The 144,179-nt window shown below is 47.9% G+C and overlaps 1 protein-coding gene across 6 annotated transcripts; it reads right to left on the bottom strand.

The window, feature by feature from the left end:
- Nucleotides 1-27,700: 27,700 nt before the first annotated feature.
- Nucleotides 27,701-101,767, bottom strand: Zasp52 (Z band alternatively spliced PDZ-motif protein 52). Of its 6 annotated transcripts, none has more exons than XM_077648737.1 (17): nt 100,919-101,592; nt 63,933-64,084; nt 61,028-61,148; nt 60,010-60,179; nt 58,540-58,625; nt 54,959-55,160; nt 53,938-54,023; nt 52,780-52,882; nt 50,011-50,287; nt 46,399-46,464; nt 44,939-45,026; nt 43,111-43,197; nt 35,205-35,316; nt 34,527-34,713; nt 33,438-33,558; nt 30,801-30,916; nt 27,701-29,341 (listed from the first exon to the last, which is right to left on the bottom strand). In XM_077648737.1, exons 1-17 carry the CDS (start codon nt 101,024-101,026, stop codon nt 29,264-29,266), a joined length of 2,160 nt encoding a protein of 719 aa, XP_077504863.1. In that variant the 5' UTR covers nt 101,027-101,592; the 3' UTR covers nt 27,701-29,263. The 6 variants fall into 6 exon arrangements, with proteins under 6 accessions (XP_077504863.1, XP_077504861.1, XP_077504860.1 ...); XM_077648735.1 differs by having other exon boundaries at nt 58,420-58,625; XM_077648734.1 differs by lacking the exon at nt 43,111-43,197 and having other exon boundaries at nt 35,205-35,760; nt 100,919-101,767.
- Nucleotides 101,768-144,179: the final 42,412 nt, after the last annotated feature.

The raw sequence follows: 144,179 nt of genomic DNA on the forward strand, positions 1-144,179 counted from the left end.
GGAGCCGCCGTTGTCGCGATACGTACTGTTTACTAGTCCTAAACGGTACCGCAAGATGTCTATATATGCGGCGTTCAGACGGATACGCTGAAAAACATTTTTCAGATGGCGTGGAAGCCCTGGTAGTCGTCTAGGTTTGAGATGTGGGTCGACTGAGTGGAGAAATGGGTAATGGTGTGACGGCGAGTTTAAAGACGATTTTTGTTTTCTTAGACATATTTTTGGCCAGTTGGCACGCATCCCTTTTTGTGAAGAAAATCATCCTGTACTTCTGCAGCTGTAGGCCTTTGCGGGCGGCTTCATCTGCTTTTTCGTCGGCTGGAATGCCACAGTTAACTGGTATCCACTGAAGTGTTATAAAGTGGCCTGCGACAGTAGCCAAGTAATGTAGATATGCAATGTCATGAGAAACTGGCTGGTTTTTGGTTCTCTTAAACAGGTTCGACAGGGTTTGGAGTGCTGCTTTGTAGTTCATGAAAATCAGCCATCGGCCAGTGCGTTGGCGCTATAATAGGAGACAGCTTCTTAAACTCCATGAATCTCTGCTGTTGTGGAGGATGCCTTCAGCTGCAGGCGGTAAGAAAGCATCTGGCTTGTTGAGGGCGTGTAAATGCCACAGAAGGAGATCTACTTAAAAGATGAGATGTGATGAGATGTGAGATCGATGAAGCTGTGAGTGTCCTGGGAATAGTTCTCGGCTGAGTAGGCCAGAGCGGCTTGCAATAGCGCAGCCTGTGGCATGCACCTCTTCGCATCCGCACCTGGTATAAACTGTTTTGTCTTTAGAGGCAATAGTGTCCATGGAGGTTATGCTAGAGTCTGCAATTTCTGTGACTGACTAACAGTAGCAAGGCGCAGTAGTTGCACAACTTGGCCGAGACCAGAGTCACTGTAGGTTATGTGGACACGATGTAGGAGGTTCTTCTTCCCTTGGAGTACGTGCCGGACATGGGTACGCTCATTTTTCTGGGAGGCGATGACATCAAGTGGGAGGCATTCTGCTTCTGCTACTTTTCCCAAAGCAGGGGATCCGCTTGGAAGGCCGAGACAGATCCGCAGGCGGTTTTTGTCATGACGTGGCTCTTTCCTAGATGCTATGTGGCACAGAACAAATATTTTTCTCGAAGAAAACAGTGTTGATAGGAAGATGAGCACTATCAGCTTTTCTCTGCTCTCAGCATTCACTGTAGCCAGGGCGCGAGCGGCGCTAGACGCCATTGGGGCTCCGGAATAGGGGCTCCACCTATATTTGTGAGGACCTGGGCCATAAGGCCTGGGCCTTATGGCCCAGGACCTCCTGCGTCTATTTTTTTGTCATTCATGCAGGAGGTGAAATCGACTTCATGCACTTGGTGGTGCGACGAGCTCTTGTATTTGATTGCATTTGCTACGAGTAAATGACATCATCATTAGACATCCCCAGAACACATCACAATTTCAACTTTTAACGGTTGCAGCGTGATTCTCGCAAGAATACCCTCGTATCGACGGGTATTCGGGTGCCCTCGTATCAAATGGTAGCAGGAAAAACGGAACTGTTCTCAGCCAAGACTTGTACAATGGGCGGGAAGAAACCCTGTGCTGCCTGACCAATGTTCCGACAAGATATCTTGTTGAAACTGGCCAGCGCGAATACAAGCAATCTTCGCGAAACGTTGGTGAGCTGTCTGAGGCTTTCCTTCCGCCACCTGTTACAGTTTCTGCTGTACTCAGTGCAGCTCCCTTCCATGGGGGCTAGGTTTCTGAACACGTACGGTCATGGTCAACACAAAGTTTTGCGTCTAGTCTTGAGAACTTTATCTTCCAATATTAAGCACGAACGGCTGGCTCAGCTGGACACAAGGACGACTTGCCTAGTTTAATGACAGCCCTGCACTGACTGCTGGTACGGCTTGTTCCATGTGGATTAAAGCATAGAGCACCCCAAAAGGAGGACAAATGATGTCACTCTAAAACCTGTCTCAAAATAAAAATTTAGTGAAATCACAAAATGGAAAACCTAGTATTTAATGTTCTTTGAGGCTTGGCTTTGAAAACAGCATGTCTCGCACAGTTCACGGCGTGACGAAAGCTTTGGCTCAACATAACTTTTTTTTTTTTAAATCTTCAAAACGGTTCGTAGATACTAGCATCTGCGGGGTATGCACGGGATTGCCTGGCACCAGTACATCCGACTCTATCAGGACACACAGTCACTCATGAAACCTTTCCTTTTGCACAGTTTTGCTTCAATGCGCTTTTCGTCAGTTGTGCTAAAACATATTTACTTCTAGCGCTCCATAATTCCTATGCTACTGCTGAGTTCCAGTTTCAGCAGATGCCACCGCGGTGGCTCGTTGGTTATGACGCTCAACTGCTGATCCGAAAGACGCGGGTTCGACCCCGGTCGTGGCGGCAGAATTTCAATGGAGGCCAAATCATACTCAGCAATTCTAGACAAAACAATTTTTGAGCGAGAAACCGTTTATGAATGCAATTTTGGTATAATGTTACATTTCTCTTAACAATCATTATATTCACAGATCACTCGAAGGCAGTCGTTTATTTTTTTTTTTTCTATTCACATTTTTGCTATCGTCTAAAGCGTTCTTCATTGATTTCCTATGGCAGTCTTAACTGTTCGATGCGATGGCTGGAAACACTTTAAAAGAAAGATTTTGGTACATATCAAAATAACGGACCATTACTTTCAATATTTTCATAACAGCATCTTACAATTTTCCAATTTTCAAAATTTTTGCCCGAGAAAGCTGGACTTGAAATGCCCGTGTATTGTGCGATGTCAGTGGACAATAAAGAACCCCGGGTGGTAGAAATTTCCGGAGCCCTTCACTATGGCGTCCCTTATAGCCTGAGTCGATTTCGGCAACCTCGACTACCACAACGATTGGCAGTAGCTCCAGCCCACTGCCTTCCATCTGCGTCGAGGTGCTCCTAACATCTCCATTACTACCTAGTTGATTTCGCATCAGTTTTAGCGCAATAGCTTTATATAAAGGCCCCGTTGAGTAGAAAATCTGGTGTCAGCTGTCAGCGTAGGTGTTTTCAACGAAAAAGGTGGGCACGGCTCTGGCAGGTGGCCCTCAGAAAGCAACGTAGGAGGCAGGTGGGCCACCTAGGCCGCGTGACCTTGCGGCGTCATCACAACCTGTCAGCCTTGGCTGGTGGCAGTTCAATTAGTGATTGGTCGTTTGGAAAGACCAGCCTGGGCCGCACAAGGCCCACCGCTGGAAGCAGCTGCCATCGTAGGGCAGTGGCGCATCGTTTAACCGCTGCACCACTGTGCCAGAAGTGGTATGAGGACTCCCAGGAATCTATGAACTTCAAATAGAAAATGACCTTCTGCATATATGGGAACTAACTTATTTGCGCCATCGCGTCATACCCTTAAATCGGAGCTTAAGCGTGCGCTCCAATTTTTGAACACAGTGTGTAGGACGGATGATGACTCAAGGGAAGGGGAACATAGGAGACATTATATTGTAGAGTTGAATACGGGTTGCGTGAGGTGTCTCTGAGTGGAGTCCCTTGTTGAGCTCCATACAAGTGAATTCACTAAATATGTATATCGTGTATCTGCTTCTGCATATTCGCATTTACTTGCTTGTAAAAAAGCTATCGTGTTAAAAAGTTATCTTGTGTTTGCCTAGCTTTTTACAAAATCCAGTTTCTGACAATAATGTGGATCTGAGGCCAATAAAGTTCTGTGTAATGTCATCAGAGACTGTTAGGAAGTAGCTGTGTGTTTGTTTGGAGAGCCGCAAGCAGGAAATTCTTGATACGCAAGCTTGGCAAACGGACCAAGAATTACAAATACATTCACTATAGTGCGTAGCCATCTGGCTACAAAAGAGACTTGTACAGCCTCCTCCGATCTTCGTAGCTGATAAATAGCGCCCTTTTTCTGATCCGCACCGGAGATCAGTGCCACACCAGCGCAACTGCGCGGTGATGGTCCAGGGTTAGATCCTGGAGCAGTTCGAGTCTTTCTCTAGCAATAAAAGTCTGGGAAAGCTCCATATTTTCATTTAGCCACATAGCTCCGTTCGCGCGCGTGTATATGCTTGTAATTATTACCACGCTTGCTAAATGTGCGTATAAAAAAGAATTGTCTGTTAACCCTTAAGTAGAAAAAAACTGCTTCTTCTTAACAGACTGAAAACCTTACTAAGGACTTTACTTCCCAGGTAACACTTGTTGCGGGGCTAGTTGGTGCATAGTTCTATGTACAAATCTTAGCGCAAAAATAAGAGACAATAACAAGAATGGTGGACAAGACAACGCGCTCTCTCTTGTCTTGTCCACCTTTCTTGTGATTGTCTCTTATTTTTGCGCTAACATTTTTACTTCCCAGGTTCATATCAAGACCACCTCCTTGATGTTGGAGCTAGGTAAAGATATCTCTGCGTTCATTTATCAAGTTGTTATCGGGTGCACGCAGGAGCACAAAAACTGGGACGCATTTTTTTAAATCTGTTCCACGCCTTACAGTTCTACAGCTTCTGTGTACATTTTTTTTATTATCTAGTTGTCGTCTTCATGGTAAGCAAAAGGGCGACCATACAACCACTAAAACCAACTCGTCAATTTATTTTACTCTGAACAAGCACGAATTTTTCACGCAACGTAGAATAAGGCGAAGGCCGTCCTCTTGTTGCTGTCATTTTTAGAACCAGTTCATGCTGTGTGCTGCAAGCCGAAGCAGGTCACTGCAGAAAAGCAATGGCAGTCAAATACAAAGGTGGCAGGAAGGCTGCTTTACTTAAACCGTGATTAACTACATTGCCCGACACGGCAGTGATAAATGGCTACTTTCCAGCGAGGGCCACGCCGGCAGTCCGCAGGAAATTGGAGGACCTTTCACCAAAGCTTCGGATAAAAATAACGCAATCGGTGCAGGCCAAATGCTATAACTAGAGCAAGCGCGCGACACTGCCCACTCCCGCAAAACATTCACAATTCCCGCCCCACCGGTCAACGCACACAGCCGCGGTAATGGACACTGGTGCCACCACGCCCACTCACTTCCCTATTTCGTCTCGTAGCGTCAATATATCTCCGCGTGGAGGCGCCATCTGACCCGGGCGCTTGGCCAGAAAGCGGTTTGTGTCGTCGATTATAGGTCCCTCTAGAGTCAGTGATGTTTGATGATGCACCTGCCCCGTTGACCTGCCCACGCGTTGAAGTAAAACACCGCTGTGGGCCTTGAGCAACTGAGAGCTATAGGGGACTAAGTCGCAGCACTGCGCAATTACCGCCGAGAGTAGAACGCGCGCAAATAATGCGCGAAGCGTGATGTGAAGAGCGGAGGTATCTGAACGTGAAAGTTGCGTGCCCTTTTCGAAAAACTAGAGGCTCCGTGACCATTTCTCCTAATGCTGGCTGAGATTAACCGCGTTTTGCCGCGAAATACAGGCACCGGTTTTACATTCGAAGTAATTTATTCATTAATTATCATTGTTACCACCGTCATCAACAGCCCACGTTGCTATGTCCGCCGCTGTGCATAATCCTCTCCCGATCACCTTCCTCTTGACGATCTTGTTACCACTAAACTACGTAAAAATATTTGGGGAGTCGCCACATCTGCTTGATGTTCACGCTATTTTGCCACCAAAAAGGTTTTTGTTTTCGTGACATATGCATATGTGATGTTCTTCGAAAGTAATGTGTACAGCAAGACTATATTGTGGCTGGTAATCTATTAAAGGTGTCTTCTAAAAGACACAAATGCGGTGAAGCATTTTTTTTACTCAAATTTACGACCATCTATTAACGTTCGGCGACACTGTATGTTCATGTGTCTTTTACGGTATTTCAAGGGCGGTACAGGAATGAACTGTTTGTTGGGAAAGTTCTTCTTGTGTCATCACGCTACCATGAGACTTCCTTCAGAGTTTTCCTTCTGTGAAGTGGCATAACACAAGAAATATGGCACTACTTTTCTTGACCTGGAAATAAATAAATTTCTAATAATAAATTAACTCCGCAGCCGTGTCATGCGTTCTCTTTCCGAGCTCTTTTCTAGGGAGCTGCCGCCGCACTTAAAGTGGAAGTGACCACATTTATCACTCTGAGAAACGGCGCACACAAGTGGTAAAGTCAGGACGCGAGGGCATAACCTTGGCGCAGGCAAAATTATTGCCTTTGCTTGGGCCGGAGACACTGACAAAACTAGCCGTAGGCCATGATCGATCGTGAAGCTGTTCAACCAACTGCAGTGCTTCCCTGTTTTGTAATGACCACTGCTGAAGCTAGTTAATCTGCTTTTGATTTTACAATCGATCAGCTGCGCGAAAGGTAATTTATTAAGGGAAGAAGGGATGTGTGATACAGTGGGAAAAGAGTACATTTATTCATGCTTTACAGCCAAGGTGATTGTCCCGTCATTTTATTCTTTTTTCCCCATGTGACGTACATGAAGTGAGGAGGCCATAGGCTGGTATTAAGCCCTGACTATCGGATAAAGTTCAAGAGGAAATAAGGAAAAGAGAATGGCCAGGATGGAGGAGGCAGTCTTAGCGTCCAAGATCCGATTTACGGAAAATAAGGAGGACTACCTAGGGCTGCTATGCGAACGTCTTAATCTTTTATTACAAATTTTGTACAAAAACTGGTTGATTGTTACTTGCGAAAGTAGCGCTGTGGACTCTCAGCCACACTAGACCATTGTGCCTCAGGCGGTGCGGGCAGGGAACTATTTTTCTTATTCGTCTTTAGTCCACCCTACGATTATCAGCCTCACTGCTGGCGGTATTATTTTAGTTCTTTAAAAAACAGCAGCAACAATGAATGTCAGCCACAGTGCACTGGCGAGCTCCAGATTAAGTTAGACCAGCCGAGGCTGTATCATGGCCGCAAAAATCGCTGCACACGTGCCTTCTTGCCCTCACCCTCCACCGATTTGCAGCAGCCGCGGCTGAGTTCCCAGCCGCTACCACGTTCTTAGCGATAGAACGTCATTGCCACTTAGCCATCGACATGGTCCACATGTCTAAGATGGAGTCAAAAGTGAGTGGCTATAGTGTCCGTGCAAACAGCTCTTAACATTAGACAGGTTAGTGTGTGAAATCTAAGGTTTGACGAAATCTCGCACGGTCGGGTAGCAAGTTCATGTTAGTACCAAAAATAAGAACGCTGACCAAAAGTTTGAGTCAAAAAATAGACGTTTCGGCTTCCGTACGAAAGCCTTATTTTCTAACGTCTATTTTTTTTACCCATACCTTTGGCCGGCATTTTCTTTTTTGGTGCTAACATGAACAGGTTAGTGTGCATGCCTACAATGCCCGGATGGCGGTGACAGACTCCTTAGACTCGATGGTACATCCAGAACAAAACAGTTAAGCCGCCTTTCAGAGTAGCACACGGCAGGATAGGCAGCTGGCAAAAACCCCATTGGAATGAGATTCTACATAACGGGGCCGGCTAAAAGAGGGCAGCACTTACTTTTATCGCAAGTAAAAGGATGCTGGGGTTCACCAGTGCTCTTCGAAGCAGCACTTGTGCTCGCTAGTAGCCTTTCACATTTGCGGAGGAAATTTCACTGTAGGACAGCCCTCCATCCGTTTGTATCATCTGCAAACCTTAACTTGTTCACGGTGAGCAACCCTCTGCTACTCAGAATGCTCTCACTTTGAAACTAGAAAAATTACGGTGCTTCGAATTTCATAAAATTTCTCGAATTCTTAAGATATTTGTAAAGAACTACAGGCACATACTAACACAAACTACGGATGTCTGGCGGCTGGAGCCAAATTAGACTTCGATGCAGAGTATTATGTTTTATGGCATGCGGGAGGTGCGGGGTTCGATCTCCCGTGCCGCCGGGTACCCACCGGTATTACAATGTATTATAATGGGTACAAGCTTTTGCCCAGTCTGGTGTTCGACTTATTTAGGGTGAAAGGCTTGGGAAATGGGTCTTTGACCTCTCTTCGAGTAGAAAAAAATACCTGGTGTCATGGCGCTCTTTGGCCAAAGATGTCCTTGCGCCATAAAAATTCATTATCATCATGAGTATGTTTTATGCATGCATACATATTAAAAGCTTACATAAAATAAATACAGCGCTGGAAGAACACGCTTGACACTTTATTTTCTGTGTCAATGTTTGGCCGTTGATTTCCTTCGAATATCTATTTTTTTTATGAATACACTTCTTTTTCCAAAAGCTCCCACAGAAGCGCCATGATGTTGTTGTTATCCTCATACTATGGCACATGCCCTCATAGGGGGATTGGCCAAAAAGTGGGGGGCACAGAGTGTTTTCCAGGTAAATATTTCCTGGACGAAAATAAAATTAATGGTAAAGAAGGAAGAAGTAAACAAAAAGGAACAACGAAATGAAACGGGAAATGCATAACGCACGCAGGAGATCGAGACTGATGTTTATAGCCGAGTAGTTCAATTATCATGATAATTGTAAAAAGAACAATAATTTTAAAAATTTTAAAAATAATTAAAAAGGTAGCCGACTTGATTCCATTAAAAAAAAATTGGACGGTGGTAAAAACAGACTTATGGCTGTACCCAAGTATGGTGGCTCCAAACGACAATATGACTGGGCTGCTCAAACAAAGGCCAAGCTGTTGTAGTGGTTTCTCTAAAAGCCGTCTTCTCATCATGGTGCATCGGCGACAAAACAACAAAAAATGGTCTATGGTTTCGTGCTCACCACAGAATGCACAGACGGGATCAAGCGCCAACCCAGACCTGTGCAAATAAAAATTTAAGGGTGGGATCTGACAGCGAAGACTTGATAGAAATACCTCAACCTGCCGTGAATGGCATAATTGCCTGCTCCACGAATACCTCAAGTGCATGTAATCATCAGATCTTAAAAGAGATCCAGTTGTCATTCTTAAAAAATTCTGTCTCCGAAACCTCGCTGCTGTGATGTGCGCTGTAGCCGGAACGATAGGTATCACGGGGCCATTCAGGGACGCCTTTGCCAGGCAGTCCGCAACTTCATTGGCTGTCACACCGCTATGACCTTGCACCCATCTCATGTGAACAAGGCTCAAATGCAGAGGGAGTAATGAATGGAAGGTGTTTAGGATTGGTGAATCTACAGCCGAAGCAAGAGACGAACACAGAGAAAGGGAGTCTGTAATGACAGCCACTGAAAAGAAAGCTGGCTCTAGTTTGCGAAGAGCAAGCACCACCGCCAGAAACTCCGCTTGGAAAATTGGGGTGTAGTCGGGAAGCCGCACAGAAAAAGACCAATCTAAAAGCGGGCAATATATTCCCGCCCCTGCCTTTTCATCACATTGGGAGGCGTCAGTAGCTATCGTTAAGCTAATAGGTAGGCTTTGTAAATGGTCTTGTAATAATACATTTAAAATGCGGGTTGGTAAATGCTTAGCGTTTTTCGGGAAAATGTCATCACAGACAATTTCTACAGAGTACCCACTATTTTTGTCGGAAGGATGTTATACAAAAGAACATTTGAAGGTTCATGCAAATTTTGTGCAATAACTACCTGAGGGGTATGAAATCTAGGCCAGTGAACTCCAAGAAAGGAAGTCGGCTGGCAACAAAAGACAGACAAGGAACGGTGTAAATCTGATTCATATATCCTTAGGTACTTCTGAATAGTTAGGAATTGAAATCTAGATGATAAAAGAGGAATACGGGCTTCAAGATAAAGCACGTTATTGGCCACAAATTTGGGGAGGCCAAGGCACAACCGAAGCGCTTCCCGCTCCAAATGAACGAGCGGACGAATTTTGTAAGCAGCCGTACCAGAAAACAGCACAGATCCCAATTTTAAAATTGGTCGGACATACAAAACATAAATCAGCAAAAGTGCATCTATCCGCATTCCAGACCGGGGGTTACTTAATCTACGCAAAATGTCCACAGCGCGAGCCCCTTTCGCTGCGACATGGTCAATGTGAGAGCGCCATATGAGGCTGTCATCATAAATGACACCAAGATATTTTAATGACTTCACTTGAGGAATATTTTGTCGCTGGCAACTGAGAAACAGATGAGCAGGATCTTTCATTTGAAAACCAAGTACAGCGCACTTGTTTACATTTAAGGTGAGACGTAAGTCACTCAACCAACTTTCAAGCAAATTCAGGTACGATTGCAAGCGCACCTAGAGAGATTGAATGTCAGCTACAGCAGTGAAAAATGCTATGTCGTGCGCATAGCCTTATGTGCGAGTGTTTTGATGGCTGGGAATAGAGCTCATTAGAATATTAAAGAGCACAGGTGACAAGACTGCCTTTTGTGGAACACCTCTGGATTGTTTATATCTACCAGAATTCACACCATTTATTATACAAAAAAACTGTCTGTTTTCAAGGATCACAGATATCGACGCAAGTAAGTAATTCGCAAACTGCAGAGTATATAATCTTTGCAATAATATGTAGTGTTCTACGCTGTCATAAGCTTTGGCTACATCTAATGTCACCAACGCAGCATGCATTCTTTGGTGCCGCGCAAGACGAATGCGACTCTCAAGATCGGTGTAAGCATTCCATATGGAACATTTTTGACGGAAACCAATTTGACAGGGACTAAGGATATTATTGCGGTCCACAAACTCCGAAACACGTAGGAGTATGACACTTTCAATTAACGTAACTACGATTGATGTCAATGAAATGGGTCTAATATCCAGAGAATAGCCACCACCATTGTTTTTAGGTGAAGGGATCACTTTTGCGATTTTCCACTCAGGAGAAAGCCATGCATGTTTGATCGAAAAATTAACCAGCTGCAATAAGGATGTAGGGGACTCCTCAAAGAGGATCCTTAACATTTTTTTATGTTACCCTATCTGGGCCAGGAGCAGCAGTTGGTAACCTCAACACTATCGGGGAAAACACGGGAAGAGTAATACGGGGGACATGCTGAAACTGGTCCACTGACACAGCAAACGCGGAGCGCAAAGTAAGTACCGAGGCGAAACGCTGCTCTAATCCTTTGACAATTGTCTCAACTGTTTCTATTGCTTTTTGCGGAATCAAAACACATGAGGGTGAATTTTCTGAAACCAGAATGTTTCTCCGCGATCTTAAGAATCCGAAAAGTACGCGACGATTTCCTGATTTTGGTAGGAAATCAAAATGCTCGTATTCATAATTTTCTTTCGCTTGAGAGATTGTGCGTTTAAAAGTAGCCGCAATGAACTTATAATCATGCCAAATTTTTGGCCACTGATTGTGTAGGAGCTTCTTCCATGCAGCCTTTCTGCGTCTGTAATCCCGTGAGAAATCTGCATTCCATTTCCCCATTTAGCTGAAGTGTTCCCTTTTGATGTACGTACCAAAAATTCGGACTTCTTTCGGCATTCCTCAATAGCCAAGCATATGCCTTTTGCTGTATGCTCTTCAGCAGAATTATCCGCTGAAGCAAGAGTGGAGCGAAAAGAGGACTGAAACTGGTTATAGTTTATATAAGACCTCAACTGAGAGCACGCCGGAGTTAAGCGGCAATTGACATCATAAACGATAGGTATGTGATCTCTAGATGTTCCACAATCCACAGTCGACCAATTGAGTACAGGAACACTAGGGCTGGTGAAAGTTAAATCTAACACAGATCGAATTTGTGCGCGGAGAAATGTGGACGAACCTGAATTCATACAGGAAAGTTGTTATCAGTGACCCAAACCGAAAAGCGCTTACCACAGAAATCTGTCTTAAAGCCGCATGACACATAATGAGAATTAAAGTCACCGGCAAAGAGACCTGACTTCTGACAATTAAGGAGCAGGAGATCTAGCAGCCTGGTATCCTGCATACCGCAAGGAAAATAAACATTTACTAATGAAAACGGATAGTACCCTGAAATTTCAAAGTCTAAAGCCACACAGTATATAGTAGAGGACTGAAAAGTAATCATAGCCCTGTGACAAAATTTAGAAGAAACTACTTTGAGTAAGCCTCCTCCTCTTGACTGACGATCTTGTCGAAATGAATAATTTTGCAAATTGAAGTGTTTTTTATATGTAAGTCAAGTTTCTTGTAAAATAATTATGTCTGGATTATGTTGAGATATAAGGTACAGTAAGTCTGTTGAACCGGAAAGAAGTGACCGACAGTTCCACTGGAGAGCTGTTAACACCCCTATGGTTGAGAAATCCGGGCAGGAGCAACTGCCTGCCTCAAAATAGTTTCTTTTAGCTTAGAGCCAATCTGTTGCTTCTTTGATTTCGGCTGAGGATGGGGAGAAGAAGGGTTAGACATGGGGGATCCACTGCGTCTGAGGATTCGCGCATCCGAATCCACCATCTCTGCATCATGAATAATTTGAGCATTATCTGAATTAGTGGACCGAGGAAGTTGAGAAACAGCACTAACTTGTTTTTGGGGCTGAGACTGCTCAGGCAAGGAATGTTGGGTCATTAAAGAAGGCATGGGTAACATGGCAGAAGTCATTCCAATTTGCATGGCCTGGGTAATCTGCGTTGCCAGAGCATTAGATATGCACTCTGTGACACTGGACACTATCCTGTCAACCATCTTAGCCATAGCCGTTACCACAGCCGTGGCCTCGTGGTAGAGCACCCGCCTCGGCTACGGTAGGTGGTGGGTTCGACTCCCGCTGCCGGCCGGTTACCCACCGGTTTCCTCAAAATGGGTACAAGCCATTCCCCGGCCTGGTGCTCGGCTTCTCAGGGTGCATGGCTTGGAAAAAGAGCCCGCGCCTTCAAATCCCAACACTGTGAGGCTGTGTTCACAACAGTCACTATTGCCTAAGAGATAAACGAATCTTTTGTCGCTCTTGAATGGGCTGACACACCTGCATAGCCGTGTGACACACCTGCATAATCTTTAATTTCTGATATTGCCTCGCGCCGCGAACAGCGTTTGCGGTCGGTTATGTCTAGAATTTGCAATTCATAACCCTAGAAGAAAACTCCATGAAATTTGCAGCGTGAGATCCACCACAAAGGCAACCCTTCTAGTTTTGATCAGTGCATAAATTTGCTGGATGGTCATTGTCGCATTTGAAACAGCGCAAGGTGGACTTGCAGCCACGAGCACTATGGCCATATCGCCAGCAATTGCTGCACTGCAGTGGCTTAGACGGAAGGGGATCTACACGGAAGATTAGTGGCCATGATTTTATTTCTGAGGGGCAGGCAGTACCCGCAAAAATGCCAATAATCGTTTCCATTGGCACCCGCTCATTGTTCACCTCCCACCTACAGTATTACACCGCAACAACCCCCCCTACCGAGAGAAGGCCGATGGTCTCAACTAGAGACAAGCAAGATTCCACATCATGAACCAAACCTTTTGTGCAGGCCAGATAAGATATAACGAAGCTGTTCACCGGAAGAGATCCAAAAGAAGAGCAGTTTAGAAGAGCCTCTATGCACGACAGGTCTGGTGAACGGCACAGAATCCCGCCACGTCCAAACTGTCTTACCTCAGTGACTGCCTTATAAAGAGAAGTGGCCGCCTGTAGAGCAGCTCGAACAGGCCCTGGATTGTTAATTTTGACAGAACCACCATCATTTGGCACCAGCGCCACAGGAAAGTTGCGGACGCCGGAGCGCTGAAAAGCTTCCAGAGGCATCTCATGAGGCGGTAGGGAAGCCGACCAGGTGGACCTCCCCTGGCCGGGAGACTGCGTAGACATTACCTCAGATTTAGAAACTCACCGAGTGCGTTATCCACACAAGAAAAAAGGAGCAAAGGCACAGGGGGAAAAGGAAAACAGGACCAGCCACCCAAGAAGGAAGGAAGGAAGGCCTCAGACATTGCTGGCACATACCCACTACGGGGGAGTGGCCAAGACACAGGCGGTTAATTGCTGCATACAGGAAAGTTTTGATGGGAAAAGGAGTGGTAATAGTATGTACTTTGATAGATTGGAAGACGGAAGGAAAGGGGCCTGTTAACTTGGAGATCGAGGACGGGACAATAGCTTAATGTGCATAATAGTTTACAATGCCTGTAATGTTTCATTGTCGTACTGACTGAGAGCGGGAAAAAGAAATTAGAATAGGAGTCGCTACGTTTCTTGAAGAAAATTTTGCACAGCAGAGCGCACACTACTGTCGCTTCATCCAAGCAAAGAAGCGCCAATGGAAAGAACAACCGCGGAGGACACAGGCAAGCCCAGTTGATGAAATGGAATGTGCAAAAGACGCTTCCTCAAATGAGAGAAGCGGCGGCAGAACAGCAGGAAGTGATCTATTGTCTCAGGTTCGGCACAAAAGGGGCACAATGGGGAAGCCGCAAGGCCATATCTGTGAAGGTAGAAATTTAGAAGGGGAACCCGGCAACGCAAGCGCGTGAAAGAGACCTCTAGTCTGCGCGAGCGCCAGTCTTTGCTACTCAAAGGATGCAGAAGATGCTGATATTCGGGAGAGGATCTAAGAGCCGAGGCAGCAAATTCCTGAAATATTGTGTAGCTGCGAAACCTCACCGCAGCTGTATATGCACACGTTGGCAGGACAGCAAAACAATTGGGCCGCCGAGAGAGGCTCTTGCTAAGGAATCTGCAACCTCATTTAAGTTAAAGCCCATGTGGCCTGGTACCCAAAGCAACCTTAACAAATTTAGATGGAGCGGAATCAGGAACTTAAAGAGGCGTAATGGCCGAGATTAAGTGGGTGAAGATAATGGGCAAATGGACAGAGAGTCTGTCATAACCAGGACCTGGGAAACAGTATTTTCTAATTTTTGTAAGGCTAAGATTACTGCTAATAATTCAGCGAGAAAAATTGGAGTGAAGTCAGGAAGACGGAGAGACAAAGACCAATCCAGTGAGGGCGAAAAAATTCCCACACCTGCCTTTTCGCGATCCTGCGAGGCATCGGTAGCAATAAGAACATTAAAGGGAAAGGACGTTAGGTGGTCCTGCAACAGACCCTGAAGAAACGGGAAGGGCTGCAGCTTTGCATTCGATGGGAAAATGTCATCGAATTCAATCTGGACAGATGATGAGTTGTTATACATTTGGCGGACATCTGTGAAATGAATATTTATGGGATCAAGGAGGGACTGCACGTTACATACCTGCAACGTATGAAAACGAGACCAGGCGGCACTAAAAAAGGCGGAAGGTTGACTAAGAAATATAATACAGGAAGCGTGAAGGGGTGAGTCACACAATTTTAAAAATGTTTGAACTGTTAAAAGGCGAAACCTAGCTGATAACGATGGAATTCGCGCCTCAAGGTGCAGAACAGCATTGGCGGCATATTTTGGAAGTCCCAGACAAAGGCGCAACGCCTCACGCTCCAACGGCACAAGAGGGCGAAGTTTATAGGCAGGAGCTCCTGAGAATAAAACACACCCGAACTCCAAAATTGTGCGAACGTACATTTTATAAACCATCAGAAGTGTATGCCTTCTCATGCCTGATCTAGCACTACAAAGCCTGCGTAGGATGCCAATGGCCCGAACTCCTTTTGCAGAAACATGCTCAGTGTGTGGCCGCCAGGATAGAGTAGAGACATATATTACTCCGAGATACTTCACCGTCTGAACTTGAGGTATTATGTTATTTCTATAGACCAGGTAGATATTTACAGGAACAGAAACCGTAAATACTAACAATGCGCATTTCTTCACATTGAGGGACAGATGAATTCTTCCTAACCAGTCGTCAAGAACATTGAGGTAATTTTGCAGGGTTCCATAAAGAGTGTGAATGTCACCTGCTGATACAAAAAATGCAATATCGTCGGCGTACACATAAGTTTTCACATTTTGAATGCATGGAATTGAGCTTAGAAAAATGTTAAAAAGAACAGGTGAGAGAACTTATCCTTGCGGTACACTTCTTGTTTGTGGAAATCTCCTTGAGGAAACACCATTTTGTCAGCAGTAAAATTCTCTATTTTCCAAAAAAAAACAGAAATCCAGGCTACAAAATAGCTTGGAAAGTTCAGTTCCTGTAATCTTAGTAACAGAGTCGAGTGCTCAACGCTGTCGTATGCTTTACTGACATCCAAGGTGACAAGCGCAGCAAACTGTTTCCTATTGCTAGCTAATTGAATACTACTCTATAGGTCAGTATGAACACACCAAATTGAACAACCCGGCCTGAAAACAAGTTGACATGGATTCAAGAGACTTAGCCAATCACTCGTCTTCCTCCTCTTCTTTTTCAGCGATGCGATATTACTGCTTCTACTACTTCTTTCTCCTCTTCTTCATCGTCTTTTCATCCCACCGGGATAGTAGCACATTATATCTACTTAGTATGCTAAGACAGAAAACCTCGGAAGTGACGGAAGCAGGGTCTGTGTATGTATATGTTAAATGCATTCCTGCGTTGCAAAAAAAAAAAACAATATCCTTGGCATTCTTCCCACATTGCATAAGCTATTCAAGTAAGCATAGACCATTGCGGTCTTGTTGCATGTCAAGGAGGTCTTGCTGGATGTGAAGGCGTAAATCTTCTAGAGCTTTCCAGAACCAGCTAGTAATATAATATGATTTTCCCTACGCAATACTCAAAGCATCTCTGGAATTACGGTAAGTACCTTTCTTTTATGTTGTGCGCGAACGACACAAAAGCTAGAGTACTCGTGTAGGGCAAATTTTAGTTGCTCATAATAAGGGTGTGAATACTCATTAGCATTGACCCAAGCGCCGCCGTACGGCTGCGCTTGGGTGAATGCTAATGAGTATTCACCTCCACCCCCTATATACTGTGTTTAGAAGAACGTAGAACTCATCACCAGGATCATAGTTTAATTCCGTACTTTGCGCTAAATAATGCAGTCAAGTTGCCATATTTACCGAGAACGATTACTGAGTGGAATTTCGTACTTGCGAGAGCGATATCAGCTGTCGACTTTGGCAAGGCACTTCTTTATATATTTTGTTTACTGCATTTGGAATTTTCTCCAATTTTATTTGTTGCTCTCCTGTTGATTTTGGTGATTATATCATTGTGCCCTCCCTGTTTGGACCCAAAGAAAGGTATGCAGTATTGTGTACATAATAAATAAAATAAAATAAACTTTTCAGGTGGTAGTTTACTTTGCTGGCGCAGTTCGAGGAGGTGAGAGGATTATGACTATTAAACTTTCGACGAATGTCCTCATCCCTAAACTCACTGGCAGGCTGTGTTTCAACCGGCCGTCAACAGCACAATTGATGAACGTACTCAAGTGCAGGAAGCAGAGTTTTGTCACCTTAGCTCCGCACATGTTTCCATTGCTCCCTTGGTGTTTTTATAGCAGCCGGTTCTCAGTCCGAAACAGGGCTCTGAACTCTCAAGGATTTTCTTCTGGACACAGGGCTTTGATACCACCTGTCGCCTTCTTTTTCTGTGTTTGCATAAATGGGATGCTCTGGCTCTTTTTCTCTCCGCACGAAGTCGGTATAATTGCATTCTTTTTTTGGCGCGAGGCCTGCTAGTCCACTACAACTGCTTCATGTTTCGGACATGAAATCATGGTCTTCTGCTGTGCTGCTTCTTTTTTTTTATAATTGTTTGCTTTTTAATACCTAGAAGTCTTCTGCGTTTGAATTAATTCTGCTGTCTTGCATTTTGAAAGCTCGGCCGGGTGATAGTCAGGTTCCCTTATATTGCATGGCAAAGCACGGTTTAAGTTCGTTTATGCACAGCGATAGTTAGCTCCTAAACAATGTTAGTTCAGACGAGAGACAGGTATGACGGAACACCAGACATATGGAAAGGAAGAACGTGCACAACGCGGTTCGGTACATTGCGTATATGCATGTTTAGTCATCTTTTTTAGCCTGCTGTTTTGTCTTGCCCTGTTTGAACTACTCTGAGCGGAAATAGGGAAACGACAGCCAGAGATTAAGAGATATGGCGAAGAAGAAGGCACCACAACCCTGGCATAACAAGTACGGGACGGCAACAAGATGAAGAGTAGGGGCTATTTTTTAGATACTTCACCGTTCCTTGGCGACCGTCGGATGAGAGGAATATGTTATTTTATGGGTGTCTCTTGGCACCGAGCACTACTAGGCCGGATTCCAGATGTAGGCTTTATCGACAGGATATTTACTTCTCCAGGAGATAGCTTCACTTGTAATTTAGGTCGCCAAGCCATTTAGCGGCTTCTCTTGCGAAAGTGTTGCTCACTGTGGCCAGCTCCCAGATTTATGGTTAAATGGAAGTGCAAACTTCAGTTTCCTCATTGTCTAGTTAGAACAGGTAGAGGAGGGTAGAATTATGGCTCTGATATTGAAGGTTTTTACCTTAACGGCCGGTACAGCACTGAGGGTACATGGCAGATATTAAAAATATGAGGTAAAATAAGAGACAAGACTAATGCTGAAAGCTCTTTCCAAGCAGGTCTAGCAATAAAAAAGTATATTTTCAAGTACTGCAAGTCTGCGCTATGACACATCACGTCCTTCATGCATGCATAATTGCTGCTGATAGCCAAGAAGACGACGCAGAAGAACGCGCTCTCGGCTCGAGCCAGCGCGAGCTACGGAGGCGCAGAGCAACGGCAGAACTGCGGCTCCTCCAGACCAGGACCCCATGGCGATGGCGGGCAAGTCGCAGAAGCTGAAGGCGAAGGCGGCCCCCCTTGCTCCTGCCACGGGTGAGCCATCAGCTCAAGTAAGCGACAGCACCGACCCGGGCAATACCGTGTGCGTAGTGCAAGCCACGTTTCACGTCGGTGCCAAATGGAGGAGGCGTAAGCCAGTTTGCTCTGTCAACAGCAAAGTGGTCACAGCGCTGATGCCGAGCGGCGAACCACTCGCTCCGTTCCTTCGGAAGACAATAGCCCAGTGCCAAAGCCGTGGCCGGAACCTGGGGCGACGCCCGGTCTCCGTGGCGCACGCGGTGGCGTTCAGCGACCTCGGCGATACGGGCAGCCAGAAGCCTGCAGAGGAGCCCTGCCGCGAGGCTTCTGAGACAACTGCGTCGTTGCGGAAGCTCGTCAAGTCAGCACTCCGCCCAGTGGAGGACTCCCAGGGAGAAGAGAACCAGGGAACCCAGCCGACCGAGCTGAAGCCGCCGTTAAAAGGCAAGCCTGGGAAGCCCGTTGTTTCCGCTGCTCGCTTCAACTTGCCGGAGACCAACCCCGCAGAAATCCTCTCCGGCAACTCACCGCAGTGCAGCAAGGCTGCCGAGGTCAGGATCGGTGACAATGCAGGCAAGAAAAAAGCCCGCAAGCCCGCCAATAAGCACAACTCTGAGCAGCAGGCAGACGTCGTACTACCTCTGGCACAGCAAGGTGGAACGGTAGCGGCCAGCAGTGACAACGAGACAGTGGACCAACCAGAGAGTGGACCCGCGCCCGGGGAGGGCCGAGGGCGCCAACCGGGGGTCTCCGAGACTGAACCGGTGTCACCGAGCAATGACGCGGACGAAGAGGTGCAGCCGCAGGTGAAGGCCGCAAAAAACAAGCGAAGGCGAAGGCGCCGTCACAAGTGACCACCGATCACGAGGCATCGTTGTAGGATCCTCGCAAGAATCCTACCGCACTTGTAAGAAACTCAGCATGAGATCTTCACAGCTAATCAGATGCTCGGATAACCCTGACGACCAACGGACCAGGCGCAAGTCAGATACTAAGCTCTTAACTCATCGCTAGGACTGTACGCTCAAACCATGGAATCGTGTTCGTCGCCAAGAGTTCCCAAGAACTTATTTGCCAAAAGCAAGTGACCTGGGACAAACCGCATGGTACTATTCTGCTTTTTTTTTTGTTCTGTTCAGCCGTGCTAGCCCGTGCCCACGGGGAAGAACTGTACGAAGTCCCAGCACAAGGAAGGAACGCGTCACCGCAGCGGGTCCTTACTACTAAGAATGAAAACTTGGAAGATGTAATTTTAAAGAGGCTTTTTTTTTATTCCGCCCCGACTAGGATTGAACAAGAGCTTACGCATCGATCGCCAGTGCTCGCAGGAACATTAGCATAAAGACTATGCTGGGTAACGGGACGCCGCATACTACGAGCCGCGCATTAAAGTCAAAGCATGGAGGAAACAAATTTAGTATGTTTTATTCGCCTCCCGGCATTGCAAAGTTGTGTCATTGCTAAGTTTAACTGCATGGCACAATGTACTGCTGAGCCGTCGTCCGCAAATAACCGCCTGTAACCCATGGTCAGCCAGTAGGTTCTTGTGCTTTTCACATTTACGAGATGTTTGAACGCGACACATGAACGTGTCGCGCAGTGACATGACAGTGACAAAGTTGGAGCCCACGCCCGCATTTTTGCACCCCTTACTCCACCAGCTGACCATGAAAGTTAGGTAGTTCTTGCCGACGTCAAGAAGCAACTAGCCTATGCCGATTAAAATCTGAGTTCACAATCCTGTAGGCAGGTAGAAGTTAGAACTCCTTTCGGCCAGCATTAGCATCAACATAGCAAACCAGCGCAGAACTGCACACCATACGCTGAAATGCCGCTGAAATGGCCACCGAAGCGATGCCTCATTCAATAGGGGAAATTATTAACACAAAAAAGGTTCGTACGTGCTCTGGCCTGCTCTCTGTCTCATCATGATGCCTTCCTTGCTATTATCTTGAAAGAGCTTATAGCTGGCCAAAAAGGTCCCGTCCTGCAGCACAGCGTAGCGCCAGCTGTGACTCCCATTTGCGAAGGTCTTGCCGTAGCCACCGTCACGAATAATTGCTAGCACGCCGGCACGTGGGCGGCAGCAACGAGGGAACGGCGACAACTCAGCGTCCCAACGCAGTGGTGCCGAGCTTTTGAAGCGTGACAAACGGGAACTCCCCTTTCTTCGACCGCGCAGTGGGGAAGGGGCAGGAAGGGACCCAGTAAAGCACAATTTCTGTTTTAATTATGTACAGTAGGGAAGCTTTAGAAACAGCCGCTGAGCAAGCTGCGCCCATTCTTGGCAGTTCCGTGTTCCTGCTTCTGATGCACATGTTTTTGGATCATTCGTATATGTGACCGATATAGCGGCTCCTTAGGAAAACATCCGAAGTGGTCAGGTAAAAATAGCAACGGAACGCGATGCGGCTACAACACAGGATAGACATTTCTGAAATCAATAAATGAATCTTATTTGCGACAGAAAGGCGGCACAGGGGCGACGGGCTTCACGGGCAGGAAAACAAGTCATCTCACAAGGGATTTGCCTTGATGTCTCAAGAAACCAGTCCTCGTAGTGAACGGCAAATATATCAAGCGCATTTTCGAGCTGCAGGTAATCCTGTCTTCTTCTCGCGTTCACCAAGATGTTTCGTAATTCGGATCCGAGTTTTTCGCGAAAATAATGAGCGAAGTTAGAGCCTGGTGCCACATTTTCCCGGAGAGGTTCATATTTCAGAATACCATGAAAAAAACCACAAGGAATGTTTACCACATTCGAATCAGTTTGAAAGCTTGGGTTTGTGCTACGTATAAGACGACGATGAGAGGCCAGTGCCGCCGGACGGAGCAGATGGAAGTCAATGAAGACGACGCCCTGCAGTGCACAGCGCGAGAGTGTGGTGCAGTTTAACGCCAGACGTGTTCAACGCCGGCGATAGCCTAGTACAAAAGAAGAAGCAAACAATCCCAAATCAACACAATGCATGATACGACACACCTAAACCAAGCACGAGGGAAGACATGGTTTGTACAGCTACGAGTAAAAAAGATTAGCACTAGTGACGTTCCAGCGGAGCGCCAGATAGCAACACTCGGCTCTGCGGTTACGAACACGCCAATAACAAGTTCCGGGCGTGTTCGCAAAGCACGGCGCCACGCCAGCAGCGCAGTGCGATTTTCGCTGCTCTGGGGATTTCACTGTGCTAATCTTTTTCACTCAGCGACCGTACATAGTTAATGTAAGTACATAGAACATTGCCTCACCGTATTAAATACCATGTTAAAGAAAAAAAGCGTTGATAGGCTATTTCGCACCGCCGCGGGTTCGACTCACAGTCGTGAATAATGATAGATGTGATTTCTTTTTCGTGCCTCTGAACTCTATTACAGTTTACCTACATCCCGTGCATTCCAAACTGGTTCGTTATTCTGGGTTCTGATATGTTTTGGCATAACTCGACCATTCTCCTCTATCGCTTTATTTTCAGTGTCGATCAGTGGCAGTGGGGTCGTTGCGATGTTGCTTCCGAGATCGGAGGCTCAAATGTGAGCAGATGCAGTCCAACTACTTGGGAAGAACCACTCCCTTGAAAGTTTAGGGAACAGCCATCTGGGACACTAGGTAATTCATTCTGGAGCCATTCAGAGCAGTGTAGTTTTTTGCTTCAAGTTTCTAAGTTCCTACATAGCTGCCATTACTGAATTAGCTTGCTGCCTTTACTTTCTTTTTTTCTGATCTTAGCAACATAGAGACTTCACCCGCGCTTTCTCGTAGCGACATATTTCGCGAAAGAAAAATAAAAGCGAATCCATGAAGAAATTCTGAACAGCGTCATTTCGGAAACAAAGTGGCGTGGATGAAGATAGTTTGCTCGAAACGAGGTCTTTCGGTAAGGAAGCTGGTCTGCTTTGCCCCTTGTAACGACAAAAGTGACGATGGGAGAGCTGGAGGTAGAGCTTAATGGTTTGTTTATTTGCATTAGTTACAGAAATAGTCAGCGTGTTGTAGAGAGTCGCAGAGTGTCTTATTGAACCCGCTAGAGTTGCAGTCCATCTCGTGATTTCAACCCTAAGGTGTGCTCTTATCGACTTTGGTTTGATCAGAGAACATAAAATAGTTCTTTCTTTTTTGGTTCCTAGCCAACGGAGCGCATTGTCCGTAACACCGTCCAGTCGCATTCGTGACAGGTTTGTCGTGGCGCTAAAGCCCACAGACACGCCCTCCACGGCGCACGTCTGACCAGCCTCGTGCGCGCATTCACGTGCATCCTTTCTTTACAAGGGCCGGTGAAGGGGGATGTCGGGAACACCAGTGTCTTCCTTCTCCACGTCTCGAACCGCTTGTCTCCGTGGTCTGAGGCGTCGGCAAATGAAGCTCTTCTATTTGCAGTGTTGGTTCGAATGCCGTTCGGGTTGCTGGATGAGAGCTTCTTTCTTTTTTTCCTCTTAAACATCTTTCAGACGGTAAATTCTGCAATCTTTCGGACAGCCTCAGCGTTACCTTAAACTTAAATCTCGACACTAGTACTGATCTCAATTCCGGCGTCGGCTCTGCCACAGATTCAGGTCGATGCTCGCCTGAGTTCAGCGAGAATGAGAGCTCAAATCATTTCACGCTTAAAACGATGAGGACTACAGTGACTTAAGTGAGTAAACTTAAGCTTAACAGATCAAAGCTATCACTCTCAATAACAGTGTGCAAAACAATTGGTGCAAAAAAAAAACTGAAAAGATGACCACACTGCAGTCGTGTGCTTGCGTGCCGTTCTTGCACGATTACCGGCGGGCCGCGCTTCTATCACGCTGCGGGATCTAGACTTTGTTTTTCGCAAAAAACTGGAAATCTAGTTCATTTTACTGTACAAGGAAACTAAGAACAAACACTAAATAAATAGCCACCGTTTTGTGGACGATATATGAGCACGCTGTTAACAATGCAGTGCCCAGGCTGCGGAAACGTCGCTGAAAAGTTATCCGATATTTCTTCATTAGTTGTGTCTACATTGCAGGAGTATAAAAAAATGGAAAGATGTATTAAGAAATTTGGGCTTACAGCATAATTATAAGTTGCAGATTACGGCGATTTCTGCGTGACCAAGAACAAGACTGAGCACGAATACTCGCCTCTTGCAATAAATCGTGATCAAAGTTCAGAACTGTCTTAGTGGCTACCACTACCATTACAATTACGACCACGGAAATTTCAGGCTGTTTTGGCGTTAGGGTCAGCTTTTGCTTGAATTAATATTTCAGCAAGACTCCTGCAGCTCCTGCAAAGGTCACGTCGGCCTTGCTTTGACAATTACGTTGGAAAAGACCGTTTCTCTACGTATATTACGAATTCTGCTAGTTTTGGGGGAAGAAATGAAACTTATTCACATTTTTGCACTTGATATCACAAGTAATAAGCCAAGATTTACAGGGTTAATTAAGCTGTATATTACCCATCTACTAGTACGAAGTCGTTCTAATGTTTTTTTCTTTTCACCCGAAATGGCCGCAAATATTTTAATTGCATTCAGAAGCATTCTTTGCTGAGTGCATTTTAAACTCTCCCCCGTTGCATCCAAGCGGGCGCGTGTCTCTACGTTAGTAGTGGCAGCAGGGCGGGTGTTGTTTCAATTGGTCCATATCAACAGCCCTAAAGCCTCGTGCACAACTGTCGTAAAAGAATTTCGCGAACTTCACACCGAGCAGAACTGCGGATGTGCATACATCTGCTGTGGGAAGCACGCAGTCTTCCCACGTGGCCAGGCGAATCTCACGCCATGAGCTTCCTAACCAACCGTCACCCGCGCCCACTTTTTTGCCAGTTGCCAAACCAGAACACCGGCGACGCCGCCATGCTGTTATAGAAAGAGAGCCAGCCACGTCCGTGCTTCATTGTGTAGTCACAAGCCTGCGCTATCCACAGACCGTAGAGTAACGTGCTTCACTCGACTGGTTTCGAGCACTTCTATGGCGGCTCCGACAGGTGAAGACGCGTGTTGTATCTTTCCCCGAGTTCGATCGGGCGTTGGGCGGCGTTTGGGACCGTGATCATTTATCACGGGCTGCATGCCTTACTCACTGCAGTCACGCTATTCTCTCTGGCCTATTGTTGCGTTGCCGCATATTCGAGCCCCTTGGCACTTCCGCTGGATTCTTAGCAGATGCGGTCTCTCCCTGGAGTGCTGACCCCATGCGACAGTGTCTAAGCGATGCACCTTTCGCGGAACTGCTCTTTTGCCTTGGTTCGGCGTATTCGTGTGCGTAAGCAATACATCTTATGACCGCGATATAGCTCTGACCAGGCGTGCGTCCTACGAAAACACGCGCTCTCTGTTTGGTGCTTCTAATACAGTCGGCGCATTTGCAGCCGGATGTTAAGTGATCGTCGAATCATTTGTCCATTAGTCGTGCCTTCGCTTCCGTAGGATGACGGTTCACAGCTCTGGCTTCCTGCCAGAGAAGCCGCTGGTTGCTTTTTTTTTTTCAGGTGGATTTCTGCCACACTATTTGCATAATCTACTCCTTTTTTTCTCGAAACTGAATGCAGGCGCTGTGCAAGTGGCGGCGCCTGGCTTGTTTCGAAACCTGGCGAGGTTCTTGGGCAGTTGACGCGTTTTCGGGGCTGAGTAGCGTTTCCATGTGATCATAATGGCTGCCTTCGTTATTAGTAGCAGAGTTCGATTACGCATACCGCATTCGCGTTGCACACTGCAATAAGCCCCATTGCGCTCAGTGCGGCCTTCAACGGGACGCGAGGTCGGAGCTGATTTCACGAGGCGGTGCACGCGCCGCTTTGCTTAAATGTGAAAAATCAGGCTGAAAATTGAAATGGCCGTTTTTTTTCTTTCACTGCTGCCTTCTGTTTAGCTACGTTCTGTAATCAAAGCACATAAAATTCCTTCTATCCGCAGTAACCTATCTGGCTGGCGCAGTCGTATTTTCGTGCACTACATGTCCGACAGCAGTGACAAGGACTCGAGTAAGCAGCTTGCGTCTGCCACTGAAAATTCCTGGTGCACATATTTCTGTGCGATCCTGCCACCCCCTTTCTGCTTTTTACACAAATATGTCTCATTTTTTTTTATGAATCTATTCCTTTTATTAAATTCAGAATTGTATGTTGCATTTAGACCGCACCGCACAGCCATAGGTGACATTTTTTTTATAGCATTTCCCGTCCATCGCCATAAAGGATGGTTGACTTTTTTTAAGTAATTCGCGTTTATCGCCTGTTTGATTTCTATAAAAACCCAATCTTCTGGAGATCAGCCAGCTCAATTAATGATTACTATCATTTAACTTTTTATAGGCCAAATCATTATAGAATCAACGAATAAGTTCTTTACCTTTACACAATGCTAGCTATAGATAATGTACCCGCATTCAGGCACCAATGTAAAAAGTTATTAGTGTCACTACAATTTGAAAAATTGGTATGTCAACTATTCAGAACAAAAGACACTATACCAGGATGCAACTAAAAAAATAGCAGTTGGTAACACTGGATATCTAGCCTCTCACAGCTGTAAACAGAATCAGCTTTTCAGTGTTCGACGTTAATAAACAAGCAAGGTATCGAAATTCTAGAGCTTATAACTTTTTCTTGTGAATAGGAACAAGAAAAAGTGTTAGGACGGAATACTTTTGTGTCGTGGAAGAAGTCTGTAGGGTGATCCAGAATGTGGGCAAAGCTTCGCTGCATGCCTAGGTTGTATCCGACTATATCTCTATTTTGTGCAGCTTGTCCAAGCTGCATGAGAGACCAACTCGAAGCTCCAAGTAACTCGAAGTAAACATTTTTTATACTACAAATATCTTCCTATTTTTCCCTGCAGCATTCGTCAGAAAAGGGGAGCCTCCTCCACATGATCATTTGGGACCCTATCGGACACTTACTCTGGCCCTTTTTTCGCCCTGCTGGTGTAAATCTGTCCATGCGCTACACTGAACCAAGGCCCCAGGAATGCAGCTCTCGATAAGAACGCGCCATCCACCGAAGGCACCACACACAGCGCCTCAAAGACATTCGAATGGGCTTCCGCATTATTTCGCCTCCAACCGCTGACCTTACAGGCCGAGGAGGAACACACATTCGCCAAGCACAAGCACTTTCGCTCCCGTGTGATCCAGTACCTGACTTACTAACCGACCTGGACATACCCATTGTCAGGTCTCTGAGGGTTATGCAGACAAAAACCAAGCAAACCACAGGTACTGGTCTTGTTTTCGTACCCAGCAGTCACACTTCTTCCTCCCACACCTCTGTCCTTCCCATGTCCCTTTAAATGGCTACCCCACCGCCGGATCTTCGCCCCTTTCTCTGGCCTCGCCTAGCAGGACACGTCGCCCAAACTCTCCACCCCACAACAGCCACTGCGCACTTCCCGGCTCCTGTGTACACGACCAGGTCAGCTATTCTTGGCAACCTGAACCTGGGTCGTCTTATATGACCTTTTCTTCGGTCGCCCAATAATGAGGGGTGTCGTTAACTTTTGCCTCTCGGCTGTAAGATTTTTAAAATTCATGAACTTCAAAGGTCTCAACTTAAAATGTAAGTTTTGGAATTTTCCCTCTCAGGCGGCTTTTTAATATGCGCATAATGCATCACGACAGGTAGGCAGTATATTAATAAGTGATACGCTCCTGGAAAAAAGAACACTACAAACTTTAATCTGAACAGGACACCTTTGTTTTCCATCGCTCGCTTTCCCAAATTACGAACTTCGAATTCCCTCACTTGCAGACTCGTAGGGAAAACATTATGAACGCCACTTGAATTTTCATACTAAGCTTGGTTTGTTGAGTTCGAGTTTGTGCAGCACCTGGCGACAGTGATTACAGCGTGCACACATTGTACGTGTTTCCTGCTTTTCTTCCTGTAGTCTGCCAGACGAAAACCTTTTAAATCTTAGAATTATTGCTTGTGAATACACCGCTACGATCCTGCAATGGCTACAGTGCGCATTTTCGCACATTGTTCGCCCTATGCATTCCAAGAGAAATATTCCTTGTTCGTGCCTATTGGCCGAACATTATAGTTGGCGTGAAAGGAGATACTAATTATTCTCATGCATAATCTTACAGCCATTCGAGTGAATGTCAATTATAACTTGTTAATTTTGAAAGGGCAATAATTTTCCCAAACAAAAGTATTACTTGAACTTATTATTGGAGACTGCAGTACAGCTGGAAATGAAGGTGAAATAAAATACGGCAACGGCATTTCTAACAGTTGTTGGCAATAGCTTTATTCGTTGTACACACTTCAGCGTTGAGACTTCACAACAGAGGCGAGTAAAAAAAAAAAGAATGTGTGCCGCCCGTGAAGGTATGGCACAAAGACAACATGGCATAGTAAGCTGGCACATTTAAGTATTTCGCCCTTTTTCGACGCTCTTCCAGGTCCATAATACGATGGTGCAATACAATAAACTTATGCCTACAACAAAGTAACAAATAAGACGACTAGAACTTCCATCGGGTACAAAAACCCAGTGAAAACGAGAACGGGAAAATGCAGCACGCTTGACGTTAGCAGAAAAGAAAGGTGTGAACTGGTGTATAGCTCAACACAACGAACCCGACGCCCGCGCTGTTGTTAAGCTCTCTTTATAGCTGTTAGCGCGAAAGGTTGCGTCCATTAAATTGCCCTTAACAGGAAGAAAGAAAAGCGCGTCGCGGGTGACTCAGTTTCTCGCTTACAACACTTGCCGTTTGTGCGGCTCATTTGACTTTTTCTTCCCGTGGCGTCGATTAGTACTTCCGGCCGCTTGCTCTTGTGTTCCTCGTGCACACGCGGCAAGTCATTGCGTTACCTTAAAAGTCATCTCATCTTTGTTTCCTAGTTAGTTACGTTAGCTCCGATGGCTCCCATTTACTAGAGCTAAACATCAATCGCTTACTAGATTGTTTCGTATTCTTGCTTTCTCACCTTCAAGGCACTAACCATGGCATAACATTGTCAGTCTTTGCGCCCTCTTACTTCTGCGTTGCTCTGCAAGAACGGAAGACATGAAGTCTCTCGTAAATCTGAACAGAATAAAAATAAAGTGTTCGACAGCACCGAAGTCTTCAGATTAGCGATATGTACCGAAAGTACCTTTTCGGAAATATTTGATTGTTTCGCGGTTTTTATCCCTATGCTATTTAATGCACATGTTTCCTTGCACGTAGCCGTTCGCTTACAGGCGTATGATACGTCCCAAAGGATCACCACACGACATGCAAACTGCCTTTGGCTAAAGTACGCCTGAATGAGTAGCCGTTACAGTTTTCGCAGCCCTTAGCGATTTTCGCGAAATTAACATTGGATGCCATACGGGTTTCATAATTTCATCAATGTATAATATATCGCCACGAATATATGCAAAATTGGTCACACATTGAGACTTCATTCCTTCGTCTTTTGCGTGAGCAGAAGCACCGTTCCAAATAAACGACACACACATTTCCAGCTTCGGCGAAACAGCGCCGCTCCGCAACACCAATAACCTAGCACAGTGATAGCCGGCTAGACTACTGCAATCGACCCCTCTCCATCCGCTTGAACAGCCTCGCTTTCTCGTTGTCTCGTCCTTGTGAAACCATGGCTCCCAGCTTACCCAGCAGTATTGTGTGAGGCGGAAAAAAAATAAAGACAAATACTTGCAGCTTCGCGTAAATATATAAGGCTAGCTATCGATATCGTCTTGCTTTCCCTCTCTTCGGTGTTTCATGACTCGAATGCCCCAACGAATTCCCCGTAGACGCTGAATCCATCCCGCCGCATGGGAGTTAAGGGCCGGCTTAGCGGGCGTGCGCCTTGCAGAAGGGTCGTCCTCCTTTGGCGAAGAAGCTCTGTCCTTCGAGGTTTTTCTGGCAGATCTGCACAAGGTCGAGAACGAAAGGTTGCACTCCTGCTTCAGGAAACTGTGAAGCGCCATTCAAGCTTGCAACACGTGAGCACCTCTGAAACTCTGAAATCGACGTGACTGTATTAGGTCGGCAAAACTTAGCGCTCAATAAAAACTCCAAGTTTTCCGGTGCGTCATCTTGAACGGCAATGAATTTACCGCGGTCGAAGCTGTTGACCAGAAAAAAAACATTGCTATAAATGTTTCATAGATGTTTGTCCCTAATTTCTAAACACGAATTTAGTTGTCTCCAGTTTCAGTACACACGCAGAAACCCCAAAGCAGACGTAGGGATACCAAAGCAATAAATGTATGCAGTTTTAGAATTACACTGGCCAGTTTTTTTTTTCGGTTCCTTTGACGGCAGAATCAGGCGTTAGCGCTGCATTCATTCAGGAATACTCCTCTAAAATTCTGTTCTCAACGAAATCCGGTAGATATTCATTGAGGAATACTCCACTGAAATTTTGTTTTCAGTGAAATCCGGTAGTTTGACTTTTTGAGGCTCCGTCGCTTTTTGCTCGACAGGAAAGGACGCATTTATCTCTGAGAAGTTTCAGTTAAAGATGGAACATTTTTCGCGCCACTCTAATTCAAACTCGCAACTTTGGAGATCACGTCGAGTGCATCCCAGACTCCGTGATCGTGACCGGAAAGAGATGAGCAGTGCGGTCATTCTTAGATTTCCGGAAAAAAAAAAGAGGCACTGCAGTTCAGGTCAGCGCAGTTGGCTTTTGAAAAAACAGCCTGTGACGGCTATGACTGTTTTCATTGCTTGGTCTTTTGTCGCCTTTAATAGCTTCATTTTCAGTGAAGCCAGCCTCTTCGTTAATATAATGCGTCAATAAATTCATATAGGCCCACTTCAATCTGTCAGCAGTGTCTATTTAAAAGGTATTCTGCTGGCTCTGCGACTATCGCAGTGCCGTTTGCGATCTGTGAACATGATACAATCTTCAGCGCTGATCAGAGCCGTAGGAGCGGGTTCGGAGAACCCCTCACTTGTTTTACATTATCACGCTAGCTGCGGTACATTCAACATTCAGAAGATGTAAGCTCAGCGACGATCGAGCGCTCTTACTACAAACGTTCACTCCTAATTTCCTTGTGTAGAGAGTATGAATCAGTCAAAATGCCATTCAGTATCATTGCTCGGCTTCTACTACACACATAAAAGTAAATAAAATTTACTCGCACTTCAGTTACGATCAGCCAAAGAAGCCATTCGGTGGGGGGTTGGGGGAAAAGCACTTTATTCGGCATAATCCCTCTGTTCGCCGAGAAACCGTTTGACTTTGTAGTATGCTGTTCCTTAACTGCTTCAAATTGTGATCAGTTATTTAGTAACGCATTTCTTTAATCAGCTCACATTTGACATCAGCCTACAGCCCGACATTTCTGGTGTTTGTTGGACAGCGCGCATGACTTACCGTGCACTTGAAACACTGCGAGTGGTAGTTGTTGTTGAGCGCCTCAACCCAGCGATCTCCGGCCTCGATCGGGAAGCCACATCCGACGCACTTGGTGGTGAAGAGCTCGTTCCAGTCTGCAATCACACGTAAATATTACATTTCCGGGTCACTGCCGCAGAGTTCCAGAAGTGATGCAAGTTTGCTCTTAGTTCTTTGAGTAGGCCGCATTTGTTTTGTAAACTATTCAAAACAGGCTAACTCAAAGGAACTATCTCTTTTATTTTCTTACGCTGTTCTGCGCATACTATTTCTTAGTAGCATGAAAATGCAGCCCCTCCTGTGTTTGTCAACACGAGAGGTCAACTTGTATACAGGGCACAAGACCTCTGGATGTTATACTAGGTGCAGCAGTCGCTGATCAAATTCACACTTCAAAGGAAATTCACTCAGAAGGAAAGCAAGCGTCGAAGTGTTGTCTGGGTAGCTGCGTGTTTGGATGTAGCTTTTCCAAATAAACGTTAAGAGAATGGCATATCGCTCGCACCTGCTGACAGCTACTTTCTTTCTCAGTCTGAGCAACCGCGCCTAGTACCCGACCCTGGATATCCACCATGAAAGCTGGATGAGCAAGGTCTAAGGTTCATTCTCTTCTCAGGATACACGAATCAATAAAGTGAGGAGGAAACGAATGAATATCAAGTAAAACGGACGAAATAAGGCAGAAAAACTTCTACACGCTATTGAGGAGCCACATACAAGGCACCTTGATGGAGTCGCCACAAACTTCGAGCTGTCCTTCTCGTGCGAGTCGATCAGGTGGCCGGAAAGCGGCGAAACAATTCGGAGAGACCAGGGTAGGCACACACGTTCTGAATTATGCTTTGCTTCGCTTTGTTCCTCTCAGAAAGACAGCTTTCCTTCCCTGTGCTGAGCTGCTATTGTAGCGGTGCTCATTTCGCCATTTCGTTACAGCCTGAATGCTTCATGAAACGCGCGATAAAGGGCAAGCTTTCGCAATTCACGTGGTTCCCAGCCCCGCTCCTGTTTTTATATTATTGAGGTCCGCTGAGGCAAATAACGAATCGTCGTTTCTGTGCTTGCTCAAGACAAATACACGTCACAGTAGTCCGTTCTGCGCGTGGATGCGTTCAGCTGGGATTAAGCACAGTTTCCGAGAAGACGCTCCACCCATGGCCATAATGCCACGCCTTCGTCGCCTCGCGTGACCAGCAAGCGGATATACAGCGACCGTCAATTGCACACGGTGGTGACAGGGATGCTATGGTTGCCAACAACAATATAACACATTCTTATTTTTATTATGCTTTTCTACCAACATTTTCTTTTGCTCAAGTTTTCTGCTATTTTGTTTTTCGCATTATATTTTTATCGCCTTCTGCACTGTGGCAGTTGGTGGGCCTGTTTTAAACGTCCACCCGTCGGGCGACAAACCCCCCTACCTTTACCTATATAATTTTTCTTCTCCTGTGTAGTTTCAATGTGAAGCACCACTACACAAGAATTAAGAGCGGGCCACTAGCTTGACTTCAAAAATAAAGACTGTTCCGCAGCGAGTTTCGCGAAGAATGACCGGCGGCTGGTGCGCCCGTTATTTTTAGGAACCTTGCATTTCAAACTTTCAGCGCCTTGAAGTCCTTGCCGCGGTCTTCGCGGATAAAATGAGCTCGCGTAATAAACAGAGATAGGGAGCTATGCTGAACAACCCATCCCTGACGCTCTCGACGTTTTCTGCGCTCATTAAATGTCATATTTTGCTTCGTGATTCCGTTGCGTAGAGCCCGGGCCCTCACCCCAACTACCCCGAACTACCTCGCTATTTTTTTTTGTTCCCGAGAGTGTAATCAAGCGTCCGCCGGTGCAGTTAAATTCCGAATGCTGCGAAAGCACAAAATTTATGGACCAAACTCTATCGGCGGAAGGAGAAAGCTTAAAAGTGCTGCAAAAATAGAGACATTAAATTTTCTAAATGCGCGCAACTTTGTCAGTTTCAGTGCAGTGAATAAATAAAGTAGGCTGGAGAAATTCGCGTTCCATGCTTTGAATATCGTGTACAAAAAGTGAGGAAAAGACGCTGTCTCATTGAAACAATTATAGCTTTCGCGACATGAATGATTTTTTGGCTCTCTTGAGTCACGCTCAATCGCATAAGAAAATAAATAATCAAAGCGCCACTAACAAGTATTCATAAACTGCCGATTCGCGTCAGTGTAGCCTTTTGGAAGCACATTTGTAAAATAGTCCTCCGATATCACCGTTGTGCTACTTGAAAGCGCAGTGCCATTTCTGCGTGGCATAACAGCGCATTAGAATCCCGTCGGTGTATTCTCTTCTCTGAATTTGACCACAGGACAAAAAAAAATGAATAACTCGTAGTCATCTGCTCTATAGACACTTAAAAGATTCGCTATTCGATAAAAAATGCGTTGAAAATCATTCTTGTTAGGTCAACTCCCTGTAAGCTTAAGCAGGCGCTCTATGTCTTTTAGCCCATTCCATGCGGCACAATAATTTTCACCAGTGAGATCAACAAGCTTGCAGTCCTGAGGAATCCCACTAGAATATATAAGAGTTTGGGTTGTTGAGATGGACCAGGCAAAAATTCTCGACACCCTGAGGGCTAAGCGGTTTACTCACCCTTCTCGCAGTAGGGCATTCCGTCTTCGAGGTAGAATGAGCTGTTTCCAAAAGCCGTCTTGCAGTATGTGCACACGAAGCACTCTGGGTGCCAGGTCTGCTCGAGGGCATTCAGACAATCCTGCGGTCAGATATGTGCAAGATACGGGACTAGTAAGCAAGAGGTAGTTTCTAATGTGATTAAGTAAATAGCACACAATGGTGTACGGACAGCCGCTCAAAAAAGGAGACGCTTCCAGTGCGTTCAAAGTCAGACGCTCAAATGCTTGGCCAGTAAAGCTGAGGCCCTGGCGACTATTTGAGCATCATTTTACTTTATAGTGAAGTACCAAATCCACTGAATTCCAATTCAGCACCTCAGAAGCCTAAATGCAATGCTGTAACGTTTGCTGTGGCTCAGGGCACGAGAAGTTTAGCATAGAGTGTGTAAATTTAGCGATCTGATGCGCTCCCGCGGAATATGTCTGATGTAGAATGGGTTTTCGTTCAAGGGAGCCGGCCAGTGATAACTATTATTATTATTATTATTATTATTATTATTATTATTATTATTATTATTATTATTATTATTATTATTATTATTATTATTATTATTATTATTATTATTATTACTATTATTATTATTATTATTATTATTATTATTATTATTATTATTATTATTATTATTATTATTATTATTATTATTAGTATAGTAATAACGGTTGTCGGTGAGTAGATGATGATGGTGGATTGTGGATAAGCCCTAATAGGCCTGGAAATGCTCATTTTTGCTCAAATCATATCGTAATAATTAGAGCGTCGAAGCAACTAAGGTGCAATTTCGACTTACAAACAACGTTTTTGCATAATGATAAGACTGAAATTTGTGACGATACTAATGATGTCCAGATGCGCTCCTTTCTTGTATTTATTATATGGGCTAAAATTGCGGACACTTTGATTTTCTGCGTGAAAGCCGTGAACAATAAACCTGGAGAAACAGCTCTTAATGCATTTTCAATTATTAAAGGAGTCGCTGGACCAACCATACCTCTCGCGCACCACATTCAATTACGTTGCACAGAAGACCAAAACGCTGCGGATACTTACGCCCTTGATGCGATGTCCGCATTTCCTACAGATGGGCGCCATGTAGCACTCGTAGCAATGCTCGCAGTACAGCTTTCCCTGCTCCTCGACGAAGCCGATGTCCTGAAGGGACTTGCGGCAGCTTCCGTTAGAGCACAAGAAGTGCTCCGGACACCAGTTCCGCCCCAGAGCAGTGACGAAAGGCCCCCTGCAAGAGGTGCCCCGTCAGCTTGCGGCTATTGCAGTCTTAACCCCAAATACGAACGTGGTGACAACATTGCAGCATGGACAACCGAGACAGATGCAAGGATTCTAGTCGGTAGCTGTGCCCTCCATGCTTGAACTAGTCGTACCAATAATACTCAGTCCGAGCGGAATAGATTCTGAAGCAGGCATATCATGCATGAAAATGGAAAGATGCATATCGCTCTGTCTGATAAACAGAGAAATGACAATATTTTCCTATGCCTGTAAACCAACTGAGACTTTCGCGCAGATCACTAAAATCAAACTTCAGCTCCTAATGGCCCACGTTTGCTTAAAAAACGCTCAGTGCCTATCGATTCACAGGCTACAGATTTCAGCGTTCTCCAGCAGCCGAAGTGAGAACCCCGCGCACCCGAAACCCCAGCAACCGAAACTCAGCGTCAGATGGCGGGGCTCTCGCATCGCGCAACTCGCCGCCGGGACGTCACACACCTGATGGGCGATCCACAGCTGGAGCAGATGGGTATCTTGCCGCCGATGGCCTGCGTCAGCTTTCCGCGGCCCCTCTTGGGCGCAGGCCGGGACCCGGCTCCTTGGGAGAGACCTGAGGGGCCCGTAAAAGGTGCCGATGAGGCGCCAGTCGACAGCGCGGGCGCGGGCGAACCCCAGGGCCCACCGTTGCCCATCTTGGCCGATGGCGCGCGTGCCACCGGCTTGGGCGCCGTGGGCGGCGGCACCTTGACGCCCGGCTGCCCACCGAAGCCCGACAGCGGGCTCGGCGAAGAGGACACGAACGAAGGCGGCCGCGACGAGGCCGGGCTCGACACGGGCGAGTAGGGGGACGCGGAAGGGGACGAGGGCCGGAAGGGCCCGCCCGGCGCCTGGCTCGGGCCGCCCCACTTTGGGGTCGAGGGCGCCGCCACCCGCTGGGTGCCCGGCGGGGGTCGGTACGTGGGCACGCTCGGAGTGGCGTTAGACTCGAGCACGCCGCTGGACAGTGGAGTGGGACCGCCGGCCTGTGCGGGCGGCCAGGTGAACTTGGCACCTCCTTGGCGGCCGACAGAGAGATCCCAGGTCGTCCAAGAGGCACCGAAGTCAATGGGCGTGAGGGCGTCGCGATAAAAGGAGGGCAGGAGAAAGAAAGATAGGAGAGGTAGGAGGAAAGTAGAGAAAAGGAGACAGAGCCAGGTGGAAGAGAGATGAAAGACAAGCGAAGGAAGAAAAGTCGCGAGAGCTTGCTTGCTAGTGTAAGCTTCTACGCCCTGGAGCCAAGTCATGGGACGTGGATCCCCGACGGCGACCACAAGAAGCCATCTACTTTCGGGCTAGCAGCGCCGCAGGATACATGCGGTTTGAATGGGAAGTCCGTTATTTTGTTATTTTATGCTCAGATACTATTTAATCTACCATCGCAGCTCCTGCAGACGTATCAGTCGCGTGTGCTTCGTTAGGAATTTTGGGAGCACATAGGAGTTTTGATATTCTACTGTTTTTGCTTACTTTGCATATGACTGATGAATGTGAGCATAGCTTAAGTTGGACACGCTGGTTCTGGTGCCTCATAAAAACTAGTACTTGTTCCGTTACAATAACCTGTTTTAAGAGTACACCGGGCAGTTTCGTTGATAATGATGAATAGTCAATTAAGCCACCCTTCAAGATCAAGAAAGAACACACACGAGCCAGCGAGCACGGTTATCATGTGACGAACCTTAGTATTTTTTCCTTTCTCAGACATATGCTAGGCGATGTTAGCATGCTGAAGAGGCGCCGTCTTTTTCTTCCGATAACATTTAGATGTCTGCTATCTGCTTGATTATGCAAAGTGGTCATATTGCGGTTATTATCTTCCCGTGTAAAATGACAGATCTCGAGATTTTATTCGCTGTCTCTGATAAAGCAGCCGTACTTAAACTGTTGACATTTTATTCATCGATGCTAAAATCTACATTATCTATGGCCAAAGCCGGGCAGGAATTATAAGGAAACGAGAGCTCAATCACCGGCAGGAGCACATGCATGCTGTGCTTTATTTGTATTTTATTCACACACACACGACAGGCAATTTTCACGCTCGCGCAGGTGCTTCATGCCTTGATTCATTCACACAGCAGCAATGAGCACAACAAGTGTATGTTGGCCAAACCCAAAATTCTTATGAAGCTGATTCCTCATTGTGCTAAAAGACACTGTAGTGAAAAAAAAATGAAAATACGTCGCAATTACAGTCCGGGCCGCATGTCTCATGGGGAAAAACGTGAAGCAGAAAGCCGATGCAGAATGTGCTAAGCAATTTTACAATAGAAATTAAAGAATACAAAAGAACGCGGTGCTAACCGAAAAGTCAACACTGTTATATCAGCGGCAGTTGCTTCAAACAGGAGTATTTTATATTTTAGCCGCGGTAGTTACAATAAAATAGCATTTGAATGAAAAACATGCTTTAACATGGGACTATAAACAAGCAGAACGCCCGAAGAGCACCTCGACATCAAATTTTAGTACCCGTAATTTGCTGCAAGTCACTTTTTTCGGTACTCAAGACACACGAAGGCGATAAATTCGCAATTACCACGATATCGGTGCCTAATTTAAAGGTTTCATGCTTAGAGTAGCTGGCGTATTGGTTGTTACTTCAGTGCACCCTTGCTGGCGCTACCGATGTCGCTGCTAGCGCGCGCGTGAAGCCTCAACACAGTATCCACCTTTCTAATAAGGGCTGCCTGGGCGTCGCCACATTGCTCATTGGGCTGTTCTCCGCACCTGACGTAAGCATAGCGGAGCCGTTAGCGGAGCGGGTTAACACAGCCCAGAGAGAAGACTCTTCGGCGTCCCCATCGCCCAATCTATACCCCCGAGTTTTCGCAGGCTGTGTCCATAGCGTGAGGAAAAAAATGTTGGAAGTGAGGTTAACTGTTTAGGAAAAGAAAGCCCGTTATACCTAGTGACACGGGCTGGGGCATTTTATTTTTTAATGTTTTTTTCCTGCGCCACCATAAAATTTTTGTTTAGGAAAAGAGTTGCACCACATCGGGTTTCTTTTGGCAGTTCCCAAGTGGAAGTCTCCACGTGCCAGGAGCCTCTCGGAAGGTGAAAGGGAAAGTGAGCAGATTTTAGAAGTCGACAAGCTTCAAAGGTTCAAATGTACGGAGCTTGCAGGTAAAAAACACCAAGTAGTAGTAGCTTAAGGTGTGACAAAAAAAAAGAAGGAAAGATTGTCGCTGGGATGGCGTCAATGTCGTTTATGGAGCAGGGTTGTCCCATTCTGCCTTTTTTTCTCTTTGGAGGCGGCAGTGTTTGACGTAGGCTGTGAACGTTTGCCACGTGTAGCAAATTCCTCAAAGCAGTTTTTCTCATCTGGCCCCTCTGACCACTCCCAATAAAACGCCTCTAGCTCAACGCCAATGGTCCAGCGCAGAAGCCTCCGCAAGCTACAACATCGGCAATTGAGGCAATAACAGCGCTGGAAAACACGTCATTTTTTTCCCTTGCTTTCCTTCTTGTACCGCAACACTGTAGGCTTGATCGTTACTTCATTTATAAAGGAACGTACTGCAGTGTCGTCCACAAGGTCAGAGCTTATTCATCTTGGAGGCGCATCGTCCGATGGCCAAGTTTGATCCAATTAGAAAATAGCCACAGCTGTGACCGGCTTCGTCAAGCGGAATACGAAACTGCATACGTTCGATAACGCGTCACTTAAGATTGGGGGTAACCCAAGGGGAAAACCTTCCGCCTCACCGCCCAATGTGGTGCCGGATGACGGCCCCGTTCGGCCCCCGTCGTCGATACCACGGATATTGGATATTCCACCCCAGCAGTTTGCTCTCTAAGTTAGACGTACACTTTTTTTGTGCTTTGGTTCCTTTTTTTTCTAGACAGACAGAAACAACTGCAAGTCTGCAGTGTCAAGCAGAATTCTCAGCTTGAAGCTATATTTTCTATGAGGCGTTCCTGGTATCAGTCATGCAGTCTCCAATGTATGGGCAGGTTTTACTCAAGTAAAGTTGAAGTACTGCAGGCGCCCCGGGCATTGTTGGGTAGGCGGGCGTTAAGAGGTAGGTAGGTTGGTGGGTTGGTGGGTTGGTGGGTTGGTGAGTGAGTGAGTGGGTGCACACTCATCGGAAAGTGTGAATATATGGAGCCGGGCCTGACTGGCAGAAATCGCCCCAAATGTACCAGCGCGCGTGAAAAGCTCAATTCCAAAAACCAAAGCATTCCTTTTGTTTTTGTTTTTGTTAAGAGCGAGACAGCTGTTGTTTAGAAGACCTTGATGCACGAAGGGCGCAGCCCTCCCGAAATTTATGCTTGCACTCTTCTTCTCCGCCGCACAAGCTATATATCCAGGCGACAGAGAGGACATGGTGTCGCCTGAGCGAATGACGAAGAGCAAAAAGCAGCAAAAAGGAATAGAAATCGAATGCAGTCGTTATGTGACACCAGCCCAGTATTCCTTTTCGCCCAGTAAAAGTGAAACCCGTGTTCTGTCTATCGTCGGCGCTGCGAGCCTCAAACTTTTTTTTCCCCAAACTTGCCCACTTCGATTAGCTGTCTTACGGTGCGAGCATAAGTGAATTAAGGCTGCGTCCATTTCGTGTTCGCGGTTTGTACAGGAAGAGCTCGCCACCAGTGCCACTATGCTCCATTTCACAAGTAGTTTGCAGCAGTGCGGAACATAGCTCCCTCCTCCAGTCAGGGCTGCAGGAACACAATAGATAGTTCCTCAAATATTTGAACAGTTATGAGCTATTTTTCAAACAGCTGTTACAGTAATTGAAAAGGTAGCTCTTTTTTTAAGTACAGACAGCGTTTCGTTCACTGCTTAAATTACCAGAAAAAGACCGCACGGCCACATCACTGCGGAGGCGTGCTGCGAAGTGGGGCGCCGCCATTTTTAAACATGGCGTCCGCCGAATCATCTACGTGCAGCTGCTGTACGCAGGTGCCCTTTCCTTCCCAGTGATGGAGCCACCAGTTGCGGGAGGACGGGCACGGAGGAACACATTTATGCACCGCGCACCGCTCTGATTGTATCAGATCACCGTAGGTTACGCTGACTACTGTGTGATGAAGTATAGTTTGAGGATAAAATTATTATTTGCAGAGAATTCATCATAATGCGCGTGATATATGGGTTCGCGCAATTGTCCGAATAGAACGTATACTAAGATCAAAGTTATTCTTAAATGGACCGCGAAACACACTCCTCTTGGTCTGTTTTGACGTTTAAGTATTCCGTGGAATTATTCGCGGCTTAGGTGGTGACATTCAGTAAAGGCCGCCGTTGGCCGCTTTTTTTGCTCGAAGCGTGAGATGAGCTGGTTCACAAAAGCGTTGTCAAAGAGAAGATAGAAAAGACGCAGAAAGAGCCCGGTTGGCTGAGAATTGTGAACGTTGCCCACAACGCACTCAGCCTACTCTGGTAGATGCGTCTGTTAGTGAAAGTTAGAAACAATTACTGCTACATGGCAACAGTCGATCATTTCGCACGTCGCCTTTCTGGGAAAAAAGTTTACACGTACGAATTTCGCAGCGTACAGTTTAGAGTAAAACCGGTGCATGCCATTTGCTATTGCGTGATTTGCTACTCTTGAGACACCTTTCGGCGTTTTCGTTAGGTACTCAACGGATTAAAGCTAGGAAACTGACCTTGCAAACCAAAGCGGTCACCTCCTCTTCGATCAGTCTAACCGAAGAGCGTGTGGTGTGCACGACGTTTGCTCCCCCAAGAGTACACGCATAAGCGAAAGCAGCGGCGCTTTCTACTGCCTTATAATAGCCACTGTAATAGAGTGGAATATTGAGACAGAGGCCCACAAATTTTAAAAGTAAACGATTAATGTCCAATCAACTTTCTTCCGGCTGTGGATGGCTCTTATGACATTGGGCACAAAATTTTGGCGATGATCATAGCAACGGAACAGAACGTTTTTTTAGCCCGATCAGCCAGTGTGAGCTGTTTTTATTCCCGCATGCTTCCTTTTGTCTACGGCTGCTTTAAGCTTGAGGTCATCTTTATGAATAAGACGAACCCTATAACCTCTTAACACTATAACTCTAACTATAACCTATAACCTAGTGAAAGTGGACGACCGCCGACTGCTTTTTTTCCGTTCAGAACAGAGAGTCGCGGCGGGCGTGGTGCTCCCCTGAACAATTTTTTTATATTATCCTTCTATCCCTTGATAATTCCCATTGTACTTCCCTTCTTCTCTTTATCTCTGTTTTCTCACTGTTCCTTTCATTCCGCTGACCGTGGTTCAGTTGCTTCAGGCTACGATAGCAGATGCCGCGGCCAGCAAAAATCGTTTCCTTCCTTTTTGTATTTTAATTATCAATAAAGTGACCAACAACAAGAACAACAAAATTCGGTATTTCCAAAGGGCAACAAATATGCCTCGCAACCACATATGCGGTCCTTTAGCGTTTAGTCAAGTACAAGGAATCTTGCGCACGATGCATACACAAAAGAGAAAAAATGCGCATTAAGAAAAGCATTTGCTGTTTTTGTAGTTTTTTTCTGTAACCTTCCCCCTCTGCCGAGCAGTTTCATGATGCATGCTTGTATTAAAACGTAACTCTTAGCCCTTTCATTGACAGTTGCCAGATTATTCTTCGTGGTTAAAATAACGTGAATTAAGATAGCACGTGCTAAGAAACACTGCGACAGTAGCAACGGATTTTTTCCTGATGCCCAGAACGTGTTGTTGCTGATACTGATATATGTACCGAAATTTCCTGAGCGTACACAATTCAAGAGAGAGGGAGAGCGTCGCTTTATTAAAGAGCGCAGCTCAAGCGCGCAATATATCCTGCGCCTGACTGAGCAGGGTAAACTGTCCTTCCAGATGCGCCGACAACAGCCAGGCACTCTATAAGGAGAAGAGTGAACTGAAGGCAGTGAAGGGACAGGAGAGGGCGACAGGAAAGCAGAAAATGCATTGCTCTAGACTGGCATAGGAAGAGCAGCAGCTGGGAAAGGAGGGGTCAGGAAGTAGTCGGAAGAGAAAGCTCGGGAAGGTGTAAACGATGCAAGCAAGAACTTATCGCAGGTATGCGCACGGCTGTACCATGACATGCAGCCGTAAGTGGGGCTATAGATATATAGTCTGAATTGTCATATGGCGCGCCCAAACCTGGTCGTTCGCGATAGCCACCCATAATCCCGATCGAGGTCGCGTTCATCGCCACGCCGACCACCCTTTCAAGCGTAAAGCCCGCTGCTACCGCCACGCTAGCATCCCTGGTCACGGCCCGTGGTGTTAAGGTCCCGAGAATACGAGACCAGCAGTGGCAGTTTTATTCGCCTTTTACGCTCTCGCACTAAGAGTGAGCGCGGCAACGGAGAGCCGAATGGCGGCCGAATGCCACTCATATTAGCGCACAACTTAATTTTCATACAGCCACAATTGACAATCAAACTATGCACAACGGTTCCATTCAGTCTACCTTTCTGCTTCGTCGCGTCTCACATTTACCTGGCGTACTGTGCCACGGCTGCGCTAACTCATTTTACTGGTGTTTGGGCTGAATACAGCATGTACCACGCTGCTGGCGTAATTCTCTCTCCTGAAAGAAACAGAACCACGAGTTCTTATTAAGCCGCGTAGCTCGACTCGCAGCATTCTAAACGGCGATTTCGGCTCAGAGGCATCTCAATCTTTGATCTAAAAGGTAATGCACAACCAGGGGTGGTTGTGAATAGTATTAATGGTGCTAATCTTGAGCGTAAACCAGCAAAAGAAAAATATAACTAACTAGGAGATTCGAACTGCACGTCCAAAATAGCAGCTCTAGCCCTCTGCGCCACCGCACCCAAGTATGCTAACTTCTCTTTTTTTAATATCCCTTCTCATGAAAATTCTACTTGTTGCAGCTATAGGCGACGCTGCTCAACCGGAAGTTTGGCATTCGAAGTCGCAATAGCCTAAATGTCATAGGATTCTGTATATACAAAAGGTAACTTTCGATATTGTACTTATTAAGGTTGAAATAGGTGGTCAAAAAATACTAAGCAGAGAAATACGGTCATTCAAACATCTTTTAACATGCTTCTGAGACTGAAATAGCCAGATTATATATATACGCTATCCTACTGGCTACGTTTCAAGGGGAACAAGAAACCTATTTTAAGCTTGCCCCATTGATTCAGATATTACCTTTTTTTATAATTCTCCCTTCCTAACATAGCACCACTCCTTTCTTGCTTGCAATTTCGCTGAAGTTCTTTCAGAGCACCGAATTCCACAGCAGGTTCCAACGTTAAGAAGTGAGTGAAATAGTCAGCTTAAGAGAAATTGCGACCTCGTTCTGGACTTTACACGGCTGCGCAGGCATTAGCGCATGCCTTACTGGCAGGCCCTTAGCATGAAAGGGTGGAAAAAAAATGGCTACTAACATTCCAGGATGTCTTCGAGCTCTGGTTCTTCATGCGCATGGCCGTTGCCGATGCCGTTTGTGTAAGGCGTCGTGGACTCTGTGTTTGCTGCGTGCATCAGGCCATGCATGTTGTTAGAGACACTGCAAACCACCCATCAGTCACTACAAACGTCGCTTCATACAAACGTGCTGTTAGCCTTCACACTGAAGTCACACCGGGCCACAATCAACGCCACGCCGTTAGAAGTTCACGTTACAATTGTACGATACAGAAAATGGCAGTAACATGCTAAATTATACTGAGTTGCGATTAGATGTACGGTAATTAAAATGATTTTAGCGTAGGACGTTCATCTCAATACATGTGGAACTCTATTAGAATGTGGTTTCTTTTCGAACAGCTGCTTTTCTGTCACACATAAATTCATAACACTATTCCTGACAAAACATGCACAACTAGAAGGTGGCCGCTGACTGCCACATCACAAACATTCTACCCGTTTCTGCCAGCTTGGCTCCACTGCACATTTAGCAGAATGTTTAGCATGTTTAGGCCTGGTTTTTACGTTGCGCTTCAGTACTTTTGATCAGCACAGCCACACGTACCTAAATGTGGCAATAGGGATGAAAACACTGTAAGTATACCTAAATGTATTCTCATATTCTAACGTGCAGCTATTGCGATGAACAGCGGCAGCTATAAGAAATGAAAAGTAAGTAATGTATTCATGGTGTTATCTTTCTGAGTCCCAACTGAGGCTCTGTGCTTCACCACGCTGTACGAGTCATCACATCAGAAAAAAAAAGATTTCGAAATCGAGATGGTTCACATCTTCGTGTGTAATATAGGTGGAAACCAGTTTTTTCAAGCCACGAAGCTCAGTGCGAAAGAACAAAAACACGGTACTCTGAACAGATACAAGAGGCTACCTTCAGGCCTGTAGATTCATTGCTCTATTTTCTCTTACTTTTCCCTACTAAGACATAATGGAAATCTCTGAGCAGACACTGCGAATTATCTATGCGGTCCATTCAGTTTTCTCCACCTTAAGATGCTTGTGAGATTCCAACGATTAATTTACGAAAATATTCAAAGACTTAAAAAAGCTGCATTGTAGCTTAACGCTACGGGGAACCAAGAAATCAGTAGATAATGAGACGTTTATAGGCAATCATTTTGGATGCTTACGATCTATCTGTTTATGGTGACACATTCGAGGATCAGGGCGTACATGATAAGATGCGTAAAATTCGGAGGCGAGATTTTTCAACGCCAGCACAACCTCCTCATCCCTTTATAAGTTTCTACAGTCAGCTTTTGCCTACAAGAATAACACGCAAATGAGTATACAGTTTAGTCGTTTTGAAAATGGCTCGTCGCCTCCTTAAAACACAAACTGAGAGGGTTACCGACCAACCAACCGACTTAATGACTTATTCTAATCGGCTACTGCGGCCCATACCAGAGGCTGCCTCTTTTCCTGGTAGCATCAGCGGAAAGAAACGAGTTCGGGGCTGAAAAACTGACGGGAAGATCACACAAGAGTAACCTTACGAAAATTCCCGCGTTGCTACAGGCCTGTCCCATCATATGCATATTGGAAGGCACAGGACTTACTGGATATACTATAGGGATTTTTGTTTTGTTTTGCACAGTTTCTCGGCAATCGTGCACTGATTACCAGCTCAGTACAAATTCACATCGAGTGGGAAAGAAACGTGAGCGTCACAACTGTGAACGCTTACTCCCTACCACAGCAGAACACAAGCCGAGCAAGCAAAGGCTATTTTGAGACTTCTCATGTTTCCTTTTTTTTAGCGTCTACGTAGTTTTTGTCTTCCCTTACCTGGTACTGGACGGTGCGCATCACCCACAGGAGCCGTCACGGGATGCAGCGGTGTCACGCCACCGAAAGGCGGGGTCGTCTTCGCCGACTGTCAGGTAAGCACACAGGAAACGCAGCGTCAGTAACAGAGCGCGCAGTGTCGCTGCCTTCTCTTGCTTCCTTTTGTTGTCGTTATCTCTACCTCGTTGCATGATCAGCCCTAGCTGTTTGTGGAGCAACACCACATTTCTGTTTGGAATTTTTGGGAGTCTGATGCATAAAGGCTGGGAAAGTAAATATCGTGCATACGCTGGAACTGATCTTTTTCAGCCATTCCGAATGAAGGTAAGATAAACGATCAGCCGCTACTAAAAAAAGAAAATACTTGTGCAGATGTGTGTCAGAGCTCTAGTAAAACTTAGTCCCTCATTTAAGAGCAAATGTCATGCGCGCGATTTCAATTGCCTCCGTTTCCTTGCTGAGGCATGGTCATAGTCTGATGCATTAGTTACAATACTAGCAGTACTGCAGTAGATGACACTGTGATTAAATAATACAGAAAATTTCAAATTATAAGCGTCTCATCTTCGAGCACGCCGAAGAATGAAGACATTTTTGTGCCTATGCATCTCAAGCAATGTTGCCAGTACCATTTTCTACACTGTACTATCTATCGCCTTACACACATCTGTCATCTGGTTCCCTTATGTAAGTATGTGAAATATGTTTTGAGCTAAAGGAGCAAAAAATGAGAGAGAGAGAGAGAGAGAGAGAGAGTGTGTGTGTGTGTGTGTGTGTGTGTGTGTGTGTGTGTGTGTGTGTGTGTGTGTGTGTGTGTGTGTGTGTGTGTGTGTGTGTGTGTGTGTGTGCGTGTGCGTGTGCGTGTGTGTGTGTGTGTGTGTGTGTGTGTGTGTGTGTGTGTGTGTGTGTGTGTGTGTGTGTGTGTGTGTGTGTGTGTGTGTGTGTGTGTGTGTGTGTGTGTGTGTGTGTGTGTGTGTGTGTGTGTGTGTGTGTGTGTGTGTGTGTGTGTGTGTGTGTGTGTGTGTGTGTGTGTGTGTGTGTGTGTGTGTGTGTGTGTGTGTGTGTGTGTGTGTGTGTGTGTGTGTGTGTGTGTGTGTGTGTGTGTGTGTGTGTGTGTGTGTGTGTGTGTGTGTGTGTGTGTGTGTGTGTGAGAGAGAGAGAGAGAGAGAGAGAGAAAAAGAGAGACACACAGTCCGCTTCTGAAGTGATTCAAACTGTCGGGACATGCCATTATGTAGGGCTTTCGTATCATGTCATAGTTTTTTCCACGTGACTTGTCTTTTACGCCTGTATGTGGTACCTAAAGTCATGCATACAGTCATGCGTGCTTTGATATGGTCATTCTTCTATTTAAGACTGTTTTCCTTCTGAGGCAATCATGATCTTGTAAAAAGCAACTTTATTATGTTTAATTTTTTATCGGTTCGCAATAAGATTGGCTGCCAATTGGAACGCCTTACCTGCGGAGTCAGTGGCTTAGAACCCGCCACGGGCGAATGTGTTGGCGCCTGGCGGAAATCAGACCGCTGTCCAGGGAACAACAGAAGTGCCGCAGAAAAAAAAAGAGACCAAAGCGACAAACTCAGCAAGATGCAGGGATGTTCGAATGTGCAAGTCAACATAAGCTCGCATGCAGTACACACACCACGCGTAAAGCATTGCCGTTGCAATTCACGCCGCTGTGTGTAGGAGCGCTCGCAGTACATGCGGCAATACATTGGTTCGTTTTTGTTTTCTTTCTGCGTTCGCATTCGTGCGCGCCTGGTAAATTCGTATACCTGCACATGCAGCTTCTCAGAAAATGTCTGGCCACAGCATCCGCTGCTGCGCCCCCTATGGGTCAAGCCGTGGCTACCGACTGGAATGTAAGGGTGAGCAGTGGTCAGCTCTATACTAGGTAACGGTACGGTCGAAATGTCTGCTGCGACCACTTGGCGATATAAGCGAACGTGTCGCGTTCCCTCAAAGTTAGTTTCGCTCCAAACCACGCGGTTGCACGGTATATTTGTAATCGCGCTGGCGTGCATCGAAGTCACGTATTCCTACAGCAGTTCCACAGGCTGGGAGTCACGATCTACCCCGCTACTTTCAGTGCCCCGCCGCGGCGGTTGTGCTGTTTATAGAAACTGCATCGGTGAGCCATAAGGGTCTCTGCATGTGTGCGTGGGTGCATACGCACGCGCACGTCTGTGTGTGTGTTATTTTTTACATGTGTATATATGTCGACATGCAATAGGTCCATCAGGTCTGTATCCTCCACCTAACTTAAGATGTCGAAATTGTATCATGACGTAACAGAGCCGACATATGCGATATTTTCTTAATAATATGGTCCCCACCTCATGGAAAGGTTGAGCATATTGAGCACTAGAAGGATAAGTTCTCGGAATTGCAGAGAAAGCAGACATATCCTGAAGGGCCAGATTAGTTAATATTAATTGCCACCAAATGCGCACTGAAAGGTTTAGACACACAATTAAAAAAAATGAGCACACCTCTCTTAACGTTACTAGGCCAAACATTGAAGCATTTGCTCAGTGGACGGCCGCACAGTTTCTGGGGCACCAAACTTTTTTGCCTCTGTTGGCCTATATCAAGAATCCATTAAGAGTGAACTCTACCGCATAACCACATTTGGCGACAGGCATAGCGTGCTAAAAGAGAAGCAGGAGCGAGCAGCCCGTGAACTGAAGAGCAGCGGCACGCACGGAATACCGCATTGGTCTGTGTGTATCGTACTTCGCCCCGTACACATCCGGTGGCGCTGCCTGTCTGCTTGTTACGAGGCTCCATACTTCTGAGCAAGAATACAAGGACAAGCAGCAGCGGCGAGCTCTTTTGTATAAACAGCGAACGAAAGTGAGCGGCGGCGGCAGCAGCAGGAGAGGCTGGGCATACTGCACAATAGAAACACGGGTTAGGCTCAGGCGCACAGCCAGGTAGCGGGGAGCAGAGCGTCTCTGTGGCAGCCGTGCACACTATGCACTACGACTACACGATCCGAGCAGACCACGGAGCGTCGGGAGCAATAGCCGCGTGCATCCCACGAGCGCGCCTGTGCAGAGACACCGCGCGCTGCAAGATCGCGACCAGAGGCATCATCGTGAGGCCGTGAGGAGCGTTAAGAGCGGGGCATTTCCGGCTGCTCATCCCGTCGTGCATCGGTTATACGTGGTTAGTCTTGATCGTGCACGTGACGGCCAGCAAAGTAAACAGAACCCAAGGTGGCCAGACTGGTTTTTGTTGGTTTCTCTGCACTTTATTTGAAAAGCATTTCAACACACGATGGACAACACAGCGAAAATGTTCGTTCTTAACACTCCTCTTTGGGTATCATAGTGCGGTCCAGCAAGTTATTACCACGGTATACACACTTCCCGTAGATAAGTCCGCGACGCTCATCAAAGAAAGATGTGTCCGCTACACAAAACATTCGAGTAGAAAAGCTGACGCGACTATTTCAACGCTGAAACGAACAGCATACAGTGGACATACACGAGACAAACAGGTGCCAAGCAGTCGGATTCCGGGCTTTCTTAGAAAACCGTGAGGGGATTTGCTCTTTTCTAACGCACATTCTTTTCCACACACGAGTAGAGTGGTGGTCAGTAATCAACACAAAAGACTAGAACTCTGATTGCACGAACTTGTCGGCCAGTGCCGCCTCTGTTCACCACACAGAAGTCAAAAGAACATTTAAATATTGCGAAATTGAAAAACGGATACGAGTAGTGCTTCAAATTTGATTTAACAAGAAGCCTGTGCATTCTAACACGTGATTTCACAGTAGACACCACTCTATGACAACAGTTTTGCTCCTTTGAAATATAAGTATGCTAAATAAGTTAGAGAACAACAATGAACTTTGAGTATTTTCCAGGTACTCTTCTGAAACTTGACATTGCAAGAATCCTGAGAAAAATGCAGACATTTAGTATTCGACTGGTTTACTAGACGTAGGGCAAAAGAAAATTTTCTACTCTACAGAAATATAAAAAGAAAGCATTATCACACACATCGCCTAAATGTCTAGAACAGAGACATGTGCGGCGTGTACAGTTCAACATCACATGAAAAAGACAGGAAAGAAATGTGCCAAGAAAACGGCAATATAGCGTTCTGAAGCAAAAGTGAATACGCGTAATGAGTGAGAGGTTGATCCTGATCGCTTTCGGGCTACCGTTTCTCAAACCGATAACGCCGTTGCTGCTTCGCATTTGACAGAAAACAACGCGTTTCCTAGTCCGCGGTTTCGACGGCAAATGTGCACCACACTCCAACTGTCATAAACGAAAGCACTGTCGTCACGCTGTAAGCCAGCGCTAGCTGAACAACAATACTGCGACGAGTAGTTATCGCTCAACGATGTCTGCAAACATTTGCTTTTAAGAAAAAAAAAACAGGATGTGCTATCTTCACCCACTCGGACTGTTCTTCGACTACCGACTGCTCTAGCCGTGACTCATAAGGAGAGGAACCTTGTGTCTAAAGTTCCGGCTGTTTCTTTTACGAGAGTATGCTGAATGATTTACTGATGAAATGTGGCCACTCTGCGACGGCTGGCAACGAATGCAGAGGCAAGCTGCCTGTAACATTGCGAACAAATACGTGTTTTTTTTTTCCGAGCATGAAGAGACAGAGAGTGTGCGAAGCAGAAGCATTTTCTTAGCAAAGAGTGAGGTCACCACAAGAAAGATCAGCTACAGCCACAAGCTCGAAAGGAGAAAAGACCGAGAATGAGAAGGTGCTCTTCATAATGCCCCGGCCTATACTGAGCTCTGACGGGTACACGGCACAGGGAGTACCTACGCAGAGAACTGGGCGAAAGCATCCCTAAGCAGCACAATCACACCACGCCTCGACACAGCCGCTGCTGACCGACGGAGACGGCCGTTCCGCACCTTGCGCACCGGCCGCGATAGAATGGTGCCGCGCTCGAGACGCGACAGTCCCGAATCGAGCGCGTGCTGGGCTTGGCTTCCCGTCGGTGCCGCGGCCGCGGTGAGCGGAAGCGGTGACGCGCGAGTCTGCGCGAGTCCCTAGTTCTGGAAGACTTTGCGGAGGTTACTCACGCCCATGGCAACGGGGGAGTCATAGCAGATGCCGGGGCTGTCGGGGGGCGGCGGTGGCTGGTCGGCCAGCGGAGCCGCCGCGACCGGCGAGTGCACCGGCGCCGCCTGGGTCGGCGTGTACGGAGCGGCGGCCGGCGTGTACTTGGGAGCCGGCGGGGTGTAGAGCGGGCCCTGCGGCGAGACAGCCCCGGCGGGAGCCCTCGGTGCCACGGGCACGACGGCCGGCGCAGGCGCGGGAGCCGGAGCCAGAGGCACTCCCTGCGGGATGTGGCCGCCCCTGCGCAGCGGACACGGAGGACAGTTCGCTCAGGACACTTGCGTTTGACAGGGACGGCACAAAGGAGCGCCCGCAGTCCAACTATAAAGACGCTGGATTTTCCACCGCACAAGCGGGAGTAGTATAATTCATTGACCCCTCTTGACGATATGCAAATTCAGAACAGAAGAAAAAAATGTGATCTCAGTTAGACACTTTTACTTTTGCCGAAAACATAAACCGGTACCGTCATAAAAGCTTTTTTCGTCTTGTTATTGGTCTTCGAAATTTCTAGCATTATCTATTACACCAGACACCACTTTGGAGGAGTTAACCCATTTCTTTCCCTAAGATCATGAAATCTGGGCGCGAAATCACAGAACCTTCATAGTTCTGAATGATTGGGGAACGATTTTTCTTATGCCGAACTTTCATGCTATTCTGCAAGAACAATGGATACGGTACTCGTGCTCGTACATGGCTACAAAGAGCCGGACACAGGCACTACCTCAGACAGGGCGGGTAACACTTCAAGGGAACAAGCTTCATTCGTCCGCCCTGCAATGACCGGTTTAAGCTAGACATCTGTGCATGTCGAATAAAGACTGCCACAGCAGAAACACGGAAGGCTGCACAGGTGTTGGCGAATGGGCTGTATGCAGAAAGAAGAAAATACTGGGAAGATTGGCGCACTCATTCCTCTTAATTTCACAAATGGCAAGAGGAGGTGCCTTCTGGAGGTTCTTTGCAATGAAACAAAAATGTCAGTGCAGCTATGGCACTGACCCATTTCACGCCGATGAGTCGTTAGGTATCACGTCTCCGTCTCAACTCTTCCTTCCCCCTATCCCCACATTAGAAAATTCTGTAGCACCCTGCTTTTGTATGACGTTTGCTCTGTACCAACAGACTAGAAAACTGGACGAGTTGGCACTGCGGAAAAAAAATTGTGCGATGTACGAAACTTAAGGAACGCCGCAAAATAAGCGCTGACTGGCCATGTAATTTTATTACATTACAACGGAATATGCATTACTGGGGGCGTTTCAAACAGAAAAATAGAAATAATATAGCCCGGCCCGCACAATGGAATATGCAGGTAACCCACATTTACTGCCACGTGCTCACAAAATTGTCCCGCTGGCGTCTATATAGTCAATTCTTTATTGCGCAGAGCAACGGAAGCATGACTAATGTCGCTTGGCTCTTGATATGACACGTTTCCGCAAGCTCCTTAGAAGTCTGTCTTAGCCGCCGCGGTGGCTCAGTGGTTATGGTGCTCGGCTGCTGGCCCGAAAGACGCGTGTTCGATCCCGGCCGTGGCGGTCGAATTTCGATGGAGGCGAAATGCTAGAGGCACGTGTACTGTGCGATGTCAGTGCACGTTAAAGAACCTCAAGTGGTCGAAATCTCCGGAGCCCTTCACTACGGCGTCCCTCAAAGCCTGAGTCGCTTTGGGACGTTAAACCCCCATAAACCAGAAGTCTGTTTCTAGTGCTTGAATAAAACTGAAGCTCCTTATCTGAACAGTTCTTGTGTTTAGATATAAATTTATCTGTGAGTTAACACTTGTTTTGCTCTATTTTTGTCCGTGTTTTGCCGATAGCACATTTTTCGTAGCGGTACTCTGGCTACTTGGCATTTTCACGACTGGTCAACCTTGGGGCCGCATTTTCTAACGATTCTTTAGCTTATTTACTATTTCTTCCTGCTACCGTAAGCATCTGTCGCCTTTGCGACGCCGCTCGTGGTTTTATTATCAATAGTAGTAAAACTCTGATTCATAGTGTATTTCGTAAGCTTCTTACCAAGTGCCGGGGCTGACCAATGGCAAGCATGCAGAGTAACAGTTGGGGAAAAGGAATCGTTACTTACATGCCCCTGCAGGCAAACAAATGTCACCATCTGTATGTCGAATCATATTGCGCCACGATCCTGTGCCGTTTCTTGATCCTTCTCGTACTCGAGCCAACAAAGGAAAGATCCTCGCAAAAATGCAAGGATTGACACGAAGAAGCAATCGCTCGATTAATTGTCAACTTTGTATGTCTGGTTTTCTCAGGAGTACAACGTGCCCATTCAGCACGCCACGTATAGCTCTCTACTCATTCATTGCACGACCAGCAAGCGTAACAAAGGCGCAACGCAGCCAGGTATCACAGTGAGCCAATAATACGCAACAATCACTCGATATTCAGAACTCAGCTTACACCACGCCCTACTCCGATTTCGGTACGGACATGTTTTCTAGGAAAAAGTCGCAACTACGCAGCTATGAAGACAAAAAACGTGGGCACTTAAACACAGCCAATTTTACCTCGCGCACGTAAGGACGGTGAGTTTTTTTTTTCTTTTTTTATTTGCAATCTGTAAAGCAATCCAGTGCGGCTAGCGCGAGCGCAGAACATATCTTTTTATCGCCCCACATTCCATCAGCGCCTGCAGTTTTCTATATGACCCAGAGTTCGTCGCCAACGTTAGCGTAATGCGCAGCGTTCGCGCAAACTACTTACGGGGGGACGGGCACGGCCTCCAAGTTGCTCCCAGGTGCAATGTGGCGGGCCGCCTGCTTTGCGTGGATGTCGCAGTACAGCTTGTCCTTGATGTTGAAGTACCCTACATTTAAACGGAATGACAAAGCCAGTCACTCACGTTTAGCGAGACACTCTGTCGATTAATCGTCGTTCTGCGGTGGCAGCTACAGAGCTCATTGCTACGATGCAACGAATCTATACCAACTAGCCCAAGTAGCCGTTCTAGCTACAGAGCTCACTTTCGCGTGTTGACGATAGTCTGTATTCAATGCCTTTAAAAGGACACTGAGGACGAGCGCACCAAATCTTTGTTCTCGGCAGAAATCGATTCCATGGCTCTTCCCGAGTATGTTGACTTTTCTCCAGCAGCCAAAGACGCATTTATTGCAGAGAAAAGCGTATTTCGAAATTTTCCCGACACAGGATTTAACCTCATGACGAGTACACCAAAAAGGACTCCGTGATCCCCGATTTGAAGTGAACCGCGGTGTAGCCTAGTCTCTGGGATTCGCGTTAAATAATTGCGTCGAGGCACCCTAGTTTACTTGTGAAATCGGCCGGCGATGACGACGGCTGCATTTCGTTCTTCGTACTTCGCCAGCTTATAAAAGCTCAGTTTTCAGCGAAATTTGCACATTTGTTTTTAGTATGCAGTAATTTATAAATACAGGCCAATTTCGTTTTGTCCTCAGTATCCCTTTAAGATCATCTCCCAGACGCAGGAGCGTGCTTGGGATATAGCTTCGGTGTATAATATGGCTATGAATGACACAAAACTCTCGGAGTGTCACTGCATTTCCGGATTATTTGTCCAACTAGAAACAGGCTGGTCCAATCGTCAGACTTAATCAAGCTAACGAGGAACAGCGACTACGGCATTCAAATGTTCAGCATAACGAAGCAGGTGAGATGCCGTGACATGTCAAACATATTTAAAGGGAGGAATCTATATGGAAAACTCCCATGTACCGAGATTGCCATTAAGTGCTCGTTTTACTGTTACGCCCTGCGACCGTTTCTGCAATGAAGCGTGTTAAATACATGAGTGGAAGAGTTCTTTTAAAACAGAAAGGCTACAAAATTGCAGATACCAGAAAAGATATGAAGGAATTCTTATTGAGAAACGTCAACGCATACCTATGTTCTTAAGAGAAGTTCCGCAGGTGGCGCAACGGAAGCACTCTGCGTGCAGGGCTCGATCCTTAATGCGAACAAAGACGCCTCTGCAAAAAAAGAAAAAAAAGATGGAGAAAACAATGACGGGTGCACCCTCCGTTCGGTTCGCAAGCTCTAAAAGCAGTCATTTCATTTCCAAACGGCAAACTACGCACAACTGTGTCAGTGTGACAGGGTTTGTTTTTTGTAATTTTAGGAGGCTGTCGCGGTACTCGTCCCGAGGCACTGCCTCAAGATCACAATGGAATGTATTTCAATATAGTACTGTTTGGGGAAGAGATATGGCAAATGTGGCACCAGCGAAACGTTCACTGGCCAATTCAACGTGCTGCGGCGATACATTTCTTTTTTAGGTTTATTCCTCATAGCTATTTCGAAATTAATCTCGTACCAGAAGTTAATTATTTCCGCGTTAAACGTTTCCCTCGATCTACACTAATACCCGACGCAGACGACATTCCACAATCTCTCTCCTCCCACGGCATCCAAGGCGCAGATTAATTCATTTATCAGCGCCCCTCAAAGTGCTAACCGCTCCGTTATCGCGGCGAGCTCCGAGTTGGTGCGGACTCCCTTTTGGAAAGTTGGCAGCGATGATTTCGAGAGCGCAGCCACCGCCTATCTAAAACGCTCCCGATGCCGAACGTCTCTCGAAATCACTTGCCGGCGGGCACGCGCTTTCTTTAATTCATGAATCTGGCGCGGTCGGCGAGGGGGCATCAGCGGAAGAAGCAGAGGCGCCGGCAGTAGGAAGCGAGGCAGCAGGTAGGGGAGGGGGGCAGCGACACGCGCCGGGACGACGATCCCTCGAGTGACAAGCGTAAAGGTGGCACCACCGCCCTACGTTTGATGCGTGCCGCGCGTGGCGCACGTGAAGCCCTGCTCTGGACCGCCGCCTATTCATGTGTGTGTGTGTGTTGCGTATCTACAGCGTCCGTGGGCGTGGCTCGCGCACGCGCGCGCGCACACAGGCAGGACGTACACGATGAGTCTTCCGCAGTCGGCGCACGTGTTGGGGGCGCCCACGGTGGTGTTGGGCTGCCCCGGCGGCGGCGCGGGAGCCGTCTTGGGGGCCTCCACGTGACGTAGGTTGACCATCGGTGCCGGTGTCGGGCTGCTCGCGGTGACGGCAGCGGGCGGAGGTCCACCCAGCGCCGGGCTGCTGCTGCCGCCGCTCCCGTAATCTGCAGCGAGGACAGCACGCCAAAAGGCGCAAGTAGGTTAGGCCTATCGAACGAATGGCACCGGCAAGAGGTGCGGTGGTCACCCGTAAAGCCGGATTGGATTAGAGCTGTTAAAGATATTAGAGATACCTTCTCTCTACTAAAGGAAGAAAAAAAATGAGGAGGTGCGAGGACGATTAGGATGCAGACGAGTCGGCGAGGACGGCATGGGTGGTTCCCAGGGAGCTAGGAACACGCCAACTAGCAATCACGCTAAACGCCCCTTTCTGAGCAGAGAAGAACCCATTCCGTGAGTAAAAGACATCAGTTATTAGCTCTCTCACGTCGGCAGCTTCTACAGCGGGAATAATAACTAAACTGCAGACCGTAGGGCGTGCGTCGCTCCTGTGCTACGCGGAACACAACTAAACACAGAAGCCACTGTGCAGGCTACGCTTATTACGGATGTAGTGATTGCGTATCCGGCTGATCCAAACATGGCACGCGTCTTTCATCCTCGTTTACCTTGTTTTTTTCTTTGAGCTCAGTGCCAGCTCAGTGTCTTAGATCAATGCCAGTGTAATCCAGGGCGCGGCGCTGACCGCACCCTGGATTACGATCTAGCCCTTACTCCTGAGATTCACTTTAAACATGCGCTCGTTTATGCATACGTCGTCCTTTCAGCTTCCGCGCTTAGTGCTTTACCGCTACCGGTCGACTTTGCATAGACAGATTTCTGGAAGTTGTTTATGAACTCCAGCGGTAGAAGACACAAATGCGAAATGTTCGGCAAGGGCACAGTATCTTCCGAGCGAGTGTGAGCCGTACTTCAGTTCCCAACGGCTTGTCGAACACACTATCGAATATACGTGACTGTTGAACTTTCGGACTGTCGGCTCCACAGGTAAGCAGAACACATGCACATTCAGACTGGACCAAAATGTACTCCTCCTGTCACGCGTCAGATTGTTTTCCCCCGCGCGCACTCGTGACGAAAAGAGAGGGCCACGTCAACTCCTAACCAGCGCCGACCAAAGTAGGCTAGCGAGAGCCGCTGCCGAAGCCAGGTAATGAGCAGCCCTCAGATGGACTGATCGAGAGCTGTTGTTTCTGTGCGCCCTTGACATGCTCGGTTAGTTTGACAACAGCCTCGCTTTCAGTCATCACGCGTTTGCAACACGGGTGAGCCCAACGTAACATTGCTGTGGAGCTGGTTAACTGCAATTCATCATATAAAAACGCTAAAGTGGCATGACACTGACACTCTGACCTGACCAGCTAGGAACACATTCACAGTAGGCTCGTCTGGTGGCTTCGAGAGCGCAGGTCAAAAAGCTTGGCTGTGCAGGTTTAAATATTCTTCGTAGGTCCCTCAAATCTTGGATGAACGTCAGCTGTCCCGAATTATACATTTCTTTTTCGTTTCTGGCCGCCGATTCCAGCTTCAAGTAACTCACATTTGGATTTTCTGAGCTGCACCGAGAGCCGTACATAGAACCTCCATTATAAGCTGAGATGAAAGCGAACTTTACACGAAATTGCACACACACGATTTTTCTAAGTTACAAGATTAGGCTGCCCACCAGTCAAAGCAACAAAACCACAAATTCGCGTGCGTCCTCTGCCAGTTTAAGAGTTCGCCACTCCTTTGCCGCTCGACACACTATAACCGCGACGACTGCATACCTCAAGGGAGCGCACGTGGGAAAAAAAAATCTTGTTTCGACGTCTGAACTCTAAAAGACACTTACCTTGGGCCTGCCCCGCGACTTTTCAGGAACGGCAGCAGAGCGTTACATCTCTACTGGTGTTATCAGCTACGGAACACCACACACAGAAGTGCATCATCTCGCTCATCCGCACATGAGCACAAACGCCACAAGACCATTCCTTTTTAAGACCAGTTGAAACACACAAACTAAGAAGCAAAGCCGTTACAGAATGAAGCTCTCCATCCAAGCGTTCAAGAAGCGGGCTCCACAGGGACAACGAAAGTTTATTTTTGAAAGCCCGGAGCAGCCTTCCCGGAGCGTTCGTTGTAGTGATTCAGTCTGCACTAATTTTCGTTTTAACCAGTGTTTTTTTTTTCTGAGAGTTTGCTCAAAATGAGAAGCTTCTGCAAACAGCGTGCGTTGCAAGCCGAGTTATTTTTCGCCTCCGGAGAGGCACACAAAAGTTTAAGGAAGTCATGCAGCACAAAGAGATGCAAGACATGCGGGCGCACGTTTTGAGCCGTACAGGTGAAGCAAACTGCATACTCGCCACACCGAAAATTACCCGCATGATGACTCTTTTATTTTTTTCTCCCGGAGACTTGAGTCAGTCGGTTGCTCAGCTGCATTTCAGAACTTCTCTTTCTTAATAAAGAATATAAAAAGCAGCATCGTTGAAGGCGCAAGGCAGCAAGCATCGCAAGTAAGACATGAATACAGCGCACTTCGGCTAGTTCGAAAAAGTCTCGCACTGCCCCTTTTTCCTCAGCTACGGAGGATAACAGTCTAGGCTGCAAGCCATCAGAACACGTCAGTACTATCCTAGTAAATCCTTACAAGTCGACATGAAAAGCACAAAGGCGATTAGCAAAAATTTTGAAGCTTATTTCGTTTCCGTAGCGGTCCGCAAATGACTCTTTCACTAATATTATTTACATGACTCTCATTGTAACTACCGTAGCGAAAAAAAAAAGGAAACGTTATCACGGTGAGCATTACGCTCAACTAGCCGTGTGAATATGAGAGGAACTGACATAAATGACAATTTTGGGAATTGTTTAAGAAAAACAGACGTGTTAAGGCAGTACCTATTTCTTTAATAAAAAAAAATTCATGCAAGTAGGCATCCCTACTAAAGCCCCACAGGTGCCCGTCGTGATAAAGTTACGATCTCTTATCCTTAAGGGTGACAATTAACATCTAGAGCATAATACAAAGTAGGCAATTAGAACTACGAGGATGAAAGATACCCCTGTTGGCCTTTTCCCCAAATTTTTTAATCAGACGTTTTGAGTCAGTATTGACTGTGCTATTTACCGCTTCACTCAAAGGCCCTATCTCTAACGTAAGCAGGCGGTTTTCTAATCTTCACAACGGCGTTTCACAACTGCCGCGTGCGGTTCCGATACTCGAATGCACTAGCAGGCACTCATCTGGAGCCCTTATTACATTTCACTGAAGTTTACCAAGAACTCTTAATAGCAGGCAGTGCCGAGTTTCTGCCTTCCGGAGAAGCATGCAAGGCTCATGTTAAGAGGACGGGGAATTCATGCGTGGAACGCACAAACCTGTGACGTCATGCGAGGAGCGCAGGCAGTCATCGTCATCGCCGAGCGCGGCCAGCAGCTTGCGGAAGGCGAGCGATTGCGTCCGCGTTTCGGCCACACTGACCAGGTCGCTCTCATCACCTTTTGGGTGCTTGTCTTCCTCCAGGACCATGCGGTACACGGCCGAGTCCTTGTTCAGCGGCTTGTCTCCCTTCATGAAGTTGATGCTGCAGCGGAAGGAGAGGCGGCAAGGAGCCCCTCAACGTCGCGCACTGGCAGGCGCATGCAATATGACTTATTAGAGACTCGTAGGGCTCCATTGTTTGTAGCCGAAGATTTTTCATCGTTGCGTAATTGAATTCAAACAGCGCGTTCGTCTTCCTGGAAGTATTCGCGAAGCGCCGCGGTAGATAACGGAATGGATAGTTGCGGATGTAAACCGTCGCCTGAGCTCGTTGTCTTTACGCTTACCCCATGATGAAGACATTAGCGACAATAAATGCGTACGGCGAGCGAGGGCGGGTAATTGAAGATGCGCGCTCCCTTCGCAGCTTTTGCTATGGTATATCACGTTTTCTTTTTCTTTCTTTTTTGTGTACTATGCGAAAGTTTTTTTAATGTATCGCGCCTTGTTATTTATTGTAAAATCGTTTCACTGTGCCATAGTCATTGCAGGCAGGGCCATTTTTATTTTTATTTTTTCTTGGGCTGCCCGCCTCTTTACGAATTTCTCTTTTTTTTTTCCTTTAGCAGTCCCCGTGTCATGCCAGAATCGCAGTCGCCACTATGTTGTTCGGTAAGTCTTGTTGCCTAATAAAACAGGTGCAGTGTAAAACACCAAAAGTCACAGGCCGAAAAAAAGAAATGGGGGAGATAACGCTGTTCAAACACTGTGAGCACCACCTTTATGGTCGGTTGTCATTTCTTGTTCGGTTTTGCAGCCACATATCGGCGGCTAATTATCACAGCGGTACGTGTTGAACAAACGTGACATGTCCACCACAGCAGTGCTTGAAGTCGCGCGTAACGCTAAAACAATGCTAATGCATGTACAACTCAGAACATTGACTGCTGACTGCAAAGAAATGCCCCCACCGCTTCCCAGAGCAGCAGTATCATCCTTGTTTTAAACTATTAGTAACGGTTATTATGTACTAATATGACTGTCTAGAGGTCTGGAGGTTTTGTGCAGCCATGAGCACAAGCGTGACTGCGCATGCTTGGCATCATGGGTGCGCTGTCTTCGTTCGTGACGCTCTTTAGGCCTTATGTCTCTCCTCTCTGCTAATTGATTGATGCCACAATGACTGCAGCAGTAAACCCCGAGAAAGGCATGAGGCAGTTATTAACGCTCTCTGAAGGTATCTTCGTTGGCATTGAACTGTAGGCTGGCAGACCTGTCACCTTGAGGCCTCGTGAAAATGAGATCGAGTTCACACATCACGCGCACACGTCATGCGAAGTCAGCAGCAGATTGTGATGTGCACACATTGCATAACGTCCGAGGTTTTGAAATCCCTTTCAAAGCCGCGCAGTATTCTGCTTGCTGACCTGTGAGTCCAGCAAGAGCGCTACGCAGCGATGTCTGCAATACGTGAACAGTACGCTCACCCAACGGCGCCGGACGTGAGCACCTCTGTCTGGGCGGACAGCGTGTCGGCGATGTTGTTCATGGAGTACACGGGCATCGGCGAGTTGTACTGGTTGTGCACCACGGCTTGCATCGTGCCGCCGAATGGCTTGGCAGCCGTATTGTGTCCTGTGCCTATCGGCTTGTAGGGCTGCGTAGAGAAGAGAAAGCGGACGATGTCATGCTGCCACAACTCTTTGTAAGCGTCATTCGCCTTCTTCGAACTAGGGTGAAACCGAGGCGGCGTGGCACCTTTTTCTTCTTCTTTTGTTAGCATTCAGCTCTCGCACCTGTGAGAGTGCTCCTTCACTCGTTGTGATTCCGGCTCTTAAGACAGGCTGGCTTTAGCGTTGTATTGAATTAAAACGACGAAACAGCGAATACACTTCAGTTTTCTGAATGCCGCACGTGACCTATACTCACATTCAACATCATAGGCACTGCTCGGCTGCTGAAACCAGGTGACAAAAGAAATTCAAATAACTATTATTTAGCGGTCGCAGGTTAATACCACGTGGTGAGTAATGTATAGCAATGTGTTACGCATCATTACAAAAGAGAAAATACACAACCAAAAACAAAAGAGAAAATACACAACCAAAAACTATGTGCCTTTACTCTTTTAACTCTTTTGCAGGATTCTTTGTCTATGGTAGTCATTTGGCACTTCTCTGTCCTTGTAAAGCCGATCGTCTCTCCTGGCGTCTGAAATGAGGAGGACGCCAAAACGGAAAGAACCGTTTGTGGCTCATTCATTCATTCATTCATTCATTCATTCATTCATTCATTCATTCATTCATTCATTCATTCATTCATTCATTCATTCATCCCAGCATCTATAAGTAGCATTCATTCGATAGTTTCGAACAGATATCTTTAGTTCACGCTGCAAGTCGCATTTGTGACTGCTCGTCAAAGATTAATTGCCCCTTGTGTTTTCACGCTTCTCCAACTCAGTTGGAAGAAACGGCGGCACAAGGGCTCCTGCGGCGGGCTCACCTGCTTGTTGGCAGCCAGCGATGTCTTGGTCACCGGGGCCGGTCCACCGTTGCTCATCGGTCCCGGCTTCGGCATCGACCCGACCGGCGTCACCTTAGGCTTCCACGTCATGCTGGCACCCCTGCAAGTGTCACCTTTCGCTAAAGCTTCCATGCCGCTAAAACTCTCCCATGCGCGTGCGGAAAAGCGCGGTTCCAGCTCGTTTGGAAACACATTTTTAATGAAGCATACTGAAGCATTCCGAGCGCCTTCTTTGAGGCTCGATTTCGATACACGGTGAAGGTTGGTATTCCGAATAAAGGCCGATTGCTTCGGCCACGATCTCTTTTATCAGCTTCAAGGTTACTTTTGTAATGATTTTCATAATGGGTCCGACACCTAAGAAGAAACGTAAAGCAACTGGCAGCCGATCATACAATTGATGCGGCATTACTGCGTCAGCTGTATGATCTGAATTTTCGTCTCTTCAAATTCGCTTTTTAATTGCGTCTTTCAGATCTGGCGCGCAGATGCTAATACTACTGCTGCGCGCCTCCTCCGGCCCCTTTCCTTCTCGTGTACAAGAGATTTGGCGGAAACGAGAGTTACAGCATTAATATAGCAAAATATTCCTTATAGTCTGAGTGGAATGTCGGTCCTTTGCTTGTATTTGCGTTTGGCGTAGCGTTCGAACAGCAAGCTTTACGCAAGCTTTGTCTGCAAACGTGGCATGTTCACTTCTCTTTCTTCAAATTAATGCAAAATATTTCGCAACACATCAAGCACTATAGGCATATACTGTAGTCTAAAGTCATGAACGCTTTAGTCGAAGTCACTTTGGCCGCCAGTAGATAAAAGCGAAACGAGAAGCATTCTTTAAGCTCTATCACTCCAGTTTTCTTTCAGTAAATGTTTCTCACTCCGTGTCTGCTTCTACCTCACAGCAAAAGACACATTAGCCGTAACACCACTCATGACTCTCTAATAGAATAACGACTTGCTAAGCCGAATTAGCTGAAAGGCCACGCATCACCATCAGCCTCCAAATGTGCGTATACGGGTGACGTGCACTGTAATGAAAAGTCAGGAGGGGGCTCAGCCTAGCACTGCAAGACTAAAACAAATGTCTTCACGGCACATCGCTCCTACTCAGAAACCGACGTCCGACACCCCAGTTAGCGCGCTAGCATGTACGCACGCACGCACGCACGCACGCACGCACACACACACACACACACACACACACACACACACACACACACACACACACACACACACACACACACACACACACACACACACACACACACACACACACACACACACACACACACACACACACACACACACACACACACACACACACACACACACACACACACACGCGCGCGCGCGCACACACACACAAAATCAGTCTCCGGAAGCGTTAATGAACCGTTTCCTCGGAGCTTTCTCCTTTTCATTATGCGGTTCTTAGGTGGCCGCCTATTACTTTTCCTGCGTCCCAAGAACACGCATCACTGTGGAGGCAGTCCAGACGCCAGAGACAGCGACCGAAATTGACCAGACACTCGGCACGCCATCGCGTAGTCTTTCGTTGCCATGCGATTATTTTTCACTTAGTTTCTCGCTACTTCACGAGGCGTACGCCTTCCGATGACGCCGCTTCAGAGCCGCATCCGCGTGTCCTCTCGCTATGCCGTGGCGGTGAAACGCACATGGCGGCGGGTTCAGCAAAACACGGAGCACACAGCACGTGAACGTCGTGGCCAGCGTACGCGGCTGTTTCTCCTGACCGGAGAACACAGTGAACGCTTGCTGTTGCTTATGCGTGTAGAACGCTTATGGGAGTGTCTTTCGAAAGGACTCGGTTGTCTCACTCTTTAGTTGTTGTTTTTTTCCTTCACTTCCTGCCATGCTTCTCTTAGGTACTTTTCCTTCTTAAGTTCGGCCTCTACGCCAAACAGGAATGTCACAATTTTAGCAGATATGCTGGTTGAAATCCCTCCTCTTCGTTCAAGACATTTGCTCCTGTCTCTCCATCTCCCGACCCTATGGAAAGCGCTTCCCAGTTTAGCCCAGGAAACGGAACCTTTCGGAACGTGCGGTCGGGGGCCTTTTGTCCTTTCGCTGAGTTTTTCACAGCGATGACCCGTGTTTTTGTCTTTCGTTTCATATTTACCGTAACAGTTAATATGCGGGAAATCACGTCTGGTCTCGTGACACGATACACTTACTAAAGACTTGGCATAAGACGTAAGTTCTGGAATCTAAACTGCACGGCGTCTATAGAGGTGCGCCTTTTGTCGATGTTCTGCCTTGTTAGCGACCTCCAGATATTAAGCACGATAATGTAAACACTTCACCTGAGCCGAAACAAGCTACCTAGCTGGAGGTGCAGCGCGTACCGCCGAAGAGGCCTGAAATTTTTATAATCGACTGTTCCTTTGAAAACAGCTCCGTATTTCGGCCGAATGCTAGCTGTCGCTTTTCCCGAATGCGTATTTAATGCGACTGCGACTGGTCGAATAGGCACAATGCAAGTGGAGCTTTGCCAACACACTGCACTCTACGGTAATGAGTTTGGGTGCGGAGAGGTCTTTGCGTACTGCTGCAGCAGGTGGTTTCACTGGAGAAATGGGACCACACCATCGAACCAGGAACACGTGGAGAAACCGCAATAATAATGTGCAGCTGGTCGCACTTTGCTCTGCGCGGAAACATCCACAGAAACAGAAGAGTAAGGAACTCACACTGGTGCACTCGATTGCAAGGATTCACATGGTCCATAAGCGGCGGCATTGCCAGTTCTCAGCTTCCGCGCTTCGCAAAGAATTCCTTCATTGTGGTCTGTCGGAACACCATGGTGCTGTTGAGGAAGCATCGCGAACTGGCAACCCCGATCAAGATAGGCGCCCCTCCTCACCTCGTGACTTGGAGCTCGAGGTAGTTCCCGGCGCGCATAATGGCGTCCTGGGCCTCCTTGTGACGAAGCTGGTCGGTCGACTTGCCCTGGATGCTGATGAGCGCATCGCCGGTCTGCAGGCCGCCCTTCTCCGCCAAGCTGCCGGGGTTGACCTGGGCGCGATAACACAGCACACTTTAACGTACGCAGGCGTAGCACCTATGGCGGCTGCTGGAGAACTGGTATTTAAGTGCATGCATTGCTATGTCCTCAAGGTCCAGTACTGTTGTGGCTTTGCGAGAGTGACTGAGATTGTTTCGTAAAGGCATCCTCATTACTGTACGCATCTTGGGGAATTATGTCCGAGTTCGATCAACGTTCGGATATGCGCATAATGTCTGCACTCATTAAAGCGCGTGTGAACAGATTTTACATAGAATATCGATCACAACGACTGCCTTAGTTTTGCTCGTTGCAGCATTTCAAGGTAACTGACGATCTACTTCGACACAAACGGTAGTTATAAGCATGGCACGCTTGAGAGTGTACAATGACACAGTGTTGCTCCGCTCTGAAATGCCCCGTTAAATATCGTACTCAGCATTCTTCATCACCTTCTATCATTAAGGTGAGTGTCACTTCCGCCTACGTGAGTGTAATTCGCCCATTCCCACTGAACTAATGTGAATCTACAGAACGTAGTTCTTCTGTATCATGTTTATTTAGCACTGCATGCCCAACAATTTTTCAACAGGAAATAGTTTATGAACACAAGTTTTTCATATTTTGTAAGATTTTACTAAAACAATCAATTAATCCGCAGATCTTCCCTCGGCAGGCTTGCGTTTTATTGCTATTAATGTTTTTTTTCTGTCGTCAAAAACGTTCCCCGTTGGTTTTCCGTTCCCGTTGGTTGGAGGTCTCAACTACTCGACGCAAGCGATGGAAAAACTCTAAAAAAGTTTGTTACCCATCGTAAGACTGGACCATTACCCTCAATATTCCATAACAGTGCCTTCAAATATACCCATATTCAATTTTTTTTCCAAGAAAGCTGGACTTGGTGCATCAACCGTTAACAATAGGCTATTCAGCCGCGTTCCGTTGCTCATATAGAACGCGATCATACGAACATTGCGGAAATCGTATGGTGCCAATATTTTTTCCTTAAATTAGCTAGGAAAGGCGAACGTGCTAATGGAACATTCACGTTTATACATTGCGAAATAATAAAATGGATGCTCTTGAAGTCATATGTTCAGAGGATATTCCAAAGGCCACGAGGCAAAATTTCATTGCGCAGTTGCGGCTCACTGAAGCAAATGGCCGTGCCCCTTCACGCCTCTGGAGAGTCTTCCTTAGCACTGCCTTTCTCACTGACGCGTGTCAATGCCCAACGATGAGCCCACAATATTCAACTTTTCAAGCAGCAGGCTTAGTAAAGCGTCTCAAGCAACCCGTTCCTATGATCTAGCTATAACTGAACAGCCACCCTTAATTAAGGCCCAGTGAGAGTCCTCCGACAAGCCGCACATGTCTGTCGCCATCTCGCAGAGACGGGCGAACCAGGCACCAGCATTGAAGCCTCTGGCTAGTGGAACGCACTAAAGCGCTCTTCAACGCGCCTGGCGTGGCGGTAATCAGGCAAAGAACAAAAGCTCCTGTGCGGCACCGTAACCGTGCGCAGTATTTTCTCACCCCCCCCCCCCCCCCCTCCCCCCGCGCGCCGAGTGCGGACTGCGCGCCGAACCACTCTTTCGCGGTGCACTACATCGCGTCGTCGCGAGGCGCCCGCGCACACCGTGGAGGGCCATATGGCGCACTCGAGAAACGACGCCGCAGTATCAATTACGGCCCACTGCTCCCGCGTACTGCTTCTTTGCAGATGGAGGGGTGAGGAGAGGGGGGGTCCGCAGCGCGCACTTGACCGATATCTGGCCCTGCTGTGCCGCGAACGGCTCTCCGAGCGGCTGAGATCACCGGCGCGGAATTTCCGAAACGAGCACCGCCCCTTGGCGAGAGCACGCGTCACTGGGCGACCGGTGGCCGCGCGCGTGGAATTCCGCGTGCGGCTGCCAGCCAGGGCAGAATGAGAAAAGGAGCTCCGCCATGGCTTGTCTCGCTTCTTTCCCATGGTTCTCGCGAAGTGGCGAGCGCCGCCGGAGAAAGAGAGCCGGCAATAATCGTTAGGGGCGTCTTTAAACGGCCGGAGGGATGCGCCCCATTAACGCGACGCGGTCTTCCCGTTGCCAGGTAGAGCGCGAGGCGAGGAGGCAAGTTCAGAAAGAGAGCGTACCAGGCTGCGCAGGGTTGTGTTTGTCTCTCGAGAAAGGTGGGCGCAGAGCCGAGCGCGAAGTATTGATGTCTTGAAGGTGGGCTACAGCTCTGGCAGGTCTAAAGTGGCGTGTAATATATTGAAAGAGACAAATGTTGATTGAATCAGAAATGAATTGGCTGATCCCGCCCTATATGGGCGGGCTACTCCTATGTCTTAGTGATAATGCACCCGACAGTGTGCAAGAAAGAAGTATCTTTCCTGTGGGGCCGGGGCTCCTCGACCGTTAGTTACACTGGAAAAGAGGGGGAGGGGAGGAGTGTATCAACTACCGTTTTCGCACACCGCGCGGGATAAGAATCGTCATTACATCGCCGTGCCCCAAACCCTGGAAAGAACTGATGTTGCACCTTTTTTTCTCTTTTTTTCTGATGCAGGCAGTCACTTTCTATCTTTTTTGCCTTCCAACCTTGTCAATACTAACCACGAACCAGGGTTCCTGGCAAGCAATAGGCGAAAAATAGTATTATCAAACAACGACTTTTTCTTTTCTTTAGTTGAAGACAAGAGCCGCATGCGCGAGTTACACCGCCCCCAGCATGCAGCCAACTGCATGAATAGTTTCGTTTCGGGCTGCCCAGGCAGCGATTGAAAACAATACTTGTCATTCCAGCGCTCATTCTAGCATAAAAAAAATTGGAGGTCAGTAAATATAAGTTTATGTACCACAGAATACTAAGGAGAGTGGAGGTTTGCTTAAAGTGCGCGTATTTTCTCAGCATCTCAAAGTTCTCTCTCTTATTTTTACTGTTTTAGCCGCCGCGGTGGCTCAGTGGTTATGGTGCTTGGCTACTGGCCCGAAAGACGCGGCTCCGATCCCGGCCGCGGCGGCCGAATTTCGATGGAGGTGAAATTCTACATGCCCGTGTATTGTGCGTCCCCATAGCGTGAGTCGCTTTGAGACGTTAAGCCCCCATAAACCAAACCAACCAAACCAACCAAACCATCGTTTTAATGTTTTGTTGCGTACCCATTCCTCTTGAGCACTTTTTTCTCGGCAAGCGCAGCGTCTGCTGACGTCATTAATGTTTACCGCATTCCTCCCGTACTCAACGTTTCCTTCCCTTTGCTACGACAGCTCGCCTGTATAGGCGGCGTACATCACGCACGTGTGTAACGTCTCCTTCCGTCGGCACTTACTTTGCAATAATTGGTTTCGCAAACATTCGCAGTAAATTACCACAATATGTTTCTCACATGCCCCTGCCCTTTCTCTGGTTTCAGTTCCCTTCCTTTTTTGTAATATTTTGGAATCAATAGGTTTCTGCACTATATGTAATCCAAGGCTCCGTGCGTTATCGCTACCAAGATACTGAGCGTTTATGGCAGAATTTTGGTTTCAGAGGTTTTCCTTGACTACTTCCCCAGTGATAACACGCAAAGCCCCAATCCAACGGACTGATGGCCACGCTTCAGTGTCTTGCATGAGGAAAGTGAGTAGCAGGCCCCGCCCCTATACCGTCTCCTTCCCGCTGCGCACACTGGTCATTCTAGAGCCGTGCGTTTGGGTGGCGCATTCACATGTCAGCGACTGCTCACTGCGAGTGCCACGTGCCGAGATGCCAGCCATCGGCGACGCGAGCATGCGCTTCCATTCTTAAGAGGACGCAAACGCGACTGTCTGAGCATAGATTGAATATTTTTCTCCTCGAGGCGCTACAAATTGAGCATTTTCGTTTCGTTCGCAATTAACTTCTTTTTCTTTCTGTGATTGAAACTTGCAGTACTCGTAGGACTAGATTCGAAGGCCCGAGACGTTCCAACACTAACACTCCTCAGTATTACTTTCCGCCCTCTGTTACCCAATTAACTGCCACCGGTAGCGCAGCTTGCGCAGGGCAGAAAACGGATGCTTCCGCAGCCTAAGCGCATGCAGAAAAGTTCGTAATTATTGTGGTTCCGCCTCAAAGATGTAACTTACAATGCACATTTAAGCGTGCGCAGCATTTTTCGCCTGGAAGTGTACGATCGATAGGCTGAGTTGCGGCGTGAAACTACACAATCAAAATATTAGCGTACGATACTAAGCAATACCTTATCGCAGCATTGCTTATCTTTCACCATCGTGACTTTCAGGAATCAAGGAGCACTTGCTCGGAAGTTCAGCGGGTGACATTCGTTGAATACCACTTTGGGGCAAGCTAGTTGTGGCCAGGTCCCACTGAAGAAAACAGCGCGGAGGCGAGACGGCGAGAGAAAGCGACGCAACAGAAACTCTCACCAGAGTTTGTAAGCGCGGCTACCGTTTCGTGTCGTTCACTTCCTACCCTTACCGCGACGCCGCACACATGCGACTGCGTGAAATCTTTCCAGGCCCCAGTAAAGAGTACTGCATCGATGCATCGGCTCGAAAACTTTTGACAGCGTAACACGTCACCACAACCAACGCGCAGGCGAGCATCTGATATTCCCGCCAAGCGGTGTATGCAGCCAGGATGCCAGGTGCCATGCCCCCTCGGTATGAGATCAGAGAGCAGCTCCCGATAGCACCCGTTCGTTTTTCGTGCTTCACGGCGAGTCAATTGCAGCCTTGATCTGGGAATGAGAGGGAACAGTGGGCTAGCAAACGTGTACACAAGAGAGCGGATATTGAGCCGCCACCACATGGCATCGCCGCTGACCCCCGGCGCAAGTCTATCAGACGCGCCCTGATCCTCGCCCCCGCTCGCGCAGTTCGTGGCAGCACCCACACGGCTTACTGTTTTCCCACACTCTTCGCAAATTACCGCAGCCCCCACCCCCGCCTTCCGCCCACGCTGCCCACAGCCCGGTCCGGGCTCTCTCGAGCGTTCGATGAGCGCTGCAGCCCTCCGTGCATGTACTCCCTTGAACGTTACACAAATATTAGGAGCCTTGAACTGTTCCGCCAGCCATGTTGGTTTAAACGACCCGTATGCCCGGACTCGCAAGGTCTCTTGTCTTTGCCTAGACACGGCGCGTTTATTTGTACGCTACGGGGGAATTCCCCGAATTCTCACAGCCAGTTTCCATTATTCGCGCACATTTGTGCTCGTCGTGAGAAAATGGGGCCTAGGCTCGCCGCTGTCATCAAAATGTCGTTATCGCAATGGCGCGAGCCTTCACGGCCAGTTTGGCGCGCGCTCGTCCCCGACATGCGCAAGACGAACAGGTAAAGTCACAGCTCAACTGAGGCACAGGGCGAAGGGAGCAGACAGGCAATGCGCAAGGAGATGCGCATCGTGGAATGCGAAAAAGAAAAGTGCTTTTGACTCACTATAGCGATGACCAACGACTGCCAAAAACAATGTGCCCGCGCGTGCCACTTTTAGGAAAAGAGCGAAGAGGCGGTTAAAGAGCGAAAATGTAATATACAACTTGGACAACGGAAATATGCCACCCAGATTGCCACAGGGTGTTCTCCAGTTTTTACAGTAGTTTCTCACGACTTAACTATATGAAAGCTATGAGGTGGGCTAGTCGGTATGTGATTGGAGTTGAAATTCCGTTGCGCTTGAGGTTTAAAAAGCAAGTGGGCCAAGGAAGGATTTACAAGGATGAAGCCTTCCGTCTGAAATGTAATGCCTCGTCTATGTTATTCCCTCGCCTTGTACCGCTTGTTCTGTAAATCTCAATTGCAACGAAATTTTATCTGCAGTAACTAAATCACCTGAGCAAACAATTCACAAGAGTGGCACTTGCGCATTCTATCGCTTAAATTAGGCAGAATTTCACAGTGAAAGCGTCGCTTCCCGGGTTTTCGAATAATAAGCCCACACTCAAATCATTTACATTGTCAGCATCTTTCAAAGCACGTCACCAGACGCCTCTTATTCCTTCAAAATTATTCAGCTTAAATTTTGTTCCCGTGCATGGCTTTCAAAACCGTCCTTAAAAAATGTAGAATTCATACAAGGCCCTAAATAAATAATAAAACTGCGCTAAGGACGGGGACAGACACAGAGAGAGGCACAAACGACGCCGACTTTCAGCTCCAAGTTGGAAATTTGAAGCTAGTGCCATGTGTCTCGTCCTTTGTGCGTCCCCAGTGCTAGCGTTGTCTTATTACCATGGAAAAAAAAAATCAACCAGCCCGCATAGCTCTACTTATGTGAGCCCTGAAGATGTAGGGCTGTCACGTATATATAAACAAGAAACCGTCGCTCAGCCTTCTTCGAGTCGGCTGCGTTTGTGCCGACCGCATGCGGCAAAATACACCAACTATACCGCGAATTCACACACATACAAAAAAAGAATAGAAAATCCCAAGTTCTAGTCTAGTGCGCTGACAGGCAGCCAAGTTACGGCAATCGCCATGTCAGCATTCTCACTTACAACCCTAGCGCGTTCAACTCTTCTCGTTTGTCCTTTATGACACTTGAGAATAAATGCAATTGAATTCGGTGCAAATTTTAGAACGGCACATATGATACCTCTACGAGCGCACGTACATCGGAATCAACGTTCCCACCCCTTGTCATGTTTTCCCAGCTCCTTCGCTTATCAGATAGCAAGCGACTAAAGCCAACAAAAAAAAGGAAGTTTTCGTGTTGCTGACCTTACGGCCTGCCGTTTATCGCTGGCGTGCATATCAGCGCCCCCGCTGAACAGTGAGTACGCTTTCCACAGTGTTCGTTCCTTCCTTGAGCATGAACTTAGGTCAGTGCGCTCCAATAACTCTGAAGAAACATCTAATTTTTGCAACCTTTTTCCGGCAAGCCTTAGTGATTTTTTTTTTCAAATTATGCTATCATTGCGGACAGTTGGGGAGGAAATGAATCTCCACTGACAAAATGAAACGCTACAAACCAAGCCAAGACGACGGCACTCTGCATTGTACTGTGAGATTCGGTGTTCGGTTACAAGCCATGCCCGTCACAATCCCAGGCAGTACCTTAACAGTAGAAACACCCCCTTGCAAACCGCGATTCCGGGGACTGTTAAACGCCGTCAGGTCTAAATGATTAATAATAATAATAATAATAATTGGTTTTGGGGGGGAAAGGAAATGGCGCAGTATCTGTCTCATATATCGTTGGACACCTGATCCGCGCCGTATGGGAAGGGATAAGGGAGGGAGTGAAAGAAGAAAGGAAGAAATAGGTGCCGTAGTGGAGGGCTCCGGATTAATTTCGACCACCTGGGGATCTTTAACGTGCACTGACATCGCACAGCACACGGGCGCCATAGCGTTTTTCCTCCATAAAAACGCAGCCGCCGCAGTCGGGTTCGAACCCGCGAACTCCGGATCAGTAGTCGAGCGCCCTAACCACTGAGCCACCGCGGCGGGTCAGGTCTAAATGATTCCTAAGCTATTTGTTTTGACGTCCCCCATTGCCCGTGCCTTTACTGTATGGGATGCAATGCCCCACGCGGATCTACGGCAAGTACAAGCGAGCGACGCATGAGGGTTCTCCTAGAAGCGATGACGCTGTCGTCGTCTGAGGTCCTCAACAGTTGAGCTCCCGAGGTGCTCACGCGACAGCGCGCAGAGCAAACAAGGAGCGCGGCTGCAGTGTCAGCAGGCGGCCACCGGCTTCCTGCGATACCGGGGCACGCCTGAATCACCCCCTGAAACCCGCCCTGTCGACCGGAGCAGCCGAGCAAAGAACCCGAGGCACGCGTGCACGGGCAGGCTACGTCGTTGGCAAAGATGCGATTACAGCCCCAGAAGGAATTTGTCCGAGGCCAGCTTGAAAAGCCTCCAGCTCGCCGTTCGTGTCGACGAGTCGGCCAGCGCGAATGGGCTTTTTGTTCTCAGTGCTCCATTTAACAAAAAAAAAAAACATTATGTGAGACGAACTATTAAGATATTAAACGCTCCCTTTTGCATTATACGTAAGGCTTTGTTTTTTTGCGTGCTTCTCTCGGATATCATGGCGTCGCTTGAAAGGAAGAAAGGTCCCATTTCTGCATATACTTTTGTGGTATACGTATATGAAAAGCGAGGGGATGCGAATCGTCGTGTCACAGCGGCTTTTCTTTTTGTTTTTCACGCCAATCTGCATCCGATAAGACGACTTTTCACCTCCACGCATAGCCTCATCACGTGAAAAGAGAAGGGCGCAGAACAACAGCTAGGTCGAGAATCTTGGCCAAATATTTTATTGGGTGTGCGCGTGACCAGCGTCGTTGCGCTGCAGAGTCGTGCTCACATTTTGTGCGTGCTTTCTTCGCGGATGTAAGAACGGCTGCTTCTTTTGATGTCCTACACCTAAAAAAGTACGCTTTCATAGAGGCAGAGGCAATGAGGACAGAGTAAGAAGGACACGCACATACACACGCACACAGCGCAGAAATTGTGTGCGCTGCGTGCGTTCTTAGTCTATCCACGTTGTTTCGCGTTGTTTGAAAATGAACGAAATGTACCGCTAACTGTAGCCCGCCGGAAGACACTTCATAAAAAGCACACAGGATGAGTCATACGGCGCACCCAAGCGGAGCTCAGCTGTACGTAACAATTCCTCAATGCAATTTCGTTCCCTCTGCTTTCCACATTCGTCTCACTAAAGAACTCACAAAAGCGTCTCCGCTTTTAACCATATATGCTAATAGAAAGTGCGCTACTTGGAACAGTAGTGCGCGCGGGTTCAGAGGTTCGAACATAAGTGGAAGGAAGACAGTGGGAAAGACCGGGCGCGCTTCCTTTCGTCGACGCGCGGCATTACGGAGAGGGCATTGCGCGAAAGCGAGATCCTGATCGGCATTTCTGTCTGCCTGCTTGCAGTCGCCTGACCCACCTTCGCCGCACGGTCGGGCGGGCCTTCCACTCAGGTTCATCGGACGAAACGATGGGGCGAGCGGCATTCCGCGACGCTGACCGAATCTAGAAGACTCGCCAGGTGTGGCTCCCCGGAGCGAGTGGTCGGCGACGATAATAACAACATCGCTGTCCGACTAGCGGTCTGGCTCTGTGCGTTCGATACAGGCTTTTTGCCGTCCTCGCAGGAAATGCCGTGTAGATATACGTTTCTGGGAGCCCTGGTTCCGGACTCTTTCGGTGGGGTCAGTCGATAATGGTCTCCTTACTCCTAGCTTCATTCGTGTTCTTTCCTTTCTTTAATTTTTGCTTTCCTCTGTGTATAAGTACGGGTTGTATCAACCTAGCGTTCGCTGCCTTATTTTTTACTGACCGACAAAAAATCTCCCCCTTTTCTCCTAAACAGCTCTACAACAGCGCGCTGCCCCTACTCCTTTCTACATTCCAGCTGCACCAGCGGCAGAAGCGACCGAGAGGCATTTAGAATATTTGGTACATAAATAAAAATTCCTGGGAAGTAAACTCTGCACAATACAAGCAGTTGTCTGCAGGTTGTTTATTCCCAGCGCCGTCGTAAACGATACGAATTTCTGACTGCCTATACATCTAAAGGCATGGTTCTTGCCCAAACGACGAGGAGGTTAAGCAGGAAAAGGGAAAAGAAAGAAGATTGGAAATAAAAATGATGAGCATCAAGCAAGGAAGTAAGGACTTTGCGAATGGCAAAGCCGTAGCCTATCGTCGACCACGACGCCCTCCAGGAACGCGACAGTGCTTGGCAGAACCGACGTTCGCTGCGGCTACTGTCGGAGGAGCTTCATCTCGTGCAGCAACAAGGGCTGCACAAAGTCCCTACATGTGCCCTATATAAAGAGATGTTGAGCTCTACTTCCTGGGCTGCGACCCCTGTCATACGTTCTTTTATTGCTCTTGAGTAGCTAACTGCTTGAGACTTGTCTTCAGCATTTTTGAGGTGGCCAGATGAGCGGGAGGGAACCTGTCCAGCAGGTGGCAATAATACCAGGAAAGCAGGCGCCTTTTACCATGTTTCATTTGTCGCGCGCTATGCTCAGGTGTGCGTGCGCGCATACTTATGAGCGCGGTCAGCACACACGCACGGAAAAAATACGTGATGAGAGCAAGCGCTGTGCTCTTCTTGGCCACTGTAATACTGTAATATTTCTGCGACGCCAAGTGCTGAAATATGAGCAGTTGCGGGCAGCCATGGAGCATTCTCAAAATATTTTGCCCTCACTCTTGGAAGAATGCGACACTTAGACGGCATCTATAGACTTCTGTAAGTTAAGACTAAAAAAAACTGTAGGCATGCCCCTGCTCGTCGGTTTCAGCACCGTTACAGGCTCCAAAAGCGTCCGAGAAGTGTGTCATCTTTGACGGCCTGAAATGAACCAGGCCGCGAGAGAATTTCTGGGGACGACGGGGTCCCTTCGGTGGAGGCCACGGGAAGAGGAAAACAAAAGCAAAGAAAAGCATTCTCTAGAGTGGTTTTCCGGCGCCGAGCAGTTGTTGCCCCAACGCCTTCCCGCCCTGGTGAACGCCTCGAATGGTGTCGCCGCACCGACGGAAGGAGAAGGAAGGAGCATAAAAAGGAAAAGAAACAGCGAGCTGAGAGATAAGGGGGCCAGGAACGCGAGTTCAGTCTTTCTTCCTGCGGGGATCGACGTGATTCGGGTTCTTCGCTCGCTGCCTCCTCTTCCTCTCTCCCACCTTTGCGGTTTCTCGTTCCTGCCTTTATGTATGTCCATCGTGCTCTTCCTCAGCGTAGAGCCTCTGTGTGGGCTTCTTTGATCGGCCCCTGCTAACACCCCCTCCCATCTCCCACCATCTGTGGTGGTTTACATTCTAGCGGCAGCGACAGGAGGGATAAGATGGGGGGGACAGGAGGCCACGCGCCGCACCCGCCGCGGGCCCCCGGCCGGAAAGCGCGCCGTTGCTGCCTGCCTCCGGGGACGCCGCACACGCGCCAACGATCCTTGTACGGCCGTACGTGCATTACGCAACTCCAGACCTCGCACTTGTTTGGACTGAGCTGGGCTGAGCTCTGTAGCGCGTTGTTGATGCTCCGCGATTCGAGAATTCGTACACAATGCCTGCGGGGCGGGCGCGTTGCCTGACGTGCTCTCCTGCCCTTCTCCGATTTCGCCTGGGGTGGAGAGGCCGCGGCGGTTACAATGCTGCGCGTATAAAAACTAGGAAGTGAACAAGTGCGAAGTTTCGAGTGAATGGTAGAGACTAATGGGAGGTACAGTCTTCCCGTCTAAAATGGCAAATTGTAAACACGCCGGGCAAACGTATCAAGCTTTGCATCCTCTATAACCCTAGCCTGCCACATACACTCCACTCAACGAATTATCCTCGTTCCTATGCGAACAATTTTGTTCTTAGAACACTTCGCGCTATTAATTCTCCGCAGTCTTGAGCTCAGCTGTTCGCGTATAGGCGAGCTGACTTCTGGCGATCATGTGCTTCGCTCAGTGGGCGTGTGCGCAGCAAGTCTTAACAACCGCCAATAAAGACGGAGGAAGTGCAAGTAACAAAGCAAGGGCGCTACCCCGCAGCGTCATTACCTGGATAGATATGCAAGATCGAAGCTTGCGACAGCCTCGCGAAGGGAAAGTGCATCTCCGTTTCGGCGCAGATGCTGCACCTCATTTCCTGATGTGGCGGCACGTGACTCATACCTTCGTCGGAAGTGAGGTTTTCAATGCGAGGCATGGCACTCATTAGCATTGCGCCGTCATGTTCCTCTTCCGCTGAAGCAGCAGAAGCCGGAGCGGGCGCGCACGGGTGGTCGCACGCCGCAGAAATCCTCTCACGCGTGTAATACGACGCTTTGCAAGTCCAAGGCTGCAAACCGAGTGTGACCCATGCATCACGTAGTCGTTACCCTGCAAGCGTATCGCACTCGGCCTGCAGCTGGCAGCCCCCGAAGTCGAGCGCGGCATTTGAAGCCTACTGACCTTTCGCCTCTCACCTATAACGGGGCACATCAGCGTGTCCGCCCTTGCAATATCTCATTCTTCTCCGGAAAATGTGGGCTATTTTCGACGTTTTTCTCTCGAAGAGCTGTCATATCAACAGAGGGAAGGGGGTGAGAGGGAGAGAGCAATTCTCTGCAGTAAAAATATCCTAGCAAAGCATTCGTTTAGCGGATACTGCTGTTGATCCCTGTGCTCGGCTCTTCCAAAGCGAGCTTCATGGAATTGTGTTTATTTTAGTTTTTCACGTTATATGAATTCGCGGCCGGCCGACACAGTAAGCTGCACTGAACGCACGTACAGCTTTTAGCATGCACCCCAACTGGCTCTTACGATATTTTACCACAAAAGGTCGGCCGTGGTGATCGGGTGCTCCTTGCTTGCGTAAGCGTACTGTCGGCAGCGAAATTCTCAAGGATGCTCGAGCAGCAACCGAGGAGCCCAGCTGCGCTACCGGCGAGTGGTATTTAACTTTTGCTGGTGGGTGTACATTTCCAACCCGCTTTTGCCAAAGCAAACGTTATGCACGGTTTTCTGCGCTCGGGATTCAGCACATTTAGCGCATTAGCTGTTGATATCAGACATATTTAACAGTATATTGTCTTATCCGTGATGTTTACAACCAACTTGAGAGTAACGCGGCCCATATTAATGTTCTGTGTGCAATCAAAGAAGCGTTTTGGGATCTCGCCGCCTAGTAAATGTTTGGCAACTATAACCCAGGGATCATTGCGGCAGCGCCTGCCAAGCTGTTATAAAACGATGTGTGGACATCTACATTACCGATCGATCTGCACTTGAGTTTATGTGCACAAAGAGGGCTACCAAAATTTTCCGTCTCCTTGTCAGACGACATGTCGAGCTGAACTCGCCAATTGTAAATCTCTAAAGGCAAAACAAAAAAAAAAGAAGTCACAATTTGTGACTTCGCACGGAACTAAGTGCTGTGTCAAGAAATCAACTAAACACGCAAGGTGATAAGTAAAGGAATTCACTGCATTTCAAATGGCCAGCTCATTTCAGAGCCAGAAGTGTGTTCATTTGAATTTCAGCGTGTTGAGAACGTTTTCGCAGACAGCGGAACAAACTCCTAGAGTGCAAAACTCTCCGACTCGCCCACTTTATCCCTCGTGGGCCGTAAAACACGCAGAAGGAACTTAACCGCTAGTAAAAATAAGCCAGATGTACCGTAACCACCAGCGACATTAAGGTTTCACACCGTACACGTAATGACCGTCTACGATTTTTAAACTCTCACTGCTCGGCCTTCCTCAGGCTTTAGCGGTTCGCAGTGTGACACCTTCGGCTGACCATTTCTTGGATTTCATGGTCTCGTTTGGTATACTTGAGGTGGGTGAGAATTTTTCATTGTTACTATCTGCTGGTTTCTTGCATATTCGTACATCGTGCAGTGCATTTTCTTGACGTCTTCACTCAGCCTGTTCGGGAAAATGTCCGAAACTTATTTATGAAACTAATTAAGGGCTGATACACGCAAGCAATGACGTATGCTTGTCCGTTATGTTACTAGAACACCACTTCGGCCACTAATTTAATAATTTGTTGCGAGATTTTTGTCGGCAATACAAACCCGAAAAATCGGGTTCAGTAGATGGTTTCTGCTTCCGGAAGCAGTGAATGACGAGAGAAATATTGAAATAACATTCATTAATTTCAGCAGTTCTTGCAGGTGTGCATAGCAGCGCGAGTAAACTGAGGAGATTGAAAAAAAATCACTGCGGGCGCCTTTTAAAGGACAATGATTCGATGTGATTTCGCATTGTTGGTGACTGAAGGCAATCCGTAATTTTTTTTTTACTACCCCAGACTACAATGGTGTGCAACACGAGTAGAACAGATGCCTTTTCTCGGACAGAAACAGCCGGGTAAAGGCACTATACCCTTCCTGCGACGCATTTTTTCTCCTACGGGACCGGTCGGCCGCCGCCAGCTATAATGCAGGCTGCTGCGGGCGGCGCACCGAACGGCGCGCTGATTCAGACTGATAGCGCGCGCGCGGCGCGACGCTGGTGTCGGCCGCCGGCAGCGCCATCGCGGGCTCTGGCACGGACGTGTTAATTGGAAGATATATGGCGCCATCGGCCACTGCGAGTGCTCGCTCCCACTCGACTCCTACGACGGCTAACAACGGGTCAGGTTGAATAAAGAAAGTTCCAATGGCTCGCGCGGGGCCGCAGTATATGCATATGGCGCCCTACTTGCAGGTTCGGTGCGTGTGGCTTAGCGCCGAAGAGTGCGCTGTGCGCTACAGGTGCTGTGGCCTTGCGTAGCGCTACGCTTCCTTCTCCCTTCGCGAAGCCTTTGATTGCCCTTTTACTGCGCCGCCCAGGCGAGCTCCTTTACTCTGTCACGTAGATCGGTAAAACTTTTCATCGTCAGCCCACAATGCGCGCGCGGATTTTGTTCGCAGCCTTGCGTCGAGCTTCTTTGCTTTATATCTTTTCTTTGGAGCTAGCTACAAATATTACTCATTGCGCTGGCTCAGTGTTTCCTCTAATGACTGAGGAGCATTAAAAAAATAATAATAGTCTGAGGAGTGGGCAGGGTGTTGCCGTACAAACTGGCCGTACACCAGACCCTGTATACAACGCCGGACCTTCTGTTTGCTGGCCACCGGACTGTGGGAACAAAACGCGGTGAAGAGGGGTACATGAGCGGAGTATTAACTTGGATCACGGCAGGTCTTCTTCAACGCGCCCCCCGCATCGGTTCAGAGAGGCCCCTTCGTAGCTTGGGACAACCCGGAAAGAGGCTGGCACGAAACGCACTGCGCATTGGGTCACCTGGGCCGCTCAGTGCTGAAATCATCCTCAGTGCAGGTCTCAAGAAACTCACATTCGTTGTCCGGTGTGTATCTTTCTCTTCTGTGTCTTATTTAGAGACGATTTCAGCAGAACAGAAAGTCGTTTGGACACAGTAATATTCTCTTCCCTAAGACTTCACTCCCCTCTCTATTTTCTTTATCGAATCTGGCGTGATTTGTAGCGCGTAACCACTGTGCGTTGTCACTGTGGGTAATAAACGGCAAAATACCATCTGTCAAGATAAGTCAAATTTTCAACGTAACAAAGTGAGTTCAATTGTATTAAGGTTTAGGACCTTCAAGCTGCTCACTGCAGCTTTTACCTCAGTTTCCACCATTTTTTGTTGTTGTTATAAATGGAGATAAGATACAATACACTGAATGAAGCAAGCAGTACGTGCAGAGGTGTCATGAAATCAGGCACCGGAGCTCATTTAAACAAGGAGCCATGGGCAAAAGTTCAGCGGACCGTTCCTGCATCGGTCTCCGTACGTGGCACAAGCTGTAGCCTTAGGAAAGCAACCCGTTCGTGGACGAGAGTTCTGACCTCGGCTTTCGCGCGAGGTCCTTTATTTTTGCTCCCTCTCACCGTGGGCCGCTAAGAACTTGAGGCGGAAGAAGACAGCTGGACAGGACGAAAAGGAGAGATGGAGTGCGCGCAGCCCGTTCGACTAATGAAGTGATTTGCACGACATGAGCGACCCAGATGGCCGAGCTAATTGGTGTCGGCGTACTCTCTCAGGCTCTGCCGGTGGTCCGTCAGCCTTGTGCATACCAGGCACGCGCGCACACCAGTGGCCGTGAGTGGACGTTGCGCAAAGCCCTTTTCGCGATCGCTCCACGCCTGGGACCCGCGCAAGGAAAAATCCCCGCACTCCGCACTGCAGGCGGCCTAAGGCTACGGGCCCGCGTCCTTTATCGCCAGATTACGCTTCGCTGCAATCAACATTCTTGCCCGAAAACCCCGTATTATCCTGCGCGCCTGTGGCTCTTTCGTGGCACCTCTTTTCGTGCAGGTATTAGTTAGCTTTTTTTTCCCCCTCAACATCCATTCTAAGTAAGCTTGAAATCGCGCATGCGGATTTTCAGCTGTTAATGATGAGCAGAAAGGTAGTTTGATATACCGCGTACTAAACACGCTGTTTCCCTGTTCAAGTATAGAACAATAAATCTAACCCTGATGAGTAATTTGAACGATTCTCATCAAAAGCCACAAACTGGATAACGCCAACAATACGCAGCAGGAAACGAAACTTGGTTTGGCTATGCATTTGCGTTTAAGAAATTAAAGATAACGCTTTTTCGATTGAAGTCATAACGGTAGCCGAAAATGATTTTTGTTATCTAAGTTCGCAGGTAACTGTACGTCATGGCCTCCCTACACAGCCCATCATAACAGCAAAATTTCCTGTCACTGAACACTGGTGATTCTTTCTGTTGAGCGCGTGCCTGTGCCAGGAAGTCATGACAGGATGAGGAAGCTGGAAAGGAGTCGAGCTCTGCAGTTTGGTTTTGTGCATATATTGCTAAGCTATTTAGGAGGCATGCGCGTCACGCATTGGTGCAATGACTCACAACATTTCTTGCAGTACAACGTCAATTCTCGTTGCATGCATTGCAATCAAATCTTATTTTCACAGTCAAGCGGACATAGCGCACCGTCGATCCGGCGTGAGTGTGCGCTTGGAAACTGTAGTAAGTATGACGCTATACAGTTCCTCTGCTTAGCTGCATGACATCATCTAACGATAGCCGAATACGGAAGCTCTCGAGAAGTCCGTTTAGGTACTCGAGTGGCGAACGCCCTTCACGTATCTTAGCGCAGTGCCTGGAACATTTGTAGATTTGCTCAGGCTTTCGGCTTTTACAGGTACCCTTTAAAAATACAGGATCAAATATGCATGCTGCATGCTTTCTACGCCTAGACTTCGTTCATATACAGGTTTCTTCTGCAGCGTATGCGCCCTCAGGAACCAACAGTTCGAAGACGTCTAAACGATTGTGTAATCTCTGCTAAAAAAGTGCAGGCCTTTGGGCACAACAGCAGCAGTGGTCAAGCAGCATGGGCTCGGTGCTTCCGGCGCTCTGGAGCCATGGGAATGAGAAGGCGACTCTTTCGTTCATTGGCCAGAAATACGAAGTGTCGTGGGATAACGAAATACTCGCCATGACCCAAGAAGTCTGCTCGGATGACGAGCGCCCACACGTGCATAATTTTTGCAAAAGCCTGTACATACCCAGAATGTTTGCAGCACTTTTTGTAGCGATAGCTACATTACTGTAGCATTTCGAGCCTTCAGCGTAGCGGCGTACCACCCTATGGCTGCGCCGCCACGTGGTTGGTCACTTGGTGCGGAGCAGCTGCCGGCGGCGCAGTGGCTGATCAGGTGGTTCGTCACGTGACCAAGTTCCACTCGGCCAGCTGTAGCTATCGCGATTCCCTCAAGGTTTAACCAGAGCTAAACCACCATAAATTTTTTTTCTTCGTTCCTTAACCCTGCCCCTGCTTTGCACTGTCAAATCTCTCTATCCAGCCTCTGGTATCCTCATTGAGCGATCCAGTAACTGCTTCCGGTCATAAGAAGCATTCATTCAGTAACACTGCTCGGTCTCTGCTTTTCTGCAAGCGGAAACAGAAAGCTAGCGTCAGAGGAATGAGGTCAAAGGTGCGCTGACCCCGCCGAGTTCGTTTCGATAAAGGTGCGCCCACTTTTCGACAGTTCGGCCGCACCTAATGAAGACCATTTGGGCGGACGTAATTAGGAGAGCTGCAGCAGTCGAAAAGCACTCCATCCTTGATTCCGCGAGGCCCTCTTTGTTCTTACTGAACTTTCGACGAGCGCGGTTCCACGCCGTTCCCATTCTCTAAATAGGATTGAACCTTCCCTTCTTCATCCTCTTTCTTTTAAAAGCGTATATGGTTGTCGCTTAGGTCCCCGCCTTTGTTAGAGATTTGGCGTAAAGCCTCCCGTGTTCCGAAAGCTGGATAAAATCAAGTACAGAGCTGGCCTCGGCGTCGACTCTGCCGATGAAAGCTCATGAAGCGGAGCGTTTCGCGCTCAAGCCGAAAAAAAAAAAGAGCCAGCGACAGGAACGTCACCAACAAGCGCGCGTGGGAGCGAAGAAGTGCTGTCCGAAACACGCCGCTCGAGTTCCGCGCCACGTACCAACATCTATAAGCGCCGCCAATTTACTAAGTTCGGTCCGCACGCGAGTGCCACATCCGCACCTAGAGCTGGTAATAGGCCTCGCGCAGCGGGCGTTCCGGGTTGCCCCCTTCCAGGGCACGCTAACGTGGGAGAGGTAACAGGGCTGCAGTTGCGCTACCTTCATTGCGCACTGTGTGGGCACGACAGATGGACTGACGCACTACGTTGGGTAGAAAAGAATGAAGCAGAGAGGAGGAGAAGATGAGGGAGAGGGGAAAGAGCTGGCACGATGGCGTCTCCAGCGAGACAGTGCGACGGAGCCGCGAGTGCGTCGTCAAGCGTCATCCTATCAGCGCCTTAATTTGCATGGCGGCCTTGGCTGCGGCGCGGCGTCATTCATCGGCCGAGCAGCAGGAGGTCGCGGCCTTTTCGGCGTGCGTTCGACAGCTCATGCGGTGGCTCAATCCGAGCGTGCCGGTTCCTTTCCGCGTCGGGCGGCCTCGCTCTGCACCCGCGAGCTGTGACGTCGTAATGTGTTAATTTAAAATCGCGATACTGGAACCATGCTCGAACCTCTCTCCCTATCGCAGCTGGCGTTGAGCGGCGCGCGTGCACGTGCGTCCTGTAGGCGTGGTCGGCGATGGTTTCTTTGCACAGCTGTCGTTGTTTCTTTTTCTTTGCGGTTTACTACTGTCGTGGCCACCTGGAAATCTTCATAACTTTATTGGCTGTAGGCCTAACGAGGCCGTTGGCTTCTGTAGGAGCACTCTGGTCTTGGAGGATTGAAGGCCAACAACATTTTTTTTTTCTCTCTCGCTCTCTTTAGCGGGCTTTCGCAAGCTGAAGCCAAGGCGTATAAACCACTTGTTTAAGGGGTGTGTGTGGGGGGGGGGGGGGGGGTACTCAGAGGAAAGTCGAGAGGAGAGCGTCCGACCACACCTCATTGTTTTCTCGTGATGAGCGCCAAAAAAAAAAACATTGATAAGGGTAAGAAAATTGGAACGCCGGGCCCCTGTATTTATTTCACTCGCATCCAAATATGCTGCCGGCGTAGTAAAGACTGGATCGACGTAACCTGTCTTGCGGTTTTGGCTCGGCCGTCGCGAAAGTGTCCGGCCCACCTCTGGCGTCTCGCTTTCGCAGTTGGAGTCAGGTAAGCGTCCTGGACGAGCATTACGAGATGCTCTGTCTCGAGTCGTTGAGCTGCATCCTTGGGGGAGCATGATGAATTCCAAATTGATGCGCCGGACACAGTACGTGACTCCTGACGTTCTCATAAGAAGGTCACTTAATTCCGCGGTGCGCTGTGGACAGACCCTCGGGAGGTGGCCTATACCGTCCGCGCGACGACCAGATGCGACGCGTAGGGATAAAAATGAGCGATGCGATTTTTTTTTTTTTGCAGTGACTGCGATATTAGCCCGCTCGCCACTTGCAGAAAAAATGAAAGGAAGAAAAATGAACTCAGTTCCTAGCTTCCCAAGCTTGTGACCACACAATGCAGATGCGAGTATACTTTAAACGGTTTAGTTTAAAAGTTAATGGTCTTGAAATGTAGACAGAGTGTATAGATGGTCAGCGGAGAGGCTATTCTTCATTTTTTTTTCTTTCGCAGGGCGCGTTCTGCTTTCCAGGTGTGTTCGTTTTCCAGGAAATGTCATGTGAAACCATATTTACTGAAGTCGCACGCAGACGTCGCAGCTATACTGGGGCTCGTTCAGGTTTAACGACGCTAGCCTGGTTTATGGAAATGCCGCCGGGAATTCTCTGCACTAATGCCTGGAATTTATCCCAGTACTGTGAGAACATACGTTCACGAGGACCAATTTAAGCCAAACGTTGTGAGATCGCAATTTCCGGATTCCTGAGCGGAAAGCGCGTCGCGCGAATTCGGTATGGAACGTCCTGAATGCCTGTTCGTTGCAAAATGCTCATTTAGATTCCGTGATGCGCAGTTGATAAAACTGTGGGCTGCGTGTGTTCTAGCCGAACCAGTGGGATGTGTCCCGAGGATTCCTTTGCTAAGGTTGTAATTTGTTCCGTGAATTTTTTTTTAACATATGGCCCACAATTAACGAACAATGCTCACGTTAGCTACGCTCTTCAGTGAAATGGGCACTAGTTTTTATTTCGAACGTTGAAAGAAATTTCGCCACTTGGTGTCAACATTGTTGCGATGACAGCCATCTCCTGCTTACATATGCCGGTTACATTACATGAACTCTTACGTTAATTGCATAAGTATTGATACCTAGAACTTGACGGTGACGATTAAGGGAAGTTCACTGCTTGAGAAATTTAGCCCGCAACCTGGTGTACGAAACGAACGCAGTGTTGTCTACATCACATGCATGATTCCTCCGTGTCAACGTTTGGAATGCAGTTTTAGTTTTTTTTTAGGCAAAAATATGGCCTTTTCGGCATAGTATTACCAGTGATGGCGGACACCTGAAAACCGGTGAATCGTGTCAAGTAGTAAGCTGGTTAACTAATTTTTAATAATTAACTTTTAAACTATTAGAGTTAGGCGCCTAGGTGCAATCAGACATTTGTAGTCGGCCGTTAGCAATAGGCTTATCAGTTTTTATAATTTCGAAAACGCGATTACACTTGGCGCTATGGCTCGACAAAATTTGGGTTTTTTGACCAGTTAAGTGCACTGCCGAGTTGCTTTGCCGGCATACTTTTCGAAAGCGCTTGTATTTTGGCACGATGTGCCAAATTTTGTCGACCCACAGCGCCAAGGATAATGGCGTTTTCGAAATTCTGAAAACTGTTATGACTACTACTAACTACCGGCTACAAATCTCTAATTGCAACTAGGCGTCTAACTCTACTAGTTTACAATGTTAATTATCAAAAATTAGTTAACCAGCTTATCACTTCAGAAAATTCGCCGGATTTCCGTCGTCCGCCAACGCTGGTAATACTATGGCGCAAAAGCCATATTTTTACACCAAAAATACTATTTTTTTAATTATTTAAATTCTTCCCCGAACACCTGGTATAACTAAACCGTCGCTTGCTCTTAACTCTTATATAAACTATGAGAGAGGAAGAAAGACGCAGAGTACTAGTGGGGCGGTTTTCTACAGTAACAAAATAAGCTATAAAACACAGCAAAAACGGGACACTTCCCCGTCTTAGTTTTGCACGTGTTCTCCCTTGACCGGCGTTGGCGACTACTTGCAAGAGACAGGCGCATGCCGACAGGCTTATTTATTACCGAGAACAAATTCTGGCTGCGCCCGTTGGGGCCGTTTAGCTCGCGTTGCAACCGGCAGCTTGACAGTTGCACGACTTTGGCTGTGTCGTGCAGGGAATTATTGCTTTTAACAGTGCGTGCACGCGCGCGGGTGTCTTTGCTTTATATGTTTTTTAACGGCATTCCTGACCACGAACGCCAATCGAACAAGCGCCGTGTCAACTTTTGCTTCCAAAAAAAAAAAAAGGACTAGCTAGGCGGAATGTCGGGGCTACATAGGTGGGTTGCATTGAGTACGCACATTTCCGTGCTCATGAAAACACAAATGACGAGAAGGAGCACGGGGAATTCATTAGTCATCGAGTGGCCTTTAACGCGGAGTGAATTGAATTTATTTATTTTTATGATATGCACATTAGTTGCACTTTGCTTGTGGCATCAGTGTGGCCATTCTGCTTCACCTTGTCACGGCAGCCTAAGCGGCTGCTGGTTGACGCCGAAAAAAAAAATCTATCTCCAAGCTCATGCCCCATCGCGTCTCATTGTCTTTAACGAGCGCGAAGCGTAAAACCGTCTAGCAAGGGATCACCCGAAGGTTTTCGTCATTTCGAGCGGCCGCGTCCTTCCCGTCCCTTTTGCGAAGGATTCCGCCGCAGCCTAGCGTCGTTTCCCGTCTTCTCCGGCAGGAGCGTGAATCCGAATCCGAAGACGCAAGGCCTTCGGATCGAGTCCGCTTCCTAACGCCATAAATGGAGACCGTGACAGCGCGGCGGCGGGCTGTGACTAAACAGCCATAGTGCAACCAGTGTTTCCAACGCGTTTTCCATGCTCTTTCTCCCCTCGCAGCGTAACGCGAGACGCCCTCGCTGTGGAAACTTGTTTTATTTTTCTTTTTTTTCTAGTTTCTTGTTTTGTTTTGTTTTTCCTTGGCTTTGGGACGCGTGCTCGCGGGTTCGCGTATAGTGATTCACATTCCAGTAGCGAAAGCGGCGCGTCTTTCTGCCGGTGAGAGATTGTTTCCTCGTGGCGAGTTGTTGTCGCTCGTGAAGAGACCATTACGTGTACTCGACGGACGTCAGCTGAAACCGTTCGCCTATGCGCGTACATACACACGGCGGCAAGCATAAACATTCTGGCCGCGTTTCCGCCTGGGCCCGCGCCGTATCATTTCCTACGGACGCTGCCGCGGCCGTCGCCTTGTATCGCCACGGCGGCCGCTGCCGGATGGCAACGCGCGCGCCATGATGCCTTTTATTTCTTTTCATTTTTTTTTAATCTTTCTTTCCCTCTCCCGTCGTTGTCTTTTTCATCTTTATTGCTTCTTTTTCTAAATCGTATAAACAGAGAAGTTCCTAATCTGCAGACACGTTTATCGGTCTCTTCTTTAGAAGAAACGAAACGACACTATAATAATCGTTTAAGCCAGCGGGATATCAAGTGTAAGATATCGTCGGAGCTCACCAAAGTCGGGAGGAAAGCCTGCTTAGCGAAGAAGCCGGCCCGTGTTCGTGGTTTCCTGTCATTTTTGCTCCCTTTTCACCCGCGCTCTTAGGTATATCGACTTCCGCGACTTCGTGACAGCTCAGCCGCGGCCTCTAAGCACACCGCTGGGCCTTCTTAGCTTTCTTGACAGCGAAACGGTTGAATCAATAGGATGCTTCGTAAAGCTCATGAGGGATACTCGAGCAGAGCGTAGCCTGCTAAAGTCTGTTTGTTTTCTTGTGACGTGGCACAGGCTCCGAGGCCTAGACTCTCTCCTTTCGGACTCCCCCACCATAACTACTGCTTACTATCTCTTTTTTCCCTGATAAGTTTTAGCGCACCCTTATCTTCCACGAACCTACTGAAGATGGCAGAGCACCGCTCGCCCGCTCGCGAAATGTTAAAGCCCAATTAACGTATGTTCGAAGTAACGATCGCAATCACTACTTTGTAGAAAGTGTCTATACATACCTACGAAGGAGTCAGACGGTGTCGACATTTGCGCTTGTAAATTTTGTAAGCTACACACCTTTCTTTAACTGAACTGCAGCGCGTAGCAAGCAACCGCCCTGCCTTGATCGAAAAAGCATAGGTACGCTCGCCGGAAATGGTTTTTCTTGCATTAGACTGAAACGGGCTTTCGTTGATACTTCTTTACAGAGCAAGAATAACCGAAACAAGTTCCCAAAGCTCGGCAGAAAGTAAACTGAGGTAGCGAAATAAAGTAACGTGAAAGTGCATGGGCAAACTTAGGCGTCACGCGCGTCAGAGCAGGGTTACCACGTGACAAGGGAAGCATTACGCATATAACAGACTGTGAATCCTCAAAAATGGCTATACTACTTCTCAGGTGGTGAAATAGGCGTCAGCAGTGAATCAAGCACTGAATACGCGGAAATCTCTGCATTCTAGAAAGGCATCTGCATATCTAAAAAGGTTATTTTAGCAAAAGGCAAATGGTGTATGTTGCATACGCAGACTTTTGGGGAATACATATGTAAGACCTACCTGTTGTTACGCAATTTTACTTTCTGTACTTGTTTCTGAGGTGGGTAAGCACAACAGCATCAACCCCAACTCAGTATCAACCGCAACCAACGACGGCACTATGTTGCCCCTACAGTGGGGCAACCATCAACTGCACGACTTGAGGTATAAAAACAGCATTGATTTCTATTGTTGAGAAACATCCGCGCAGTGTGCAACCTCTTAACCCGTTCGTCTCTGTATTTTACTAACCAGCATTCATTGAAAATCACTGCGGAGGATCTATTTGAAGGACATCTACGCGTGCCTGCCTCTTTCGCCAAAAATCTCTTTGTCTTTCCCGTGAGGATGGTTCTTTCACCAAAAGTATGCACGTCAATGTCGTCGACGTTCGGAGTTTTCTAATTGATGGACAACAGATTTTTACGTGCCAAAGCAAGACTGTGCTACGACGCACGCTGTATGGGGAAGTTCCGGAATAATTACCAAAACCGGGCTTATTTTAACGCTAGCAAGAAGATCAGTACGCAGCCGTCCTTTGCGCTCCGCGTCCATCTAAATGCGGCCGCCGTGACCGGGATTCGTTCCCCGCAAACTCGTGCTCAGCACCTGAAGGCCATAGCCGCTGAGGCACAGTGACGGCTCAGGGAGAATTTTGGTACACGTGGATTTCTCAGATTACAACGGCCGTGCGCGCGTTGGCATTTGCCCAGCAGTATAGCAAGCAAGTACGCTGGCGGTCTGCAACGCTGCGCGGCCTGTCTATGACTGCAGCAAGGGCACGACTGAACCCTCAAGGGCATCTTGCCTCCCTCGCACGCTGTTCGGCTCATTCAGCGTCGGACATCTCTGTGGGGAATGTGTGTACTATATTGAGCTGGATTTCTGGGCGTTACGAACTTATCTTTCTATTTTTCGCACTTATTTCGACGTTTTTAGACTAGGCTTCCAGTTAATCTTCTCTGCCGTCGGAAAAACTTGGATAATGCTTCCTACGCAAGAAATTCTTTGCGTATAATGTAATATCCAGAACGTGTGCCTATATGCATACGCGTGCACGTGCACGTGTACATAATGTTGCCTCGATTTTTCGGTGGACACCCATTTACTAAGGAATGGCGACAGCTGTCTCAAAGGGTGGGCTCGATGTTCTACCGCCCGTAGATCAAGTTCTGCGATAACCGTATCGACCTAATGCCTAATTAACTTTCGTGCTTTAATTTAGTTCATAAACGCCACCTTTTAGGGGAAATACTGATATTATCAAGCGGGAGTATAGGCGGGTCACAATGTCTGCGCTTGTCACGGTTCTCCTTTTCTTTTCTCGCTCCGCGAAACGAGAACGTGCTCTGCGGTATCTCTCGTCAATCGAACAGTTCCGTCGGCGTAATTACGGAACTAATCACGCGAAGCGTACCACGGGGTCCCTCCTTGGCACGCACGTCTCAGCGAAAGAGGTACCGGTCAGCCCCTGTTGTTTGTTCTGCTGGCCTTTATTTTTTTTTAATCTTTCTTTCCCTTCTCTCTTTTTTTTTAACGACCAGGAGCGAAAGCCGCGATTAGCGCTGGCCAATTTAGATACGATATCACACAAAGCGTTATTAGCACGTCATTCTCTGTGAAACACGCGTGTCTGGCCTTGAAACGGGCTTCGCACGCTTCGCTATACGTTATTATATCTGCTAAAACCGGAACACCACCGCCCACGGCAGGGAGGCATTTCGAATCGCATGCTTGTATCAAGGTTTTCGGCAGATGGTCCATATTTAGAGAGGCCATATTTTATTTTTTGTTTTGTTTTCTTGCAGCGCGAATATATAGCTTAAATTCATCAGTCAAGGCCTGATTACAGAATGTACTGAAATTATTAAAATGCTTGAGACGATTGCCTTCGCATTTTTATGATCAAATTTATCCAGATAAACCGAAGTGAGGAATCCCTCTCACGTTTTTCGCTCCTTTCAAGTGCGTCTTCGGGACAAAACAAGTCGCGTTTAATGCATGCCTTCAAAGATCTGCACACATTACTGCCTCAGTGTATTAGCAAGTCGTTGTTTACACGCCGCGACTTGACTAGAGGCTGAGGGCTGCTCTCCTATACGCGGAAGGCCGCTGCTTCTCCGTTGGGAGATGATTTTCGCGTCTTTAATAACCATTGGAGTAGCGATTTGGCGCCAACGATTGCCATAGTTGCGTTTGATCTGAAACTGAAGTTACACACGATGCAAAGACAAAATAAATTTTACAAGCAGGCACTCCCTGCGCGTTTGCCACGCGCTAATTGTAGCCCAGTATCTCCACTTCACTCTCGGATGGAAGGATAAGGTGAACTATGGGCGCCTCCACGTAGCCCCAGAAATTCCCAGACGACGCCTAGCCCTCTCGAAAGGTGCCCTCGCAGCTGTGTGTAATGCGCGGGGGCCCCTCTTATATTTAGGGGCGCCCGGAATAGTCTCTCGGCTCCTCTCGAAGCCACGTTCTCGCCGAGTCCGGGAGGCCCTGCAAACGTCTCATTTTTTTTTTCCCCCTTTGCGCATCGATTTTTCTCTTCGACCTGCGCAGTTTTATACGCTATCAGCGCACGGCTGCTTACGCTCAGACGGGGCATGCGTGTTAACGGACCCGATTAGCGTGCATCGAAACCAAACGAGCGTGCAAAAAATGAAAAACTTTACAAGAAAGAGAAAGTAGAGCGAGGTGGGGTCGCCGTCCGCGGCGCTTAACGTCCCTTTCGTCGTGGAGACCAAAGCAAAGGACGCGCCTTGTTAATCAATCACGGCTGCATGTATAAACAGAGCGTGTAAACAAGTGAGCGCACAGGAAAACGCTGCTGCAGACGCTTTGCATACTGCACACCACGGCAAGTCCCTTAATCCGCGGCCGCTGTATGGTCTAAAGTGGGGAGAATTTTGTGGAAACTTTAGGGGGCTTCTGCTAAGTTTACATTAACGTGCACCTGGCTCTCCTTCTAGTTTATGCCGTTAGTGGGTTTGCACGAAAAAGTGGGATTTTTTTCTGTACTTCTAACATCTCGACGCAAGGAACCGTGGACCATTTGAGAGTTCAGAGCTCTCTATGCGACAAATAAACCCTGCGCGACAAACGATCCCTGCGATGTAAGCTCGGGAGTGATTGATGTTGAGGCGTGCGGAAGGACGTACAGAGAAAGAGGGTTTGATTAATCTCCTCGAAGCTCTATACAGGAAGGAGAATGAGCACATGCTGACCACTGCATTTATGTTCTCATAATAACTAAGGCATTCTTGTCATATTCACAACTTATTCGCACGTTACTCTCCGCGCGCAACAGCGAAGGAAAGAAATGCAACATTTTTTTTTTTTTTCTGCCAGGCTTTCAAGCCTGTATAGGGCTCTGCGTTGCGCAACGAACCCGCCGCCGACGTCGCCGCCCGTCCCGTGCCTAGTACGCGTAATCGTGCGAACAAAAGCGCCTATTGGCGCCGCGGGCTTCATTAATGTGGCCGCGCGCCGCATCGCAATGCGCGCCGCACCGCCTAATTAGCAATAATTGCCGCGACCCTGAAAGTTTTCTCATGTTACGCATTACAGCCGTTCGTGCGCGCCCACACCGGGCAGTGCGCGCGGTTCTCGCGGATGGACACCCGAAACCCGCGTTGCGCGCAGCAGCTTCGCAGTCAGACGGGCGCGGAATTCCACTGGTTATGGGATACACAACGCAATCCCGGCTGGCACTCGCAGTGGAAACTAATACGCTTGGAGAGGAAACGACGCACTTGATGTCACGTTCTCTGCTGTCAGAAGGTAAAGTATGTGCGTGGAAGTCGAAAAAAAAAGTAACTGCTAAGCACGTCGAAAGGAGAGATAACATTATTATACGTCCCAGGTGCGAGTGTTTCGTTAGTCCGAAGCATTTGCGCAGATAACGAGCGTATTGCTTGCAAAACGGCGTTGTGACAGACGCGGAGAGGCGAAGCTGGATAACTTCCACCTCGAAGTCACATTGCCTTTCGCCTCACTGCGTCCAAAAGCTAAACGTCACGCCTGGAAACTGTTCGGTTCGTTCCTTTCGAGACAGCACTTGGGGGAACCCAGAACAAAAGAAGAAGTCTCCGCTCTCTACGTTCCCCTCGGACCTTGCCCAGAGATAACCGCACATCAGGGTGTCTCCTGTGGGAATCGCGCAGCGGCCATTTGGAGCCGTCCGCCGGCAGATTAGGCCTCATTACGCGCATGTATGCGCTAAGCCTCGTGCGAAGAGGCGACCTCGAACGGTCGGAGCCTTCGCTTGAGCGACGCGGCGCCGCGGGTGCCTAAGCTTATAGTGACTTGCAAGCGAAGGAGATATGGCTCGTGTACCAGTGCGAAGATGGCCTAAAAGCAGCAACGCAACTGATACATAGCTTATGCAAAATGACGTCATATTTCTGGGCGTTATGAGCTGATCCAGGTATCGGTTCAATGCCTTCCCCGGTGAAAGCTGATAGCGAACACTTTTGCTTAACGTTGTTTCGTTTTTCGCTTGCTGCGCTTCGTGGCTGTTCCATCGAGTCGCTGTTGAACTAAAATGTTCGAAAGCGGTAACTTAAGCACGCGTACGCAATCATTTAACCTTCGGTATTTGCTAGACGTGTTTCCCGTTTTCCAACTACACACATCAATAGCTTGACGGTAATATGAAAACTGACTATTTGGTAAATGTTAAGCAAACATAAGGCTGGGGAGGGACGCAGGAATACAGGCGAAATCCGGGTCTCGCAGTACTCTGCCCTCATTTTGCTGCTTAGGGCGGCAGTCGAGTCGAAAATATGCGTTCCCAGGGCTGTATTTCTCAGTCCTAGATGCACTGCAACATTTAACGAATCATCAGTGCTGTTAATTGTTATTCTCTAACATCTACACGATTGGACCCTCCCAGCTCGTAGCGATGCAACACAAACACATTCAGGGTCAGCGCTGCTTTCCGTTTTTTCACAAAGTCCAATGGACACAAGAGCTAATTGTGTAGTACCTCCTCGGCGCCAAGCGTTTTCTCTACCAGAGCATCGCCAATGATGACTGCTCACAATTTTATTTTCTCAACAGGCAGCCCTTTATCTCTTGGCACGGTAATGAACGACCTGTGCCGCGCTTGCAGCTCTGGAAAAGCCAAATTTTATGAGGTTCGCACGGACGCAAGCAGAAAACACAGCATGGCCGCTAAACTCTGCTAGTATTTTCGGGGTGTTTGTGAAGCTCTCCCGCTATGTTTACATGTCCCCCTTGCCAGCTTTCTCGAAGTCTGTCTCGCCTCTCCTTCCCCCTTCCCTTTTTTTCTTTTAATTCCTAACTTAATTGTTATCTTTTGCCGCCTTTAATCTCACTATCTTTCTCTCTCTCTCTATCTCTGGCACGGAAACAAACATTCTGGCTTATTTAGGAGCCACTGACAATCCAACACACATTTGGATCCAAACCTGTAGTCGACATTGATATACTGCGCGCTGGCTGCGGGTGGCGCATGCGCTACGACGATGTCACATGCGACGCGGTGAGAGAGAAGGGGGGGCTCTTCAGCGTAAGCTTTTGTTTTGCGTTTGCGTGTGTGTTCTGGTGCCGAGACGACAGAGACAGAGGAGAAGGCCGCGTTGAAGGGTCGCGCCACTCGGCGGAGGCCCGCCCGAAAATAAACAGGGACGAGGCGGCGGCGTCCCGCTCCGTGTTTTGCGACGTGCCCTTTTGCACTGCCGCGCCAACTTGGAAGCGGACCCCTGTTGGGGAATGCGCGAAGATCCGCGATGGCGCAGTTGTGTTCCCGGGGGCCCTCGTATACGGCGCCACGAGCGAGTACAGAGCTCTGACGGTTGGGCTCTCTGCCGCTTCGCGCGTTTTTCCGCGGACGTCAGTCGACCGCGGCGAGAGCGGAATCAGCTATTCCTCTTGATTGGCTGCGCTAAGTTCTCCTTGACCAGAAACCAACGCGCGATGGAAAAAGAAGCAAGTTTTTTTCGACAACAACCGCGAACGCTAATCGAAAGTGCGGCTCTTGTCAGTTTGGGCACACGTTTGCACTAACACGCCGTGCCAGCTAGAGCATTGCTCACAAACGAGCGGAACGCTGGTCTTTCCGTTAACTCAAGCGATAGCGATATGCCGAAGGATAAACTCAAAATCAATCTGATGGCGTTCGTTGGGCATCTTTCGTCGTATCATCGCGAGAGTTTCGCGGTTTATTCCTACAGACGAGTGCCTCCATTCCGGAATAACGTTGTTTGCAGTACGTTCCCAGAAAATAAAAGGGAAATCTACAGGCCGCCTCTAGACAAAGGGCGCGGATTTCAAATTATTTCCGGCTCCTCGTTTCCCGACGCGAAGCGAAGTCTGCATGCAAATTAAGCGAGAAGCCTTCGCTTACTGGCAGTGTGGTGATGACTCCGCAGTGATGTTGCAACCTCTTTCAACATAAGCCCGAACGCTAAGAATGTCTTCCACGTCACGCACATGGTAGTTTGGATGCGAGTGGCTCGCAGATAACTTGCCTTCGCTCATTTGCTTCCCTGCACCGAACTTTATTGCTTTGCGGCGTCTTTTTCGTTTCTTTGCTTTTTTTATAATCGTTATTTATCTTGCGAAACGCTTCCCTCCAAGTACTTTGCGAACATTTCACCACGCCTGTCATGCGTTGCCTTTTTCTTTTTCCTTTTCGGTATGTACAGGCGTACGGTGAAGTGCAGTGGTCGCGTGTGGGCTCCGTTTTCCGCGCATCTTGAAACCGGTTTCAATGAAGCTCCACTCGGAGGGATTGAGTGAAAGCGGCGGTTTTAAGCTAGCGCACTATTTATTTTCCTCCGTCTTTGTGACTCACTGAGCCGATGGAATTTCCTATCGTCGCAATGCTTCTGTTTTCTTCGGACCGAGCAAAAAGACGACCTGGCGACACAGGACGCTGAGTCACCAGTGATGTCCATCCTTCGGCACCAATAGGCCTTAAGCCGGCATGAAAACGCCCAGCCTGCTTTGCCGTCAGCGCGAATGAAGAAGTAATATTGCAGGGCAAACATAATCCTGAGCCCATGTGTGCTTTTTATTTTTATTTTTTCACTTTTGTTTTGTCCCAAGAATTAGCTCGATTAAAGTACAGCCCGAATCCTTCGGTCAGAAAACAAAAATAAATACGATTATTTTGCTTTGAGCGTGCAGCTTAGTGGCAAAGCGTTATTGTAGAAGCAGCGAATAACACCAAGCAATGTCATGCCTACATCGAATTTGTCGCTTTTTTCGAACGTACTGTACGCGAAGAAAACAATGCGGAAAGAAGCACGAGCCGAAGCTTGCAGTTAGAGAATAATGGCGCATTCCAATCGGCGATCCGGAGCAGGTTTCCTTGCACCGCGGACCAAAAAGCGTGCTTCAGTAGGCTTTTTGGATTCAAATCCAGAGTTATTATGGGCCGAGACAGATTCTGTGCTCCTTCGTGGATTCCGCGTTCTGCTTCAGGCCGCCGACTGGAACACTCCTTGAGGGCTGCCTTTGGCTATGCTGGAGCGGGGCATCCTTCGACACTTTTCCTTCCCGGGGACCACATTGCTGCCCCTCCTGCGTCATTGACCCAATTATCTAAAAATTATGATGATGAGGAGGAATTTTTATGGCACAGGGGCAGCTTTGGCCAAAGAGCGCGATGGCACAAGGTATTTTTCTTTACACAGGATGAGGTCGAATTCCCATTGTACACGCATTTCTCCCCATACCAGCACAGGGGTAAGCTTGCACCCGTTGTATCACCGGCGGGCACCCAGCGGCACGGGGGATCGAACCTCGCACCTCCTGCATGCGAGGCGAATGCTCAAACCACAAGGCCACCGCATTGGTATGATCAGAGAATCAAGGAAGACATCTACCATTTAACTTATTAAATAAAGGGACCAAGCATTCACGATGAGCACGAGCTAAGGGAACATGAGAAACACACAGCAGTGAGCTTCGAAAATTCGTGCTCGTTGTCGGGCTATATGCTAGGCTAAGCGAAGAAGCCGGACAAAAATCGTGACAAAATTGCTTGACGCTATAGCTCCCTTTCTTAACCCCCTTTTTCTAACATCCCTTTGTGAAAGACTAAAAAATATGGCGCCACTTGAAATAAATACTGGGACCTGATGTAAAATAAGGGCTGTTGCAGAACGTCATTATATATATATATATATATATATATATATATATATATATATATATATATATATATATATATATATATATATATATATATATATATATATATTGATCGACCCTAGTCGGAAACAGGAAGAACCTCGAACTCTGCCCCAAAGTCGTGTGCACGGTTGCCCGGAAGAGGAAAGGGGATGGTCATGGCCTCCGGTCGTTTCCCTACCTTTCCAGTTTTTATTGACACAGCGACTAAGAGGAGAGCCCTTTCACCCCACAACCTGGCATTTTAAGCGCTTATGGTCCTGCCTGTGGCAGAGCACTGTACGAAACGCCATGGACCCGAGCTTTGATGCTAACCTGCTTGCGTCGCTCACTGTGGCAGAGAAAGGAGTGCTCTTCGAGAAAACAATTATTTAGTATGCAAACGATTGTGCAGCAGGCAGGGGTTGTTAGCAGAAAGCAATTCAAACTGGTGTTTGATTGGCTGGCTTAAAATCGATATCTTAGCCACTTAACAACGAAAATTCTGCTACGTTGACATGAAAGGGTCCGAATGCGTACGAGAAAAACACGAAAATTCGAGGCTACACGTCGGCAGCGTTGTTACCTTGCTTAGTAAGAGAGCGCTCGGAGAAACTAGTCTAGCATATTCCCGTGTTTTTCTCCTTTCTGCGTTGTTCTCCTTAGGCAGCACTGCTAAAGCATTGTTTTTCCACTGCTGTCAGACTTGTGCTGGTAATGTGTTGAGGGAAATTTGATTTCATGTGCCTAGTTTGCCTGCTTCAAGCCGCCTGTTTACACTACCTGCTGCCTTCGAAGCTCTTACACCTGGCATATCTTGCAGCGAAGTTGGCAGAAAGCATCTGCTACTTTTCAATGTCGAGAAAAGACTAAACCGTCTGTTGGAGGCAGGAAATGGGAGAGCTGCTGTAGTACTACGCTCTTGCGAGAAACAAGAAGAAATACAGAGGACTAACTTCCCATGCTAAAATTTTCATAAATGGCCCATCGGTATTGCTGTAAAGGTTCTAATTACTGGCTTTCTCATCCCAAGAATATTCTGCCATTTGTGGCACTACTGTCGATGAAAAGATCGGCTAGATCTGGATATTGGGGCGAGAACTCCGGCAGACTATGTCACTTCCATACTTCAACCTGACAATGACATTTATCTCTGAGCTCTTTCTGTGTTAGGTTAGGCTAGAGCACATCTCGTGTTGCGTGCATGAGCTCTTCATGTGGTAGTATACGTGCAATGATTAGTTTGAGAATTTTAAAACGAACTGAGCTACACGTTGTATGCCAGTAGTGGCCTTTCGCGCGAAGGTAACATGTACATTACTATCGTTGACTATTTGGCATTTACGATTGCTCGACTTGTTCTATGCGGCGAACGGCGCTGAATTGGTCTGTCTGGACGTGTGCCATGGAAACCACTGCGAAAACATGGTGCTAGCAGTGTTCAAGAGCATTTCATGAGACGCAGATGACTTTGCAACTCCACAAGCTATATGTATGTATGTATGTATGTATGTATGTATGTATGTATGTATGTATGTATGTATGTATGTATGTATGTATGTATGTATGTATGTATGTATGTATGTATGTATGTATGTATGTATGTATGTATGTATGTATGTATGTATGTATGTATGTATGTATGTATGTATGTATGTATGTATGTATGTATGTATGTATGTATGTATGTATGTATGTATGTATGTATGTATGTTTATGGTTTATGGGGGATTTAACGTCCCAAAGCGACTCAGGCTATGAGAGACGGCGTAGTGAAGGGCTCCGGAAATTTCGACCACCTGGGGTTCTTTTACGTGCTCTGACATCGCACAGCACACGGGCCTCTAGAATTTCGCCTCCATCGAAATTGGACCGCCGCGGCCGGGATCGAACCCGCGTCTTTCGGGCCGGCAGCCGAGCGCCATAACCACTCAGCCACCGCGGCGGCGGCGGCGGCTGTATGTATGTATGTATGTATGTATGTATGTATGTATGTATGTATGTATGTATGTATGTATGTATGTATGTATGTATGTATGTATGTATGTATGTATGTATGTATGTATGTATGTATGTATGTATGTATGTATGTATGTATGTATGTATGTATGTATGTATGTATGTATGTATGTATGTATGTATGTATGTATGTATGTATGTATGTATGTATGTATGTATGTATGTATGTATGTACAGGTGTCGAGTTATCAGTTTCCTTTTATTTATCGACTACATAATTTTTATATTAAAAAGCACTAACCAGTTTTGTACATTTCCCAATGCAAATTTTCCTGCTCCACTTTTGTTTCATTTTCGCTTAGAAAAAGAAAGATTTGTCATTAATAAAATAAAATTCAGGGACGTGAGGCGACAATGCCCATGGGGCCAACTTCTTATTGTTCGCTTCTAATATTAGCTAATTTGTAGCGGCGTGCAGGCGTTAACACAAAAGAAAACTTTATAAGAAAATCCAATGTAATTTAAAGGCAAAATCTACAGCGCTCTCCTGCCGCACTTCGGTTGCAGCGCCACAGCCTTCGCGGGCTCGCGGCGTAAAAAAGCTCCCCAAGCTTCTTGTCGAGCATGAGCGGTTCAGTTGCTGGCAGTTGCGTCCATCAAGCGAATACGGAGCACCCAGATACAGAGCTTCGAAACTGGGTCAAAGGGCACACAAACCTTTCCGAGCGCTCTAATCGGAGTCTTTATCGGCCCCAGAACTCCAGATATGCTCACTTATCTGCACCGGAGCACGAAATGTCATTCTGAGAATAAACCTGCTGGCCTCATCGAAGCTGCCTCGCCTACACTTTCCAGCCACCTCTCTTTGCCCCTCTATATATCGGCGCACTAATTGTTCCCTGTGCATTGTTTTCTTATCATATCGAAGCTGTACTCCATTACACTGCGCGTCAATCCGCTCTCCCATGCAGCCGAGCGTCTCGTACGAGCATGTCCCACATTACCTCGCCTGTGATTCTGTTTTTTTTTTTTTTCACAAAGCGATGAGCGTGATATCAGGGGCAGAGATGTGGCAGTTGTATTCTGTCAGTTCACCCAACTGGAACAAATCATTTAGAGGCGCGCAAATGAGCAATGAACGAATTTTTGTCAGTAGCTGCCAGACCAGTGCATGCACGACCGAGTAGTCGTCAAGCCGCCTGATTGTGCTGCTGCGGGCGCCACGATGTTCTGCACGCTCGAGGGAGTGTCCCTCTGTTCTATTCTCGTGCGCCTCTAGAACCTCAAGGGCGTCACTTAACAGCCTCGCCACAGGGTCCAATCACTGTCGCAGTGGCCTGGAAAGTTTCTGACACAGATGGCGCACAGCTCACATGCGCTTCCGGCTTCATCAGTGTTTAAGATACTCGAGGCGTCACGTGGGGCTAGCGCTGCTAAATGCCAGCGAAAAGTGTAAGCGCCAGTTTACGCTAGAGTACGAGGCGGTCTGGATGTAACGAATACCTCCGACCCTCCTTCCTCTTTTTAACCCTCCCTGAGTCACTGGGAACTAGAAAATTCCGAATTCAATGCGGACTTCAGTACTTGCAGGTAATCAGAGAAGCATGTGAGCTTAATGTAAGCCAGCAGACAATTTCAATATCCAGAAGTTTTCAAGCACCGAACGGATGTGAAGTGGCTTTGATTAACGTGGCGTCACCTCCACGCATCGCCGAGTGCACGACGGCTCGCTTTGTGGAAGCTGTCTATGCCTCGGAATAGGCATGGTCTGGAACACGCCATCTGCCTAAGGTTTGTCTCGCACACGATCCGTGGCTGGTAGGTTAACGACAGCGATTTTTATCCCTAATATTTTCAGCGACCTCAAAAAATTAATACCAGCCAGATGAATTCATTAGGCACTAAACGCGCAGTACCATAGGTTTCGCGGAAAACGAGATGAAGGGAGAATGAATATCCGCGTTGCGTTCCCATGACGGAAAACTGCAGTATTCAAAGACCGTAAATCACTCACAAGATGGCATGGAAGCCTCCCCTTGGCGATGCGCCAATACAAACGGGTGGGAAAGACTTTAGCGGGAGCACCTCGCTCTGCAACCTCCTGGTAAGTGTATATATTTGGCCTGAGTTATCTTTAAAATAACTGCAGATGGATTATCTTCCTTTGTGGCGCTTCCATTTTTTTTGTCGGAGTGTACCTTATCAGAAAGATGGGAGCTCTCGATCGGGTAAAATTTGAAGCAGTCGAATAAGGAGCTTTATTCGGGACACGTTCATAAGAAGGTTTCTCAAAATGCTCCTGGCCGAGGCGGAAGCAACACAAAGAAGAAGCGATTGGGATGGGTTAACACAAAAGAAAAATAGAGAAAACCCTGCCCATTAGTAAGAATGGACTGCCACATATTGCAGACTTTGTTCAGTATCTTAAACAATATGCCCTTCATGCCAGGTGACTGAAATGGGAACGCCCTCGCCCACGATTAGTTTAGAAACGTTTCAAAATGGATTCCTACAAGAAGCATTAATTCAGTTTACATAATATGTATACGACAAACATTGCATGGATGTATGCGGTGAAACAGAGTCAGAACCTCGCTGGGAGCAGCCATTGTGTAGACTGCTGCCGAAATATCTTTCTGCGCTCCAAGCGCGATAAACGAATACCGATCAGCTGCCGTCGTTACTCACCGAGCAAACCTGGCGCTTTAACAGCTGATACGGACGCCACACATCTTTGCTTCTTTCAGTGATATGAGGCTGGCAGCATTGAGCGCAAAACGGTACTCCTCCGCGTTGTCTAGACTAAAAGTGACAATTGCCGCAAACGAAGCTCAAATGTCAGACGCGTCATTTGAACTCGTGTTGCGACGCGCCCAAGAACCATACAGCAGGACACACCATCCTCGCGTTTTTTTTTTTTTCTCTCTCGTGTTCCCGTCTGTTAAGCGCACAGAGGGCACACGCGTCCTCTGAGAAATTGCACAAGGGCGTTCTGAATTTAGCGCCCGCTGTCCGAGCCAAGCGGTCGGTCCGCCGTGCACGGCGGGAAAGACGAACGCCAGGCTCGGCTGCGGGGATACCTCCCGGCTCCTGGTTGATTTCAGGTAAAACAGACTGCCTCGGTTTCTCGGAACGCACAGTCGGTCAGCCGGGGGGCGGCCTCCGGATGTTATTCGGATCTGCGAAGAACAAAGTCCCACTTACCCGTTGAATGGAGAGCGGGTATCCAAAGTCTTTGCCGCCGGCGAGCCGGAAGCCCCACGAGGTGCCATCTCCACGCTGGAGCTTCACCGTTATCACCGACTCGTTCATGACGCCCAAGTCTCTTTCTTTTCTTTCCTGGGCCTTGTTTAGCAGTCCTCCCGTGCGCTCTCTATTGTCAGTCGAGTATTCTCGCCGGAGACTCCTGGTGTTGGACCACCTCTGCTTGTTTCGATGTCCGGCAGGCGAGTCAGTTGCCTACTCCGCACTTCGGCGTGTGTTTACTCTGTACCTTGTTTGTTTTCGCCGCAACGCGCACCGTCTCGTTCGGTAGCCGCGCCTCTCCTCCGCTGAAGCAGAGGAAATAAGTTAATCTCGGGACCGAGGAGTGGCTTCAAAGGGTTGTCGCCGCGCTCGCAACTCGGACGGCATCAAATCGATTACACGCCGGGTCGCCTAAAAAGTTTTCGCCGCTGCTCTTTTTCGCGCCGCCGTTGGTGCGTGCGTGCGGGTGCGCGCTACTGCCGTCGCTCCTCCCAGAGGGGGACTCGCTTCTCGGGGGCGTCGGTGGAGAGAGCGCGGCCGCCTGCGGACTGGATTGAATCCCTCGCCGCGCTGAGCTGAACGGGGCGGCTCGCCGGCCGGACGGTCGGCGCGCGCGAGGCGCGAGGGGCAACGGCGTCCCGTGTGCAAAAGCCACTGACGTCAAGCTTTTCTGCCGCCTTGTCGCCGCTTAAGAGAGCGCCGCTGCGAGGGGGGGCAACGCGAACCCATGCGCGCGGCAGCCCCGCGCTCTCATAAACGCACAAGAGCCGGGCCAGCCCCGCGAAGGGCCGGGCGCACCACGCGCAGACGACCCGCGCCCGGTGAGGCAAGCCACGGGCACCAGGCCGCGGTGCACACGCCACGTCCACGGACGGGCCCCACCGGCGGGGAAAAGGAAACGGCGCGAGGTGAACGCAACGCTGTGACGTCGTTAGCGGTTACCACTTTTTCAGTGAATAAAAAACAACTGCAGACCTGTGTAATGGTTGCTGAGCGTGATGCTGTACTTGTTTAGTTCACGATTCCGCCATCAGAATATTCGCGGTGTGTTCACCGACCTTCGCGATCAATTGTGAAAAAAAAAAAATGCATTGGATTATCTTTGTGAGAATTCTCAACAAATGGTGGGTGCCATTAACGTGTCCTCATATCCTCTCGGTTGGCTGAGATTTGTGAAGCCACGGCTGCTTCAAAGGCGCGAACAGCGAAATTAAATTAACTCGGTGCTTCGGCCCTTGTTTTCCTCTTTTTGTGAGCAGGAGTGATACTTTCGTGCCATGATCGACTAGAGAGAGAGAAAGCAATTCAATGAAAGGTAAGATGCAGAGGTTTCTACATTCACTTATGTTACTAAAGAGCTATTTGCCGTTCGGAGCGACCCCGTTTCATTGCTCCTTCCGCGACTTCAGGAGCATGAATGGAGGGCGGTTGGAAAAGCGGATAAAACACAGCAGCCGAGTGGCAGTTTCAGGAGTGCGGAGGGAGGTGGTAATGGTAAGGCACTGAAGGTTTACGAGCCCTATGTCTGCTCGGCAGCCTTATGAATATGAAGAAAACCGAAAAGGAAAACAAAGTTCGATGTTCATAAAACTCAAGCACAGAGTGCCTATACGCACTTCATAGGGGCAGATCCCTCAAGGTATTTGTGTGGTCTGGGATCTTTCGGGGCCAAAGAAAGCTAAAAGAAATTTTCCTGGGATGTTGGCGTCAGCAGAAAGCCGCATCTTGAGTCGGCCCTCTACCCTGCCGCACAAGGAGGCACGGGTTAGATTCCGAATAGAGAGCAGTGGCAGAGGACCTGCTCGGTGCCTTAGTGTTGGACATTGACGATTGCGCCATCCTAATCTAAAAGAAATATAAAATCACGAACGCTATACTCGCAGTCACAGGTGACGTAGCAGTTCTTGCAACGGTAGTGCCTGTGCAGTAATTGTATTGTTCCTATTATTCTCAGACCTTTAGAGGTCAAGGCTGCATAAGCGACGTATCCACTACCATGGAGTGTCGCAAGTCATCTCGGCATTTCGTGCAGGCATGCGAAGCTGCCTCACAGCACCCGCTCTCTTGTCAACGTAATATAGAGACAGCAGTTGTTCCATTGGCGACGTCCTAAGCGTCAATGCCACACTTACCCCAAAGCCCCTCAAAAGTGGTGTCATGGCTTCTATCAATACAGCGTGATAAATTTCGCTAACTTCTGATATCGATTGATCGTGACTGCCGTGTAACAGGGACGTGGCGGGCTACGCAATGCGCAGGGTTTTGACAGGGATGCGTTGAAAATCCATGGCTGCCCATTTTAAAATGGCTATTTCCTGTCGTAATTAACAGCGGTATAAGGTGTGGTAAGTCGGGAATTATGTGAGAAGCCTTGTTAAAAGCGTTTCATTTGACTGTGACCAGTTTTATGACAGTGATCACGTGCTCCTAAGGCGCTGGTGGTTGAAACCAAACCATATGTAATGATGTGAATTCATTCCATGTAGAAGCGTTTTGAGAAGGGCAGCAGAACCTTTATGTGTGCCGGTGATCAGGGGAGGCTGGTTTTGTTCGCAGTCCGTGGAATGTTGAGGCGCTCATAAGCCTAGCACTGGTACCACGAGGCGCACAATAGCCGTACTGCGATTGCTTGATACCTTGATGAAAGTGGGCTTCACCAACCCCGAAGAGTGAGGCCAGCTATTTCTTCCTGCACAACTTCCGTGCTAAGCTTGTCGGCGTCGATGTAAGTTTTTGGTTGGGATTTCTGTGCCTTTGATTTCGCCGGCGTATCCACAGATTGTGCTTGTGCGGAACGTTCACGAACATAACTTGGAGCCCGATTTGATTATTTAGAGCATTGTGATCGCACTCGATACGAACGCATATCGCGCAAACACAGCGATGGCTTGCAAAAGGCGAGTTTGGTTGTGTTATCGATCGCTTAGTAATTTGCACCCAAAGAGATACCGATGCATCGCACTCGAGTCATGGTCAGCACATTACTCTGGCCAAGGACTGTGCAGTGTTCCAACTTGAGCGGGAACAAATGTGTTGCATTTCTCGTATTGTCCTTGAGAGTATAACTGGCTCAAGAAGGGCTAGGCGCATCAAACCTTCTCCCTCCTGGCGTGCCTAGCTGGCGTCGCCTCAAGGGGACGATGAACTAGCTTTGGTGCACCGAGCTATGGACGTCCTGTGTGCTTAATGCAGGACCGAAATAAAGTGATTTCTACTTGTCCCGGATGCTCTGATGCGAAGGCAATTGTGAAGGCTCCCTCCGAAGCTTTTAACAGAGAGAGAGAGGATCCGTTGATCAATTTGACCGCGCCGTACGGGTAGAGAAACGCGTGCCCAAATATTACGGCTGGGAAGATGAGCGAATCAAATTTAGGGGAGGGGGTGGGAAAGGCAGTCAGTCATCATGAGTGCCTCAGGCGGTCCACGCGAGCACCTGATTTTGAATGCTTCCTTTCACTTAGAAGGACCCTCTACAGATAAGTGGGTTAACAGGCAGGTTCAAATGTGCGCCGACGTCACAGTCGCGAAAGATAAATACGTGCCTACATTGCAAGATGCCTTAAAATCCAGACAAGACGAAAGAATGCTGTATAGAGGTCTTCCTATCACTCTGGTTTCATTACATTTTATTTGTCTTCTCTTTTTCAATGCTATCCTTCGAAATACACTGTGCAGCATGGATACGCCAAAGGGAATTGGCGTCTCGGCGACGCGAGTGGATATCGACATCTGCGTCCGATCCCACTGATTGCGTTTTGTGGCGCTGGGCAGAAAAAAACTACGTGGAACGAGTCAACGTTCCGTCTTGCGAATTGCCGCCCTCGGGGACCTCAAAGATTGGCGGCGTGATGTAGCCCTAATGAGAAGGGCTCCGCTTCATTCTCGCAAACTGTTCGCTTAAAAAAAATAAACATATGCAAAAATAAAAGAACACTGCTCCCGGACCACTCACCGGCTGCGATTACCGTCGCCTGCCCTCCGGTTGCCTGCGTTGTTCGGACACTAGACGCTTGTATCACAGACGCTGACTAAGAATTTGAATTAAATCACGACGACCGCCACCAGCTGTGCACCCCCGACAGTTTTTTTTTTCTTTCCAGTGGCGCGCCGTCGATATGGTCCAAATTGATACAAGTCAGCGTCTATGTTTCTCCATTCCAGCCTGAGGCTAAGTCGATGATTACCGACCGAAAAGCAGAGCACCGGCGGCGAGCTGCCCGCCTCAGCACGTGCATGCGTTGACTTCGCGCCGCGGAAACTTCGACCAGCTCTCGACTTGTCCTCTGCCCTCGCCTACCACGTCTAGCTCTCCTCCTTGACTCCGCCCTGTCAGCGCGGATGATAGCTAGGCGCGTGGCGACAACGACACCTGCTGTTGACACCGCCGCTTCTTTGTCGACTCCTGCAATTGTCGAGACGACACGTGTCATGTCTCCTTAGAAATTTTACAGCGCATGCAGACACAGTGGGCAACTGTAGACAATTTAGTGCACGAAACTGGAAAAATATTTCAAGTAAGGGCGCGACATATTAGCAAGCAGACGAAAAGGTCACACTAAAGCGCCACAATTTGCCACCGCTCGGTTGTCAAAGTTGATGTGGCGTTTATCGTAAACTGGAACTTCGCTTCCCTTCGAGTCAACGACTGGAATACATAGAAAAAACAATGTTTTTAAATATGACAAATATAGTTTTAGCACGCCTCCCTGTACGTTTCCTGTATGTTTGGCAACATTGCATGCTACCTAGAGGATCTTTTTCGGGCAACGTCCTTTAGGGTGCGCACATTGTAGCGCATTCTGAAATATTCTCAATTAAAAAAAAAAACGCCACGAATGTCAGGCGATATAATGTGCCTATAGTGGGATACAACTCAAGAACGAAGCGACAGATGCCTCTCAAAGGAGACCCGCAAGCCAATGGCGTCGACCGATTTTCATGACACCGCGCTTAATCCGATTAACTAATGGCTATTCCCCATTCATCTGCCACCACCAGCGAGTTCACGCAGCAGGTTATAAAGGATCAGTCAAGGAGGCGGAGACAGTTAACGCCATTGGCTGGAGGGACTCTTTTGAAGGGCATTTGCCGCTTTGTCCTTAAGCTGTACCCGACTACAGAAGAAAATGCGGAGAAATGCTTTCCGCGTAATTTCTTTCAACTGTTGGTAAGAGTGCGTCAGGACATATAGTGAATGATTCGATATCTGTGCAGCTCTCACGACCACCTGTAGTTTTATAAGCCGACATACGGTATAATACGACTCCTTCGATTATCCTTCCTCCCATCGATTGTCCTGTGCCGGATCGATTGGTCGATCTTTGGACAACGGGGCCACTGGAGCAAATGATAAATTGTTACGGAAAATGCAGAGAACTTTAAAACTGGCACAGAATGATTGCACTATACGCCGCCGTGCCACCATAACACGTGCGTCCGCGTGTGACGCATTGGTGTATAGGGACGCACGGAGAGCGGGCGTTCTTTGCAAAGCACGCAAGATGGGACCTACGAACCGAAACAACGGGGAAAATAACGTGGAAGAGGAAAGAGACGCCGGCGCGGTCTTTTTATTTTTCTCTCCTCTAACGCTGGGCCACGCAATCCCTCGCCTTCTCCGCCGATGACAGGGATGAAATAATGAGGTAAAACCGAAGCCGACCCCGCTGGAAAGTCCCGCTGCTTGCGCAAGAGGAATAACTGGGAGCCGCACAGAGCTACAGCGGTGCTACCAGGAAACGAGCCGCGCGAGATCGAAAGCGATTTGGAAAGGGGGAGGAATGGGCCCGCGATGAGGTCGCGCCGGCTTCGAAACGAAGCCCCGGCGTGTCGTCTCCTCTTCTGTCTCGTTTTGCTATAGATTTCCCGCCTTTATCTTTCATGCTTTTCATGAAAAAAAAGTAAAAGTAAAAGTGTGATCAAACGTTTACTGATCAGAGATCTTCTATAAAAAGCGGAGGTATACATCGGAGATACAGTGACTCGGTTTCGAATTTGCAATGAGGCCGTAAAGATTTCTCGCGGGCGTTTATTTGCGGAGAAGGCGGTGTGGAACAGAAAACACAGATGCGGGGGAGGCGGGGATGGGGGATAGAAGGATGGAATGTATAGGCGCGGGTTGGCAAGCTACGCGGAGGATACCTGCGGTGCCAGTTCGGGTACCTTTCCCACGAAGATACGGCGATAGCCAGCACGACACTCACTCATAGGCAGGCAGTCGGTGGTCCAGTGGCTGCGCCCGCCCTGCGACAACCGCGTGCCATATAGGCGAGACCGGGGCGCATTCGAACGGCAGCCCGCGCGCGTTCGGCTCGACCCCGTGATGCTTGCACCGCTCTCTCTCTCTGGTGCTGTCTCGCCTGCGGAGAAAGTTTCAGCGCTGACCTCTTCTAAGGACGTCGGCAATAAAATGACTGCGTTTTATTACCGCGGGGCTGCAGCTCGGACAGCTTCAAAGGGGTAATTGCAATTACTGTCCACCCCGCTCGTTAGGTTAACGCGTACTGTCCTTAAATCTCCTGAAAGTCTCGAGAGGTCGCAGGCCCTCGGTGGATCGTATTAAAGATCAGCTTGCTTTTACGGGCCGCTCGTGTTTGCGCACTTAGACGACATGCATGCATTCGCTTTTGTTGTCTAGTGCGTACGTGAAGAGGGAAAACTTGGGGAGTGTCTAAAGGGTGGTATTTTACGCCGGTGCAAAGACGAGAATCGCTGAATGCACTGTTTCCGGTTTCGCCCCCCCCCCCCCCCCCGCCTTCCTTTCCCTAAAAGAAACTAACTGTTCCCTCACGTACGTTGTATGAGCGCGACGGTGCAGTGTACTCTGGTGGCGGCCATCGCATGCATGAGCTTTCAAATAAAATGCGAAAAACTGCGCGCGCACGACTGAGGCCTCTCCCGAATAGCGCGAGCAGGCGAGCAGGGAGCGAACAACCACGGGCGTAGGCTGGTGTTCCCCTGACACACACTCGCCCTAGCTTAACCTTAGTTAAGCTTATTGCCTTGTATTGCAATATTATTTTAACCAGAGTGTCGCTCAAGGGAGAAGAAAGCCAAGGCGCGGTAGTCACTATAATACTCGTTCTAGATTAAATAGCTCCGCTCATCCAGGAACAAGTTAAATGTGCAGTGGCGGTTTCGCACTATGAAATGGCTTGCATAGCAATAAATGTTTTGCCATGCGTGAAGACGACCGGCTGTACTGCTATACAATTCACGGGACACAATTTAGTACGTGTTCTTGAGCGAGCTAAAGGCTAAGAAAAATTTGTATTTAAGGGAGGCGTATTGACGCTGCTGTTGAAACTAGATAGATTAACAGCGGAACATTTAGAAGTGCCGAAGCTGCACGCAGGGGGCCTCATGAACGGTATTAGAGAGTTTTAGCTAAGCGGAAACGTACGCTTGCGTAGCCGTACAGCGGACTGCTGGACGCCTCCATGTGCACGCGCAGGGGCAGGGCCGCTATACGTATGTCTATACGCAAGTGCAGTCTTTGTCAAAAAAATATACAGTGCAAGAGGTTTCCTTCCAAGCCATGAAGCGGGGCTCTTAAGCCCATTTGACAGTCCTAAGCATGGGAAGGTCCAGGACTAAAGTTCTTCCCGCCTTCGTGAGATTAGGGTCCGTGAGTATGCGAGAGGAGCCGCGCTGCGGGGCTCAGTAGCAGAACCCTTGGGCTGTATACTTTTGACAAAGACTCTATATCTTCGCTAAGCTAAATCTCTCCATTAACGCTATTCGCAAGAAATCACTCGCTCGGACAGAGAGGCACTGTGATTCACGCAGGCTGACTAGCTATTTGCATAAACCATTGTGGCCGAGTGGTTGCGGCGATCTCGTTTCGAGACTCCAATTCTCAATTGTTCCTTGGCTCACAGACCTGCTGTCGCTGCACAGCGCTAAATAGATTTAAATGGCCGGAAAACTGAGCTCAGCCCATCACTGAAAAATTTCCAATGAGTTTAGTTTAAGTCCCTTGTCAACAAGTTACAAGTGGAAAGTTTCGACTCATGTAGGCCGTTGCATTCAGGGCTACGTGCCTTCATAAAGGGCGGATTTAATCCTCACTGAATTAATCAGAGTCATCGGTACCGGTGCACACTTCAAGTTCAGCTCCCGAGCAGAAACGAACGGGTTGGGTACAAACTCTGTGGCCGGGGTAACTTGTCGCGACTGGTCTGATGCGTTTACCTCGGTTCCTGATTCCACGAAATTTAACTCCTGACGGAAGGACGGCGTAAGTTGCGCGTTAGTAATGTGCTGGTCATGCTTACTCACTGCTGAACCGCGAAAATATTCACGAATTATCCCTTAAAGCACGTATTCCCGCAGCAGGAACAGCTTCAAATATTACGCACTGTTTATTGTCTACGAACTGTGTTCACACCTCTGTGGCTACGTAATTATTTTGAAGATCGCAGTGGCTTTAACAGTCCGCGTGAATTTTGCCTGCAAAGGAGGGGGCAGAATGAATGACGGCTAAATGAGCCCACCTGGAAACATCATGAGAAGTTCAATTACTTAGCAGAAATTCGCACGAGAGGCGAATGAATCACAAGCCCTACGCCGCATCCAAGGTGTGTGTTTCGTTAAAATTTCTCTTTTCCTTTTTTTTCGCTTTTCAAGACGCACTGACCCCGCTTGCAGACATGAAACTTCAGGAAAGTTTCGTTCCGACAATTGGCTTCACGACTAGTAGTGTTTGCTCCTTTTCTTCTTGAGTTTTTAGCCTCAGTATGTATTCTTTATGTCTGCTTTGTTCCTGAAGCCGGATGAACTTCTCTGTGCCTCTGGTTAATTAGGTAACTATGCAGAAAAACAGTTGAAATAGCTCTATTCTTGTGACCGAGTGCGCAATTTGCTTTTTTATTTACTTGCTCCACTGCAGTGTAAACTCTCCCTTTTTATTTCTTCGCGTACCGTGACAAAAAGGTCCCGAAAGCAACATTTTATGTGTGTGTGTCCAACACAGCCCACCTGGATCGTCCGCTCCAGCTATCTACGTAGTTGTACACAAGGCAAAACGCTTAATTGCACAGAACAGGTTCTGGGCGTGTTTCGGGCTGAACATGCTATATATAGTGATAGCGTTTCGTTAAAACTGGTCTGGATGTAAGCGTGCGCAGTTAAACTCATAGGATTTCAATGTCATTTTTTACCTTCCTGGTCGCAGCGCCTTTGGAAGCTGCGGAACACGCAGTTTAGTCGTACTAGACAAGTGTTTTGCCCACTGTACTTGGTGTTGAAGCCGGTATCTTAGTTTTTATAGAAGGAGCCCACATGTCGTGGCGACCTTGTAAGCAGGTTGGTATCGGTTTGTGGACGCACGGAAAAAAAGAAATCTTAGCTGTACGCCTCCCTATTGTGTTTTTCATTGAGGTTGTCTGTACAGGACTGTTCACCCTTCTCGGTGCAGACGCATAGGGATCGCCTGTACAGAAGAGGCGTGAGTGCTCTTTCATGACTACTTAACCTGTAAGGAATCCTGGGTCGTAATGCTGCGCTATTATCAACAGTGATCCCTCACGTTGAGATTTCAACGTTATGTACATAGGGTGCCTAAATAACCGCCTCCTCCACTTTCTAGATGAACGGGCCTGCAGCCGCAGTAGTGTAGGAGAACGAAGCGAGCTTCCCTCGAATTCTCGCACTTTGTGCGTTTGTGCGAAGACAGGGTGAGTGAAAGAGTAAGACGGTGGCTTCAACGCAGCGTAGTGACGTTTATGACATTTACACTGCGAAGAGGCTCAGCACGGCCCGGTATGCAAATAGCGACGGACGTTAGGCCAGACGTCGTTTCAAGCGCGTCGCACTCGCCTATGCACGGAAATCTTATCTTCAAGAAAGGTTGACGCCATAAAGGACGAAATCGAAGTGCTCGCCACGCTGGAAGCCAGCCCCTACCCGCTCTCCCTCTCATCACCCCTTCAGCGACGGCTGGCTGCATGCCCGCCGCAATCTTCAGGCCTTATCAGCCTCTCCGAAACCGGGCGCACTCGGCGCAAGCACCTGTGACCGACGTGCTTCATCCGGCGCACTGCGGCCGGCGACACAGACGCGTCTCATACCGGACGTCGGCGCGGCTGAGCGGCCGCCTCGCACGCATTCGCTTCGGCCGTTTCGACGCGGATGCGACGCGCCGGGCCGCGCGCTTTTTGGGAGTCGAGCGCGCCCCTTGCTCGCGCAAGCAACAACGCGCACGTCGGACGATGCAGAGGGGCGCGCATAGGCGCCGCGCCGGGTTTATATAGCAGCGCCTACATGCGTCGGCGGTAGCGCATCGCGATAAGCGAGTAACGCGCTCCGCCACGCACCGCTCGTCGAGAACAATCCCCGCCCTCCGCGAATGCCTGGGACGGAGCATAGGTGGCAGGGGCGGCAGTTCTTGCACCGGTTGTTGACATCAGTCCTGCGGCACGATTCGCACGCTTTCGCCGGATGAATAATTTTTGTTGATGAGGATGCTTTGTTGAACTGAGCTCCGTAACAGGCGACTAGTGGTTCTTTTAATGTTTGTTCTGCAGCTAAGCTCTTGATTCCTAAGCAAATGCGGTAATACTAGTCAAGAGTGGAAGCCTCAGGAACAGTCTCTGTGCAGGTAGTAACGGCAGTAAGCAGTATTTGGAGGATAAAAGAAAAAGCGACTGTCACAAATTTAGCAAAACCCCTAGTGAGAAAGATTTTCCTGTACGTGTTTTTGTTTCCGTCTCTCTCTCTCTCTTTTTTCTACTTACAAGCATTGCTTGTCACACCGCAAGAAGCCTGCAGGATTTCACCAAGTAAATTCTTCCAGCCTCTAAAATAAAGCTTCTCTTTTGTCTCTCTAAATGCTAAGGCGCCCTTGTGCTGTGCGATGTCAGTGCACTTTAAAGATCGCCAGGTGATCGAAATTATTCCGGAGCCCTCCACTACGGCACTTCTTTCTTCCCTCCTTCTTTCACTCCCTCCTTTAGCCTTTCCCTTACGGCGCGGTTCAGGTGTCCAATGATATATGAGACAGATACTGCGCCATTTCCTTTTCGCAAAAACCAATAATTATAATTTTTATTATTATTACTATTATTATTTGTCTCTCAACAGCCGAAGTTTTGCAAAAAAAAAAAAGCTGCCAGTAATGTCTTATCGTTTCTTCCATCGTCTATTTAGGCGGCGAACATGAAGTGCATGAAGTTGTCTACCACCTTATTTGTCTGCCTTGTTAACTTCCGTTCCCGTCTCTCGCTGAAGGGCGTACGGTAGCGTACGCCCTCTCTAGTGGTGTTCTCGTTTTTGTATTTTGAACAAACAGCGAGGACATTAAGGCACGCTTCTAGTGCTTAAAGTTCACCTAATGCTGCTATGAACTTTCCACTCTCTTGTCGCTTCTTGAAGGCTGCAAAGGCGACGGGAGGAAGTCTCAGATACCAACAAAACCGCCACACGATACTAAAGTGTTTCTACATTACATACGCAAAAATCTGGCCATTTTTGACTGCGAACAGAGGGAAAATTAACCCCACCCACACGCACGCACACTATGCCTATATATCACTATGCCTGTCTGCGCTCGCTCGCGAAGGGGTCTTGCTAGTGGCGAAAAGATGCAAACGATCGCCATTCGTGGTCATGCACGGGGGGAAAAGCATGAAACGAAAGCGTCTCCCAGTTGTTTTCGTAAGCGTCTCTGCAAGTAGCTGGGGATGTTTCCAAAGCGCCCGCTCAGTCTAATTATCATTAAAATGCACGTGTGGCCCTGCGAGCTGACAATTTTGCATGATAGAGTCTGACGCGAGGTTCAACATGCAGCTTCTTTGCTGATGAGGCCAAGGCGGTTGATCACCGTATTGAGCTAGGCCGTTTGGTTGCCCCATGAGGCAAGAAAGGAGCGAAACTACAGCACAGGGATGTAGAATTAAACAAAAAAAAAAACCCGCAACGCTGAGGCAGATGCCAAGCAAGCGGCTACAATAAGAAGCCGGGGTCCTAGCAACTGGTTACCTTGGCTCGATTAAAACCCGACGCCTGAGCCAACTCCTGGAGCTGTCTCCTTTAGGCCTAGCTCTCTTTGTTTACGGGTTTTACGTCAGCTTTACGCCAAGACAAGCTAACGCTGCGCCAGCGAGGCCATGGTTTGAAAAGCGTGAAAAAAACGTTAGAAAAAGAGGCGTCCTCGGCTTGCCCTTTTTTCTCAATATTTCACCGCCTCAGCGTCTAAGTTGCCCACCACATTGGCGTAGTGGCTAAAGCATCCTGCCGCTGAACCAGAGGTCGTGGGTCGAATCCCAGACACGGCGGCCGCAGTTCTATGGAGACGATATGCAAAAATGCCCGTGAGCTCTAAGATGCTATAGTGCACGTTATGGGGACGAGCCGGTCGAAATTAATACAAAGTCCTCCACAAGGGCGTCCCTTGAAGACCGCATGTAACTTTCGAACGCTAAACTGCGCATTTTAACCTACCTTCAGTGCCCAAACAATATTTGCAGTGCTTACCGCTGTATTGTAAAGTGTCGTTGTACCTTGATGTTTGGCAAACGGTGCAGCTTTCATTGGGCTCAGTTCTAGTGTGCCATCGAATGAATTAAATAACCAGTGAGCGTTCCTGAATAAGACTGCAGCAGGGGTGTAATATTTATGACTTCAGTTTATTGTGCCCATTTTTTCTTTGCGTGGCGTTTTCTTTGAAAGCAACCCTTGACTCGGAAGGTATCTTCAAGCTCCATCCTAGATAGCTAGTAAAAACAAACACCTCTCACGGATCGCATTGCGCTCGCACAAAAGTGTTTATCTGACTTGTTTGGATGACACAATGGTCGACGGGCAGCTCAGAGCGTTAAACACGTATGGGAACGCGCTATAAATTAGTCATCCCAGACTTTTTTCACTTCCTCCCTCTTTTCTTTGTTTTCCGATCTCTGTGCTGTCACCAGCTACAGCTCTAACCATAATGTGTCTAAAAGACAATCCAGGCCCAGGGCTCTTTGAAACCAAACATTTTTAATCGTATAGATTGCCTCCCGGCAGCTGCGAACTCACCGGGGTAATATGGCGGTGTGGCCTGCACTTGACTGTGCACAATGCATTTGCCCATACAGCCTTATCAGATAAGTAAAAGGCAAGATGACTTCGGATCGACATTTCCGAGTGGAAATTGACGTTACTCAAGAGGGGCCACACTTCCAAAGGTGCTGTTTACCGCTTGCCTTCAGGACGTGCGTCATATCAAATCCCATAGCGCAATTCTCAAATGAGGCCGGTCCATGCTGGTAAATGCGAAAGTACGAGGCATCCTTTTCGCACGAAACGAAACTACCGGTACGCTCAGCTCTACCACCCATCCGACTTCACCATTCTTCATACTCAACAAGACTCCTTTTATATGCTGCACCGGCTCACTATTTCTCTTCCTAACCTTATACGTCCTAGTAAGGACGTAGCACCATGAAGGAATTTTAAAATTTGTTATGCACGCTCTGATTGTTATAAAAATAAGTGCCTGCCGAAAAATTAGGTTAGTTCGTTTGATTTTGTTTCGCGCTCAGAATTTATTGAGTAACGACACTCTGTTGTATGCTAATACATTGTCTTAAAAAATAATTGATCAGACGCATCTTTAAAAAAAACGTTGCACTGTTGCGAGGGGTTTGCAGCAAACCGCGTCCTCCTGGGAACAATTATAACATCGATGATTAAGCTTCACCGAAAATCACATATCCGTATCATGCACCGCTGTTTATCACCTGCGAACCATTTCAGAAGGACGCGGATGGCGATAGCAGTAAATACCCAGGGTGTGTAACATAGAACTTTACGCAATTTAAAAATAGGCTTTTTAAGTTAGAAAAGAACTTTTCTCAGCAGAGCTTTTTCAGAGGTGTAGTGCATAAGAATATAGCTAAGAAGTGCTCGTTAACCAATACTGAAAAGTTAACTTTTAAACTAGTACTGTTAGATTGCTTAATTATTGAGGGGCGTGTAGCCCACCGCAAGTAATATCCATATCAGTTTTTAGAATTTCGAAAACGCGATTACCCTCGGCGTGTGATCGAACAAATTTAGGCTACATCGCGCCAAAATATATGCGCTTTCGAGAAGCTTGCAGGCAAAGCAACCTCTCCAGTGCCCGCAAACGGTCAAAATAGCCAAAGTTTCTTGGGCGAAAGCGCCGAGGGTAACCACATTTTTGAGATTCTAAAAACTGACGTGGATATTACTTACGTGGGCTACATGGCTCTCAAAAATTAAGGAGCCTAACAGTAGAATCTAAAAAGCCAACTATTCAGTATTAGTGAACCAGCCTGCTAGTTAGCATGTCTTAGCTGCATTCTGACGTACTACACCGCTGACCATGCTATGCCGAAAAAAGCTATCTTCTAGCTCGAAAAGCCTATTTTTAAAAATTGTGATAAGTCTTAGTCGGAGACACCCTGTATAATCAAGAGAGACGTGCAACGCATCTGGAAACGAAGAATGGAGGATAAAAGAAGAAAAAAAAACATTGCGGTTGCGGACTACCTCCGTCGCGTTAATTGATGGCTTGTTGCTGATTTCAGATCACGTGCAATTCTAACTGCATGGAGAGCAGCAGCTGTGTAAGTGGCACTTTTCGCCCTTTCAAACGGTCTGGAAGCATGCCCCGATTTCGCACGGGGCCACCGTCCTTTTACTCTAAATTTATTCATGCTGTTTAAATTGTGCAGCGCTCAGCTCCTTTAGACTGTCAAATTACGCTCTCTCTTATACCTCAGGTCAATTTTCTCTAAACCTCAACCCCGTGTTTGTGCCACGTGCCTGACTCACGCTACACGGGTCAGGGACAAGCTTACTCATCTCTTCCGCATAGGGCAAGCCTTAAAAATCTTCCAGACAGAACACTCAAGATCAACAGACTCTGGACCAGGGGTCACTGCATCACCTCGTTTAGCAGGTGAATAGAAACGTAATGTTTTTGGTCATTCTTGCCGAATTTGCCCGCTACACTTTTGCGTCGAAACAACGTCTCGCGGATTCCACGGCACTAATTGCTCGCACACTGCGTCGAAACACACTTTGAAAAGCGAATCAACGCCTTTCGCAAAACCCTGCTCTCTGCGCACAGCTGAAATTAACCTGGAGTTAGCGTGACTCCCTCATTTCTCCCCACCAAAAAGCTGCAATCTTTTTTTTCCGCGTCCTGTGGACGCCATATTCCGCACAAGTGCATCCAATCCATGGCAGACGAGGACATCGTTGTATTTGGGCAGAACATGGGCAGTGTAGCTTTTGGCCATGGTTCGATTTCACCACGAAGAAAGGCCGGTCATCGGCGTCAAAATAAAAAAAATGGCCAAATTAGTGCAATACCATAGTGCTGTGAACGAAAACCTTCTAAACCACTTCTCTGTATAGTGAAAATGGCTCGAGGTCTGGGATTTAGCACGACTATGTGTAATTATGCTCTTGAATCTGCACCAACTAGCCTAAAAACGCACTGCTGAAGCGCCACTGTTTGATTCAAAAAATAATTGGGAGTATAGTGAACTATATGTCCGTCCGTTAGCGTTGTGTGGCGACTATAGCTGTATGCCAGTTGCCACCACTCCTCTACCCACGCTGTCCAGGAGGCAGCAGCCGACGCAACTACAGCTCCCTTCGCGAACGCACGCAGATGTTGCAGAAAAACAGCATTATAGTATGCTTTGGAACTGGTTTTCGCGAAACACAGTACCATTTAGGCATTTTTCCTGTGACATATTAACTAATTATGCTCTCCTGTTAACGCAACACGCTAGCAAGGAAAGGTGAAGAAAATCTCCCGCGTAGATATAATTCTACAGAGCAGCCTTACCGTTCATCTCAGTATGACCACGGGAAACCGTCAACAATCGCCCTCCTTTGCCCATTGATCTTTGCGCCTTGGAGTCCGAGGTAATGCGAGCAACTCAACACGTCGTTCGCCAGCTACTGTTTACTTTCGTCAGCTTCGTACCTAACTACTGCGTCCAATAATTAAAAAAAGGAACATGTGAAATTCTGTCCACTCAAATTTGTGAAAAGTACAGAAATAAATGGCTGTTGCAAAAAATATTTTTTTAATATGTACTTCATTTTATCTTTATCTGCATATTATAACCCTCTGCTCCGTGTGAGCGCACGGACACACGCACTATCATACACATGCACACACACACATGCGCGCATGCCCGCGTGCACACACACTCATAAATTTTGTTCTGAATAATCTCGAACAGCGGTTGCTTGAGGAAAAACGCCGAATCAAATAATTAAGTTATCGCAGCTGAAAACTGTTCTTCATAAACCGCGCATCGTGCGCGCTTAATAGACGCATTGATGAGACAGACAGCTGTCGGTCATGCATTACTCCATTCATCAAGTTTCGAAGTCTTTCAGGCACAAAATGAGTGTAACAGGTTAGGACAGTACAAGTACACGAGTCAAAGGAACAAGTGAACATGTCCAGTGCCGATATCACTATTACAGGAAATAAAAAACTGCTGAAAAGCACAAAATACAGGAAGGGGAACCGAAAAGCATAAGACACTAAACAACAAGAAAAATTATGCCTGGTCAGGACGAGAAATAGCCGCGGCCTACGTAGACTAGCGCGAAACAAGTTTATTTACACAGAAAGGCAGAGAGGTCGGCCGGATCGATTATTTTCTGGCCTGCTATTGTGCACTGGGGAAAGGGATTGTGGTGGGTGATGATGTGAACAGAAGAGAGAAAAACTAATTTTCGCAAGCGGCGCGGGAGAGTGGCTCAGGGTTGCCAGGCATTTTTGTTTTAGGTAAAAAAGAATAACAGATGTTTAGGATGGGTGCGGCCGATCTGAATTCGGCATGATAGTTAAATATCCCCCAATAAAATTCACGCAGAACAATTTCTTTAAAAAAGCAGAACAGAAATAATGGGGTTGTTCGTAGGTGCCGAAAGTAAGGAGAAAGGCAGGAAAATCATTTATTTATTTTACGTTTAATTTTTTACTCACTAGTGGCGTGGAACAAATCCTGGAAATGTCCAAGTTTTCCTCAGGTGGGAAAAAATAACTTTTATAATTACTTCATGCTGGACATATTACCTGGACTCTCTGATGGAAGTGATTTTATTGGCTCCATTAATTTGCCTTTGCACGAGGCGCACAAGGTACGAAAATGAATGCATGAATTGCAACCTTACGTGGGCTTCTTTTTGTTTACACGATGTTCATTTCATACGGGATAATTCGTATACTTCATGAAAGAATCGCACACTGTGAGTTTTTTTTTTTTATATCGGCGCCAGAAAATGTTGTAGGAGAACTTTGTACAACAACTGCAGTACTTGCTTAAGTATTTCGCGCGGGAAGCTTAGCAAGCGGCAGTATTTTGTAATAATTCCCCCGAGCTATTCATCGCTTTCCTCCTCTCCCACTGGCCGCTACTGCTGTGACGTCAGGACTGATGTCAAGCAGTGCACCAGGCTATGGCATGAAATGCAATGCTAGTAAGGAAGGTAAACAGTCCAGAAAATATCATTTAAGTTCGTTTTCAATGCCCATGAAGCGCATCCAACAGCCTCACTTCCCATTTGCTGTCCACTCTGACCGATAAGCATCACCACGTAAGTGGCGAAGTATTATCTCAGTTCGTTTTCTGCCTGCCGCTTGCCTGCGGGTTCCTGATAGTTATCGGCATCGGCGTGGTTGCGCCCCGAAGCTTTTGCGTTCGTCTTAGTCAATGGGGTGGACAATGTCCGGCCAACGCCATGCAACTCGACGATCGCAGTACCGCCACTGAACCTTGTCTACATCCCATTTGGACGCCCTTTCATAAGCAGAGACGCTTTTCTTAAACTTTTAATGACATCGAAGGCAATAATATCCACCTGTACTCACAAAGGCAATCAAGAAGGAGAACGAAAATGAGGTATTTCACCCCGGTAAACCAGCGTTGTTTTTAACGCATTTGTCAACAACCGATCTGTCAACGCGTCCGCCAAGAAATCCGGGATGACTGCATCCGCGGTGGGGGCACGTATTTCACCGCCTGAAAAGAAGTTTCGTGCCAGCTTCCCTCGCCTTAAGGGTCACAGACACTGGGAGGTATTTTTCCGCAGCGGAGGCCTTTGCCATCTCCGGCAGTTTCTTTGCCGGCGGGACAAAGACCGAGCGCTTCCCAGGAGTCACGTCGCCACCGGGAAACCGATGAGAAGCTTTAGCGGTTCATCGGTCTGCCCGCTGATGGCGTCACCCGCGTGAAGTAGCACCCGGTCCTCGCACCTTCCAGTCAGTCGCCGACGGCTCTTCGCATCCCGTCTGGCGCCCGGCGCGAGGGCGCTACCTCCGTGGCCACGCGCGTGCGCTACGCATCCGCCGCCTCGACCGCCGGCCGGGCGTGCCGCCGCGCGCCGCCGGAACTCGCGGGCGCGTTTATTCAGCCGCGTACGCCCGCGCCCCGTCAAGAAACAAAGCAGCCATGTTGTATCGGAGAAACACCGGAAAAGGAAGGCCCTCGCCCGCTCTTTGGCGGTCGCTGCGCGCGCCCGACGCTTTTTATGGTGGTGAAATCGTGGCGTCGCCATTTTCCAGCCTGCGCGGCTCGCGACCGCAACAGGAACGCGCGAGCGGCGTCGTCCTGAGAGGCCGGCGGTCGCCTCTGTTTGCCCATCCGCTTTGTGCCGCCGCAGACGCCTGTTGCACTGACGTAACGCCGATGTAGTGGCGTGGAGTGGCGCTTCTTTCAATATGGGAGCGTGTGGTTTCGAACGCGAAAATCTTACGCCCACAGCACGAATACTCCAGCTACTGCAGTGCGTCGATGGCAGACATTCTACGCAAAGTTGCTTTTCTGAATAATTGTGTGCCAATGTGTCCGGTTGATTTCGCTTATTTCGAGAACGAATATCAGAGTGACGTGCAGGATATGAAACCAGCGTTTTTCTAATGTTTTCCGGTGCTTGTAGTCATGGCGCATTTGAACTTCATGGTATGGAATGGTATGCGGGGTTTAACGACGCAAATATGCACACGGGCTAACTGGAGACGCCGTAGTAGTTAGCTCCTTGTTAATTGCGACCACCTGGGGTTCTTTAATGAGCTCTGACATCGCACAGCACATTGGAGTTTTTGCAATTCGCTTCCATCGAAATGCAGCAGCCACCACGGCCCGGATTCGATATCTCGACCTTGGGCTCAGCAGCCAAACGCCAGAGCCGCGATTCCACCGCGCCAGATAAATGCTACGTTGCGCACCATGGCGAGCAGTAAGGAAACGAGAGGGGAACTGAACTGCCGTGAACCCAAATGACAGTTGAAAAAATGGAACTGGTTTGTGTATGGAACTAACTTCACTGGGATACGTCACATGAGGCGTTCTGAGCCGTACGTAATATACAACGAAACTTAATTGTAAGTATTCTATGGCAGGTTATTTAACTGACCTTTTACGGCGTTGTCGAGCTTTACGGGAGCAATATCTGGCTTATTGTTTGCGTCACCTTCTTTTTCAGTTACTAGATTTTTATTCCGCCTTGCATTAATATTGCGTAGCGTAACAGAGCTGCGTTCCTCCATTCCAAATTCCCTGTTCGGGTGCAGTTCAGGTTGCGAGAAATTTTAAGAGCCCAGAGACATGGTCGTTGCCCCGGTCCATGTTTTGCACGGTGCTTGACACCATGAAGGAACGAACAACAATGAGTCAACAGGCAAGGTAGGTAACTCCGACGAAAACAGCCAGGCAGGCACGCCGATATGCTTTTTTTCTTATCTGGCAGGGTTTAGCACACCATGCAAGAGGGGCCTCAAAAACATGGCCACCATGGTACGCGGTGCTTCACACGTGTCAGGTAGCACTGAACAATTTGACGAAGACTATATGAAAAAAAAAAGAACTGCTTGGTTGCTGAGCGAGCCTCTAAAGAAATGATCTAAGGGCTGCCTAAAGGAGGGGCGAAGACAGCAAGGAAACGGAGCGCCCTCGGGCTCCTGCCAGCCTGTCGTGCCATCTTCTTCCCGCTTTAAGCGTGCCAGGAACAGAAGCTTAGACTGTGAGTGCACAGTTTATATATAACCGGGCTTGCAGACCGTCGCTATACGCATCAGTGAAGTTATCATGCTTTTTTCCTCAATGAGCTCACAAGAAACGCTCCACGCAAATGTTTTTGCTCTCAAGGTGAACAAACATTTCCGGGCACGCCACCTTCAGTAAACATGTCCACCATGCATGGTCTGGCCATAGGGCGTGTATCATTCCTACCGACTCGCTTTACCAAAGCTTTCCACATGCTTCCACCTTGCGGTTAGAAACCGGCCTCTTAGTCCAGCTTCACAACCTCTCCTTTGACCCGTGCAGCTCTCTCCCTTTTCTAACTTACGATTAGGCAGATCTATCCGATGAATAACCACATTTTTCTATCACTCGCTTACCAAAAATGTCATGAACTCATGTCCCCGGCCCAAGAGCGTGATAAAAAGGAAACGAAAGACGTGTGCACAGGTTCAATCATGAACAAGAATAAAAGTAAAATAAAACTATCCTAGAGTTTTTCACCCTCATCTGGGAAGGATAGCATATCACATCACCCCACTCTCCTTCGCGATCAAAGCTGCGACTGCACAAGGTATATTCTCGAGGGCAAATACATTTGACCTCCTAAATGACACTCCCACTAGCCATTTGAACATGCGGGATTTCCTTTCGGTTGCAACAAACCAAGTCGCCAACGCTGGTGCTGTTCACCCCGGAGAGGCTCCAGTATAAAATTACACGATGGAAAACACTGTGTCTATCCAACATCGGAATTCCCACTGTCTTGTTATCAGAATGCCTTGAAACGCACGCATCTTGAGTCGACGGCATTTCGCGCCGCTTTCTTCGGTGTGTTCTTCGTGAGATTAGCAGAGTTCTTGGAGTAGTTCTATATAGCACTTGCATTCCGTGCGGGGGCGCACCATTACAGATGCGCATGAACCTGCGATTAGTTAGGTCAGTTTACCGCAGTGGCTGGGCGTGGCTGCGTGGCTGTTCCTGCGACTTTGTGAGTGTGAGTAACCGCGGTATCACGGATAAATCAGCATAAATCGAAACACGCACATAAAAAAAGTCTGAACATTTATCCAACTTTTTCTGTCTCGATTCCTGGTGACTTTGCCGGGTACCGACATCAACCCCTAATCCGGGAAATAGTCAAAACGTATGTGACACACCGGTTTCCAATATTTATACCATCAACCTATTCAGGTGACGGATGCTTTAGACGCCGTGCTCACGAGAATCGCATTGTCGAAGTCCACTAAAAAATCTCTCTCTCTCTCTCTCTCTCTCTCTCTCTCTCTCTCTCTCTCTCTCTCTCTCTCTCTCTCTCTCTCTCTCTCTCTCTCTCTCTCACATCTGTGCCGAGTGTATTCAACTTCCAAAGAAAATGTTCACAGTCGCTCTCCTAGCCAGCATCGTCATGATTACTTTTTTCTTCTCGTTCTCCCGAGCACTCTCAGGTGTACAAGAAAGGTATATTTGACTTCTACGTAAACCAAATGAACAACCAAAAGAATCGAACGCAGTGTCAACACACGGTGCCGTTGAGGCCCAAGCCAACGCGGACTTCAATACCCGAGAGGAGCGGTTCACGATCCGGCTCGCTGCGTAAACAGGGGCGCGAAGTGGACGCGCCGCCGTCCCTTTTGTCACCGCTCTCGACAGCGGCACCTCGAAGGTCACAGACGCAATTAAGTACCCCGGTTTATTTTCGCTTTCCCTCCTTTTTCTTCGCCGCCGTGGCATGCCGCGAAAACCAAGCCCCGCGCGCAGCAACGGTGCGGTGGCAAAGGCCGCGCTCCAGAGCATTGCTGCGGCGGCGGCCGCGCGCGTACGCGTCCGAAATACCGCGCAGCGCTGATGTGGCCTGCGTGGCCTGCGTTCCCGGCGCGATGCCTCAGCGCGTCCGGCGGCAGCCGCGTTCGCTCCGGGACGGAAGCAAGGAGGGAAGGGGAAGCCAACAGCAAAAGCGCACCGCACCGCAAGGATTCAGGGAACGCCAGGGGGGCGGTTGCTGCAAGGCCCTGCAGGGGCGGCGCGTGCCGCCGCACAGCCGGCGAAGTGGAGCGCTTTTTCTGGCCGGCTACCCGAAATAGAGCCACGCCGGAGCGGAGCGCTAGCTCAACCTCTCGGGCCGCCGCGCGTTGCGTCACCGTAGATCGCTTTTCTCCTAGCCACAATTGGACAGGGGCCCCGGCTGTCCGGAATGAATCCCGGCCCCGAACCACGCGCGCGAGCTGCCGGGAAGCCGTGTGCGAGGCTGGCGCGTAGGCGGGCTTTGCCGCACGTCTGTTGCTGCCGGCCGCCACCGGTGCCCGGGGCCGCGGCAACGTGGCGGCAAAACGTCGCGACGCGCGCTGGCAGCGGACCCGCGGGACTCGAGCGCCCGTGAGCAAACCGCTCTCGTGTTTCGGGGCGGCCCCAGGGGTGCTGGAGAGTGTCGGGGATACCTAAACATGTCGGCGGCTTTCTAGCGAGCAAGGCCCGCCCCTTCCTACATGCGTGCGCTTGCGGTTTCGTGGCCGTGACACAAGAGCCCCACGGATAAGCTCTCGGTCAAAGGAGCACAGGCGACAGGGACGAGCATGGCTAAAGTACGAACTCGGGACAAATTTGGCTACATGAAGGCAGAGAGCACAGGAGGAGTAGAATTCATGCTACCTGCACCGAACCTCTGGACACACTCTTTCTTGGAGCATCTGCATAAGCGTCGTTCATTTTATTAACGTTACATCTTCTCTGTGCATAACGTCTGTGTCTGCCTTGAAATTGTTTCTAATTAAGCATTAAGCAGAGAGTTTGGTTATAAAAAAGCTCTCAGACCCCTTTCTCTCCCTCTTGGCAAAAAGTGTCACCCCTGAAGAAGGGGCCGAGTTGGCCTCGAAACGTTGGTTGAAAAATAATTGGTTGGTGTCAGTATTTTCAAAATTTTGTTTCAAAATCCAACCAGGCAGACTTCCGTCGAAGATGTTCTCGTTCGGATTAGTCCTTCTTCGAGCGCCCCCGCTCTGGGCACACAGTCGCAAGGAGCGCCAGGACACACTCACCCCCACTCCCGCTTCCGGCTGACGTGGACTGCGTGGTCTCCTGACAACACGTCAACGCATGAGTTTTCGGCGACGATGACGGCGAACGCTACACAGCATTTAGCTTCGCGAGGATTTTACAGTACACTTTCTTGAGCTGCAAATGTGAGCTTACGCCACAGTTCCTGTAATAGCATTACATTTCAGATTAATGATTTAGTCGCCGAGTGAACCTCAAATAATATTGATGTTGGTTTAAATAGTAATTGATAGCAAAGTAGGTTAGATAGATCACACGTGTGCGGTACAACAAAAGTGGCTTCAAATAGCTGGGTGGCACGCTTCTTGGAAGGCCGTACGTAGCGACCCAACGCATGCATACGGCGGATTTTCTCTCCCGCAATGCCTTCCCGAAACCCCTAATGAAGCCTCCGGGAAGCTCTGCGGCAAAATCGAATTATTCACTGGTTTCCGATGAGCTTATACGTAATGATGTGCGTGTTTAAGTTTCATTTATAATGGCGGAAGCGGGATGGAGCAGCACAGGTCGAACGAGCTTTGTGAGAAGGCAGGATTTTCGCATAAAGAAAAGCAGAACGATTTGTGCGAGCAGTCCAGAAAAATATTATGCCGGCACGGCAGTGAGATCGTACTACGTTTGTCATTTTTACCGTCCGTCACTCGATGGTAGAGCTGATAGACCATCGAAGCCCGGTAACGTTTGGGGATTGTTGTATCATATGACGACATTTGCAATTAGCGAGCAATTAAGAGTAAGGAGATGAGGCGCTCCGTAGAATGTGCATGGGGAAAGAAGCCAACAGCCATTGTAACCGAGGGAAGCGCAGGTGCATACGGATTTTTTTCTTCGTGGTAATGTTGATTAGAAATGGAAATTAGTTGAGTAATCTTTTATATAACAAACAATATATATCGCTAGCCGAAGATGTAAATAAGCTACAACCTCGTGGGCATCTCCAACGGCGAAGGCTTCTGTCATCGATGGCGCATTCTCTGCGCCCCAACCTTCTGTCAAAAGCTCAACACTTGGCCACTTTCCCACAATAGAAATTTTGCAGCATGTGAAAGTGCGGAATGTGCAACACGCGTCATACTTAGAGGAAAATGCGAGAGATGGTTAAACCGGCTCTTAACGCGGAGAAAAATAGGCTTCTCCGCGAAGCGAAAAAATGCGCTGAGTGCTCGAGAGGGGAAGCTTAAAGGCGCGCTGCTGCCGCGCTAATTTTCAGCGCGTTAAAAGCCTTTTTAACCCATCTAAGTATGACATATACTGTATACATAGGCCCGTACTGCGACTGCAGGCCGCAGGAACCGCCACAAGGGGATGTTGGCGAGCACGTGCAAATAATCCTTGTGCACCGATTAATTCACCAGTTAATAATATTAGTAAGAAATATATACTTTCAAGAGTACGCGGACAAATATCGACGTTAACGCAATGTTTTTTATTACCTCTTCCTCAGGCTACTGTAACCGGAGCTCAGGGGTGATTCAAGTGCGCACCCTCATGTACAGTAAACAACGCCAAGCTCGGGAAGGCGCAGCAGCTGATACGAATAAAAATGAAAGCACTGCGCACCTATTAAGAAGTTTTACAGGCTTCTTGCCATACAGCACACACAGCATATAGCAAAGTGCGGTCTTTCATGTACGCCAGCGTTGCTACATAACTGAGCCAATGCTGCAGGCGCTCGGTTCTATCGGGCACACCATGAGAGCGGCGATAGCTATGGCGCGAAGCTGTAAGCGTTAGACGATGCTACTACGGTTTCGCGATGCCCTTCTATGTGTATGTTGAGGGAATATGAAACAAAAAACACTAATGCATTCAGTTTCACCTGCAAGTGCAAGGGTAACAACTGCTTTCCCCGTAACTAATTCATCGCGCCCCACGCGGCACACGCAACACCGCTAAAATTGTAAAAAGTGTGAGCGGCGTTGCGCGCGCATTAGTGTGCTGACCCGAAACTGCAATCGAGTCACGAGAAGCGGCTGAGTAGAGTCCCCGCCGTAGACGGTCGCGAGATGAAAGCCACGAGGTGTGAATAGCTCGCAGTAGTCTTGCAGTCGACGCGGGAAGCCATATAGTCGGACGAATGCCGACTGAGGCAGCACGCGAGGCAGGTATCACATTGCCTAAATGCCAAGGCTTCCTATTGCACACCGGCTTTCCCGGCGAGCTGCCTTATTCTGCTCCGCTTTCCGACACCTCACGCACACGGACCTACTCCGTCTCTGTTGAGAGACGAGTATCGCCATCAGCTTCAATCGTTGCCAGAGTTCCTGTGTAGGTGCCAAAATGGCGAATTAAGATGCTCGTGCGGCAAACACTGATGGTGTTGCCAACTCTTGCCAAGTGGAATAGGCATCTCCTGACGGTCGCGAAGAGAAGTACACTAGACTCTTCACAGAACAGTCGAAACGATACCCCAGGAAGAGTGTGCAACTCCATCGGTCTTTTTGTCCAGTGAAAAATGATGCACGATCCTTACTCGAGCCCCTGATTTTGTGTCGTGCTGTTAGAAGCTTAATTCCTCAGGACAATATTACAGTGCACATTCGCGCATAAAAAGGGAACTATTTCAAAATACAATGACAGCGCTTGTCTGCTTGTTTCTTGTCCCCGCCTTTCGCGCTGGTTGATTCTTCAATGTGCCACCATATGAGCTTGCCTCGCTGTCTATAACAGCGTCTTCCAGCTCCTGAACGCTTTCGCTGAGACAGCACCACACTTCAGTTCCTTTAGATCTGAAAAAAAAAATAAATAAAAATGAACTCGTGCTGTCAAGGCTTCCGGCGAAAGTCTGCTGCTGACGAATGCAGCAGCTTCTCCCAGCTTAGGTCGTTCATCGAGTGTAAATCCGCGCTCTCTGCTATCGGCAGTGCTCGCGGTGTGGTAGCAGCTCAGTTTGCGGGGCCGTGTGAAACCAGAGGTGTTTGGAAGAGGAGCGCCTTGCCACACACGGAATGGCTGGGCCTTCGTAAAGTGTTATTAAGCAGTGCACATCACAGCGTGATTTATTACTGATAATCACAACGCACGAAACGGCCACTACCATCGGTTTAGAGGCAGTAATTGACCCCAGCATTACTGTCGGATAATTCAGAAACTTGACATCGATGCAGCGCAAGGAAATCCGGTAAAAAAGCAAGATTAAGGAACAAAATAACAAAATACCCGTGGACTTCATTGTTTTTCATAGTGACCCTTCCACTCGCAGCTGTTATGACTACGCAAATTGTAAGATTCAGTGGTACGCTAACACTATTTTCTTTTCTCTTCACGATGATGCCTCAAGAGAGGATAACATGCTCCCTCGATGAACACGCAGCAGTAACGCCGGGAAGGGGCATTACGTCAACGAAAGCGACTTTCTTGCCACCCGCTTTATGTAGACAAGAGGCATCGTTAATGCGGATCATTCAAGTTGGCAGTTTAATCTTTAAATTAACCTTGTCGATTCGCATACCCTGAAGATTCCACTGCTGCGAATGCCTTCCAGAAGTAATTTTCGTGTACAAGTGGAAAATTACCAGCAGCTTCGCAGTGATTACCAAACGGGTTGAAAAACTCAAGCCCGCTACCAGAAAATAACTTCAGAAGCCTCCCTAAGCTGCACTTTCTCGTGCCTGCAATACCTTGAATGTGCTTTCAGCTAAAGAACGACTGAACCTCAGAAATGCGAGGCAATATCAATTCAGCGCAGTTGTGTCCACTTCTTGTCCTTGTTCGTCGTGCGCCAGCTCTGCTTTTCTCCGAACAATTACCAACCAACTCGCCCAGCAACCTGCATGGCGTTGAGCCGAATGTCTAGGCAGCTTCTCCTATAGTAAACAGTGCGTGCGATAGAGGTGGCGCGTCCATGCGGCACGCGGCCTCATGGGTGCAATGCCACCGGCGTGCAGAGTGGAGCCAGGTCCGGGGCCGTTCTCTCTCCCACTCCCACTCCGGCTTGTTGCGCGCTGAGTGAGATGGGGCCGATTGTGGGCCATTCCCGCGAATAGCTGCTGGAACGCGGTCGCTCTTCTCTGGTTTCCCCCTGGGCGGAACGGGGCCCGGAAGAGAGACACCCGGACTTCCCGCGCGCTCCCGCAAGAGGTGTCTCCCTGGAATGCGCGCTTCTCCCCTTGCGCTGGCTGCTCTGCGCACCAACGCGTCTGCAGCGGTTCAAAATAGACATGCAGATTTTTGCTCACCCCTTGCCGAGCGAACAGCGTCTTTCCGTTTTTGTTTGTCTTCCCCCTTTCGTCTTTCAGGCGGACGCTTTCGGAAAGAAACTGCCCATCGGCACGTTTGTGGATGCGCATTCATTTATATAAATCGTGAAGGAGCGGAATCCGACCCTGCTGCTCTCCCAGTTTTCGCTGCGAGCGGCTGCGTTCCACTGAAGGCATTCAAGTTTCAGTCTGCCGGTATCGAGTCACGGAATATTGATTGGCCATGCTTCTATAGGCACGTCCCAGCGTAACAAGAATACATTTCTTGATGCGTTGATTTGGCTGCGTACGGGCGCTCTAATAGGTTGGGAACTTTATACAGGGCTGACCAGAAAAAAAAAGTAAAATGCATGCTGCTAGAGAAAGATGGAACGCAGAACGTCAGTAAAATACGCCGATGGAACCCAGAACGTAAGTAAAATAATCCGTTGTGCGGTTACGTGCTCTGAGCCGTGGTTGTTCATCAAACGGTGGCAGGATAACACTAAAGAACACTAGTCAGCGGCCTCGATGCTCTACAGTGATCACTTTCTATGCTCCTCATTGCTGTCAGCGATACGGAACCCACGCATACCTCTTAAAGAACAGTGGGATGGGAATAAAAAAAACCGACCCTTCTCATGCTGCCCCAACTGATAGAGATATTATGGCTGAAATTGCGAAGGGAAGGTACACCACTCAGCCTGTTGCTAAGGCTCCGAAACTCGTAACACCCGTTCTGTCACTAACGCCATGCGTTGTGTCGTCTCTACTGTGAAATCAAAACCGACGCATATTTTTAATGCAGCGAGGCAGAAACAACCGTCATCGTTAATGAAACGATTTATTTATTTCCATTTGCTGGTCTCTTTACTTGTTTCTTATACGTTTAGCTGCTCTTTTGTAAACTTGTCGGCCAAATTGCAGCCTATAATACGCTTCCTTCCTCTGCGTTCAGACACCGCTACACTGCATAGACTCGTGACGTCCAGTACATACAGAATCGCAGAGGACATTATATCAAGGTTCTCTTGGCACTGTTCCCTGAGGCCGGGTGTAGGTTTCAACCTTTCTTTGAGGAGTTTGCGGCCAAAAATAATCGTATTGGCGAGAGAGTTGCGGTGTTATTTGAGCCGTCACATTCAACACCAGTAAAACAGATCGCTTTGAAAATGTATTTGGGTCATTGCACTCAGAAGCAAAGAACGAAAAGTATGAACGAAAGGAAGGTGAGTCTAACATCTAAGCTAGTAAAATTAACGCCGTAGACGAGATAATGCGCGCACCTCTCGAGCTATAAAGTATACTGCTGTGTAGGCAGGTAAGCAGCCGCGTTCCGAGCAGAACACAGAGTACTCGGAACGTTAAGAATTTCAACTAAACCTAAAGCACAAGCGTTAACAGGCGTTCAAATGAGCATCGTGAAAATAGATGGTGCTTGTCTCTTTTTGCACTGGGTCATGTAGCCGTATCCCTCAGCCTTGTTGTGATGCAGGCGGCGTGGTCGGGCCGGAGAAGGGACGAGGAGGATCGGAGACGTGGTTACGAAGGAAAAGGCAAGGAACACTTTATACAGACTATCTACATACTGTACAAATGAGAGCAACTGAGAATGCCTCTCAGTAAAATGGAGCTTCTTACGAGACGGGAGTATCTTAGCAAACGCGAGTCTCCTAGGAAGCGAGAGTCTCTCGATACCAAACCAGCAGCCCGTTAAATACCCTTCGCATTCCCCACATCCCTGACTGGGGAAGGCGGTTCGGAGAAGGATGTCCAAGCAAACGAGCTGACGTCGACACTGGTGGTACCGGCCACGTCAGGTGGCGTTGCTGATGCTCTCACAGTTCATCGAAGCGAAGGGGAAAAGACATTCCCCGAATGCTACCACGTCAAGCCGTTTCCCAGCAGGGGGAGGAATGACCCTGCACTTCCCCGCCTATTGCCCGGAACGCGGGAAGTCTGTCGAAGTCGCAGCCGTCCTTCAATTATCATCCTCAGCGTGACTGTTGAAAGCAATGCTACGTCCGGCGACCCGATAGCATACTAGGCCACGTGGCGCCGCCATCGTCGCCGCTGCTTACGCCACTGCTTCCGCGAACGCCAGTCCAGGAAGCAGCATTTCTTCAGAAAACTCGTTCATCTTAAGGTTGGTTTTGTAGGAATCCTGGTCGAGGGAGTCCGCGTCTTAGTCCATTTTGGCTGGAAGGCACGCCGGGCATAAGAGTCTATTTCTTGTCGAAACTGTTTTCTCTCTTTCTATGTATATTGAGAATTATGCGAGCTAGTAATAAATAGCCTGGTAACTCTCCTACTGGCGTCAGCCAGCTACAGAGGACTTTCTAAAGGACTAAAAAGTAATACGATGCCGCAACTTTCACTTACTACCCCCCCCCCCCCCCAAAGTATCTGGAGTGTTCGCTCATTTGCATAAGGGGCTAGACAAAAGGAGGCAAACGTTTGCCTTCGCGCCGCCTCTTTATGTTATTCTGTGTGCGTACCCAATCTGTCTCGACGCACAAAAACTCCAATGCACGCAATCTCCGCACATGACGCGGTGCATCTAAAGATAACCTCCGTGGTACCCACAGTGCAAGCCTCAGCAGACTACCTCTCGGCAGAGGTGGACAACCTCATGAGGTTTCGACCTCATAAGGTCGACGTCAAGCTCAAAATGACCTCAACCTCACGTCGTGAGGTGAGCTTGAGGTGAGGTTGGCGACGGCTCGATATTTTGTGAGTGAGGTCAGCAAATCAGACCTCAACCTCACGCGTGAGCTTGAGGTTCAGTGCAGTCATCATTGAGTGTGGTCGAAATTTTGAGGTCGAGACTTTTTGCAGCTGCCACGTCTTACTCCGACGAGCGCCGCTTCCAAAGCGGAGTTGCAGCGCATCACCGCAGTGTTCACGCAATTAAGCTTGGTGTTCGGTTTCCTCTGTTTGGACAACAGTTCCCTCTTAGCTTCCGGTGCTGCGCCGTAATGTCCGTTCAGTCCGAGCCTACAGGAAGACGCACCCCTCTGGTCTTCCCGGAAGCAGTGTTACTGGCGCAGCACGCCAATCTCCCTCCCCCTTGCCCCGCTGGCGTAGCACCCGGCTGCCTGCCGGTCGGCTCAAACTCCCGGAAGTGCGCAAAGCACGTAACCCACGTTGACCTGCGAAGGCCTTGTTTGATGCCGAAAACATATAAGTTCAGTCCAACAAGCACCCGATAAATTCGTCGCAGCGCGAATGGCCCCAAAGCAAGACTGCTTCGTGTTCATGCTCGCTGCCGGCGCTGACGTCATGGCTCTTACCTTGTAGTCGAGTAAAGAGGATCCTGCTGTACATTGCAAGCTGACTTAACAGAAACCGGCGTAGTCGGCACAGGCGAGAGAATATGATTCAGGCAGTTCTTAACAAAGGCACCTGCTGATTTGATTAAAAAAGCACGAAGCCAGAAAAACCTGTAATAACACCGTCGAAGATTTTGATCGGCGACTTCCCATTTCGAATCTCACACTAATTCTTTATATTCCCGTTCCGTAATGCAAGCAGATACAAATATAATTTAACTTTTTATCCTTCCGAATAGCCTCTCTTTTGGTATCCGGTTCCTTGTTCCTTCTCGGAAATTCGCTTATTATGCCGAAACACCGTAACACGAGGCGAACGCACAAGCATAGCGGTGTTACAGCGGCGAAAAAATGGAAAACTATAATGAATGTATGGTGATGTGGTAGCTGATTCCTTTTTCTTTTTTTTTAAGAAGACGTGTGAATAGAACTGATTACATGCTCGCGCTGTGCTTCTGAGTCGCTGTTTCAAACCTTCTAATATGACGTTTAATGGGGAACACTGTTGTGCGCTTCTGTTTTTAGTGCGCGATTTTTGTTTGTATGTTTCTAACGATTCTCCTTTTTTTCTTTTTTTATACGGGATCAGTTAAGTTGGCGTCCTGGCTTGCAGACGACCAGGCACTACACGTTATATTTCCTTTAAGTATTTTGCAGAGACCCATCGATAACCTTAAACAGCATACTCGCGCGGGGCTCGTGGGTAAAAAACGTCGAGGATGCTAGCGTACCATTGACTAGTTCAGTTTTGAAGGAAATGAAGCGATTGACTTAAAGCAGCTTGTCTCAGACTGGTTGACGAAATGGCACCCAGAATTCTGTGGAGGTGTATGATTATTTACGCGTTTTTTTTTTCCCCGGGGTGAGGGGGTTGGGAGGCTCGGAAAAAGATTTTGCTGCGGAGAAATTTTAGAGGAGAGCCATGGTGCTTTTGACAGAGAGAGCGGTTCACGCAGCCCACTCTAGGCCAGTTGTTTTGACCCATGTGATTTTAATAGTTGGCACACTGTTCGAAGACGTAATCTAGCCCTTTCTTTCAAAATGCCGCGGGTTCTCCAAGTCATCAGAGAATTCTCAGGATTTCGAAACCATTACCATCGCCACCTGGAGCGAAGTGGCGGAAACGGAGGAGGGTCTTGACCTCCCAGGAACATCAACATCATCATCCTTAATTATTAGCTGCAGGTATTTCTATTTTCCCCCACAATAATTGTCTTCGGTTGCTGGGTAATGTAAAATATTTAATGAATATTCTGGCAACCTTTAATTTGGTAGCGCTATATCAGACCTCCCGGGGCTCATAAGAATACACTGTTATCATCATCATCATCGCCATCACCTCGAGAGTCAAAGGCATGTGTCGTTTCATGATCTCCGCACTATGTCATACATGGGAACTGTCGCGTTCACCTCGTGGACAATCCGAATGTCATTAATGTGGACCGGATTGTGGGCACTCTTTGTAATTCGTCTTGCGCGCATGTGTAATAATATGGGATCCATATGGATCTTTAAATGGGGGTGGAAGGGGGCCTGGCATGACGAGAAATTACATCGTTTTCACATGAGTTGCTGTGATGTCATATTACAGCGTCGTCACGTGACTAGGTTTGATGGCACATTACATCGCTATCACGTGACCTGGTATGACATCACACTCACATGATGTCATTACTAATTATACTAGTTAGTCTTAGCGTTACGTAATTATATTGATTAACATTAAATAATTATGTGACGTCAACATCTTCGTCTCGTGACGTCACATGGTGCCGTTTCTTGCGGACACTTTTTTGTGGATATGACCTTGAAAGTGAGCCATCTAATGCTTTCGCATTAATAAAAGAAGCCGCTCACTTCTACACAGACATAAATGCAACGAGCCCCTGGTGGTGTACTACAGTCGTCGCAGCTTGTTTTCGAAGGCATCATACAGAGGACTGAAAAGAGCACTCTCGCTATGCCGAGTAGAGATAGAAAATCGAAATATACTGATATGTATTTGCATAACCGTCGCATTGGAAAGTACATCGATGACCAGCTTCTTTCTACTCGGTAACTATTCTCAAACCTGAAAAGAGTATCGTGAATACCTCCCCCCTCCTCCCAATTTCTGGTAGATGGCGTAGAAGGTCTGTGTTTGTCAGTTTCCGGTTCGTGTGTGAATGAGCGAGAGGCTTCCAATACGAACAAGTATACACGAAGCAGGTTGCCAAGTACTGACACACATAAAGTACTCACCTACGTGCTGGCGATAACCGCGTATGGGACACCCCTGCCCGCAGGCCATATACTCTCTGAGGGTTCATCCCAGATTATAAGCTTCTCCTACTGCGTGCACATCAATAGTGTCTGCACACACCTTAATAAAAAATATCATCATCGTTTTGGCTTTCCTGTCTCGCAGGATTGTCAGAATTGTTTTTAACTGAAAAACTTCTTAATCAATTTTTGTTTTGTTTTTCGTTTGTTTCATGAGGTCGAGCAGCCGACCTCAACCTCACAATTTGAGGTTCAGGTGAGGTTGAATGAGGTCAGAAGTGGCCCCAGGAAAAGTGAGATGAGGGCGTCTAAGGAGACCTCAACCTAAACTGATGAGATTGAGGTTAAGTGAGGTCGGCAAATTCTTTTTGAGGTTGAGGTGAGGTCCAGATTTTCGAGGTCAAATGCCCACCTCTGCCTCCCGGCGTAGTATTCTCCAAGCCCTTTTAACACGAGAGCGTTGATGGTCTCGTTTGGCGTAAAACCGGGCGTCATCGTTGTCGGCGGCGGCGTCGTGAACGAAAAATCGCCAGAGAAGCAACGTAGGTGGTCCAACCTAGGTCACGTGACCTTGTGACGTCATCGAAACCTGCCCATAAGATTTTGTGCAAACTCCCCATCGTGGCAGGTGGAATTTGTTAGCTTGCGGCAACCTAAAAAGAATGAGAAATAATAAGCCCCTGCCTGCACCACTGACGTACAACAGGCTTAATCCAATCTTAAAATAAATGAAAAGCTCCGAAGGTAAAGGTATACTTTTGCCACTCGTAGGTGGGGAATAAGGAAAAAAATGAGGGGGGAGGGGTAAAAAAAGCTACATAGCGACCCACAGCCGGGGCAGCGGGCCCGGGGCGATTCCCCTGATCTCCCCTTGGCCGTAGCGGAAGGGGTTGGGTGACAGGTTATGGGAATTGAGATGGGAATGGGGACAGCGAGTTTTGGCTCTGATCCTTCATTTGTCTCGACTCCTTTACTGGCCTGCCTGGCCAGGGCAGGGAGAGCGTCAAGACTGCCCAATGGTGCGGCCCCGCTCACGGGATGCCCGACCACACACAAACGCAACGGGCTCCGACCGCCGGAGACAGGAAAACGGTTAAATTAATGATTGGCCCCGAAAGGTCGCTCGGATAGACCAAACTGAGTCTCACAAGTCCCACCAGTGGCAGCGCCTGCCCTCGCAGGGAAGTGGCGCATCGATTAATCGCTGCACCACAGCGCCAGGAGTGGCATCGAGAACTCCCAGCTGTCTATGAATGTAAAGTAGAGAATGAACAACTCCGCATATATGGCCGCTAAGCTATTAACACTATCGCGTCAAATCCTTAAGACGCAGCTTTAGTGGCCACTCCAGTTTTTGCTCCTGACCCAGGGCATTACGCACACATTTTGTTTCCAACGAAGCTATGTGTAAAAACTATATAAAAAAGAAAAAGTTAACCGATCTCCGAAAAGTAAAATCTATCCCATATTTTTCTTCCTATAAAATGTTTCAAGCATTATAAACCGTTTAAGTTATTTTTTCTTTCTTTTTTCGTGGGGCTGGAGACCTAGCGCTTTTGGTATGAGGCTTGTCCGCCGCCAACGTTCAAGATATTTTGAAGCAAAGAAAGCGATCTATACCATGCTGCTACGTAGCTTCGCAATCTGTACGGTTGCATAGAAGCGCATTAATCTCGAAGGCCTTACTGCCGCCCTCGTGAGAGGTGCAGTAGGTTTTTCTACCTCTCATGCTTCTCGCTCAAAGCGATAGTTAATTCGCTAATGTCTTAAGCAGAACTTGTTAGCAATAACATTTCCCGTAGGAAAAAAAAAGCCTACAGAAGCACTCGTCCAGAATTTTTCTTTTTACGGTCGTTCACAGTCCTTACGCTCGGTTTCTTTCATGACATGGAAATGGGCAATAAAAGAGTGGACGATTGTTGAATTTCTATATTTACGCCTTGCAGTCGTGTTCCTACGCGCAGGACAATTACGAACAGGAAATGCGGTTCATGAGATGCTCGTCGGCATTATGCGCATATTTACGTAAAAATAATGGCAGGTGTTACGCTGGGTGAGAATAAAAACTAAGCCAAGATCACGTAGCGCAAGGGCGTCTCGCTGCATGATAACCCTTTTTAAGGCCGCATAAAAGGTGTAACAATAGACCTCAGTCCTACGCGTCTAGGTCGCCAGTCCGGTTGCTTTGGCAGTTATCATGCAGTGATGACGTGAGGAGATAAAGCCGAAATATAGCCTGCGCCAGCAGGACTCGAACACCTTCAAGGCAGCATACATATTAAGCGGTCCGCATACTTTCATCTACGGAGAATAATTTTGGGAGGGCGTAATTGCGCAGTGCTTTCGGGGCCATGAACAAGAGACTACGCTGGAAGTGCCATCCGTAATGCCGTGAGAGCGGGAGGCGAAAATGTGGGCTGTGTGAGAAGAAGACAGTTGCTTTTGCAAACGCGAGCAACAGAGGGATGGTACCAACAAACGTAAAAAGAAAAGTTGCACTTCCACGAGCCCGAGCGCAGATATGCTCCGCGCGACACTGTCATGAAATAAGCACCAAAAAAAAGGAATAAATAAAGCGACTAAAATGAAAGATGAAGAAGCCGGGGGTCAACCTCGTCCCAGCGAACGCGCGTAACCCCTGCGGGCCGAGGTAGAGGAAAGGTCTGGTTGCAGCCCGCTTCGTAATCGAGCGAAGCTCGCTCAATATTCTCCCCTCTGACGAGCCGACTAGAATGTTGAGCAACACACGCCGGGAAACCTGGCACGACCACGTCGCGCCACTTATATATAAAAAAAAACGCCTGCGCGTGCCCTGTTTTGTCTGGAACGAGCTCGAAACCAAACAATGGACCACCCGCTTGGCGGCGCTGCAGGGGTTGAGTTAGGTATCTGCGCAGTCCCGGACAAGAGCGCGTCGCAGCATCGTTTAGAGCGTAGCGCCACCGATACAAGCCGCGCGGCAGGAGATCTATGCATGCCGTCGCGTACTACACTATACACGAATGTGCGTCTCAGCACAGGTGACGAGACCTTGGGGCTCACCCCAAGGTCGCTCGTTATGCGCGAGCTGGCTGACTCGGTGGAGCGTGCGTGGGAGCGCTCTCTCTCTCTCTCTCTCTCTGTGTGCGCTTGGCGGCGGGAGAGTTCGCTCTCTTTTCCTTTCTTTGAAAATCTTTTGGCGCTCTCATTATAAACCAATTCACGCCTCCGTTGAAACGAAAGCAGTGGCATTAAAGTACATAAGCCGTATGACTGTAGGGAAAAGGGGGGGTCGCTATTACCCATTTCACTTCGATTGCATCAATTGCGCCCTAGGAATGGAATGGGCCGGTTTAAGCTTCGCACTGCGTAAGGAAAGTGCCACCCAACCCAGCAAAACGGGAAAATAGAAATGGCAGAGAACATGAGATAGTCAAACAAATAAGATACTTGATCAGACCTATTCTAGAACGGAAATCATGCACCAACCAGCGTCGTTTCGTTCGTTATTTTGTGCCACATTTGGATTGGCCACGCACACACAATTTCATACTGCGGAAAGGAGAAAAATAAATGCGTGAAGACCGCAGTGCAATGTCTTTACTGTTTCGAGTAAAAAACTCTAAGATATGAAACACGGGTATTTTTAAAGGTTTTCTCAAGATTACGCACGTGTTCATGCCAGATTGGAAAAGATGATTATATTCTTGCAGAAGATTCACTCACAAGTTCCGCATTAGTTTTTCAGGCTTTTTAAAGATAGTGATATTTTAAGTGAGCCCTTTCAGATAAACACTGAGTATTTCATGAGCACAACAAGCAATTTTAACCCTGAGCTTGGTGCTTCATAGACTACGCCCCTAATGCACCACAAAAGCAAACTAACAACATGCTTGTTGGCAGTTCAGCTTCATGGAAACATGCAACAAAGGCGCCCATACTGTGCCCGCTTCGTTTAGTTAACTTTTATTGCAATTCAGTTGAGAGCTAAGTGACTTGCGTGGAATGTGTAAGTGTATGATTTTGTTTTCTACCTTTGGTTGCAGCCAGTGTAGTGAGGGCGCATCAGTTCCACCTAAAATCGAGTGTGTACATGCTGTTGCACTTATCTATCGTACCTCCAATGGTCCTTGCGAAGCGCAATGCGGGAAAGCGAGGCCATGTGTGCAGAAATGTGAGGATAAATCCAGCAGCGCTAATATTGCCAAGTTGATTATTCGAAGTTATTTAAATGCGCTGCACCGGAACTTTTTTGGAGGCAAACTCAATGGAAGGAAACGTTGCGTAAAGTACCGGTTGTCCTTAACCGATGCTATCTCGGTGTCGTAAAACCAGCAATGCCACCAATGCAGATAGAACAGTACTTTCTGTATTTAAAATATACTTCAGAGATAAACGAGACACTTGTTCGTGGAAAACTGAACAAACAGTTTTACCTTTTGTTTTTCGCGAGTCTTCTAGTTTTTTCTTCAAACAAAATCGCACCGAAACAATAACAAAGCGGAATTTATGGTTGGAAAGGCCTTACCACGAAAGATCTTCACCCTGAATCTTGAAGCAGCCTACGATGCATGACAAAGCGTTTATGAAAACAGCCAACGTTACAAAAATAACAAAATGGGGGCGCATAGAAGCTCCCAGGAAGTCTGTAAGCTAGGTTTGTGGAGACAAACAAAGCCTCAGCAGCTTTCGTCGCGCTGCATCGCAAATACTTTAGAACGAAAGCACAGATCTAAGCGTGCGCTGCTGAAATGCCACGGAAAATCCCGCTTCAGCGGGAAGCCTTCTTTTTTTTTATTGCACGTTTTTTCGCAAGCACCGAAACGCCTTTTCACTGCTTTATAACGTGCTCTTTATGGAAGCGTTGTTCCTTCAGGAGGTAAAAGCGAGGTGAAGGTAGCACGTACACCAAGTTTGAAGCCGTTGCTAAATAGACCTTGCGTTGTTAAAAGGTAGTTTTTTTTGTGTGTGTGGCTATTACTGTGTTAGAGAAAGAAGATTGGAAATATTGCATTACCGCAACTCGCTAACAGTACAAGGGCTTTGTCCCTGATAACAGTTTACGTTTAATAGAATCTGCGTAAAGCCATAACAGTTTACATATAACAGAAACTACATACATGCAGACCATAACCGTGTTACGTCCATGCTGCATACGGTGCAGGACAAAGGCCTTCCGCACTGATGTCCAAGTATCCCTGTCCAACGCCACGCGGTCGCCCTGTACCAACAAGCTTCCTAAACTTATCTCCCCATCTGACCATGTCACCTCAGGCACTTTTCTCTTTCCTTAGATTTCACTTTTTTATCCTAGCAGACCGTACGTTATCTTTTCTGGGCATTCTTTCTTCGCTTCATCTTTATCGTTATTGTTTATCGTCACCCCTATGTTTTTTTTCCTTGCAACGTTGCTTCGCACTGTCCTTAATTCATTTTACACCTTTTTCTTTAGCAGCTAAGTTTCGGCCCCGTCGGTGACTACTTGCAGGACAGAATTGATGCGTAATTTTTTTTTTCGGGACGTATTGCTAAGGGTATCTTCATAATGTCAGAGTACCTGTTCTAAATAACATTGAAGCCTGGTGTAATGAATAGTAATGACTATGAATGCTAATAAGACATGCGTCAGATCTTTCGATGAAACACACTCCTAACCGTAACCCAATTGCGTCATTTTCGGTTCGGTACTCTCCTGTCCAATGCGGTGCAGGGCGCCGTGCTCGACATCAGGAGTGCATCGTCGGATGGCGCACAGAGGCATTGCGGGACGATTAGGAACTCGGAGAGAGGTCAGAGACTTTTGGTCACGTCTGTACGGCCAGTCAGGAACCTAGCACACCCCGCCAACCATTGCATCACCATCCTTTGTAAGGCTTTTTACACGCTTCTTCATACTTGGCGCGTCTAATTTTCAGAAACCGAAGAAACCCTTTTTTAAATGTCGTTATAAAGCCAGGACACATCGTACAGCATAGGAAGCGCTAAGTGTCTTGCAGTGTAAAGTAGAATGCAGCTCGCAGCTTGTGTTCAATGAATAAAATAGTCCAAGTTGTTTTCCCTGTTGAAGATTTGACAGTTTTCTGGCATAGACTCAGCCTCAAGCGCACAGAAAATCGCTAGACGCAATGTAACATTTGTGAGCAGAACGTGGTACAACCAGAGGTGGCCATTTGACCTAAAAAATCTGGACCTCACCTCAACCTCAAAAAGAATTTGCCGACCTCATTCAACCTCAACCTCATCAGTAGAGGTTGAGGTCTCCTTAGACGCCCTCGCCTCACTTTTGCTGAGCCCACTGCTGACCTCACTCAACCTCACCTCAACCTCAAATTGTGAGGTTGAGGTCGGCTGCTCGACCTCATGAAACAAACGAAAAACAAAACAAAAATTGATTAAGAAGTTTTTCAGTTAAAAACAATTCTGACAATCCTGCGAGACAGGAAAGCCAAAACGATGATGATATTTTTTAATAAGGTGTGTGCAGACACTATTGATGTGCACGAAAGAGGAGAAGCTTAAAATCTGGGATGAACCCTCAGAGAGTATATGGCCTGCGCGCAGGGGTGTCCCATAGGTGGTTACCACCAGTACGTCGGTGAGTACTTTATATGCGTCCATATTTGGCAACCTGCTTTGCGTATACTTTTTCGTATGGGAATCCTATCGGTCATTCACACACGAACCGGAAACTGACAAACACAGACCTTCTACACCATCTACCAGAAATTGGGAGGAGGGGGGCTATTCACGGTACTCTTTTCAGGCTTGAGAATAGTCACCGAACATAAAGAAAGTGGTCGTCGATGTACTTTCCAATGCGACGACGCATATCAGTATATTTCGATTTTCTAGCTCTACCCGGCATAGCGAGAATGCTCTTTTCAGTCCTCTGTATGTTGCCTTCGAAAACACTCAACAAGCTGCGACTTTAGTACACCAACAGAGACACGTTGTATTCATGTCTGTGTAGAAGCGAGCGGCTTCTTTTATTAATGCGAACGCATTAGATGGCTCACTTTCAAAGTCATATCCGCAAAGAAGTGTCCGCAAGAAACGGCACCATGTGACGTCACGAGACGAAGATGTTGCTGTCACATAATTATTTAATCCTCATCAATATAATTAGTTAACGCTAAGACTAACTAGTATAATTAGTGATGACATCATGTGACTGTGACGTCATACCAGGTCACGTGACAGCGATGTAATGTGCCATCAAACCTAGTCACGTGACGACGCTGTAATATGACAACACACCGACTCACTTGACAACGATGCAATTTCTCGTCATACCGGGCCCCCATTCAGCCCCTTCCACCCCCATTTCAATATACATATGGATCGCACATTACTACACATGCGCGCATGACACATTACAAAGCGTGCCCACAACCCGGTCCACATTAATGTTATTCGGATTGTTCAGCAGGTAAACGCGCCAGTTCTCATGTATGACATACTGCAAAGATCATGACACGACACAAGCCTTTGACTATCGAGATGATGGCGATGATGATGATGCTAACAATGTATCCTTATGAGCCCAGGGAAGTATGATATACCGCTACCAAATTAAAGGTTGCCAGAATATTGAATAAATATTGCACCCAGCAACCGAAGACAATTATTGTGCGGGAAAATAGAAATACCTGCAGCTAATAATTAAGGATGATGATGTTGATGTTCCTGGGAGGTCAAGACCCTCCCCCGTTTCCGCCACTTCTCTCCAGGTGGCGATGGTAATGGTTTCGAAATCCTGAGAATTCTCCGGTGACTCAGAGAACCCGCGGCATTTTGGAAGAAAGGGCTAGATTACGTCTTCGAACAGTGTGCCAACTATTAAAATCACACGGGTCAAAACAACTAGCCTAAAGTGGACTGCGTGAACCGCTCTCTCTGTCAAAAGCACCATGACTCTCTGCTCAAATTTCCCCGCGGCAAAATATTTTTCGAGCCGCCCCCCCCCCCCCCCAGCTCCCCCATCCCACCACGGGGGAAAAAAAACGCCTAAGTACTCATACGCCGCACTAGAATTCTGGGTACCATTTCGTCAACCAGTCTGAGACAAGCTGCTTTAAGTCAATCAGTTGTTTTCCTTAAAAACTGAACTAATCAACGGTACGCCAGCATCCTCGACGTTTTTTACCCACGAGCACCGCGCGAGATTTCTTCAGAGCCGTTTAAGGCGAACGATGAGTCTCTGCAAAATAGTTAAAAGAAAGATAACATGTGGTGCCTGGTCGTCTTCGAGGCAGGCCACCAACCTAACTGATCCCATACGAGAAAAGAAAAAAAAAGGGAATGATTAGCAGCATACAAATAAAAATCGCACACTAAAAACAGAAGCAAGCAACAGTGTGCCCCATCAAACGTAATATTAGGTTCGACACAGCGACTCAGCAGCACTGCGCGAGCATGTAATCAGTTCCATTCACACATCTTCATTAAAAAAGGCTACCACATCACCATACATTCTTTATAGTTTTGCATATTTTACCGCTGTAACACCGCTATGCTGGAACGTTCGCCCCGTGCTGCGGTATTTCGGCATAATACGTGAGTTTCCGAGAAGGAACAAGGAACCGAAGACCAAGAGAAAAGTTATTCGGAAGGAAAAAAGAGTGAAGTTATATTTACATCGGCTTGCTTTACGGGACGGGAAAATATAGAATTAGTGTGAGATTAGAAAGGGGAAGTCACCGATCAAAAGCTTCGACGGTGTTATAGAGGTTTTTCTGGCTTCGTGCTTTTTTAATCAAATTAGCACGTGTCCTTGTTAGAAACCACCCGAATCACATTATCTCGCCTGTGCCGACTACTCCAGTTTCTGTTAAGTCAGCTTGTAACGTAGAGCAGGATCTCCTTTATTCGACTGCAAGGCAAGAGCCATGACGTCAGCGCCGGCAACGAGCATGAACACGAAGCAGTCTTGAAGTCTAGAGTCTGACGGAAACCCGTCTGGTCGGGATGGTACATGACGAAAGCAGAAGGCGCCGACCAAAAGAAAGGATGGGATGACGTTTCGGCTTCCCCACGGGAGCCTTGTTCGCAACGTCATCCGATCCTTTGTTTTTGTCGGCGCATTCTACTTTCGTCACGAAGCAGTCTTGCTTGGGGCCATCCGCGATGCGACGAATTTATTGCGTGCTTGTTGGACTGAACTTCTTTGCTTGCGGCATCAAACAAAGCTACCGCGTGTCAACGTCAGTTACGTGCTTTGCGCGCTCCTGGGAGTTTGAGCCGACCGGCAGGCATCTGGGTGCAACGCCAGCGGGACAAGGGGGAGGGAGAGTGGCGTGCTGGGACAGTAACACTCCTTCTGGAAAGACCAGAGAGGTGCGTTTTCCTGTAGGCTCGAACAGAACGGACATTACGGCGCAGCACCGGAAGTTAAGAGGGAACTGTGGCATCCGGTTGTCCAAACAGGGAAACCGAACACGAAACGTCATTGCATGAACATTGCGGTGATGCGCTGCAACTGCGCTTCGGAAGCGGCACTCGTCGGAGTAAGGCGTGACAACTGCAAAAAGTCTCGACCTCAAAATTTCGACCTCACTGAATGACGACTGCACTGAACCTCAAACTCACGCGTGAGGTTGAGGTGTGATTTGCTGACCTCACTCACAAAATTTCGAGCCGTCGGCAACCTCACCTCAACCTCACCTCACGACGTGAGGTTGAGGTCATTTTGAGGTTGAGGTCGAGCCCATGAGGTCAAAACCTGATGAGGTTGCCCACCTCTGGGTACAAGCGATCTCTTCTACCTTGATGGAGTTATGGTATTTTCCCTGAATATTTCTAGTGCCTAACTTGTCTTAAGTTCCATGTTGAGGCTTTGCTTTTATGAATATTTGTTGATTTTCTTTGTGTTTTGCAAATCTGTTGGACTTCCTTCGAGTTCGAGCTTTCTTGCCAGAGAGGTTTTCTTACTTTTCTCAACATACAATCTTGAACCTGTATAGTGTTAAAAATGCAAGGACGTTCCATGATCGCACTTCGATGGAGCGGAATGGATGAACGTTCGTACATGAATATCTAGGTGTGTCTGTAAGAGCTCAAGAGGGTCAAAATTAATCGGAAGGCCTTAATTACGGCTTGACTCCCGCTCATCTCGCTTTCTTAGGAAAAAATTCATTGCAAGTTAAAAAAAATCCAGAATTTGGACTTTTTGCAGTTTCTGGGGTGGGGGTTTCTGGTTTTCTCAAGTTAATGACGCACAATACTTTTAAATATTATATTTCAGCTTTCATTGGTTTAAATTTTTTTTAATTTACGACTTGAAGTTTAGGAGTGTTCCTGAACTGAAATTATCCCATCGTACTGACAGCTGCAAATGAAGCGCAAGAAGGATATATGTAACAAGGTGACAGAAGTACAAAAACGATAGCTGCTAAGATTAAGTACAGACAAG

Source organism: Amblyomma americanum, chromosome 1, assembly GCF_052857255.1.
Source record: "Amblyomma americanum isolate KBUSLIRL-KWMA chromosome 1, ASM5285725v1, whole genome shotgun sequence".
Lineage (NCBI taxonomy): Eukaryota > Metazoa > Arthropoda > Arachnida > Ixodida > Ixodidae > Amblyomma > Amblyomma americanum.

Bases quoted from the DNA above. Each gene is read 5' to 3' on its own strand.
- Zasp52 (XM_077648733.1), bottom strand. From the start codon at position 101,026: ATGAACGAGTCGGTGATAACGGTGAAGCTCCAGCGTGGAGATGGCACC. The intron at 60,180-61,027 runs GTGAGCCCGCCG...TTCTCTACGCAG, and splicing joins CGCTGGCTGCCAACAAGCAG to CCCTACAAGCCGATAGGCAC. The intron at 50,288-52,779 runs GTAAGTAGTTTG...TCCGCTGCGCAG, and splicing joins GAGGCCGTGCCCGTCCCCCC to GGGCGGCCACATCCCGCAGG.